A 144,179-nucleotide genomic window follows, 5' to 3' on the forward strand; every position below is an offset into this window, starting at 1 on the left:
AGACTGTTCATGTCTTTGACAGTGGGCAAACTTACAAAATCAGCAAGGGATCAAATACTTATTTCCTTCACTGTATGTAGTGCAATGTATTAGATCTGTCAGTCATTCACTGACAGCAAGCCAATTAGGCTTCGCCTCCCGGCGGGGCCTAATCGGCTTCCGTAATGGCAGAGCAGGAGACCATTGTGTCTCCTGTTGCCGTCCCGATTGCCTGTCAGGGCTGGCGATCTACTAGTAACCGCTACGATGCAGCAATCGCTTTCGATTGCTGCATCGAAGGGGTTAATGGCAGGGATCGGAGCTAGCTCCGGTTCCTGCCGTTACAGGTGGATGTCAGCTGTACAGTACAGCTGACTTCCACCGCTGATGACGCCGGATCAGCTCCTGACCCGGCGCCATCTTGCCGGCAGCTACGGAAGCCGATCAGGCTCCGCCGCCGGGCGGATCTTGACCGGCTTCGGTGCTAGGCAGACCGGGAGGCCAGTATTAGGCCTCCGGTTGCCATTGCAGCCGCCGGAACCCCGGCAATTTCATTGCTGGGGCTCCGATGAGCTGCAAACACCTTAAGTGCAGCGATCGCGTTTGAGCGCTGCACTTAAGGGGTTAATGGCGGGGATCGAAGCTAATTTCGGTCCCCGCCGTTAGTCGGATCTCAGCTGTAAGATACAGCTGAGATCCGACGATGATGGCACCGAGTCAGCTTCTGAGCCGGTGCCAAACATTTGCCGTAAATGGACGGCATTTTGCGGGAAGTCGATGCTTTCCATGACGTACATTTACGGCAAATGTCGGGAAGGGGTTAATGACCTCCTGGATGAAACGTCAACGCACTTTTGGTGAATTTTCCGTAGGCCAGTCATTCCTAGGAAGGTTCACCATTGCTCCAAGTTTTCTCAATTTGTGGATAATGGCTTTCACTGTGGTTTCCTGGAGTCACAGAGCCTTAGCAATGGCTTTGTAACCCTAACCAGACCTGACGTTTGGCATCTGTATTTGAATCGCTCTAGAAAGTAGCATCGTGTGCTGCTTTTTGAGACCTTCTAACCTGCTTCCCATAGCCAGACAAGTTCCCTTTCAGTGATGGTTGAATTCAATCATACCTGCGTGGTGCTACTGAAATTTTACCCAATTATCAATTGAATTTAGTTAACTGGTTTATTTACTAGCTAAGGGGGGCAATAACTTGGTATTAATGTGTGGGCTAGAATAAATTTTGCTTATTTCCACCTTATATAGACATCAGCGTGTGATGAATAACATTAGAAATTTGTATAATGCACAACTGCTTATCCCACAGGAGTAACCTATTAACATTAATAACATGGATACTCTGACCCAGAAACTGGCAAAAAACAACAAAAAACAAGGGAAGCATACCTTGGGGGCAGTAAAAGAGAGTGGAGTCTCACACCTTAGACATAAGCAAGATAAATCCTGTCACAGCTTTCTCTTCAATGTGTGATTGCTGCTGTTACTGTGGGTATGTAGTGACTAAGATTAACCCTTTAAAAGCAACTGAGTCCTAGCAGATTAACCCTTTAAGAGCTGCTGTGTCACCTAGCAGATTAACGCTTTTAGAAGCAGCAGTCTCATCTAGCACATTTACCCTTTACAAGCAGCTATATCCTTCTCTAAGCTGGGCTGCATAAAACACAGGGTTATTTTATTACATGGCTGATAAATAATATTCTGTGTGAAGTAAAGTACCGGCTCCTGGCTTGAGATGACACAATCTTGCTCCCGATTTGCGTTTTGCCGATTCATCACTCATTAATTCACCAGTTTTAGAATTCGATTTTGATAAATTTATAAATCAGAAAAAAAGGTGAATCAATTCTCCCATTGTATTCTATGGACCAGCAAATCGATAAAACAGCAAAACAGGTGAATTGATTCGCTCACTCCTAATCCTGACCAGAGCTAAGCACAAAGCTCCATTTAACCATCAAGGCGATGTATAAAATTGCCCCCCCCCCCTTCCCTCACACTTGGTACCTCCTACAGAAAGAAATCTTACAGAGCAGTCAAAATCTCAAGAGATTTGGATCTCACTCTGCTGAAACGAAAGTAGGACCGGTGTCCTGTAATACTCAGGTAAAGCCGCTGTTCTGCTCATATCTCATGTGTTTTTCTCAGAACGGATAGGTCCTCTTTAAAGAGTCACCATTGGATGGTAGCATTTACAGTGATATATTTACTGATGTAGTAAAATTAACACTTTGATCAACTATATTATTCACAATAATTTGTTTTTGCAGCATAAGTAGCAGCACATAAAATAGAATTAGGGCTTGTCCACACGTTGCAGAATTACAGTAGCAGCAAAGTGGATGAGATTGAACAAATCTCATTCACACGTTGCGTAAATACGGAGCGGAAAAACATCTGCGGGAATTCCCCATTGAATTCAATGGGGAGCTAAATCCCGCAACATTTAACAGTTGTGGTTTTCGCGGCGAGTTCGCAGCAATCCCCTGCAAAAATATAAACGGATACTTACCCAGAAATCTGTTCCTTCCTCCAGCGCGGAATCCTGGAATGACGTTTCATCCCATGTGACAGCTGCAGCCAATCACAGTCACATGGGATGAAACGTCATCCCAGGAGGCCAGCCTTGGTAACGTCAGAAAGCCGGGCTCCTGGGATGACGCTTCATCCCAAGTGCTGGTGCAACATTCTTCTTCAGCGGACATTCCGGGCAAAAAAACTGTACCTGTACTGTCGTGCACTTATTGAGCGTATGGACCGTCGCCCAGTTGTACACCGTCGCCTAGGACGGGCCGTTGCAAGTAGGCAGGGACTGAGTGGCGGGTAGATTAGGGCTCACCTGTCTGTCTCCCATGTATTTTATGTACCTTGGTCTCTTATATATATCCTTGTTATGCATATGCTATTACAGTAGCCCCATTATACACATGTGTCTGGCTTCTTTTTCCACACTGTGGTAGTCATCCTTGTCTTTTTAAACTTGTGAGTAAATATATTTATTTCTTGTATTGTGTAATAATAAAAATTATAATTCTTTATTTAAATTTGGTCTTTGACTCCATTCTTTTAGGTTGTTGTTCTTACTATGTTCTTTGCCCATTCCCCAGAGACCTTGGACCCATATCTCCATGTATTTTATCACCGATTTGCCTCCATCTCAAGTGTGGGTTGTAGTAGACCGTTTCAGTAAGATGTGCCACTTTGTGCCCCTCAAGAAACTACCCAATGCTAAGACGTTAGCTACCTTGTTTGTCAAACACATCCTGCGTCTCCATGGGGTTCCTGTCAATATTGTTTCTGACAGAGGGGTACAATTTGTTTCATTGTTTTGGAGAGCCTTCTGTAAAAAGTTGGAGATTGATCTGTCCTTCTCCTCTGCCTTCCATCCTGAAACTAATGGCCAAACTGAGAGGACTAATCAGTCTCTAGAACAATATTTAAGGTATTTTATCTCGGACTGTCAATATGATTGGGTCTCCTTCATTCCCCTCGTCGACTTTTCCCTTAATAACCGGGTCAGTAACTCGTCAGGGGTCTCCCCCTTTTTCTGTAATTTTGGGTTTAATCCACGGTTCTCCTCCGTTTCACCTGGTAGTTCCAAGAATCCCGAGGTAGATGTCGTTCATCAAGACCTGTGCACAGTCTGGGCCCAGGTTCAGAAGAACCTAGAGGCGTCCCAGAGCATACAAAAGACTCAGGCAGATAGAAGACGTTCTGCTAACCCCTTGTTTGTGGTCGGGGATCTGGTGTGGCTATCTTCTAAAAATTTGCGTCTTAAAGTCCCGTCCAAAAAATTTGCTCCCCGATATATAGGGTCATTGAAGTCCTTAACCCTGTCTCCTTCCGACTGGAGTTACCCCCGTCTTTTCGAGTACACGACGTGTTTCATGCCTCCCTCCTGAAACGCTGCTCCCCGTCCTTGGCTCCCTCGAGGAAACCTCCGGTCCCTGTTCTCACCCCTGAAGGGGTAGAATTCGAGGTGGCCAAGATTGTGGACAGCAGGATGGTCCATTGGAGAGGATACGGGCCTGAGCAGAGGACTTGGGTAGCCGCCCGGGATGTTCACGCTGGGGTATTGCTCAGGAGGTTCCATCTTCGCTTCCCCAATAAGCCAGGTCCACCTAGAAAATGTCCAGTGGCCCCTCTTAAAAGGGGGGGTACTGTAAAGGATCTGCCAGACACAGCTTCTGTGTCGACGCCCGTGGGTAATCAGTCTGCACCTGCTCCTAAGTCTGAGAGAGTGACACGATCTTCTACCAGTCAGGCTGGGGAGCTGAGGAGTGGGACAGCCTATCACAGCCTGGCCAGACGGAGCTAGCTCCCGCCCTCTTTCTATTTATACCTGCATTTCCTGCTCCTCCTTTGCCTGTGATTCTTTTCTGTTTCCTGGCTCTGCTGCTCCTGCTATGATTATTGACCTTGCTTCATTTTTGATCCGGGCTTTACTGACTACGCTCCTGCTCTGCGATTTGTACCTCGTGCACTCCTGGTTTGACTCGGCTCGTTCACTACTCTTGTTGCTCACTGTGTTGCCGTGGGCAACTGCCCTATTTCCCTTAGATTCTGTGTACCCTTGTCTGTTGTGCACTTATTGCGCGTAGGGACCGTCGCCCAGTTGTACACCGTCGCCTAGGACGGGCCGTTGCAAGTAGGCAGGGACTGAGTGGCGGGTAGATTAGGGCTCACCTGTCTGTCTCCCTACCCAGTCATTACAGCTGCGTGCTTTTACGCAGCGTAACCATCGCGTGTGAACTCAGCCTTATAGTTCATTTTGACATGGTCTTCATTGATATAACTTACTTTTACTGGTGTGATAAAATTGCCAGCAGTCAAGCATGAGGACCTTACCAAATAGCTCCCTATTTAGTCTTAGGTGAGGCATTGGTTTTATTTTTTTAAATTAGTTATATATAACAAACTAAAAAACTGCTTCTTTAGTAAAATACTCACACATTACTAGATGTGAAAACTGCATATACTTTTATACATCTTTTTCCATTGAAGTTGGTAAGGGGGAAAACCCAACAAATGCCACATCTAGAGCAGTATGTTTTAAGAAATCCACACATTCAGGCCCCCTGAACACGACCGTGCCCATTACGTAATCACAGTCAGTGATTACGAGCACGGCCGCCCGCTGACATCCACCCGTAAACCCATAAAGTAGGGGGAGCAGGGTCCGTAAAAAGCAAAAAATAGGACATGTCCTATCTTTTGCAGAGCCTTTCGAAGACATGGACACAGAAACGAATGGGTCAGTACCTACGGAGAAAATCTATGGTCGCGTGCATGGGGCCTCGCACAGGATATTCTAAAAAAAAAACATTTTAAAAAAATTAATACACAGCAGTTTTGACCACCCCACAAACTACAGACCGTGTTAGATAAAAGTTTTAACTGGTTTCCACATCTATGTTGATGTTCCTAAAAGTGGTATAAATGAGGAAAATAAGTTTAATCCTTAACACATGGTAATGCAAAGTGTCTGCTGGGCATTCATTAACCAGTGAAGTATCCCGAGCTTCTGTTCTTGAGTGACAGCTGTAGCAGATAGAATGTCATATGACGCAGGGTGCCGATACAGCCATCACTCAAGAGCAGAGGTAAATGTAGTAGACTACATTACTCCATACAGCAACAAAAAAATTGTATATGTCGGGAGCTATTCTAACTTGTACCTCCTATTTCTGCACAGCCTCATCCACTGCCCACTATGCTATGCCCACCTTAGGGAGGGAGCCCTTGGCATAGAACATGAGCAGAGGAATCATCCAGCAGCCTCCATTCCCCACGGCTCTTGCTCGGTTTCTTGATGCCATTGCTGACAGCCCCATCAGACGTCACATCTGGGGTGAAGGATTTCTGCTGCTGCTAGGGAACCCCCAGGCACCTCCACCACATGAGCCTAAGTGTCCCTGGGTATTGCTATACAGAAGACATAGTCCACAGTTTGCCTATACAGTGGGATATGTTGCAGCCTGCGGTCTGAGCTATATTTCAGGAGTCCTTTGGATGGAAGGCTCGCAATGTGATGAACTGGGCGCCTTAGGCTTTTATGCGCAGGGGTCTTGAGAAGCAAACCGAGCCTTGTGTAAAAATGACCAATGTCACTGCCTGTTTAAAATGCTGTAATAATTTTATAATGTGTGCTACACGTTATTAATACAGATGACTATAAAGCGATTTTGGTTTATGCTTATGAGCTTTCTTAATGCCCAAGTGGGCGTATTTTTACTTTCGACCAAGTGGGCGTTGTACAGAGGAGTGTATGACGCTGACAGCATCATGCACTCCTCTCCATTCATTTACACTGCACTAGCGATATAGTTATATCACTATGTGCAGCCTCATACACAAGCCCTAACATTACTACAGTGTCCTGATAACGAATACACATGACCATCCAGCCTGGACGTCATGTGTACTCAGAATCCTGACACTTCTGAATCTTTTTTGTGAGATTCCGGCAAGTGAAACGAAATCTCGCGAGATTACGGAGCTAAACGAGATTTCGTTTCACTTGCCGGAATCTCACAAAAAAGATTCAGAAGTGTCAGGATTCTGAGTACACATGACGTCCAGGCTGGATGGTCATGTGTATTCGTTATCAGGACACTGTAGTAATGTTAGGGCTTGTGTATGAGGCTGCACATAGTGATATAACTATATCGCTAGTGCAGTGTAAATGAATGGAGAGGAGTGCATGATGCTGATTGGTCAGCGTCATACACTCCTCTGTACAACGCCCACTTGGTCGAAAGTAAAAATACGCCCACTTGGGCATTAAGAAAGTTCATTAGCATAAACCAAAATCGCTCCTAACGTTGTGAAAATAGTTTTTTTTAATAAAAAGCATTACTGTCACCTACATTACAGCGCCCATCTCCTTATGTAGGAGACAGGGCACTTATAATGTGGTGACAGAGCCTCTTTAAAGTAGGAGCGTGGCAAATGTTGCACATGTTGGTTATAGTGAGTTTCCTTCTGAAATACTGGGGAACATGGCTCGTTACAGACATTGTTCTGATAAAAAACATACTTTGATTAAAGAGTTGATTGAAGAGGGAAAAACAGAGAGGTGAAGCAAATTATAGGCTGCTCAGCTAAAATGATCTCAAACGCCTTGAAGTCGCAACCAAACCTGAAAGACGTGGAAGGAAGTGGGAAACTGTGGATCGAAGAACAGCCAAAATGGCAAAGGCTCAGCCAATGATCACCTCCAGAAAGATCAAAGAAGATCTGAAGTTACCAGTGAGTGCTACATTCAGAAGACGAATAAGAAGCCAAGTTACCAGCAAGAGTCATGTCCTGAATAGGGTCAAATTTGCCAAGGAACTCAAGGACTGGTTCAAAGAGAAATGGCGCAATATTTTGGGGACTGATGAAAGCAAAATTGTTCTTTTTGGGTCTAGTGGCCGTACACAGTATGTCAGACAACACCCGAGCATTGAATTCAAGCCACAGTACACGGTGAAGACAGTAAAGCATGGTGCTGCAAAAATCCCGATATGGGGATGTTTCTCATACCATGGTGTTTGGCCTATTTATCGCATACAAGGGATCATGTTGCCTTATGCTGAAGAAGAAATGTCCTTGAAATGGTTTCAACACAACAATCACCCAAAACTCAGCAGTAAGCGAACAACATCTTGGTTACAGACAAACAGGATTGAGGTAATGGTGTGGCATCCCAATCCCCTGACCGCAATCCCATGGAGAACTTGTGGGGTGACATATAAAATGCAGAAGAACTGTGTAGTCTGAATGTCGTCCAATCTTCCTGGACTGGATACCTGCTCAGAGGTGGCAGAAGTTGGTCCACTCCATGCAACACAGATGTCAGGCAGATCTCAGAAACAAAGGTTATGCCACTAAACATTGGTTCAGTAAAGTGAAATCTAAAAACTAAAAATGTAATCTATAAACCAAAAAAATGTTTCAAAGACAAATGCTGCACTGCTATTTTTTTTGAACAGCCGAATATTCCTTTTTCTTTACTTTCTGGAAAGGATTAACATAAACTGGATACATTTAGTTATAGTTTTGATTTGGAAGTGAATGTAGTATTTCCAGTGCATTTGCATTTAGGCAAATAAAAGTTATTATGACTTTTCGTTTTGGCTTTTTTAAAGTCACTGATACTTTTCGAACACTTCCGTACATGCTCGACTGTCACTCCATACAAAGGTCTCCTCAATGTGTTGGTGAAAAGAAAGGGGGTACTCGGTACTGGCAATACGTCGGAGTCCTAGCATTCGGTGGCTCAGTGATAAATTAACTGGGACAAATGTGATGCTAAAAATAAAACAAGAAAAAAATAACAGCAGACAAAAAGCAGAGCACACATTCCAAAAACACAGGCAAAAAAAGGGAATTATTAAGGTGAATGTATTTAGGAGCAGTTCAATAATCACAAATAAAATCTAGTATGTGTAAGGTAGATTTTTACATTTTTTAGACCCATCACCGATTCTTAATTATAAATATTACACATATGGCGTAACGCTACATTAAAAAGTTCCACTTTCACACTGAATAGCAGCTTTATTCCATACAGCTTTTCCCCATTCGTGAAATAGTCTAACACAGCCGTCATTTCACATTGAGAAATCTGTTTTTGGGATCTGAAGCGTGAACTATACCTACTATAAAAATACTGTATTAGTCCAAAACATTAGTACACACTGGTTATGGTTAATATATGTACATGTAGTGTTATACTAACATACAGCTTTTATATACATATGTAAAAAAAATTGCTTTCCTCTACAGAAGCATCCGGCTAAAAAAAAAATCTAAATTCCTTTTTTGGTTTCAGCATTTCTAAAAGAGAAGCCTGACGTGTTCTGAACGCAGGCCGTACACCTTGAATGTACGCTCTAAAACCTCCGCTTCGCCGTCTCCTCAGATGAATGGAGTGTCGCCTCTCACACTGGTAAACTGCAAGAAAAGGAAGGGTAATTTTAGGGAATGTGCTGCCTGCACCGCTCCTGTATAACGCTTCCCACTTGTAACATAAGCCTTTCCCCTGGAGCCACTTCTATACATGCAATAAAACGAAGTGCTATACATTTTCATTACGTGCTCATCGGGGACCACTGACATTATTCGCCTCCTGTGAAATAGTTCTAACAAGCATCACAAGCTGCATGACATATGGGGAATTGGCAGTTTGGGCTGCTCAGTGCTGTTATATTAACATGATGTAAACAGTTATGCCTGATAGTAGAGATGAGTGAAATGGCCAGACTACTGAGGGCCCACGGGACAAGTCAGATTAACCAGAGCAGAGGAAAAGCTTGTCAATTCATTTCACAGATGGAAGGGCTCAGATATTCTGCTGACACAAGATGAAGATGGAACTAAAAATATAGTAGTGTGATTGTAAATAGTATGGCGAGCAAAAGGTATAATGCACGTGTAAAAATAGTCTAGTCAGAAATCTACCTACCAAGCTTTTACATAAAACTTCTGGCAGTGTTTATTTTTGGTCTTCACGTCACTTTATTAAATTAAAAAGAAAATCCTGATGTGATGCAATTCTTAGACTGGCCACTGAGCCCTACCCACAGGCAAACACATCCGGACACTTTTTAGCTTGTGTCGTGTACACCGGAGCCAGGGTCAGCAGTCATCTCATTCATGTCACAGCGGGCAAAATGAAAGGTTACATCTATTATAAAGCTGGACATGGATAAGACATGATCACACCACTGACAATAGGTGATGGGGACAGCTCACCCTCCCACTCCTCCCTGCAACGACATCTACACATGTCACAAAGCATGCCCACAACAGTCTTCTATTAAAGTCTACAGGTCATTGTCATTTTTATTTTCAAAAGCCTGCCGTAAAGCGAACCTATGGAATTGCTACTGCAGCAGCTGAGGCAAGAGGGACAATCATGTAAAGAAAAAAAGAATAAAAAAAATTAAAAAAAAAACAACTTCAAAAATACAAAAAAACACATGAGAAAAAAAAAATACATGCATTGGAGCAAACTTTTGGGTTTGTTGGGGGTGAACGAGGTAGTATGTCTGGAAAGATAACGGGCAGAAGAGTTGTTCTTGAGCAGCAGCATTGGGGAAGCCTATGGGTGATGGATGTCACTGTATGGCACCTGCCACCGGTCTACGATAAACGTTTACGTTGGGAAGTTTCAGTGACTCAACTGTCCATATATAGACAGTTAGAGCTTCGTGTCCTCATCCATGCTGCCCGCACCAGAGGGAGTCAGGTGATTCACCACTCTTGATTCTCCCGGCCCTACCGTACTACCGTGGCCTTTATACTTGTGGATAGGCTATCAATTTTCTCTCTGGAAAAAACCTTTAAATGTCAGAATTATAAAGGGAATTAATACACTCCCCTTTGTTTTCCTCATATTGGCAGAAAATGTAACAGATTGTCTAAGGTATATCTCCACCCAAATGTTATGCATCACCTGGCTGTCTAGCAGAGTGACTACTTCTTCACATAGATGACTGAGCAGTGTTGACAATGTCATGAACCTTTAGAAGAGGAAAGGAAAAAAACTGAAATCTTGACGACCTAGAAGTCGTGGTAAACAGAATGTGACCAGCTCCAAGCAAAAGAAAGGCAACTGAAAACTGTGCCAGAAAGCCTTACGTACCCTCTCACTTCAGGTATCCACCGTGCTTTGATTCTGTAACGAAGACAGAAATATAGAGATTTACATCACTTGAACACCAGGCATGAAGCACAAACAATGTTCAGATTACTCAGCAGGAGATGCTGTCTCTTAAGAAAGAAATATAGCAGATTGTTATTATATGTAACAGATTTATAATGTGGCCATTATAGATGAGCAAACAGGCAAAAATGAGCTTCCGCTGAAATAGGGATCTGTATTAAAGAATTTCAGCCCTCCCATTGTCTTATATACAGGAAATACAGCACCAAAATAGGAAATTCACCCAATTTGCTCAACTCTAGAGCCCCTTAAAGAGTATTCAACTTTGAACTAGAGTTGTCTTCCATTTTCTGATGTGAGGCGCGTGGTGCGATGATTAATTTAACCTCCACGTGCTTCACATTAATAGTAATTAATCCCATCATGTGTTTCAGTCATAATGGGTTAATGTGTGAGGTACATGATGGGGTTAATTACTATTAATGTGAGGCACATGGAGGTTAAATTCATCACACCTCGCGCCTCACATTAACCCCTTCCCGACATGCGCCGTACATGTACGGCGCTGTCGGGAGGTGCTTCCCGCAAAGCGCCGTACATGTACGGCGCAGTGATTGTGCGGGCTCAGAAGCAGAGCCGGCACCATCACCGCGGGGTGACAGCTGTATTATACAGCTGGCACCCTCCTGTAACTGCCAGGACCGGAGCTACTCTCCGATCCGGCAGATTAACCCCTCAGATGCTGCGCTCAATAGAGCGCAGCATCTGATAGGTTTTCACCCGATCGGCAACCCAGTGATGCAATCGCTGGGTTGCTGTGGCAATCGGACGCCAGAAAATGGCGTCCGAGTCTGCCTTGTACGGGAGCCGATGAGGACCCGCCTTCGGCGTGTCCTCATAGGCTTGCTGTCAGTGAATAACTGACAGCGCTAATACACTGCACTACATATGTAGTGCAGTGTATTAGAGTAGCGATCGGGGCATCAGGCCCTCATGTCCCCTAGTGGGACAAGTCAGAAAAGTAAAAAAAGTTAATAAAAATGTGGTAAAACAATAAAAACACACACATTTAAAATAAAAATAAAGCCAAACTGACTTTTTTCCCATAGTAAGTCTTTTATTATGGGAAAAACCGTAAAAATTAAAAAAACTATACATAATTGGTATCGCCGCGTCCGTAACGACCCAAACGACAAAACTATTATGTAATTTATCCCGCACGGTGAACGCCGTAAAAAAAAAACATGAAAAACAACGCCAGAATCTTTGTTTTTAGGTCACATCTCCTTCCAAAAAATGCTATAAAAAGTGATCAAAAAGACACATTTACTCCAAAATAGTACTAATAAAAACGGCAATCCGTCCCGCAAAAAATAATCCCTGACACCGCTTTGTGCACGCAAAAATAATAACGTTATGTGTCTTACAATATGGCGACAGAAAACAAATGATTTTATAAAAAAAGTGATTTTGTTGTGCAAAAGCCGCAATACATAAAAAAAACTATATAAATTTGGTATCGCCGTAATCGTATCGACCCGCAGAATAAAGCTAACATGTAATTTAGGGCGCACTGTGGATGCCGATAAAAAAAAAACAATAAAAAACGATTCCAGAATTGCTTGTTTTTGGTAATTTCCTTTACCAAAAAATGAAATAAAAAGTGATCAAAAAGTCGTATGTGTTCTAAAATGGTACCAATAAAATCTACAGCCCGTCTCGCAAAAAACAAGCCCGCTCACCGCTCAATCAACTGAAAAACAAAAAAGTTACGGCACTAGTAATGCGGTGATGGAAAAACATCTCAATGCCCAGGCCGGAGGGGAACATTCCTTCAGTTTCAGGGCCCGAGTATTTAGGAAAGGAATGGACACAGCACATCCGCTGGAAGAGAGGGTGCCCGTATTATACCAGCGCAAAACTTTCCCAGTAATATTTCCCAAACTACGAAGGAGAAAAAGTCCCCAAAAGATGCAGAGCGTTACAGAAGGGGGATAAGAAAGAAAACGGTTTATCAGTGTGACACCGGCCTGCGCATAACGGATCACTTCACAGCGTAACACACATCTATGGATAATTGTATTATTTACCCCATGATTATACCCTCTTATTATGCCCTGATGTACCCGCACAGATTACATATACCCTGATGTTCTTCACACAGATTACATATGCCTCCACATTATAAACTGAATACCAGCAAAACTCAAACAAAACTACCAAGCAAAATCCATGCTCAAAATGGCGGTCTTTCCCTTCTTAGCCCTACAGTGTGCCCAAACAGCAATTTATGGCCACAAGTAAGGCATTACCATACCCGGGAGAACCCGCTTAACAATTTATGGGGTAACATTCTCCAGGGGCACAACATCTTGTGTGGTGAATGGGCAGATCAGTGGAAAAATTGCAATTTTCACTTTGCACCATCCACTGCGTATTCATTTCTGAAAAACACCTGTGGAGTCTAAATTCTCACTACACCCCTTGATAAATGCCTTTAGGGGTGTAGTTTCTAAAACGGGGTCACTTTTGTTTGGTACATCAGGGGTTTTGCAAATGCAACATGGCGTCCGCAAACCATTCCAGCAAAATCTACGCTCCAAAAGATAAATACCGCTCCTTTTCTTCTGAATGCTCCCATATATGTCAACAGCTGATTATAACCACATATGGGGTGTTACCGTACTCGGGAGAAATTACTTTACAAATGTTGGGGTGCTTTTTCTTCTCTATTCCTAGTAAAAATGAAAAATGTTGATCTAAAACGACATCTTGTTGGAAAAAAAAAATATTTTTCATTTTCATGGCTTAATTCTAATTAATTCAGCAAAAAACCTTTGGGATCAAAATTTTCACTATACCCCTAGATGATTCCTCAGGGGTGCAGTTTCCCAAATGGAGTCAATTTTGGGGTGTTTCCACTGTACTAGTACTACAGGGGCTCAGCAAATGTGACATGGCGCCCAGACACTATCCAAAATCCAAATGGTGCTAGTTCCATTCTGAGCCCTACCGTGTGTCCAAACAGCCGTTTATGACCACATGTGGGGTATTGTTTTACTCGGGAGAAGTTGCTTTACTAATTTTATGGTGCTTTTTCTCCTTCAGTCCTTGTGGAAATGAAAAAAAAAAACTAAACCTACATTTTATTTCAAAAAATGTAGATTTTCATTTTTACGGCCTACTTCCAATAAGTTCTGTAAAACACCTGTGGGGTCAAACTGCTCACTGTACTCCTAGATAATTTCCTCATGGGGTGTAGTTTCCAAAATGGGGTCACTTGTTGGGGGTTTCCACTGTTTTGTCCCCTCAGGGGCTTTGTAACTGCGACATGGCCTCCGTAAACCATTCCTGCTAAATTTGAGTTCCAAAAGCCAAATGGCGCTCTTTCCCTTCTCAGCCTCGCCGTGTGTCCAAACAGCCTTTTATTACCACATGTGGGGTATTTTTTTACTCGGGAGAAGTTGCTTTACTAATTTTATGGTGCTTTTTCTCCTTTAGTCCTTGTGGAAATGAAAAAAAATGAGCTAAACCTACATTTTATTTGAAAAAATGTAGATTTTCATTTTCACAGCCTACTTCCAAAAATTTCTGCAAAAAACCTGTGCGGTCAAAATGCTCACTATACCCCTAGATAATTTCCTCAAGGGGTATAGTTTCCAAAATGGGGTCACTTGTTGGGGGTTTCCACTGTTTTGTCACCTTAGGGGCTTTGTAAATGTGACATTGCCTCCGCAAACCATTCCTGCTAAATTTGAGCTCCAAGAGCCAAATGGCGCTCTTTCCCTTCTAAGCCCTGCCGTGTGTCCAAACAACCGTTTATTACCACATGTGGGGTATTGTTTTACTCGGGAGAAATTGCTCTACAAATGTTGTGGTGCTTTTTCTACTTTAGTTCTTTTGGAAATGAAAAAAAATTAGCTAAACCTACATTTTATTTGAAAAAATTTAGATTTTCATTTTCATGGCCTAGTTCCAAACATTTTTGCAAAAAAACTGGCCGGTCAAAATGCTTGCTACACCCCTATATAAATTCCTCGAGGGGTGTAGTTTCCCATATGGGGTCACTTTTGGGGGGTTTCCACTGTTTTAGTTCCACAAGACCTGTTCAAAGCTGACATGGTGCCTAAAATATATTCTAATAAAAAGGAGGCCCAAAATCCACTAGGTGCTACTTTGCTTCTGAGGCTGGTGCTTCAGTCCAGTAGCACACTAGAGCCACATGTGGGATATTTCCTAAAACTGCAGAACCTGGGCAATAAATATTGAGTTGCATTTCTCTGGTAAAACCTTCTGTGGTACAAAAAAAATGGATTCAAAATGAATTTCTGGAAAAAAATAATGAACTTTGTAAATTTCACCTCTACTTTGCCTTAATTCCTGCGCAATGTCTAAAGGGTTAAGAAACTTTCTAAATGCTGTTTTGAATACTTTGAGGGGTGCATTTTTTAAAATGGGGTGACTTATTGGGGGTTTCTAATATATAAGGACCTCAAACCCACTTCACAACTGAACTGGCCCCTGTAAAAATAGCATTTTGAAATTTTCTTGAAAATGTGAGAAATTGCTGCTAAAGTTCTAAGCCTCGTAACGTCCTAGAAAAATAAAATGATGTTCAAAAAACGATGCCAATCTAAAGTAGACATATGGGGGATGTTAGTTAGCAACATTTTTGTGTGGTATAACTGCCTGTCTTACAAGCAGATACATTTAAATTGCGAAAAATGCAAATTTTTGCAATTTTTCGCTAAATTTTGGTGTTTTTCACAATTAAATACTGAATGTATCGAGCAAATTTTGCCAGTAACATAAAGTCCAATGTGTCACGAGAAAACAATCTCAGAATCACTTGGATAGGTAAAAGCATTCCGGAGTTATTACCATATAAAGTGAAACATGTCAGATTTGAAAAATGAGGCTCTGTCAGGAAGGTCAAAAGTGGCCAAAGAGGGAAGGGGTTAATAAGTGAAAGAAAGCAGTGTTTATTTTATTTTTTTACAGCGTACACATCATAAATGATGCAAAAAAATTGTTGTGCAGGTTATTACGGCCGCACCAATACCGATTATGTGTATGTTTTATGTATTGAGACTTATTTTAATGTTTATTGTAAAAAAAGGTGTGTGTGTATTTTTACTTTATACTGGGATATATCTATATGCCAGTACATTAGCCTGTGTACTGATAGTACACAGGCAGTTGTTAGGACATACCCAAGTATGCCCTAACAACAAGAAATATGGTGTGACAGCCCTGGGGTCCTTCAATGGACCCTGGGCTGTCTGCCCATATATGGTATGTCCCTCAATCGCATCACAGGGATTCCTGTGATGCGATCCAAGGGGCATCCCCCCTTCTCATTTTTCTCTTGAATGCTGCAGTTAGCTTTGATGTCAGCATTCAGGGGAATAGCGGCAGAGATGAGAGATTTCTCTGATCTCCGCCGTTATAGAGCGGGGCTGCGGCTGTGTAATACAGTCATTGCCCCGCTTCTGACAGGAAGTGCGCTCGCGGTCAGCATGAGGTGATGCGGCCAGAACTGCACTAATAAGCGGCGGTTCAGGTACGGAGGACAGAACACAGGGGGTGTTTTGTAGTGCACCCGCCATGTTCGGTCTTCAGTGCCGCCGCTCATTAGTGTAGCGCTGGCCGCATCACCTCATCCTGACAGCGCACTTGTCAGGAGCGGGGCAATGACTATCACACAGCCGCAGCCCCGCTCTCATACATCCATGTGTTACAATACTGAGCTGTGCGGCTGCGCAGCTAAGTATCGAAATACATGAAATAACGGTACCGAACCGTTTGGGGATGCACGGTATAGAAACAGTATCGAAGTTTCGATGCATCCCTACTTTGAACACAATTTTATCATTTAAAATCCAGAATCTGAGCTGAAAGGCCCATGCACTTGCTCTGGTGACTTGCATTCTAAAAAGTGTGATCTTTCCAGCGGTCACTACACAACCTGTGATTACTTTATAGCTCAGCTACCCATAAGAAAGGAGTCTGTCAACAAACCCATTGACTGTTTCCAATAGCAATCAGAAGAAAAGCAAATGATATAATACATGCTGTATCTCAGAATCAGAATAGGACCTGCAAATATATTGCAGTGCAAACCTTTAAAAAGTTTTTTTTAATTAATGTAATATTCTTATCTGTTGGAGATGATATTCACAGGGTGTTTACATTCTGCAGGATTGGGTAAAACGGTCTCACCAAACATCTGGACAGACATATGCAGCATATGAATACGTCAAAAGAAAACCTCCATGCTTTGTAAGATGGGAGTTAAAGAGGCCACACTGACTGCCCAGGTTTCTCTACCTCTGCCTCTCTGTCGTTTTGTTGCCTGGTATCCACACTGACGGCTGTAGGAGGTACTTCACCATTTGTTGCTTCGGTTCCATCAGACATTAGACGTTTCCGTTCTTTAGACTTTGGCTCTACCTTTGTGACTCGGAACCTACAAATGCAATGAATAGAAACCATTGTTTTATTCTACCAAATCTCTCATAGGCATGAAAAAACAAGGATATATTATATATATATCTCTATCTCCATCCAAGAGCCATAACTTTTTTATTTTTCAGTCGACATCGCTATCTAAGGAAAACAAAAGACGTCAACAAGTTGGCATTACTCACAGTCCCCACTTATCCTGGGAGCAGGTACGTCTCAGAGATTATTAATATATATATATATATATATATATATATATATATATATATATATATGTAAATAAAACAGGTCACGGTGGTGCTCAGCTAAAAGAGAAGTGTCCAGCTATCCAACAATCCAGAGAAGAATGAAAAGCAAAAAGCGACAACTCGCCATCCTGCGTTAAAATCCTTTTATTTAAGCTCATAAAACATCCATGGACAGGCGGTGAGGGAGGATGTTGACATCGGGCCAGAGGAAGTGTTGTTACACGAAACAAGACTGTTGCCTGCTGGGAGTATCCTCCCTCCCCCGTCCATGGATGTTTTTTGAGCTGAAATAAAAGGATTTTAACGCAGGATGGTGAGTTGTCGTTTTTTGCTTTTCGTTCTTCTCTGGATTGTTGGATAGCCATATAAGGGCTTTACTTTTGCGGGACAAGTTGTACTTTTTTTTTTTATATAATATTGCTTTTAGTATGTTATTAAAATAAATATTATTTATTTGTGTGTTTGTGTTTCTTTTTTCTAACTTTTACTTCTCTATGGGGGCTGCCATTTTTGTTTTCATCTCTGTATGTGTCGATTAACGACACATACAGAGATGGAATACGGCAGCTGCAGGGCATAGGAGTCAATGAACGGCTCCCGTCTATTGTATCTGCTCTCTGGCTCTGTACTGCGCAGACGCAGGTCAGAGTCACACAGCAGAGCAGCTGTTTGCAGGGAGATAGCAGGCGCCATACTGAAGACCAGCTGCACTGCAGGTAAGGTGTCCCTCTCTCGCAGACCGCCGCTCTCGTGACCCCCGATGGGCCCCCCTGTAGTCGTGCAGGAGACTCTGTATAAAGGACACATGATGTAACTGTCCTGGGAAAGCTGGGTGATAATATGCCTGCTGTTAGTGTGGTACCCAGCTTTCCCAGACCCCTGAACAATAAATCTCTCTTGTTGTGCTGAGACTGAGAGGTTCATTAGTCACATTCCCAAACAGTCTCAGTACAACTAGAGAGATTTATCGTTCAGGGGTCTGGGAAAGCTGGGTGACCAACATTACCCTTCCTACTGGAGTGTGAGAGGTTCATTAGTCACATCCCCAAACACACTCCAGTAGGAGTAATGGTGGTCACCCAGCCTTCCCAGACCCCTGAACGATAAATCTCTAGTTGTGCTGAGACTGAGAGGTTCATTAGTGACATCCCCAAACACTCCAGTAGGAGGGGTAATGGTGGTCACCCAGCTTTCCCAGAAGCAGATATAACCAGGAAAGGGCTGGATGGACGGGCTGAGGGTGCACAGGGTTTTTGGTGATCCCCCTCTGTCATGTGATTGGACCTAGGTTACCAGTTCATCAGATGGGGTTCATGGGACTATAAATCTGTCCATAACAAGAGACAGTGCACTCAGGACAAGCCCTGCCCTCATGCCGTAGTTGTGTGGTTCTGTCTGCAGTGATAGCGGTGGGTGGCTCTGACACCCGCCTCCCCCGTCGGGTCATCTCAGGACAGAAGGGGTGTCCGGATTGGAGACACAGCGCCGCACCTGTCCTCAGGTTGTGTCTGGTATTGCAGTTCACCTCCATTGAAGTGAATAGGACATAGCTGTAATACCACACACGACCTGAGGACAGGTGCGGCGCCATGTTTTCCTGGACGATCCCCTTAAAGACTTTTCGTGTGTGTGTGTGTGTGGCAGAGCGTGCACGGGCACCGCTGATACTTCATAGCCGCTTATCAGCTGTTTTGAAGAATCAGCGGCGAGCACCCCCCTCACACACACACACACACACACACAAATCCCCCCAAACACGCAAAATCAAGTGTAATCAAGCGTTTTTTTTGCACGTACAATGTGCAAAAAAAAAAACGTGTCAAATACACGGCGTGTGAACTGGTCAACTGAAAAGTCATTCACTTCACTTTCATCATTATAAGGGCTCATTTACACGAGCATGTTATACGTCCGTGCGACGCACGTGATTTTCACGCGCGTCGCAGGGACCTATATTAGTCTATGGGGCCGTGCAGACAATTGCGTGATTTTTACGCAGCGTTAGTCCGCTGTGTAAAAGTCACGACATGTCCGTTCTTTGAGCGTTTTTCACGCATCACGCACCCATTGAAGTCAATGGGTGCGCGAAAACCACGCATGTCACACGGAAGCACTTCCGTGGGACGCGTGTGATTCGCGCAACAGCAGTGAAAAGGATGAATGAAAACAGAAAAGCACCACGTGCTTTTCTGTTTACAAACATCCAAACGGAGCGTCATAATGATGGCGGCTGCGCGAAAAGCACGCAGCCGCTCATCATACAGGGCTGACACACGGAGCTGTTAAGTGCCTTTTGCGCAGGCAAAACGCCGCGTTTTTTGCGTGCGCAAAAAGCACACGCTCGTGTGCTTCCCTGTGACATGCCTGGTTTTCGCGCACCCATTGACTTAAATGGGTGCGTGATGCGCGAAAAACGCTCAAAGAACGGACATGTCGTGACTTACGCAGCGGACCAATGCTGCGTAAAAATCACGCACCTGTCTGCACAGCCCCATAGACTAATATAGGTCCGTGCGACGCACGTGAAAATCACGCGCGTTGCACGGACGTATATCCCGTTCATCTGAATAAGCCCTAAGGGTAAGGCCACACACAATGTTTACAGCTGAAAAATCGTAAGCAGAACGCCTACAAGCATCTGCCCATTGGTTTCAATGGGAAACACGGCGTTCTGTTCCGACGGGGCATTTTGCAAAACCGGCACGTAAAAAGACGCCCACCAAAATGAAGTGCACATCACTTCTTGGGACGTTTTTGGAGCCGTTTTTCATTGACTTTATAGAAAACCAGCTCCAAAAAGGCCGTTAAAAAACGCGAGTTTGATTAAATAATGGCTGAAAATCAGGATCTGGTTTCCCTTTGTTTAGTAAGCGTGTGAACATACACTTAGCCTTTTGGTGTGTCCTATTAACTTCTGCCAGCTGCAGAATCACACCCAAAATGGCTGCCGGACACTGCTTAGCAATTTGAAGACACCTTTTCCTGGCTTGTGGGAGGGGGGGGTGAGATTCCCTCCCACATTTACAGCAGCTGTGAGTCAGGTTGCTCTGCCTTATTCACCTTGCTGTAATTCTGGGAAGTGCTCCCCCTGGTGGCCAACATAGGAAAACATGTCAAATTATTATTTGATTTTAATACTTTCCACCATATGGAAGAAAAAAAAAAAAAAACAGCAAAAAACGTAAAAAAATATAATACAAATAAGTAACTACACATAAAAAAGAAGGTTTAATTCGCGACACATTCCCTTTAATCTATTGACGATCAACTTTCTGTGAAGCAGCAGCAGCAGCAACCCCAGCCTCCCAGACACTGTTCAGAGAGGTGTACTGTTTTCCTTCAGCATAAATCTGCCGTTTAAGAAGGGCCCACATGTTCTCAATAGGGTTTAGGTCAGGTGAGGAAGGGGCCATGTCATTATTCTTTCAGTGGAGTACTTCGATGCCTGCGATGGAGCATTGTCCTGCATAAAAATCATGGTTTTCTTGAAAGATGCAGACTTTTTCCTGTACCACTGCTTGATAAAAGGGTCTTCTAAAAACAGGCAGTAGGTTTGGGAGTGGATTCTTAGTCAATCTTCAACACAAAAAGGTCCAACTAGCTCGTCTTTAATAACAGCCCATAGTAGCACCCCACCTCCACCTCACTCTGCCAGTTACTGATCCAGCCACGGCCCATCCATCTGCTCCATCAAGAGTCACTCTCCTCTCATCAGTCCATAAAACCTTTGAAAGATCTGTCTTCACATATTTCTTGGCCCAGTCTCGACGTTTCAACTTCTGTGTCTTCTTCAGTGGTTGTCGGGTTTCAGACTTCCTTACCTTGGCCATGTCTCTGAGCACTGACGAGCTTGTACTTCTGGGCACTCCAGGGAGGTTGCAGTTTTGGAATATGACAGCACTGGAGGATAATGGGTTTCTCGTCGCTTTACGTTTGATTCTTCTCAAATCCTTGCCAGTTAATTAGCGTTTTTTTTTTCCCCCCAACACTTTTATTGTGACCCTGTTGACTATTTGCAACAAAACGTTTGAGGGTTTTGTGATTGAAACGACAAAATACTTTTCCCTCTGAAAGACTTAACAACTTTTGACTTTTCAGAGCCCATTAAATCTCTTTTTTGGCTCATTTTGATAGAAGAAAAAAAGCTGCCTAATAATTCTGCACACCTTGATATTGGGTCTTGATCTGCTTATGCCACACCCTCCCTCATTACACAAATACACATCACCTGGTATGCTTCATCCAATAAGCAGTCAAGTTTATCCAGCTTGGAATTGGATAATGTGCATAAAAATGAAGATATGGTCAAAATACTCACTTGCCTAATAATTGTGCACAGTGTCAACTTCTGTCGTCATATTCTGAGACCAACTACTTATTTATTTTTCCGTCTGCTCTAAATGGACGCTGTCCATTTAGAGCAGACAGCCTCAATCTGATGCTGAAGACCCTCTCTGATTGGACAGCGTCACATTGATGCAGAGGCCTCACCTACTGAGGAGAGACTAGATCTCCTCCTCTCTGTGCCTTTAATCAAAATTAGCATATTAGGCGCTAAGCGGAGCAGGGGCTGTAGCGGGACAAGGGGAGGATTAAAAAAAAAAAATTACAGCACTGGAATCGAGAGGACGCCAGGAATAAGGAGAGGTATGTGGTTTATAATAAAAAAAAAACAAAAAAAAAAACACAAAACCACAACATGACTAAGGCCTCATGCACACGACCGTAGCCGTGTGCACGGCCGTGATTTTCGAGTCGGCCGGCTGCGGACTGTCAGCGGACTGTCAGCCGCAGGCCGCCCGCACATGCACATTGTTTTCAATGAGCCCGGACCGCAGAACCGGGCCGTAATAAGACATGCCCGTTCTTTCTGCGGTCCGGGCTCCCGGGCCGTGCACGGACCGCAAAAACTACGGTCGTGTGCACGGCCCCATAGAAAAGAATGGGGCCGCAATTCTCCCGTGGATTTTCGGGGGAATTGCGGCTGCAAAAACACGGTCGTGTGCATGAGGCCTAACAGTTTTAGGGGGAAATTGGGAAAAGGGTTTTTTGTTTTTACCTTTAAAAATTTTTGGGGGGCTTTCTTTACACATTAGTAAAATCTTTCATTTTCACATTTTAGTTCCACCAGGGGAATTGGACAGATTGCTGGTAGAGCTTAATAAGAGGAAAAAGTTGGCAGACCCAGGGGTCAAGCAACCATGACAACCCCTGATCGGGTCGAAGGGGGGGCCGATGGGGTGACAGAGGGGGGCCCGCCCTGACCCCGGCACCTAAGCAGCATTAGGTATGTACAGGTTTGCAGGTTTTGAATCTAAACAACGATGTTCTCATTCACGGACAGAAAACAAATCTTGAAAATGGCGAGGGATAGCTTATACCATTTATATTTTTACCACGATTAAAGGGGTTTGCCAGGAATAAGTTTTATTGCAATTTTAACTTAACCCTTTCAGGACCTAGGTCATTTTGGCCTTCAAGACCAGCCCCATTTTTTCAAATCTGACATGTGTCATTTTATGCGGTAACAACTGTGGAATGCTTTTACATATCCAAGCGATTCGGAGATTGTTTTCTTGTGACATATTGTACTTTATGTTCGTGGAAAAGTTTGGTCAATAAATTAATTGCTTATTTGTGAAAAACACCAAAATGTTAAGAAAATTTGCAAAAATTATGATTTTTCTCAATTTTAAATGTATCGGCTTGTAAAACATAGTTATTATTTCACATATTCCATATTTCTACTTTATGTTTGCATCCTTTTTTGAACACTCTTATTTTTCTAGGCTTTTAGAACTCTAGCACCAATTCTCACATTTTCAAGAAAATTTCAAAAGGCTATTTTTCAAGGACCAGTTCAGTTCTGAAGTGGTTTTCAGGGCCTTACATACTAGATTGATCCCATAAATCACCCCATTTTAAAAACTGCACCCCTCAAAGTATTGCAAACAGCATTCAGAACGTTTAACCCTTTAGTCGTTTCACAGGAATAAAAGTAACAGAGGGTAAATTTACAACAACAAAAAAATGTGCCGAAATTCATTTGTAATACATTTTTTCTGTAACACAGAAGGTTTTACCAGAGAAACGCAACTCAATATTTATTGCCCAGATTCTGCAGTTTTTAGAAATATCCAACATGTGGCCCTAGTGTGCTTATGGATTGAAGCACAGACCTCAGAAGCAAAGGAGTACCTAGTGGATTTTGGGCCCTCTTTTTTTTTTTTTTGAATATATTTTAAGCACCATGTCAGATTTTAAGAGGTCTTGTGGAGCCAAAACAGTGGAAACTCCCCAAAAGTGACACTGTTTTGGAAACTACGCCTCACAAGGAATTAATCTGGAGGTATAGTTAGCATCTCGGAGTTAGTCTGCGAAAAAGAAAATCTACTTAATTTTTACAAGGAATAAAGAATAAAAAGCACCCCAAAGCTTGTAAAGCTATTTCTCCCAATTACGGAAATACCCCATACGTAGTAATAAACTGCTGTTTGGACCGAAGGGAAGGAGCGCCATTTGGATTTTGGAGTGCAGGTTTTGTTGGAATGGTTTTCGGTGCCATGTCACGTTTGCAATGCCCTGGAGGGACCAAAACAGTGGAAACCCTCCAAAAGTGGCCCTATTTTGGAAACTACACCCATCAAGGAACTTTTCTAGGGGTATAGTTAGAATTTTGACCGCTCAGGTTTTTGGCTGAATTTAGTGGAATTAGACCATGAAAATTAAAAAAGTAACGTTTGAATTATACAATGAATAAAAGGAGAAAAATGACCTCAACATTTGTAAAGCAATTTCTCCCGATTACGTAAACACGCCATATGTGGTAATAACCTGCTATTTGGACCCACGGCAGAGCTCAGAACGGAAGGAGCTCTATTTGGCTTTTGGAGCTGAAATTTAGCTGGAATGGTTTTCGGTGCCATGTCGCATTTGCAAAGCCTCTGGGAGGTACAAAAACAGTGGAAACACCCCAAAACTGACCCCATTTGGGAAACTACACCCCTAGAATCTATCTAGGGGTATAGTTAGCATTTAGACCCCACAGGTCTTTTGCAGAATTTATTAGAATTAGGCCGTTAAAATGAATACCAACATATTTTCCACAAAAATGTTGAATTTTTTCATTTTCAAAGGATAAGAGAGGAAAAAGCACCCGAACGGTTGTAAAGCAATTTCTCCCAAGTACGGCAATACCCCACGTGGTCATAAATGTTTTTTTTTCATTAGAAATTAATTAACCCTTTCAGGACTGATCAATTCTTTGCTTTTTCATTTTCGTTTTCCCTCCCCACTTTCCAAGAGCCATAATGTTTTTTCTTTTTCCGTCAAAAGAGCGGTGTGAGGGCTTATTTTTTGTAGGACTTGTAGTCTCCAGTGACACCAGTTAAAGTACCATATAATGTAACGGGAAACTGAAAAGAAAAATTCTTTGCAGGCTAAAATTGGAAAAAGCTGCGATTCCTCCATTATTTTCTGGGTTTCGTTTTTACGTCTTTCAACGTGCTGTAAAAACGACAATTTAAATTTCTCAGACTTAATATGATTAAGGTTATACTAAATTTATACAGTTTTTTTAATATTTGACTACATTTACAAAGTAAAAACGATTTGTTAAAAAAACCAAAAACTTTTTGTTTCACCACATTCCGAGAGCCATAACTTTTTTTATTTCTTCGTTGATTGAGCGGTGTGAGAGCTTATATTTTGCGGGACGAGCTGTAATTTTTATTGGTACCATTTTTTGGTACATACAACTTTATCACTTTTTATTAAAAAAAAAAATTAAAACGCTAAAGTGACCAAAAAACTGTGATTTTGGCATTTTAAATGCTTTCTTTTTTACGGTGTTCACCGTGCGATTTAAATAATGGTATATTGTAATAGTTCGGACTTTCACGGATGTAGCGATACCAATTTTGTACATTAGAGGGAAAATGTGAAAGGTTTTCTTTTCTGTACTTTAAATATATTATATATTTTTTTCACTAATAACTTCATTTACGGTTTTGTTTTTTTACACAGGGGACTTGAACCAGCGGTCATTAGATCACTGGTACAATACACTGCAATACTAAAGTATCGCAGCATAATGTTATTTGTAACAGTGCGATCGCTGTTCCTGTCCATTAGTCCCGGGTGTCAGCTGTAATACACAGCTGATACCTGCAGCACATGGATTGGGCTCAGCGCATGAGCCCGCTCCATGTATAACCCCCCGCACCACGACATGCTATTAAGTCGTGGTGCGCAAAGGGGTTAATGCGCAGCGGATAGTACAAAGGTTAAATTAAAATTTTCCACTGATATGCCATTTTAGTGCACAATATGTTGTGCCCAGTTTGTGCCACTGAAGAAAAATACCGCATAAAATGTTGTGTGGGTTCTCCCAGGTATAAAATGTCACATGTGGTTGTAAACTGGTGTTTGGGCACGCTGTTGGGCTCAGAAGGGAGGGAGCGCCATTTGGCTTTCGGCGTGCAGATTTTGCTTGGTAGTTTATTTGTTTGGGGTTTTACTGGTATTTTAGTTTATAATGTGGGTGCATATGTAATCTGTGCAGAGTACATCAGGGCATAATAAGAGGGCATAATAATGTGGTAAATAAATAATAATTCATAGATATGTGGCCGGTGTCTCACTGATAAATGGCGTCCGATCTTATCCGCTTTTGGAACGCTCTGCATATTTTGAATCGCCATATTCGGAGAGCTGAAACTTTTTATTTTTTCTCCAAAAGGAGCTGTGTGAGGGCTTATTTTTTGTGGGACAATCTGTAGTTTTCATTAGTACAATTTTAGGGTACGTGCGATTTTTTGATCACTTTTTATTCCAATTTTTGTCAAGCAAGGTGACAAAAACAAATTCTGACAATGTTTTTTGTCCTTTTTTTTTTTCAGTGTTCACCGTGCTCTATAAATGACATTTTACTTTATTCTGCGGGTCGATACGATTACTGCGATACCATATGTATATAGTTTTTTTATGTTTTGTAGCTTTTACACAATAAAATCACTTTTCTATAAAATAATTTATTTTTGTGTCACCACATTCTGAGAGCCATAACTTATTTTTCAGTCAAAAAAGCTGTGTAAGGGCTTGTTTTTTGCGGGACGGGTTGTAGTTTTTATTGGTACTTTATATATGTAATCCTCATTATCCCTGTATATATGTAATCCTCATCAGCCCTGTATCTACGTAATCCTCATCATCACTGGAATATATGTAATCCTCATCATCCCTGTATATATGTAATCGTCATCAGCCCTGTATCTATGTAATCCTCATCATCACTGGAATATATGTAATCCTCATCATCCCTGTATATATGTAATCCTCATCATCACTGGAATATATGTAATCATCATCACTGGAATATATGTAATCCTAGTCATCCCTGTATATATGTAATCCTCATCATCCCTGTATACAGTGGATATAAAAAGTCTACACACCCCTGTTAAAATGCCAGTTTTTGTTACAAAATCAGTACAAGATGAATAAGTTCAGAACTTTTTCCACCTTTAATGTCACCCATAATCCGTACAATTCCACTGAAAAACAAACTGAAATCATTCAGAGGGGAAAAATAAAAATTTGGTTGCATAAGTGTGAATACCCTCTTATAATTTGGGATGTGGTTGTGCTCAGAATTAGCCAATCATATTTAAACTCATGTTAAATAGTAGTCAGTACACAGCTGCCATTATTTGAAGTGATTCTGATAACCCCATATAAAGTTCAGCTGTTCTATTAGGAGTTTCCTGCCTTTTTTTTGTTGCATGTGTCAGCAAAAGCCATGGTCACTAAAGAGCTTACAACACATCAAAGGGATCTGATTGTTGAAAGGCATCAGTCAGGAGAAGGGTACCAAAGAATTTCCAAGGCATGGAATATACCATGGAACACAGTGAAGACGGTTATCAAGTGGATTACATTTGGCACAACAGTGACATTACCTAGAACTGGACGTCCCTCAAAACTTGATGAAAAGACAAGTCCGGGAGGGTACCAAGAGGCCTACAGCAACATTAAAGGAGCTGCAGGACATTCTGGCAGGTACTGGTTGTGTAGTGCATGTGACAACAATCTCCCGCTTTCTTCATATGTCTGGGCTGTGGGGTATGGTGGCAAGACGGAAGCCTTTTCTAAGCCCAGCTATGTTTTATAAAGACCTACACCAAGTCTGCCAAAAGCATGTTGGCAAACGTGTTGTTGTCTGATGAGACCAAAGTTGAACTTTTTGGCCATAATCCCAAAAGAGATGTTTGGTGCAAAGCCAACACTGCACATCACCAAAAGAACATCATACCCACAGTGAAGCATGGTGGAGGCAGCATTATGCTTTGGGGCTGTTTTTCTGCAAATGGAACTGGGGCTTTAGTCCAGGTGGAGGAATTTATGAACAGATCCAAATATCAGTCAATATTGGCACAAAACCTGCAAGGCCTCTGCTAAAAAGCTGAAGATGAATTTCACCTTTCAGCACGACTTCGTAGACGCAGCGGAGATGAGGAAACTTTAGGGCCTTGTGCTGCGTATAGGGCTAGTGAAGAAGTCAAAGATTAGGCAATACTGGAGCGCAGATATTTTGTATAATACCCAATAAACCCGGCCTGTGTATAAAGGATTGGTTCAAAGCGTACCACACCAATCCATGGATTATTCATTCTCCCCATTATTACATCATCCTATTATGCCCTGATGCACTCCGCCCAGCTTACATATACCCTGATGTACTCTGCCCAGTTTACATATACCCTGACGTACTCCGCCCAGCTTACATATACCCTGATTTACTCCGCCCAGCTTACATATACCCTGATGTACTCCGCCCATACCCTGATGTACTCCGCCCAGCTTACATATACCCTGATGTACTCTGCCCAGCTTACATATACCCTGATTTACTCCGCCCAGCTTACATATACCCTGATGTACTCCGCCCATACCCTGATGTACTCCGCCCAGCTTACATATACCCTGATGTACAACGCCCAGTTTACATATACCCTGATGTACTCTGCCCAGCTCACATATGCCCCCACATTATAAGCTAAAATACCACTAAAACACCAAGCAAAATCTGCGCTTCAAAAGCCAAATGGTGGTCCAACTGACCCTGGCAGTGTGCCCAAATGGCAATTTATGACCACATATGGGGTATTACTGTATTCTGGAGAACCTGCTTAACAATTTATGGGATGTGTGTCTACGGTGGTACAAGCTGGGCACAACACATTGAAATGGAATATCTGTGGAAAACGGCAATTTTCAATCTGCAACATACATTTTTTTACTCATTTTTGCAAAACACTTGTGCGGTCAAAATACTCACTACACCCCTAAATAAATTCTGAGGGATCTAGTTTCCAAAATGGGGTAATTTTTCAGGGGTACCACTGTACTGGTACTATGGCTCAATGCAACACGGTGTCAAAAAACGAATCTTGTAAAATCTCCACTCAAAATACTAAATGGCGCTCCTTCCCTTTAGAGCCTTGCTGTGTGTCCAAATAGCAGTTTATGACCACATATGGGGTATTTCCGTACTCTGGAGAAGTTGCTTTACAAATCTTATGGTGTTTTTCTCCTTTATTTGTTGAGAAAATGAAACATTTTGACCTAAAGCTACGTCTTAGTGGAAAAAAATGGAATTTTTCATGTTTACTGCCCAATTCTAATGACATCTATGAAACACCTGGGGGGTCAAAATGCTCACTACACCCCTAGTTGAATTCCTCTAGGATTGTAGTTTCCCAAATGGGGTCACTTTTGGGGGGGTTTCCACTGTTCTGGTACCTTAGGAGCTTTACAAATGCCGAGAAATCAAACCAGCAAAATCTGTACTCCAAAAGCTAAATGGCGTGCCTTCCCTTCTGAGTCCTGCCGCTTCCCCAAACAGCAGTTTATGACCACATGTTGGGTATTTCTGTACTCTGGAGAAGTTGCTTTACAAATGTTAGGGGGCTTGTCCTCATTTATTTGTTTAAAAAAAAAAATTACAATTCTGAGGTAAAGCTACATCTTATTGGAAAATAATGTAAATTTTTCATTTTCACTGCCCAATTCTAATGAAATCTATGAAATACCTTTGTGGTCAAAATGCTCACTACACCCCTAGATGAATTCCTCTAGGGGTGTAGTTTCCCAAACGGAGTCACTTTTGGGGGTTTCCTTTGTTTTTGCACCACAAGACCTCTTCTAACCGGACACGGTGCCTGAAATATAGAAAAGGAAGGCCGAAAAATCCACTAGGTGCTCCTTTGCTTCTGGGGCCTTTGTTTCAGGAACGTAGCACACTAGGGCCCCATGTGGGATATTTAAAAAAACTGCAGAATCAGGGCAATAAATATTCAGTTGTGTTTCTCTGGTAAAAACCTTCAGTATTACAGGAAAAATGGAATTTCTGAAAAAAAAAAAAAAATGTGCAAATTTCCCTTCCACTTTGCTTTAATTCCTGTGAAACGCATAAAGGGTTAAGAAACTTTCTAAATGCTGTTTTGAATACTTTGAGTGCAGTTTCTAAAATGGTGATTTGTGGGGGTTCCTAACATATAAGGCCCTCAAAGCTACTTCAGATCTGAACGGTTCCCTAAAAAAATTGGCTTTTGAAATTTTCTTGAAAATGTGTGAAATTTCTGCTAAACTTATAAGCCTTGTAACGTCCTAGAAAAATATAAGGATGTTCAAAAAAATGATGCAAACATAAAAGTAGACATATGGGAAATGTTAGCTAGTGACTATTTTGTGTGGTATTACTATCGGTCTTACAAGTAGATACATTTGAATTTAGAAAAATGATAATTTTTGCAAATTTTCTCTAAATTTCGGTGTTTTTCACAAAAAGTACAATATGTCACGAGAAAACAATCTCAGAATCGCTTGGATAGGTAAAAGCATTCCGGAGTTATTACCACATAAAGTGACACGTCAGATTTAAAAAATGAGGCTGTGTCATTTGGTCCAAAAGTGGTTAATTTAGTGGAACTAATAAACAAAATGTAGTGAAAAGATCACTACATACATACAAACCGCAATACTTATGGTATATTACCTTCCTACAGCAAGGACTGTGACGGCTGCTTGTTTGGTCCTTTTTAATTCTTTATGTTTCAGTGGTGACCTGATCAGATTCCAGCGTTTGTTGCTGCATCGACTGCACACGTTTTTTTCCGCCACTCCTCCGACAGTGTGAAGATGGTGCCCACGGCAGGAATGCTTAGAAGGTGTTCCACCTGGAGAAGTTGGACTAGCCGGAGATGTAGGGCTCATAGGAGTGTTTGGAGAGGTTGGGCTAGAAGGAAATTAAATCATAGATATTAAAGGAGAGGTGGCGGATTCTCATCAGCATTGCCCTCTCAGAGATGGCATCCAACAATAAAGCAGTGACTGTGATAAGATTGACTTTTAAAGGCTCTGAACCCCATTTTCACCACTTGTTAGTAAGAACAGTTTGGAGCATAGGACCCTAATGCATTACAGATCACACATAAGAGAAGCAATACTATTGATAAGTCATGGGGACCAGAATCAAGCCATGGTAGCAGATTTAATGTAGTAAACCTACACCTGTATAGTAGCGAACTGTCTCAGCAATGACCGAATATAAATCTGTTAAAAGAATCCTTACGTTTTATGAGCAGGCATAATCTAACAATAGAGCAGAGCTACATCAAACAATTAAAATTGCAGAATGTTACTGTGGAACGGTTTGACTAATAGAAATGCTGAAAGAACACAAGGGACTTAAAATTATGAGTCCAGTGTATTTATGAGAGTGATCTCCCCAGTCTCTGTCCCCTCTTCAAGTCTGTGAATGACATGCTGCTTTTGTATACATAGCAGCCTGTCAGTCACTGCAGATCCGGGCGGGGGGAGTGCTGCCCTTATGAATACACTGGACTCATAACTAGGAGTCCAGCGTATTCTTTCAGCACTTGGCGGATAGAAGTGAGGAGATGTGGCATAAGGCAGCATATTAAGCCAACAGATCCACTTTAAGGAATTCATGTTTGAAGGCTAAGGACTCCTTTGTAGGATTTTTTTTTTTTAAATTAAGTGTATGTTTTAAACCATTTTACACCATACTGATCATGCAGACTAAACAATAACAGAGATTTAGACTTCAGATTTCTAATTCTATACAACAGTGTTTGCATTTCCAAAAACATCCAGTAGGGGGCAGATAGAACCTTTCATTTTCTGACTGTGCTTAGGAAGATGCAATTCTGGGCAAAATGTATTTATACTGCGGTGCAATCAGCAACTAAGTAACCCAGCAGCGGACATAACTTATGTGCACCTACACAGCGGCTCAGCAGGTAGGGGGGGGGGGGGGGATCTGCCACCTATAAAGCAGTGTCCTATTGTCGAATAGTTTGCATGTAATGGACTGAGCTAATGCATTATATATTTCTGCTCAATCAAACAATTCTTGCTGGATAGTTGGCGAGATAGAAACCATTTGAGAAGGGGAATACTCCTATGATTGGAGAGGAAGGGGCCCCATATACTGTTATTGCATAGGGGCCCTCTCGCCTCTGATATAATCCACGAAAGTAGTGAGCTCTACAAGGGTTAGAAATGGACTAGTCATGGCAAAAAGGAGAACGAGACAGAGGAATTGTAGAACAAGTAACAGCACCAGGACTGAAGAATAGGGGAAGAGGTGTTGGTTTAAATCATCAAAAAGGGAGCTCACGCTATATAAGCCCCATGACCCTACTCCCCATCCCCGCCAGAAATGAAAGACACTTACCAAGTCTTCCAAAGGAACAGCAAAGAAAAAACAACCTAAGATTAGAAAATGTTACAATAATCCATGGAAAATCAACAATAGCTGCTTGGTTTTACATTCATTTTGTAATATTAATTGTTACTATAAAATATGGTTGAAACATTAAATCTAAGAAGAGAATAAAATAACATAAGACATTTGTCAGTAAATGGTAACCCTTTGTTGTCAAATTTGTATCCAAAAAATGGCTGACAAGAATATTTAGCAAATTTTCTTAGGGGGGAAAAAAAAGGTAGGCCCGTTCTCGGGATCAGTGGGGTTCCTGGCAATCGAACACTCAGTGACCGGATATTTATCACCTATACTGTGGATAGGTAATAAACATGGATTGTAGGAAAACCCCTTTAATGCTTACTGATCGGTAGCTACTGTATTAACGCTTACTGATCGGTAGCTACTGTATTAACGCTTACTGATGGGTAGCTACTGTATTAAAGCTTACTGATGGGTAGCTACTGTATTAACGCTTACTGATCGGAAGCTACTGTATTAACGCTTACTGATGGGTAGCTACTGTATTAACGCTTACTGATGGGTAGCTACTGTATTAACGCTTACTGATGGGTAGCTACTGTATTAACGCTTACTGATGGGTAGCTACTGTATTAACGCTTACTGATGGGTAGCTACTGTATTAACGCTTACTGATCGGTAGCTACTGTATTAACGCTTACTGATCGGTAGCTACTGTATTAACGCTTACTGATGGGTAGCTACTGTATTAACGCTTACTGATGGGTAGCTACTGTATTAACGCTTACTGATCGGTAGCTACTGTATTAACGCTTACTGATCGGTAGCTACTGTATTAACGCTTACTGATCGGTAGCTACTGTATTAACGCTTACTGATGGGTAGCTACTGTATTAAAGCTTACTGATGGGTAGCTACTGTATTAACGCTTACTGATCGGAAGCTACTGTATTAACGCTTACTGATGGGTAGCTACTGTATTAACGCTTACTGATGGGTAGCTACTGTATTAACGCTTACTGATGGGTAGCTACTGTATTAACGCTTACTGATCGGAAGCTACTGTATTAACGCTTACTGATGGGTAGCTACTGTATTAACGCTTACTGATCGGAAGCTACTGTATTAACGCTTACTGATCGGAAGCTACTGTATTAATGCTTACTGATCGGTAGCTACTGTATTAACGCTTACTGATGGGAAGCTACTGTATTAACGCTTACTGATGGGTAGCTACTGTATTAACGCTTACTGATGGGTAGCTACTGTATTAACGCTTACTGATGGGTAGCTACTGTATTAACGCTTACTGATCGGAAGCTACTGTATTAACGCTTACTGATCGGAAGCTACTGTATTAACGCTTACTGATGGGTAGCTACTGTATTAACGCTTACTGATGGGTAGCTACTGTATTAACGCTTACTGATGGGTAGCTACTGTATTAACGCTTACTGATGGGTAGCTACTGTATTAACGCTTACTGATGGGTAGCTACTGTATTAACGCTTACTGATGGGTAGCTACTGTATTAACGCTTACTGATGGGTAGCTACTGTATTAACGCTTACTGATGGGTAGCTACTGTATTAACGCTTACTGATGGGTAGCTACTGTATTAATGTTTACTGATCGGTAGCTACTGTATTAATGCTTACTGATCGGTAGCTACTGTATTAACGTTTACTGATCGGTAGCTACTGTATTAATGTTTACTGATGGGTAGCTACTGTATTAACGTTTACTGATCGGTAGCTACTGTATTAATGTTTACTGATCGGTAGCTACTGTATTAACGCTTACTGATCGGTAGCTACTGTATTAACGCTTACTGATGGGTAGCTACTGTATTAACGCTTACTGATCGGTAGCTACTGTATTAACGCTTACTGATGGGTAGCTACTGTATTAACGTTTACTGATCGGTAGCTACTGTATTAATGTTTACTGATCGGTAGCTACTGTATTAACGCTTACTGATCGGTAGCTACTGTATTAACGCTAACTGATCGGTAGCTACTGTATTAACGCTTACTGATCGGTAGCTACTGTATTAACGCTTACTGATCAGTGGGGGATTGTTTGACAAAAAGCAGTATCTTGACATATCATCCATGGTGTCACCATCATCACACGGGCGTGCCAAACCCGTAAGTTTGTACCCATGGAGAAGAGTGGCACGGTTTCTAGTGAAAAACAAATTCTTTCTAATCCTGGAAAACCCCTTTATGTTACTTCACTGTATTCAGCATTTATCAAGAGGGATAACAAATAGCAAGACTACATACAACGAGAGATATGATGTTGAGGGCACAGTATTTAAATGTGCAAACCAATTACACTTTAAAAAGCTTTAAAAATGATGTAAGTTTCCTCTTACGACTCCTGCACAGCACAGATGAAAGAAGCCTTGTCATATCCTCCTATGTACATCGCTAAAGGCTGCAAAGTCAGGTACTGTGGGAAGACCCTGTGCCACATTAGGCTCTGTTCACATTTATAACGGAAGCCATAACCCAGTGCCGAATCAGTCGTAGGACTGATACCACCGATGCCCGAGGAACCCTACTGACTTACCATGGCCATTGTGTGTGCCGCCACTTTCACAGCAAGAATAGTGTTATATACAGCGCTAAACGGCCAGAAGTTGCAGTAGCCTGGAAATCTGCAACAAAATCCACCTGTTACATGCGAATTTCAAAGCAAATTTTGCCACAGATTTCACCCACTGCATTGCATGAAATCTGCTGCAGAAACCCGCAACCGATAGGGCATCCTGCAGATTTTTTCGTGTCTTATGTAAATAAGGTTTGATAAGACCTCATTCACTTACATTGTACTGTACTTTATTGCAGAGTTTCAATGCGGATTCCGCAACCAAAATTCTGCAGCAAATACTCAGTATATGAACCGCTCCTAAAGAGATTGTCTCATCAGGATAATCACCTTTATATGTCCTATATTATGGCTTACAAATGTCAGACTGCTGCGCCGCTGCAAAGAACCACTTCCATTCTGGATGACCCGGCGTGACCATACACTACATGGTTGCCCATTAATTTCATGTAATATGCTGTTGGCACAATTTACATCATAAACGTGGAGCTTGAATTAGTGTCGTAAACAAATTGCATTGACTAAGCCGTGTTAAGAAAAGGGTTCTGCACGGTTATAAAAAATTTCTGATCTAACTGAGAAATATTGAGATGGTAAAATCTGGGAAGCCCAGTAATCTGAGACACCCACTGATGTCCTGAAGGTAATACCCACAAACACCTAGTGCTACATAGAGATTTCTGCATCCAGGATTTTCTGATATCGCGAAATCAAAGAAGCTATTTATTGTAATGCAACATCGTACCATAGCAAGCAACGTAAATCGCATTCTCCCACTCACGAAAAAGAATTATTTTCATAGCCAGAAAATTAATAACCAAAAATTGGAATGGACACCTCCAAATATGGCAGGCTGGAAAATAGCTATTCATCACTTAATCTTGTTTGATAAAGTCCCTTCTATAAATAGAGGAAAATGTTTTAATCATTCATATGCTATAGGACACATGAGATCAGTGGGTCTGGGGTACAGATACATGTGCGTATGCCATTGTCTTTTTGTTGTGGGTTGTCCAATTGAACAACTCCAAATCATCCATGGCCTATTTTTTTCTCCGCTCTCGCTGTCTCTCTCTAATAATGCAGAGGGGTTGGGTCGGAGGGGTTTGGGGTGGGAGGGTCTCCAAATGTAAAAAGGATTTTTGTATATGGTGGTTTTTTTTTGGGTGGGGGGGGGGGAATACAGAGATTTAAGTTTAAAAAGAGATGATCTTACCTTTCTGGATCAAAAAAGCAGTTCTCTCCCATCCCTGAAGTATCAGCGACCATGGCTTTCAGAACATCAGCATTTGCTGCAGAGACAAGTTAATTGACATCGTTAAAAAACCACAGGAAAAACACGTGCGCGAGGTTGTTTCTGTAACTCCTTTTCACTTCTGTGGGAGTTTCGGAAACAGCGTAGCAAAACACGCTCTCGGCGGTTTATGGGAAACCCGTTCATCTCGTAATTCAGTGGCTGGAGCCAAGTGGCTGAAGGTAAGATTTGGGTAAAGGGGGGACCTGTTTTAGAGATAGGTACGGGTCCCAGAGGTGGGACCCGCATCTATTGGACATTTATGGTATATCCTGTGGATACGCCAAAAATGCCCGAGATGGGGATACCCCTTTAAAGGGAACCTGTCACCAGTATTTGACCAGCAATACCTGGTGGTAGTGGGTGAAAAATCATTTCTATATAACCTATAATTATCTTCTTAGTCGGCTCTGTAGCTTTAGTATTCAGTTTTTAGTGTTCCTGCACCGTATGCTAATGAGAATAAAAGTGTCATATCTTCGTTCCTCAAGTCTTTCCGAGTTTACCCCGCCTCCTTACTTTTGATTGACAGCTCCTCGCCTTCCCCCAGCACACAAAATCCTGCACTTGGCCATTGATGTCCTCCTCTGGTATGCGCGCACAAAGTGACACCGGATTATTACGATAAAAAGCGTCAAATGTTTGCAGACCGTTATTTACAGTCGGAGGAGGAGTTTAGGAGAGGGGATAACGGCAATGAACTTTTCATAGCAGCGGCCAGTGAGGGATAAGTAAAGTTCAATAGGTGAAATTCTGGTGACAGGTTCCCTTTAAGCAAATGTTCCCCACAGAAACTTGTGGTGAGCCAACATGTTCCCGGACCATTTTCCATTTAAATGCACAGCAGCAAAATAAAATAAAAAAAAACAGGTTTTTATTTGTCTTCTTTTTACGGCGTTCATCTTGGGGTTTAAATAAGGTTACATTGTAATCGTTCAGGCTTTTATGGACGCTGCAATACCAATTATGTTTCTTTTTTTCATCACTTTAGAGAAGTTTTTTTACTTTAAATATATTTTTTTTCTATATTAGTAAAAAAGTTTATAAATCATTTCTATTTTTTTTCTTTCCAAAATACACTGCAATAGTTATGTATTGCAGTGTATTGTGCTTTTAGCGTCCTCCTATTAAGCTCTCCCTCTGGCCTCCGGCAGGCTTTTTAGGGGTTTTTCCACTAGGAACATTTATCACCTTTTCATCTATTCACTGCTCGATAACAGTAATGAGGATTTTGAATGGAGCAGCAGTCGTGCATGTGCCCTGCCGTTCCATTCCATGTCTATGTGGTTGACGAAAACAGCCGAACACTGCACTCAGCTGTCTCCGTTGGCTCACATTACTGTTGATGATGCTCCTTGCAGAGTTTTTTCCTTTGCACCTTTAAGTTAGTTAAAAAAATAACTCATACAGCCCCACAGTTACCAAACAACAGTGCCAGACACCGCACCTCCCCATAACAGTGCCAGACACAGCGCCTCCCCATAACAGTGCTAGACACAGCGCCTCCCCATAACAGTGCTAGACACAGCGCCTCCCCATAACAGTGCTAGACACAGCGCCTCCCCATAACAGTGCTAGACACAGCGCCTCCCCATAACAGTGCTAGACACAGCGCCTCCCCATAACAGTGCTAGACACAGCGCCTCCCCATAACAGTGCTAGACACAGCGCCTCCCCATAACAGTGCTAGACACAGCGCCTCCCCATAACAGTGCTAGACACAGCGCCTCCCCATAACAGTGCTAGACACAGCGCCTCCCCATAACAGTGCTAGACACAGCGCCTCCCCATAACAGTGCTAGACACAGCGCCTCCCCATAACAGTGCTAGACACAGCGCCTCCCCATAACAGTGCTAGACACAGCGCCTCCCCATAACAGTGCTAGACACAGCGCCTCCCCATAACAGTGCTAGACACAGCGCCTCCCCATAACAGTGCTAGACACAGCGCCTCCCCATAACAGTGCTAGACACAGCGCCTCCCCATAACAGTGCAAGACACAGCGCCTCCCCATAACAGTGCTAGACACAGCGCCTCCCCATAACAGTGCTAGACACAGCGCCTCCCCATAACAGTGCTAGACACAGCGCCTCCCCATAACAGTGCTAGACACAGCGCCTCCCCATAACAGTGCTAGACACAGCGCCTCCCCATAACAGTGCTAGACACAGCGCCTCCCCATAACAGTGCTAGACACAGCGCCTCCCCATAACAGTGCTAGACACAGCGCCTCCCCATAACAGTGCTAGACACAGCGCCTCCCCATAACAGTGCTAGACACAGCGCCTCCCCATAACAGTGCTAGACACAGCGCCTCCCCATAACAGTGCTAGACACAGCGCCTCCCCATAACAGTGCTAGACACAGCGCCTCCCCATAACAGTGCTAGACACAGCGCCTCCCCATAACAGTGCTAGACACAGCGCCTCCCCATAACAGTGCTAGACACAGCGCCTCCCCATAACAGTGCTAGACACAGCGCCTCCCCATAACAGTGCAAGACACAGCGCCTCCCCATAACAGTGCAAGACACAGCGCCTCCCCATAACAGTGCTAGACACAGCGCCTCCCCATAACAGTGCTAGACACAGCGCCTCCCCATAACAGTGCTAGACACAGCGCCTCCCCATAACAGTGCTAGACACAGCGCCTCCCCATAACAGTGCTAGACACAGCGCCTCCTCATAACAGTGCCAGACACAAAGTGGACCATTAGTACTTACCCGTCCTTGCTCCCAGTCTGTGCGTCTCTCCTGGCCACCCCTCTTCTCTCTGACATGGAAGATACATGTAAACAGTCACTAGAGGGTGTTCAGATGTATCTTCCAAGTCCTGAACTTATATCTATGATCTGATGCAGAGAACGGAGTGCTTTCATTAGACAGCTTCTTTTTTCCTGCACTGAAGGATGCGGATGTCTTAACAGTTTTGTCTTTCTGACCCATAAGAACACAGACCAGTATATCTGTATCCTGATGGTTGGCGGCAACCATCATCAATCATCATTGGGCGTTTTGGGCGGCCACCCGGGGCCCGCCGCAAGTACAATGCGTTTTTGCCGCAAATCGTGGCAAAACGGCATTGTGTATATCCTGCAAAGGACCTGCAGACATACAGGTCACATGACCTTATGTCTGCAGTTTCTTGTTACTGATTAGAGACCTGCTGGTCACATGACCACAGCTCCTAGAACAGTAACAAGAGAGAAAACCATGAGGTGAGCTGCGAGGTAAATATAAGGGGATAATGGATTTAAGAGGTCTGTGTTTAGGGGGTCTGTATTTAGGTGGTCTGGGGTCTGTATTAGTTTAAGGGGTCTGTATTTGGTGGATCTGTATTTAGGTGGTCTGGGGACTGTAGTAGTTTAAGGGGTTTGGTGTCTATATTTAGGGGGTCTGGTCTGGGGTCTATTAGTTTATGGGGTCTGTATTTAGGGAGATGGGTCTGGGGTCATTTTTAGTTTAGGGGTTAGGTCTGGGCTCTGTATTTAGGGTGCTTGTTCTGGGGTCTGTATTTACTTAGGGTGCTTGTTCTGGGGTCTGTATTTACTTAGGGGGGTATGGTCTTGGGACTGCAATAGTTAGGAAGGTCTGGGGTCTGTATGTATTCTAATTTATTAGTCTGTGTAAAAGGGGTTGTCCGGGCACATCGATAGGTCACCAGTATGAAAAATTGGTCCGTGTCCGGACAACCCCTTTAATCTATGGTCCTGGGCCTTGGCGTCTGAATTTTTGTGTTTCCATAGAGGCTGGAAATGGCTGCAGAAGTGATGAGCAAAGATGTCTCATCAGGAGAAGTCGCCATAACGGTCTGAGTCAGATGTAGAAGAAAAGAGAATGACTCCCATCAGAGAAGACGTCACTGGATCTATAGAGGATCTGTCCGCTCTCCTGACATGTCTGTTGTAGGAAATTCTTGTATTCCACAAAGTCTTTGTGTACCCAGGACTAATAGACAAATGTGTTACCATTCCCATTGTCAGGAAGATGTGTCCCGATGCGATGGTTGGGGACGGTCAGTATCTATGGACACAGCCCTTTGACAAGAGGAATCGTAACACCAGTTTGTCAATGCTCTCACTGAAAGGTGGTGTTCACTATAGATACAGCAAAGCGGCGGTGGGAAAGGGGGGCCCCCAAGTTTGTGGAACAGCCCAGGGCCTATGGTCTACTTAATCCGCCACTGGTTGGTGGCCATACAGAACTTCGGGTCGCAGGTTGTGCACCGCTGCTTAAGATGTACCAGGCTACTTAATTGCATGATGCTCTTTAAGAGTACCTGTCAGCAGTTTTCAGTCCTCAAAACTGCTGACAGTGCTATAAATAGGTTGGGGAGTGTAGCGTTACCATACCTATGTGGTCCTTTTTGATGTCACTGGTGCCGTGTTCACAATTATTACTCTCCGCTCTGAGTGACTGCTCTAGCGATCTCCTGATTGGATGCTAAAGAAGTCAATCAAAGCAAAAAGGAGGTGCTGGCAGTGTATAGTGCAGAGAGCCCAGAGAGATAACCATAAAGGGGGTCATCTCCGTGGACCTTGCGATTGTGGCACCGGGGACATCAAAACATATTTCTCAGTCATGCAACTTGAATGACTGACAACATAGGTATCAGTACACTATACCCAGTATATAGCGCTGACAGTTTCCCTTTAATCGTTTAATGAACAAAAAAAATGTAAAAGGAAAAGACAAACAAGCCGGCCTCAATGAAGTAATAGGGTAGATATGATCTGCAGAAATAGGTACTGTCATTCGTCTTTACTGTAATGATGTACTGCCTATAACACTGTATTTGGCGATTGTGCAGCAGGATGCCACCTGTTTCCAATAGAAAGCAATACAACTCGTGTAGTAATGCAGATTTACATCAATTAGTAACGTAGTGTGATTCAAGAACCAATCAAATTGTGTGATGGGATCGTGAATAGGATTTAGGTCAATTTAGAGAGAGAAACGTCAGCACTACATTGTGTGACATGAAACAAACCTTCATTTTTCATTATAAAGTTCACGATCCGCCCAACAGTATCATTATTCGGGTCTCCAGCGCTTTCTTGCATCTCTGGAAAAAAAAAATAGAAGAAAGATTCTTATCAATTTCAGTAGCATTATTTTTGATTGTTATAAAGCCTCTATTTCAGCTCGTCTACCCGGCAACATGCAAACTTAATTTAGAAAAGCTTTACCATAAAGAACTAAATACAAGTCCTCTAGTCATCCTATTCTGTGAAGTGGTACAAATTCAATCATTACTTGGTGTGTGTACGAGACATTTGAGTAACAATAAATAGAACTGCATTTTTCCGCTTCTGTCGGGGCAGTCATGAAGATTTCCTTGAGGTGAGAACAGTAAACCTGCCTTACAATGCTGCTGTGTATTTGGCCATAGTGCATACAGACCCCACTTATTAGCTAGCGATTCCCTTCTTTTATCCATATTAGACAGGCACAGATATCTAAAAGCAGGAAATGTAGTGCAGTGTATTAGAATTGCTATCACGGCCTCCTGCCCTCAAGTTCCCTAGTGGGACAAAGTAAAAAAAGTTGTGCAAAAATAAAAAATTAAAAGTTTTAAAAGTAATAAAGTAAAAATCCCCCTTTTCCCATTATCAGTCCTTTATTATTAATAAAAATAAACGAATAAACTATACATAATTGGTATCGCCACGTCCGTAACGGGCTGAACTACAAAAGTATTTCGTTATTTATCCCGAATAACGAACGCCCTAAAAGAAAATAATAATAAACCATACCAAAATGCCAATTTTTTGGTCACTTCACCTTTTTTTTATAAAAAGTATTTTATTGTGCAAACACCATAAGAGATAAAAAATAAATAAAAACATATGGTATGGCAGTAATCGTATCGCCACGCAGAATAAAGTGAATATGTCCGTTATAGCACATGGTGAACGCAGTAGAAAAAGGAATAAAAAAACAATAGTAGAATTGCTGTTTTTTAGTAACCACGCCTCTTAAAAATAGAATAAAAACTGATCAAAAAGTCGCATTCACCCCATGAAAACTACAGTGAATTCCTCAACTACAGTGAATTCCTCAAGGGGTCTAGTTTCCAAAATGGGGTCACATTTAAACAATTTCCCCTCTTCTGGTACCTCAGAAGCTCTGCAAATGCGACATGGCGCCCAGAAACCAATCCACCAAAATCTACATGCCAAATAGCGCTCCTGCCTTTCTGAGCCCTGCTGTTTGTCCAACCAACAGTTTATGACCACATATGGGGTATTGTCGTAAATCGACAGAAATTGCTTTACAAATGTTGGGGTGATTTTCCTCCTTTATTCCTTGTCAAAATTAAAAATTCGTACCTTTTAGTCGAAATAATGTGATTTTCAATTGCACAGCCTAATCCCACAAAATGCAGCAAAAAACCTGTGGGATCTAAATGCCCACTATATCCCTCGGTAAGTTCCTTAAGGGGTGTAGTTTGCCAAATAGGGTCACTTTTGGGGGGTTTCCACGGTTTTAGAACCACAAGACCTCTTCAAACCGGACATGTTGCCTAATAAAAAGGAGGCCTCAAAATCCTCTAGGTGCTCCTTTGCTTCAGTCCATTACCGCACTAGGGCCACATGTGGGATATTTCTCAAAACTGCAGAATCTGGACAATAAGTATCGAGTTGCGTTTCTCTGGTAAAACCTTCTGTTTTACAGCACAAAATGGAATAATAAGGATTTTGACAAAAAAAAATTAATTTGTAAATTTCACCTCTACTTTGCTTTAAATTCCTGTGAAACACCTTTAACCCCTTCCCTCTTTGGCCACTTTTGACCTTCCTGACAGAGCCTCATTTTTCAAATCTGACATGTTCCACTTTATGTGGTAATAACTCCGGAATGCTTTTACCTATCCAAGCGATTCTGAGATTGTTTTCTCGTGACACATTGGACTTTATGTTACTGGCAAAATTTGCCCGATACATTCAGTATTTAATTGTGAAAAACACCAAAATGTAGCGAAAAATTGCAAAAATTAGAATTTTTCTCAATTTAAATGTATCTGCTTGTAAGACAGGCAGTTATACCACACAAAAATGTTGCTAACTAACATCCCCCATATGTCTACTTTATATTGGCATCGTATTTTGATCATCATTTTATTTTTCTAGGACGTTACAAGGCTTAGAACTTTAGCAGCAATTTCTCACATTTTCAAGAAAATGTCAAAATGCTATTTTTACAGGGGCCAGTTTAGTTGTGAAGTGGCTTTGAGGTCCTTAGATATTAGAAACCCCCAATAAGTCACCCCATTTTAAAAACTGCACCCATCAAAGTATTCAAAACAGCATTTAGAAAGTTTCTTAACCCTTTAGACGTTGCGCAGGAATTAAGGCAAAGTAGAGGTGAAATTTACAAAGTTCATTATTTTTTTCCAGAAATTCATTTTGAATCCATTTTTTTTGTACCACGGAATGTTTTACCCAAGAAATGCAACTCAATATTTATTGCCCAGGTTCTGCAGTTTTAGGAAATATCCGACATATGGCCCTAGTGCGCTAATGGACTGAAGCACCGGCCTCCGAAGCAAAGGAACACCTAGTGGATTTTGGGCCTCCTTTTTATTAGAATATATTTTAGGCACCGTATCCGCTTTGAACAGGTCTAGTGGAACTAAAACAGTGGAAACCCCCCAAAAGTGACTCCATTTTGGAAACTACACCCCTCGAGGAATTTATCTAGGGGTATAGTGAGCATTTTGACCGGCCAGTTTTTTTGAAAAAATTTTTGGAACTAGGTCATGAAAATGAAAATCTACATTTTTTCAAATAAAATGTAGGTTTAGCTAATTTTTTTTCATTTCCAAGAGAACTAAAGTAGAAAAAGCACAACAACATTTGTAGAGCAATTTCTCCCGAGTAAAACAATACCCCACATGTGGTAATAAACGGCTGTTTGGACACACGGCAGGGCTTAGAAGGGAAAGAGCGCCATTTGGCTCTTGGAGCTCAAATTTAGCAGGAATGGTTTGCGGAGGCCATGTCACATTTGCAAAGCCCCTGAGGGGACAAAACAGTGGAAACCCCCAACAAGCGACCCCATTTTGGAAACTATACCCCTTGTGGAAATTATCTAGGGGTATAGTGAGCATTTTGACCCCACAGGTTTTTTGAAGAAATTATTGCAAGTAGGCTGTGAAAATGAAAATCTAAATTTTTTTTCAAATAAAATGTAGGTTTAGCTAATTTTTTTTCATTTCCACAAGGACTAAAGGAGAAAAAGCACCATAAAATTTGTAAAGAAATTTCTCCCGAGTAAAACAATACCCCACATGTGGTAATAAACGGCTGTTTGGACACACAGCGAGGCTGAGAAGGGAAAGAGCGCCATTTGGCTTTTGGAACTCAAATTTAGCAGGAATGGTTTGCGGAGGCCATGTCGCATTTGCAAAGCTCCTGAGGGGACAAAACAGTGGAAACCCCCAACAAGTGACCCCATTTTGGAAACTACACCCCATGAGGAAATTATCTAGGGGTGTAGCAAGCATTTTGACCAGCCAGTTTTTTTACAGAACTTATTGTAAGTAGGCCGTAAAAATGAAAATCTACATTTTTTCAAAGAAAATGTAGGTTTAGGTATTTTTTTTTCATTTTCACAAGGACTGAAGGAGAAAAAGCACCGCAACATTTGTAAAGCAACTTCTCCCGAGTAAAACAATACCCCACATGTGGTCACAAACATCTGTTTGGACACACGGTAGGGCTCAGAATGGAAGGAGCACCATTTGGATTTTGGAATGGTTTCTGGGTGTCATGTCATATTTGCTGAGCCCCTGTAGTACTAGTACAGTGGAAACACCCCAAAAGTGACTCCATTTGGGAAACTGCACCCCCTGAGGAATCATCTAGGGGTATAGTGAACATTTTGATCCCAAAGGTTTTTTGCTGAATTAATTAGAATGAAGCCATGAAAATGAAAAATAATTTTTTTTTCAAACAAGATGTCGTTTTAGATACACATTTTTCATTTTTGCAAGGAATAGAGAAGAAAAAGCACCCCAACATTTGTAAAGTAATTTCTCCCGAGTACAGTAACGCCCCATATGTGGTTATAATCGGCTGTTTACGTATACGGGAGCATTCAGAAGAAAAGGAGCGGTATTTATCTTTTGGAGCGTAGATTTTGCTGGAATGGTTTGCGGACGCCATGTTGCATTTGCAAAACCCCTGATGTACCAAACAAAAGTGACCCCGTTTTAGAAACTACACCCCTAAAGGCATTTATCAAGGGATGTAGTGAGAATTTAGACTCCACAGGTGTTTTTCAGAAATGAATACGCAGTGGATTGTGCAAAGTGAAAATTGCAATTTCTCCACTGATCTGCCCATTCACCGCACAACATGTTGTGCCCCTAGAGAATCTTACCCCATAAAATTGTTAAGCGGGTTCTCCCGGGTATGGTAATGCCTTACTTGTGGCCATAAATTGCTGTTTGGGCACACTGTAGGGCTAAGAAGGGAAAGACCGCCATTTTGAGCATGGATTTTGCTTGGTAATCGTTCTGTTTGGGGTTTTGCTGGTATTTCCGTTTATAATGTGGTGGCATATGTAATATGTGCGGAGAACATCAGGGTATATGTAATCTGTGCGGAGTATATCAGGGCATAATAAGAGGGTATAATAATGGGGTAAATAATACAATTATCCATAGATGTGTGTTACGCTGTGAAGCGATCCGTTATGCACAGGTCGGTGTCACACTGATAGACGGTTTTCTTTCTTATCCCCCTTTTGTAACACTCTTTACACTGCACCTTTTGGGGACTTTCTCCTTCGTAGTTTGGGAAATATTACTGGGAAAGTTTTGCACTGGTATAATACGGGCACCCTCGCTTCCAGCGGATGTCCCTTCCCTTTCCTAGTTCCTAAATCCTGGGGCCCTGAAACTGAAGGAATGTTCCCCTCCGGCCTGGGCATTGAGATGTTTTTCATCACCGCATTACTAGTGCCATAACTTTTTTATTTTTCAATAGATTGAGCGGTGTGCGGGCTTGTTTTTTGCGAGACGGGCTGTAGATTTTATTGGTACCATTTTAGAACACATACGACTTTTTGATCACTTTTTATTTCATTTTTTGGTAAAGGAAATTACCAAAAACAAGCAATTCTGGAATAGTTTTTTATTGGTTTTTTTATCGGCATCCACAGTGTGCCCTAAATTACATGTTAGCTTTATTCTGCGGGTCGATACGATTACGGCGATACCAAATTTATAGTTTTTTTTATGTATTGCAGCTTTTGCACAATAAAATCACTTTTTTTATAAAATCATTTGTTTTCTGTGTCGACATTCTAAGACCCATAACTTTATTATTTTTGCGTGCACAAAGCGGTGTCAGGGATTATTTTTTGCGGGACGGATTGTCGTTTTATATTAGTACTATTTTGGAGTAAATGTGACTTTTTGATCACTTTTTATAGCATTTTTTGGAAGGAGATGTGACCTAAAAACAAAGATTCTGGCGCTGTTTTTCATGTTTTTTTTTTACGGCGTTCACCATGCGGGATAAATTACATAATTGTTTTGTAGTTTGGGTCGTTACGTACGCGGTGATACCAAATTTATATAGTTTTTTTTATGTATTGCGGCTTTTGCACAATAAAATCACTTTTTTTATAAAATCATTTATTTTCTGTCTCGCCATATTCTAAGACCCATAACTTTTTTATTTTTGCGTGCACAAAGCGGTGTCAGGGATTATTTTTTGCAGGACGGATTGTCGTTTTTTATTAGTACTATTTTGGAGTAAATGTGACTTTTTGATCACTTTTTATAGCATTTTTTGGAAGGAGACGTGACCTAAAAACAAAGATTCTGGCGCTGTTTTTCATGTTTTTTTTTTTACCGCGTTCACCGTGCGGGATAAATTACATAATAGTTTTGTAGTTTGGGTCGTTACGGACGCGGGGATACCAATTATGTATAGTTTTTTTGATTTTTACGGTTTTTCCCATAATAAAAGACTTACTATGGGAAAAAAGTCAGTTTAGCTTTATTTTTATTTGAAATGTGTGTGTTTTTATTGTTTTACCACATTTTTATTAACTTTTTTTTACTTTTTTTACTTGTCCCATTAGGGGACATGAGGGCCTGATGCCCCGATCGCTACTCTAATACACTGCACTACATACGTAGTGCAGTGTATTAGCGCTGTCAGTTATTCACTGCCAGCAAGCCTATGAGGACACGCCGCAGGCGGGTCCTCATCGGCTCCCGTACAAGGCAGACTCGGACGCCATTTTCTGGCGTCCGATTGCCACAGCAACCCAGCGATTGCATCACTGGGTTGCCGATCGGGTTGCCGATCTATTGAGCGCAGCATCTGAGGGGTTAATCTGCCGGATCGGAGAATAGCTCCGGTCCTGGCAGTTACAGGAGGGTGCCAGCTGTATAATACAGCTGTCACCCCGCGGTGATGGTGCCGGCCCTGCTCCTGAGCCCGCACCATCACTGCGCCGTATATATACGGCGCTTTGCGGGAAGCACCTCCCGACAGCGCCGTATATATACGGTGGATGTCGGGAAGGGGTTAATAAACTTTCTAAATGCTGTTCTGAATACTTTGAGGGGTCTAGTTTCTAAAATGGTGTTTTATGGGGGCTTCTAATATATAAGCCCCTCAAAGCCGCTTCAGAACTGAACTGGTACCTAATAAAGAGGCTTTTGAAATTTTATTCAAAATTTGAGAAATTGCTGGTTATGTTCTAAGCCGTGTAACGTCCTAGAAAAAAAAATGATAACAACATATAGTAGACAGATGGGAAATGCGAACTAGTAACTTTTTGGGGTGGTATAACCCTCTGTTACAAGTAGATGCATTTAAATTCAGAAAAATGCAATTTTTTAAATTTTCTCTAAATTTTGCTATTTTTCACAAAAACACTGAATATATCGACCAAATTTTACCGCGAACATAAAGCCCAATGTCTCACGAGAAAATCTCAGAATCGCTTGAATAGGTTTAAGTATTCCGAAGTTATTACCACATAAAGTGAAATATCTCAGATTTGAAAAATGGCTATAGAAAAAGATTAAAAAAGTACACGGCGCACATGGTGCATCATCCCAAGATTTAAGATCAATTTAAGATCATCAAATTAAGTGTAATATTGAATACAGGACGGTGCTCACCTGATAGTGTTGGTATAAAAGTCAGGGGGGGGGGTCTGCAGCCTGGGATTTTTCCCGTGAACCGTAGGGTTCCGTTGACACTAGTTGTAGATATTCGGTAGGAAAAAGGAAATCCCACTGGACGGCACTGATCCTCCCAAAAACGAAGAGATAAATCCAACAGATTCCTTGGGTAAAGAGCTAGACAAGCCGACGACCTAAACTTAATCTTCTTTTTAGGTTGTCGGCTTGTCTAGCTCTTTACTCAAGGAATCTGTTGGATTTATCTCTTCGTTTTTGGGAGGATCAGCACCGTCTAGTGGAATTTCCTTTTTCCTACCGAATATCTACAACTACATTTGAAAAATGGGCTCTGAGCCTTAAGGAGGCTCTGTCACCACATTATAAGTGGCGCTGTAATGTAGATAAGTGTTTTTTATTTTGAAAAACGATCAATTTTGAGCAAGTTATGCACAATTTTTAATTTATGCGAATGACTTTCTTAATAGACAACTGGGCTTGTTTTTGCTTTTTACCAACTGGGCGTTGTACAGAGAAGTGTATGACGCTGACCAATCAGCGACCAATCAGCTTCATACACTACTCTCCATTTATTTTTCTCAATTAAGAAAGTAATGAGCATAAATCTAAAATTGCTCATAACTTGCTCAAAATTTATAGTTTTTCAAAATAAAAACCACTGTTGTTATCTACATTACAGCGCCGATCAGATTATGTAGGAGATAGAGCACTTATAATCTGGTGACAGAGCCTCTTTAAGGCAAAAACAAGGCTGCGTCCTTCAGGGGTTAAGGAGGTTTTAATGTTCTATTAACCTACTTATCACGTCAGTCACAAGGAGACAAATTCTCTTTATACATTCAATAATGAAATGAGATGCTGTGTATATATTATGACATGTTCTCATCCCATATCAGCCATGTGATTACACCAGTGTACTGGCTGCAACAAGAAGCAAAAGAGCAATAACCAACCCCCCTCCTTGAAGTCACAAGAGATATGGCACATCCTTCTACCCGAGACACATAACATGTCATACTTCCTCACACTGGGTCAGAGACAAAAAAAGTGATGGAAGAGCGGAAATATCATGTAAAGCAACGTCATGTAAAAACCTGACAAAACAAGCAAATCCGCCGCCTCCCTCAATGAACCAGAGGCAGCAACAACGTATACTCCGTGCTGCATTTATTTTTTAGTGAAACATGTAAAATATAATAAATTTATAGTAAATAAGAAATTCAAAATATAATTAAAAAGAGAATCTCTCAGCAGTTTTGATGCGATAAAGGGAAGGGCATTTTAAACATTCCTTCTGTTTCGATCATGGAAGTTGCATGACCGAGAAAACAGGTGTTTTAATTCCCTCAGCTTGCCGATCGCAAGTGCCACTCTGCTCTGAGTGACAACTCTAGCGGTCTCCAGATTAGTCGCTAGAGCCGTCGTCACTCTGAAAAGTGGCACTTACGAACGACTGCCGTGCCAGAGGATTAAAAGGTAGATTTCTCGCATGACCAAGAAAAAAAAAAGATAGGTTTACAATTCCCTCCCCCTAAATCGGTCTGTGAGCAGTTTTGAGGCATCAAAACTGCCGACAGGCTTCCGTCAAAAGGGTTTTCCTGCCATAGAGGTTTAGAGTATATCCTCTGTATATGCCAGAACAGTGTGATTTATAATGGTCCAACTGCAATGATTCCCAAACAGTCACAAGAGCTGAGGTACCTGGTCCCTGTTCCCTGCAAAGAACTGGCCCTACATGCGCAGTCACGCTCCATCAAAGCGAATGGAAGATAAAGGAACAGCCAAGATGTAGGTATAGCAACATTGGTGTCCCTACTTGTACATTGACCCTTCATAGGACCTCTATCCACCATTTATAGTTACATAGTTTGTACGGTTGAAAAAAAAGACACATGTCCATCAAATTCAACCAAGGGATGGGGAAAAGGGACGGGAAACATTTCTACACATAGGAGCCCATATTTTTTTGTTCTAGGAAATTATCGAACCCTTTTTTTAAAGCCATCTACTGTCCCTGCTGCGACCAGCTCCTGCGGTAGGCTATTCCATAGATTCACAGTTCTCACTGTAAAGAAGCCTTGTCGCCTTTGCAGGTTGAACCTTTTTTTCTCCAGACGGAGGGAGTGCCCCCTTGTTTTTTGAGGGGGTTTTACATGGAACAGGATTTCACCATATTTTTTGTATGTGCCATTAATATATTTATATAAGTTAATCATGTCCCCCCTTAGTCGTCTTTTTTCAAGGCTAAATAGGTTTAATTCTTTTCATCTTTCCTCACAACTTAGATTCTCGATGCCCCTTATTAGCTTCGTTTCTCTTCTTTGTATTTTTTCCAACTCTCGGGCATCTTTTCTATGAACTGGAGCCCAGAACTGAACTGCATATTCTAGATGAGGCCTCACTAATGCTTTGTAAAGTGGTAATATTACATCCCTGTCCCGCGAGTCCATGCCTCTTTTTATATACAACAATATCTTGCTGGCCTTTGAAGCAGCTAATTGACATGCTGTTATTTAGTTTATGATTTACAAGTACACCCAGATCCTTCTCAACAAGTGACTCCCCCAGTGTAGCTCCCCCTAGGACATATGATGCATGCAGGTTGTTGGTACCCAGATGCATAACTTTACATTTATCTACATTAAACTTCATTTGCCAAGTGGATGCCCAAACACTTTGTTTGTTTAAATCCGCTTGCAATTCACGAACATCTTCCATAGACTGAACATTACTACATAGCTTGGTGTCATCTGCAAAAATAGAAATAGTGCTATTAATCCCATCCTCTAGATCATTAATAAATAAGTTGAATAATAGTGGTCCCAGCACGGAACCCTGGGGTACACCACTTATAACCGGGGACCATTCAGAGTGGGAATCATTTACCCCAACTCTATGGATACGGTCCTTGAGCCAATTCTCAATCCAATTACAAACGATACTTTCTAAGCCTATAGTCCTTAACCCCTTCCCGACATTTGACGTATCCACGCACTGAGCTCGCTCCATACGATGCCGGGGCTTGGCTGTATGTTACAGCCGACACTTCAGAGTAACTAGCGGCATCGCGCTCGATCCCGCTAGTTTAACTCGTTAAATGCTGCGGTCAATACCGACCACAGCATTTAAATTGTCAGAAAGAGGGGGGGCGACCCCCTCTAACAGCTCATCGCGCCCCCCGCAACGCAATCCCGGTGGGGGCGTGATGGTTGCTATGGCTGTCTGGGGGCTTAATGAATGCCCCCAGGTCCGCCATCTTTGTACACCTATTAAGCCTTGCCTCCGGCAGGGCTTAATAGGTGCCTGTCAGAATCACGATATACTGCAATACATTAGTATTTGTAGCCAGGGGGGTATATTAAAACATACAAAATTTATTAATGACATATACAAAAAATACAATTATATAAAAATATATGTATATGATACAATATATTAAAAGGACGAGACTCTAGGAGAAAGTTTCAAGGAACAAGTATCGGCAATATAATTATGCAAATTGGGCAAGCTATATTGTCAAGTGGACACAATCTCTCAAATATATCTGGATATATCACTTTTCTAAGACATGGTCAAGCTTCCAGACTCTCAGTACAAAGAGACATGGTTTGTATGTATCTAGATATTAGGTGCAACATCCAAGTTACCAATGTCTAACAAAAAATGGTGACTGAGAGAGAGAATGTATTGGACAAGGCTTACCCATGTAAAATTGCAGTAAAAAGTCCGATAGGTGCTCCAGCACAGAAGCCCCAACGCGCGTTTCGCTGTAGTATTGCTTCCTCAGGGGGATGTGTGTGTGTGTCCTGTGTCTTGAAGCTCTTATATACTGTGTGGTTCAACAAGGAACAGCCGATGGTTGCCGGCGCATGCCCAGAGCCACGGCCGGAAGCGAGGACTGCCCCACTTCCGTCTCCACATGCTGCAGCGCACATCCGGATACCCGACGCGTAACGGGATTTCCGGGCATGCGCAGTGCATCTACAGAGACGGAGCGGGGACAGCATCGCATCCTCGGTCGGATCCGGGCATGCGCACACATCGCACTGACAGGTTTGCAGATCCAGTAAGTGGGAAGATATACGTCTATGTGTAGTGTGTGTGTATTTTCACCAGTTGTTTTTGTTATATTGTTATTTTATGAATATTTAAGAGATGTCATGGCATGTTGTATTGCAGTGTATGGGTGCAGAAAAGGAAAATATACAAATAAAGTGACATTAAAGTGACAGTCTAATGTAAAGAGCAGTTTTAAAATAAGAATTAGTGGATGGCTATAACGATGAGTATCTAAAGTGAAAGTAAATATGAGCAAAGTTTTCTTATATGTCTATTAAGTGTACACATAGGTATATTCTCACTGTATTCCATGTTTAGTTTGGATAGGACGATTATTACCTACAGTCTTTGCAGACTGATCACCATAAGTAGAGATTGAAGAAAAATCATTTAGCAAACAAAACAAAGACGCAAAAAGCGTGTAACAACATGTGCAAAGAAAGCATATCTAAGACAATAGCGCAAACTATTGATATAGGGAGTGAACACATTATACAAAAAGTATATGTAGTCAGTGACAAGATAGGATATACCCTATTAAGTTGATGTATCCATCGTCTGAAACATGCTACATATTACAAAAATAACAATAAAACTACATTGATAGGAATTCATTGAAAAGTGATAAGTGGTACATATAGCAATCCAAATACAGCTTAATATCTGGAAACAATTACAATCAAAAGCGAAATCCTCCTATAAAAAGATTTTTTTCTATTAAAATGCATAAATTCACTGCACATAATGGCAGAGAATATAGGTGGAGGATATTGGAGAGTTTTCCAGATCTTCACATATTTAGGAGTATAGAGAACATAAGTCTACTATTTCCCCACATTCATATCATGGCTATACAGCATACGACATAGATAATGCAACCAAAATATTACAAAGAGTTTTCCACATGAGGTATCATTCAGTTATACAGACATACTATATACTGCGATAAATTAGGCATTCTTGTTCCATATTCTAGATGGTAGAGAAAGGATTAGGGACATCGGTCAAGAACTTCGGGCAAAAGGACATACAGGAGCATATTTTAGAAACCTAAATAAAAGCAAGAAGTTAGAAAAAATACTAAACGTGGAAATAGAATTTAAAAATTATTGTAGAAATAAAAAGAAGCGGAGACTATAGAAACCCGGACCAGGGAGCATGTACGGGATATAACGAAAGCAGCTGAAATTGATGACCCCCTAAGCCTGAAAACTCTACCTAGGCATTTCAAGAAATATCACAACTGTAACCCCAAATCTCTGTCAATACGTGGTATTGAAAAAATACACTGTGGCATCAGAGGGGGTAACGTGAAGAAAACCCTGTCACAAAGGGAATGCAAATGGATCGTGATGATCGGATCCATGAAACCGTATGGCCTTAATGAAAATCTGAGCTTTGTCCCATTTCTATAGTCTCCGCTTCTTTTTATTTCTACAATAATTTTTAAATTCTATTTCCACGTTTAGTATTTTTTCTAACTTCTTGCTTTTATTTAGGTTTCTAAAATATGCTCCTGTATGTCCTTTTGCCCGAAGTTCTTGACCGATGTCCCTAATCCTTTCTCTACCATCTAGAATATGGAACAAGAATGCCTAATTTATCGCAGTATATAGTATGTCTGTATAACTGAATGATACCTCATGTGGAAAACTCTTTGTAATATTTTGGTTGCATTATCTATGTCGTATGCTGTATAGCCATGATATGAATGTGGGGAAGTAGTAGACTTATGTTCTCTATACTCCTAAATATGTGAAGATCTGGAAAACTCTCCAATATCCTCCACCTATATTCTCTGCCATTATGTGCAGTGAATTTATGCATTTTAATAGAAAAAAATCTTTTTATAGGAGGATTTCGCTTTTGATTGTAATTGTTTCCAGATATTAAGCTGTATTTGGATTGCTATATGTACCACTTATCACTTTTCAATGAATTCCTATCAATGTAGTTTTATTGTTATTTTTGTAATATGTAGCATGTTTCAGACGATGGATACATCAACTTAATAGGGTATATCCTATCTTGTCACTGACTACATATACTTTTTGTATAATGTGTTCACTCCCTATATCAATAGTTTGCGCTATTGTCTTAGATATGCTTTCTTTGCACATGTTGTTACACGCTTTTTGCGTCTTTGTTTTGTTTGCTAAATGATTTTTCTTCAATCTCTACTTATGGTGATCAGTCTGCAAAGACTGTAGGTAATAATCGTCCTATCCAAACTAAACATGGAGTACAGTGAGAATATACCTATGTGTACACTTAATAGACATATAAGAAAACTTTGCTCATATTTACTTTCACTTTAGATACTCATCGTTATAGCCATCCACTAATTCTTATTTTAAAACTGCTCTTTACATTAGACTGTCACTTTAATGTTACTTTATTTGTATATTTTCCTTTTCTGCACCCATACACTGCAATACAACATGCCATGACATCTCTTAAATATTCATAAAATAACAATATAACAAAAACGACTGGTGATAATACACACACACTACACATAGACGTATATCTTCCCACTTACTGGATCTGCAAACCTGTCAGTGCGATGTGTGCGCATGCCCGGATCCGACCGAGGATGCGATGCTGTCCCCGCTCCGTCTCTGTAGATGCACTGCGCATGCCCGGAAATCCCGTTACGCGTCGGGTATCCGGATGTGCGCTCCAGCATGTGGAGACGGAAGTGGGGCAGTCCTCGCTTCCGGCCGTGGCTCTGGGCATGCGCCGGCAACCATCGGCTGTTCCTTGTTGAACCACACAGTATATAAGAGCTTCAAGACACAGGACACACTCACACATCCCCCTGAGGAAGCAATACTACAGCGAAACGCGCGTTGGGGCTTCTGTGCTGGAGCACCTATCGGACTTTTTACTGCAATTTTACATGGGTAAGCCTTGTCCAATACATTCTCTCTCTCAGTCACCATTTTTTGTTAGACATTGGTAACTTGGATGTTGCACCTAATATCTAGATACATACAAACCATGTCTCTTTGTACTGAGAGTCTGGAAGCTTGACCATGTCTTAGAAAAGTGATATATCCAGATATATTTGAGAGATTGTGTCCACTTGACAATATAGCTTGCCCAATTTGCATAATTATATTGCCGATACTTGTTCCTTGAAACTTTCTCCTCGAGTCTCGTCCTTTTAATATATTGTATCATATACATATATTTTTATATAATTGTATTTTTTGTATATGTCATTAATAAACTTTGAATGTTTAATATACCCCCCTGGCTACAAACTCTCTTTCTTCTGTGTTTTCGATATACCCAAATAGAGTTGCCTATCTTGTTTATATATGGGAGGTCGGTCTTTGACTTGGACCTAGCCCACAGTACCAATGCGTTTTGGAGTGCATATATTGATTAATACATTAGTATTGCAGTATATCGTGCATGTGATCTAACGATCGCTGGTTGAAGTCCCCTAGGGGGACTAATAAAAATAAAAGTAAAAATGAGTTCGTTTTTTTTTTTGTGTAAAAAAAAAAAGTAAAAAAATAAAAAAAGTTAAAAAAACACCCCTTTTCCCATTTTCTCCCTTGAGCATAGTAAAAAAAATAAATAAACATAATTGGTATCGCCGCGTCCGTAAAAGTCTGAACTATTACAATATATTATTTAACCTGCACGGTGAACGCCGTAAAAAAAAATGTAAACGCCAAAATGTCTATTTTTTGGTTACCTAATCTCCCACAAAAAATGAAATAAAAAGTGATCAAACCGTCGCATGTACACCAAAATGGTATTATTAAAAACGACAGCTTATCCCGCATAAAATAAGCCCTCATACCACTTAATCGACGGAAAAATAAAAAAACTTATGGCTCTCGGAACTTGGCGATGCAAAATTTATTTTCTTTTTTACACTTAGGATTTTACGTGTAAAAGTAGTAAAATATAGAAAAAACTATGTATATATTTGGTATCGCCGTAATCGAATTGACCCGCAGAATAAAGTTAACAAGTTGTTTTAATTGCACAGTGAATTTCCGTAAAAACGGCACGCAAAAAATCATGGGGGAATCGCTGTTTTTTTCATTTTCTACCCCACAAATAACTTTTTTCCCGTTTCCTAGTACATTAAATGGCAAAATAAATGGTACTATGAAAAACTACAACTCGCCCCGCAAAAATCAAGCCCTCATAGTACTATATCAACGGAAAAATAAAGACGTTATGGCTTATGAAATGTGGGGAGGAAAAAACGAAAATGAAAATCTGAAAGTTGTTTATGACGGGAAGGCGTCTATATGTCAAATGCCTTTGCCAAGTCCAAAAACACTACATCCACAGCCGCCCCTCTGTCTAGGCTTCTGCTCACCTCTTCATAAAAACAAAATCAGGTTGGTTTGACAACTTCTGTCCTTAGTAAAACCGTGCTGGCAGTCACTTATAATACTATTTATTGTCACATAATCCTGTATATAGTCCCTCAATAGCCCCTCAAATATTTTCCCCACAATGAATGTTAAGCTTACTGGTCTATAAAATACCCGGGGAAGACTAAGAGCCCTTTTTGAAAATAGGCACCACATTTGCCCTGCACCAGTCCCTTGGCACTATACCAGTCACGAGAGAATCTCTGAATATTATGAAGAGGGGGACAGAAATAACTGAACTAAGCTCTTTAAAGGGAACCTGTCAGCAGCATCTCACCTATTGAACTTTACTTATCCCTCATTGGCCGCTGCTTTAAAAAGTTCATTACCGTTATCCCCTCTCCTAAACTCCTCCTCCGACTGTAAATAACGGCCTGCAAACATTTTGCGCTTTTTATCGTAATAATCCAGTGTCCCTTTGTGCGCCCACACCAGAAGAGGACATCAATGCACAAGCACGGGATTTTGTGTGCTGGGGGAAGGCGAGGAGCTGTCAATCAAAAGTAAGGAGGCCGGGGAAACGCGGAAAGACTTGAGGAATGAAGATGTGACTCTTTTCAAACGAAGATTTGACTTTTTTCTGCTCATTAGCATACGGTGTGGGAACACTAGAAAACTGAATACTAAAGCTACAGAGCCGACTAAAAAGACAATTATAGGTTATATAGAAATGATTTGTCACCCACTACCACCAGGTATTGCTGGTTTAATAGGTGAAATGCTGGTGACAGGTTCCCTTTAACCCCTTCCCGACATTTGACGTAAATGTACGTCATGGAAAGCATTGACTTCCCGCAAAATACCGTACATTTACGTCAAATGTTTGGCACCGGCTCAGAAGCTGAGTCGGTGCCATCATCGTCGGATCTCAGCTGTATCTTACAGCTGACATCCGACTAACGGCGGGGACCGAAATTAGCTTCGATCCCCGCCATTAACCCCTTAAGTGCAGCGCTCAAACGCGATCGCTGCACTTAAGGTGTTTGCAGCTCATCGGAGCCCCAGCAATGAAATTGCCGGGGTTCCGGTGGCTGCAATGGCAACCGGAGGCCTAATACTGGCCTCCCGGTCTGCCTAGCACCAAAGCCGGTCAAGATCCGCCCGGCGGCGGAGCCTGATCGGCTTCCGTAGCTGCCGGCAAGATGGCGCCGGGTCAGGAGCTGATCCGTCGTCATCAGCGGTGGAAGTCAGCTGTACTGTACAGCTGACATCCACCTGTAACGGCAGGAACCGGAGCTAGCTCTGATCCCTGCCATTAACCCCTTCGATGCAGCAATCGAAAGCGATTGCTGCATCGTAGCGGTTACTAGCAGATCGCCAGCCCTGACAGGCAATCAGGACTGGCGACTGCTGTTATGGCAACAGGAGACACAATGGTCTCCTGCTCTGCCATTACGGAAGCCGATTTAGGCCCCGCCGGGAGGCGAAGCCTAATCGGCTTGCTGTCAGTGAATGACTGACAGATCTAATACATGTATTAGAAAAAAAAAAATCTGACAGTTGGACCTTCAAGTCCCCTAGTGGGACTTGAAGAAAAGTGTAAAAAAAAAAGTATAAAAAAAGTGTAAAAAAAAAAAAAAAAAAGTGCAAAAAATAAAAGTTTGAAAACAATAAAAGTTTAAAGTAATCAAATGAAACACAATCCCCCTTTTACTCTTATCAAGTTCTTTATTATTGAAAAATAATAAACCATATGTATTTGGTATCGCCAGGACCGTAACAACCTGAGGTATCAAAATATTATATTATTTATTGCACGCGGTGAACAACGTAAAAAAAAAAACCGTAAAAAACTTTACCAGAGTTTCTGTTTTTTGGTCACTTTGCCCTACAAACATTAGAATAAAAAGTGATCAAAAAGTCGCACGTATCCAAAAATGGTACCTATAAAAACTATAGCTCGTCCCGCAAAAAACAAGCCCTCATACACCTCCGTCGACAAAAAAATTAAAAAGTTATGGTTCTCACAACTTGGCGACAGAAAAAAATACATTCTTTTTACAAAAGTAATTTTATTGTGCAAAAAGTTGTAAAACATAAAAAAGTGCTAGAAATTAGGTATCGCCAGAATCGTACTGACCCACAGAATAAAGTTAACATGTAATTTATAACGCATGGTCAACGCTGTATGAAAAAAAACAAAAAAAGCTGTGCCAGAATTGCGTTTTTTTGTTTACCTGGCATCCCAAAAAATAGGATAAAAGGTGATCAAAAAGTCACATGTACCCCAAAATGGTACCAATAATAACTACAGCTCGTCCCGCAACAAACCAGCCCTCATACCGCTACGTCTATTGTTACAGGAGAATATTGTTCCCATCCAGACACTCTGTCTTATGACCACATAAAATATACCTGGTAAATAGATATAGTATATACTGATATTATTCAGTGGTGTTCACCCTTTGAGGTGGCAGTATGCTCAGAAGCCATTTGGTCATAGATTCTTATCTACTGCCTTATTAGCATTACAATGGACCTCAGTACAGGAAGGAGCCATTGTAAACTGGATGTAGAGACAGCTGAGCATACTGGGAATAGATTTACCTATACTGTACAGATGCACATTGGAAGGTGTATGGGTGGTCATAAGGCGGAGTCAATGGAATGGGTGGGTTCAACCCAGGGATAGGAACATATAGGTCATGGGAAGCTCTTGGTGCGGGCTCTTTCCTGCCAGCCCTGGACACTCAGCACTTAACATCAGGAGCAAGCTAAGTTCTATTATATGTGTGCTTTCTGTGTATGTATATAAGTATAATTATATTACAGCAGACTTTATATGTGTACATAGAGATATTCTAGGAATCTTATGTGGATTATAGATGAGTAGATATATATATGCTGTTTATGCATGAGTCTCTATATGTACATGTACTAATGGTCAGGCGCTGTATGTGCTTTGGTTATAGTGGTAGTACCAGGAGACCATATAAGGTTGGGACCTGGATTTATATTATATATACATACACATTACTAGTCACATGTGCAAAGTGTTCAGGGAAGGTAGGAAGAGAGGCCGCTGTGTGTGGTTGTGTTGTCTATGTAATGTATTGTATCTTGATGTAGTGTATATTGGTTTGTCACGTCTATGTTATGAGTAAAGTATTTTTATATATTTAAGTATCTGCGAGGGTTGTATGTTACTCCTGTGGTGTGTGAAGGACTGGAGTGTGTGCACATTGTGAACAATACAAAGTAAGCGGACTATATAGGAAACAGAGGTAACGGACTAGGAACGGAGAAAAGGGAGAAAATACAGATAGTCATTTGCCCCCTTTAACATCTATGAAAAACTAAAATTAGTTATGGCTCCAATAAGTCAGGAAATAAAAAAATATGCAGTTGTGCCCGAGGGGAACATTTCTTCTGTTTCAAGAGGCGATTTATCAAGGACCTAAAATTAGGGAACCAGGAAGGGGAGAGCCCAAACATATCCGCTGGAAGCGACGGTGCCCGTATTATACCAGGACAACACTTTCCCAGCAAAATTCCCCAAACTACAAAAGGTGCGGAGTGTGGACCAAAAGGGGGATAAGAAATGACACCATTTATCAGTGCAACACTGGCCTGTGCGGAAAGGATTGCTTCACAGCGTAACACACACCTATGGATTATTATTATTTTTTTATACCACCTGACTATGCCCCTTATATACTCCGCCCCGCTTACATGTACCCCCACATTATAAAACACCAGCAATACTCAAACAAATATAGTACCAAGCAAAATCCGCTCTCCAAAAGCCAAATGGTGCTCCCTCGGCTCTGAACCCTACAGCGTCCATAAACAGCAGTTTCCTTCAACATATATGGCATCGTCATACCCGGGAGAACCCTTTTAACAATTTTTGGGGTGTGTGTCTCCAGCGTCATAAGCTTGGCATGACATATTTGCAACTGAATGGCATATCTAGGAAAAATATAAATTTTTAATTTGCACCATCCGCAGCGCATTCATTTATGGAAAAGACCTGTGGGGTGAAAATGCTCACTACACCCCTTAATAAATGCCTTGAGGGGAGCAGTTTCCATAGTGGGGGTCACTTATCAGGGGTTTCTTTTTATTATTCCACATCTGAGCCTCTGAAGTTGTGAACCAATACTTTGTAAATCGCCAAATTAGGCCTCCACTCCGCATGGTACTCTTCACTTCTGAGCCCTGTCATATGTCCAGACAAAAGATTAGGGCCACATGTAGGGTGTTTCTAAAACCGGGAAACACCGCATAATAATTAGAGAGCTGTCTTGTTATGGTGGCACAAGCCGGGTACCACATATTGGCATATCTATGGAAAAAAATCCCATTTTCACTCTGCAACATCGAGTGAACACTAATTTCTACAAAACACCAGCAGGGTTAAAATGCTTACTACACCCCTTGGTAAATGCATTGAGGGGTGTAGTTTACAAAATGGGGTCACTTCTGGGGGGTTTCCACTGTTTTGGGCCCACAGGCGCCCAGAAACCAATCCAGCAACATCTGCACTCCAAATGGCGGTCCTTCCCTTCTGAGCCCTGCCGTTTGCCCAAACAGCAGTTTATGACTACATATGGGGTATTGCCGTACTCGGGAGAAATTGCTTTACAAATGTTGGGTTCTTTTTTTCCTTTATTTGTTGAGAAAATGAAAAAATTTGCGCTAAAGCTACGTCTTATTGAAGAAAAAGGACTGTTTTAAATTTCACTGCCTAATTCTAATAAATTCTATGAAACATCTGTGGGGTCAAAATGCTCACTACACCCCTAGATCAATTCCTCAAGAGGTGTAGTTTCCTAAATGGAGTCCCTTTTTGGGCGTTTTCATTGTTTTGTCCCCTCAGGGGCTTTGCAAACGTGACCTGGCCTCCGCAAATCATTCCTGCTAAATGTGATCTCAAAAAGCCAAATAGTGCTCTTTCCCTTCTAAGCCCTGCCGTGTGTCCAAACAGCCGTTTATTACCACATGTGGGGTATTGTTTTACTCGGGAGAAATTGCTTTACAAATTTTGTGGTGCTTTTTCTCCTTCAGTCCTTCTGGAAATGAGAAAAAATTAGCTAAACCTAGATTTTTTTTGAAAAAATGTAGATTATTATTTTCAGGGCCTACTTCCAATAATTTCTGCTAAAAACCTGTGGGGTCAAAATGCTCACTATACCCCTAGATAATTTCCTCAAGGGGTATAGTTTCCAAAATGGGGTCACTTGTTGGGGGATTTCCACTGTTTTGTCACCTCAGGGGCTTTGTAAATGTGACATGGCCTCCGCAAACCATTCCTGCTAAATGTGAACTCCAAAAGCCAAATAGCGCTCTTTCCCTTCTCAGCCCTGCCGTGTGTCCAAATATCCGTTTATTACCACATGTGGGGTATTGTTTTACTCGGGAGAAATTGCTTTACAAATTTTGCGGTGCTTTTTCTCCTTTAGTCCTTGTGGAAATGAGAAAAAAAAAAAAACGCTAAACCTACATTCTCTTTGAAGAAATGTTGATTTTAATTTTCACGGCCTACTTCCAATAATTTCTGTAAAAAACCTGTGCGGTCAAAATGCTCACTACACCCCTAGATAATTTCCTTGAGGTGTCTAGTTTCCGAGATGGGGTCACTTTTGGGGGATTTTGACTGTTTTGGCACCACAAGAGCCCTTCAAACCTGACATGGTGCCTAAAATATATTCTAACAAAAATAAGGCCCCAAAATCCACTAGGTGCTCCTTTGCTTCTGAGGCCGGTGCTTCATTCCAGTAGCACGCTACAGCCACATGTGGGATATTTCCTAAAACTGCAGAAACTGGGCAACAAATATTGAGTTGCATTTCTCTGGTAAAACCTTTTGTGTTATAAAAAAAATTGTATTAAAAATTTATTTCTGCAGAAAAATATGAAATTTGTAAATTTCACCTCTACTTTGCTTTAATTCCTGTGAAATGTGTAAAGGGTTAAGACATTTTCTAAATGCGGTTTTGAATACTTTGAGGGGTGAAGTTTTTAAAATGGGGTGACTTTTTGGGGGTTTCTAATATATAAGGCCCTCAAAACCACTTCACAACTGAACTGGCCCCTGTAAAAATAGCCTTTTGAAATTTTCTTGAAAATGTGAGAAATTGCTGCTAAAGTTCTAAGCCTTGTGAGGTCATAGAAAAATAAAAGGATGTTCAAAAAACGATGCCAATCTAAAGTAGACATATGGGTGATGTTAATTAGCAACAATTTTGTGTGGTATAACTGCCTGTCTTACAAGCAGATACATTTAAATTGAGAAAAATGCTAATTTTTGCAATTTTTCGCTAATTTTTGGTGTTTTTCACAATTAAATACTGAACATATCGAGCAAATTTTGCCAGTAACAAAGTCCAATGTGTCACGAGAAAACAATCTCAGAATCGCTTGGATAGGTGAAAGCATTCCGGAGTTATTACCACATAAAGTGACACATGTCAGATTTGAAAAATGAGGCTCTGTCAGGAAGGTCAAAAGTGGCTAAAGAGGGAAGGGGTTAAGAAGCCAATTCAGTATATCAACTAATATATGAACACTGGCACCGGCTACATCAGCTGCTCTTTCTTCTGTTGTATATACAGAGCTAAAGAACCCATTTAGTAACTCTGCCTTCTCTTGATCCCCTGTGACCAACTCCCCATTACCACTATTTAGGGGACCCACACGTTCAGACCTTGGCTTTTTTTGCATTTACACTACCGTTCAAAAGTCACACTTATATTTAGCAAATGAGTTGCAAAATGACTAGAAAATGTAGTCAAGACATTGACAAGGTTAGAAATAATGATTTTTATTTGAAATAATAATTTTCTCCTTCAAACTTTGCTTTCGTCATAAAAAAATGCTCCATTTGCAGCAATTACAGCATTGCAGTCCTTTGGCATTCTAGCTGTTAATTTGCTGAGGTAATCAGGAGAAATTTAGAATAGAATACCAGCTGCCTACTTCTTCCCTAAATAGTTCTTGCATAATTTGGAGGTGTGCTTTGGTTCATTGTCCTGTTGTAGGATGAAATTGGCTCCAATCAAGCGCTGTCCACAGGGTATGGCATGGCGTTGCAAAATGGAGTTGCTTTCCTTATTCAAAATCCCTTTTACCTTGTACAAATCTCCCACTTTACCAGCACCAAAGCAACCCCAGACCATCACATTACCTCAACCATGCTTGACAGATGGCGTCAGGCACTCTTCCAGCATCTTTTCAGTTGTTCTGAGTCTCACAAATGTTCTTCTGTTCTTCACCTCAAACTTCGATTTGTCTGTCCATAACACTTTTTTCCAATCTTCCTCTGTCCAATGTCTGTGTGCTTTTGCCCATATTAATCTTTTACTTTTATTAGCCAGTCTCAGATATGGCTTTTTCTTTGCCACTCTGCCCTGAAGGCCAGCATCCCGGAGTCGCCTCTTCACTGTAGACGTTGACACTGGCGTTTTGCGGGTACTATTTAATGAAGCTGCCAGTTGACGACCTGTGAGGCGTCTATTTCTCAAACTAGAGACTCTAATGTACTTGTCTTGTTGCTCAGTTGTGCAGCGGGGCCTCCCACTTCTCTTTCTACTCTGGTTAGAGCCTGTTTGTGCTGTCCTCTGAAGGGAGTAGTACACACCGTTGTAGGAAATCTTCAGTTTCTTGGCAATTTCTCGCATTGAATAGCCTTCATTTCTAAGAACAAGAATAGACTGTCGAGTTTCACATGAAAGATCTTTTTCTAGCCATTTTGAGAGATTAATCGAACCCATAAATGTAATGCTCCAGATTCTCAACTAGCTCAAAGGAAGGTCAGTTTTGTAGCTCCTCTAAACAGCAAAACTGTTTACAGCGGTGCTAACATAATTGCACAAGGGTTTTTAAGTGTTTTCTAATCATCCATTAGCCTTCTAACACAGTTAGCAAACACAATGTACCATTAGAACACTGGAGTGATGGTTGCTGGAAATGGGCCTCTATACACCTATGTAGATATTGCATTAAAAACCAGACGTTTGCAGCTAGAATAGTCATTTACCACATTAACAACGTATAGAGTGTATTTCTGATTAATTTAATGTTATCTTCATTGAAAAAAACTGTGCTTTTCTTTCAAAAATAAGGAAATTTCTAAGTGATGCTAAACTTTTGAACGGTAGTGTACATACTTTAACTTTTTGGGATTTGTTTTACTATCCTTGGCCACCTGCCTTTCATTTTGTATTTTTGCTGATTTTATTACCTTTTTACCGATTTTATTAAGCTCTTTATATTTTACAAAGGCTACAGCTGTACCCTCAGATTTGTATTGTTCAAATTTTTTTGTCATGTATTGCCCTTTTACAGAAGGTGTAAGCCATGTGGGGTTTAATTTTATTCGTTTATACATCTCCCATTTATCATTTGTCATTTGTCCCATTATTTGACATTAGTTCTTCCCAGTCTATATCTTGAATTGCATTCCTCAGCCTGGGGAAATTGGCCTTCTTAAAATTAAGGCTATGTTCACATGGAGTATTTTTGGGGAGGAATATCTGTCTCAAAATTCAGTTTGGAACTTTGAGGCAGATATTCCTCTCCCTGCACGCCGATTTTCGCGGCGATTATCGCGCCGTTTTTCGCCCGCGGCCATTGAGCACCGCGGGCATAAAACAGCGAGAAATACGCTTTCTCCTGCCTCCCATTGAAGTCAATGGGAGGTCAGAGGCGGAAGCGCCCGAAGATAGGGCATGTCGCTTCTTTTTCCCGCGAGGCAGTATTACTGCTCGCGGGAAAAAGACGCCGACGCCTCCCATTGAAATCAATGGGAGGCGTTCTCGGGCCGTTTTTGCCGAGTTTTGCGACGCGGTTTCCGCGTCAAAAAACTCGGCATAATACCCCGTGTGAACATAGCCTAAGTATTTTTGCCCTCCCAGCCGGTGTTTGTTTTTTACAGTATAGGTAAAATGTAACTATATTGTGATCACTGTTACCGATGTTCACACGAACATTGACATTCCCAACAAGCTCTGCATTATTAGAAATGACCAGATCCAACACAGCTTCACCTCTAGTCGAGTCTTCCATAAACTGGCCCATAAAATTTTCCTGCAACAGGTTGAGGAAATGTCTCCCCTTTGCAGTTGAAGCCGAACCATGACACCAATTAATATCCCGGTAATTAAAATCTCCAATTATCACCACAGTACCCGCCTGTGCAGCCCGCTGTATCTGTTTATATATCTGAACTTCCATCTCCTCAGTTATATTGGGGGTCTATAGATTACCCCAAAAGTAATTTTTTTCAGTGTTTACCTCTCTTTCTAGTTCCACCCACAGGGTTTCAACCTCCTCACAATCTTCACCCTCTATTGTCTCTTTCACACTGGCCTTCATATCGCTTCTCACATACATACAGACATACACCACCACCTTTCCTATTCGCCCTATTCCTTTTCTATGTCTTTCCGAAAAAGTGTAAAACCCTCTAGATTTACAGCCCAGTATCTGTTCCTCCTGTACCAAGGGCTCCAGCTCCCCCATTTTGCTTGCTAGACTTCTGGAATGAAGGAGGAGATAGGACACTTCTAATCTGGTGAAAGAGCCTCTTTAAAGGCTCCTCTACCTACCATGTATTCTGTCGTTGGTTCCCACATGGACCACGACAGCTGGATTATCACCAGCCTCTCCCAGTAATTTATCCACCCGTTCCACCCCATGCCGATCCCTGGCACCAGCAAACCATTCGGTTGAGGCGGTCTTGGCGACAAATTATTCTAATGTTTGAGAAAGGTCCTGTCGGACTGAAACATCGCATTAGTGGGTAAATAAATTCCTGTTATTTTGGATATGCTGCCTTGTATCTTGTATTTTGAAATTATTCTATCCGTCTTCCCGATAATAGAATCCTCTACAACTACCAATTGTCTTGCCTTCCCTGCATTATCATCCCGCCAACTACTAGCTGGGCTGTTCTCCAGGCTGTTAGGGAGATCAGTATCCACTAGGGCTGCCATTTCTGAGACCGACACCCTCGCATCATCACCCAACTTGGCAATTTTGCTTGAAATATCAGAAACAGGATTGGCCTTCCTTTACTTGGACTCCTTTCTACATTAACCCAGCTACTTGCCTGGTCCTGCTGACCCATGTCTTCACCCTCCAGGTCTACCACACTAACTGCTTGCCCAGTGAGCAGCATGCTCTGCTCAAGATTATCTATCGCCCTCAGTGTTGCATTTTGCTCATCCAGATCTCTAATCCGAGCTTCCAGGTGAACAACATGCTCACATCTGCCACAGAGGTATTCACCCTGGAACTCTGGCTCCAGTTGTGCATACATATGGCAAACTGTGTACTGAAGAAGACCTCCAATCTTGCTATCCATTATCCCAGTTAGGCGGGATTCACACGACCGGGTCGCGTCCGAGCCCGAGTGCCGGCCGGTAAAATCGGCCATTCTGCCCGGCCGGTTTGCATAAAGTTATGCATCCGTGCCGGGCCGGGCAGATCCGGACAGTGACATCAGCGGCAAATCCTGAAGGGGAATCCCCATGTGTTCGGGGATTCCGCTTCAGGAGTTTCCCCTGATGTCACTGCCCAGATATGGACAGAGACATCAAGCGCTCTGTCCAGGAGCGGAATCCCCGAAAACACGGGGATTCCGCTCCTTCAAGGAGCTTAAGTGCGGCTAGCACATAGCAGAGCGGGGAGATACCTCCCTGCTCTGCTATAGTGGCGTCGCTACAGTAGTAGCAGCCGCAGCAGCAGCAGCTGTAGCTGCTAGCGGCGCCATCGAAGGTGTCGCCGGGCCAGGGTGCTTTTAAAACAAGCAGGAGAAGGGAGCCAGCGCAGCGCTCCCTCCACCTGCTGTACACCCCGGCCCTGCCACACCGTGTACAGCGATTCGTCAGAATGGCATCAACTCCTCCTCCTCACATGCACTCTGCGCTGTGAGGAGGAGGAGATAGAGCGCAAGAGCCGGAAAACCCGGCCGTCACTCGGGACACATCCCGGTGATGGCCGGGTATTACCCGGCCCCATAGACTTCTATGGGAGCCGGGCGGCCGGGTACCCAGGCGAAAATAGAGCATGTCCTATTTTTTGACGGGCGGTTTTCCCGGCCGTCAAAAAATCGGTCGTGTGAATAGCCCCATTAGGGGTCTATTATTCCTAATGCAGCCGGGTGCCGGCCGATTTATGAACGGCCGGCACCCGGCCGGGAAACCCTGCCGTGTGAATGAGGCCTTAGAAAAAAAAAATGAAAATTAAAAAAGTAAAAGTAAAGCAGAGTACTTACAGGGACTTTAACTCCTCTTTCTAAATCCGGTTTAGTAACTCCAGCTGATATACAAGCCACTTAATTTAGCAAGGCCAAGCTCAACTGAGGCCTGCAGGCTAATTTATATCACCTGAGAGCAGTTAACCCTTCCCCTTAGTCAGCTGCACTGCAGGACAGAAGCGAAGAAGGAAAAAAGGTTTTTAAATTGTGTCAGTTTTGCTAACTTCTATTAGCAAGCACTCAATTCATATATCACACACAGTTTCACAGCAAACCAATCCGGTTTAGTAACTCCACTTGATATACAATCCACATAATTTAGCAAGGCCAAAACAGAGCTACCACAAACGCAGCAGTCTGCATTTGGCAAATCGCTCTTATTTGGCTTTCCACAATCATGCCAGTCCGTTCTAGGCACATTTAGTGGCACTTTCCAGTTAGTTTAACTAGTATGGTTTTCATCAGTTTTCCTCCTTACTTCCCCGACCTATTTTATTGGGTACTCATCCGCTGCTAGATTGTTAACTCATTTGGGAAAGGCTCTCTTTTCCTTAACCCCTTAATGACCAGGCCATTTTGCACGTTAATGACCAAGGATTTTTTTTTGTTTTTTCACGGTAGCATTCCAAGAGTCGTAACTTTTTTTTTTATTCCGTCGACATAGCCGTAATAAGGGCTTGTTTTTTGTGGGACGAGTTGTATTTTGTAATTGTACCATTTTTAGATACTTTTAATATATTGATTAACTTTTATTAACTTTATTTTAGGAGAGTATTGAAAATAAGCAGCTATTCCAGCATTGATTTTCACGTTATAAATTTACGCCGTTTACTATGCAGCGTAAATAACATGTTAACTTTATTCTATGGGTTGGCACGATTACAGGGATACCAAATATGTAAGGGTTTTATATGTTTTCCTACGTTTGCACAATAAAAAGCCTTTTAGAAAAAAATTACTTGTTTTTGCATCGCCGCATTCCAAGAGCCGTAACGTTTTTATTTTTCCGTCAATGTGGCCGTATGGGGGCTTAATTTGTGCGGGCCAATGTGTAGTTTTCATTAGTACTATTTTGGGGAACATAGGACTTCTAGATTCATTTTTATTTAATTTTTTATGGGGGGTGAATAGGAGAAAAGCGCAAATTTTGCCGTTTTTTTTGGACGTTGTTCATCCGGCGGTTTAATTAATGTGTTCATTTTATTGTTCAAGTTGTTACGATCGCAGGGATACCATATATGTGTGATTTGTCTTGACACTTTTACTAATAAAACCACTTTTTGTTATTTGATTTTCACTGTCATTTTTTTTTCACCAACTTTATTTAACTGATTGACATTTTTTTTTTTTTAGTCCCATCAGGACACTTCACTATGCGATGTGCTGATCGCATATATAATGCTTTGGTATACTTAGTATACCAAAGCATTATTGCCCATCAGTGTGAAACTGACAGGCAATTTGTTAGGTCATGCCTCCGGTATCGCCTAACAGGCAGATGCTGAAGGCAGACCTGGGGGTCTTTGTTAGACCCCCGGCTGCCATGGAAACCCGACGGCGACCTGAGATTTCTTTGCGGGGGCGCCGATGGGGTTACAGAGGGAGCTCCCTCCCTCTGTCAAACACATTAAATGCCGCTGTCACTATTGACAGCAGCATTTAATGGGTTAAACTGCCGGAATCGGAGCGCGCTTCGATTCCGGCAGCTGCAGCAGGAGCCAGGCTGTGTAGAACAGCCGTGCTCCTGCCGCTGATCGCGTGGGTACAGTCTCAGTACCCGCGTCATCACAGGACGGATATATCCATCCTCCTGCGCGAACTAGCAGCTGCTGAGGATGGATATATCCGTCCTTCTGCGTTAAGGGGTTAAAGAAGATCTCCAGAGGAAACAACTCTACATGTCTGCATTCCCCACCCGACTGTATACCCCACACTACACTTTTTTTTTATGTATACTGTACTTACTTTTTGAACCGCTGCCTTGTCTGTGCTTTAAAAATGCCTCCATCTTGATTCTTAGATTTCCCCAGCTTTCTCTTCCTCTCTGCTTTGCTATCAATCCAATGATGCTTCAGCACAGCACCACTGCATGCTGGGGGACACGGATTATCATTCTCCCTATATTCTCTTAAATAAGCTGAGAAACCATGAGTACACAGACTGAGAAGCTGCACTATATTCTTCTACATTATACCTGTGTGACAGGAACATGTCTAAGTATCAGTGAAGTTTCTGTCCCCCTGTGAAAAACTAGAGTGGTGCAGGAACTGCTGAAGCCTGTGATGGGTGACACATAGATTTCCATAGACTCAAGTAGAGAAAGTGTCACCGAGCCGAATTCACACTGCTGCTGAGCAACCATCCCAGTCTGATATATAGAGATAGAAGCAGCAAGAAAAACAGGTAAGAGACTGACATATGGAATGCCATAATGGAGCACATGGGAAAGTTTAGTTTTGGCCGGAGTGCCCCCTTGCCATTACACGCCCCATTGACAGTTCAGGGGATTGTTTAAACGCCTCGAAAAACGCCTGAAAAATGGAAGATTAACGACGACTCCTAACATCTGTCCATTGCTTTCAATGGGAAAAACAGACGCGGGCGTTTTTTTTACACGGCCATTTGAAAAAACAACGCATGAAGAAATGCACCATAAAAAGAACTCACTTCTTGAGATGTTTTTTGAGCTGTTTTTCATTGTCAATTAAAAAAAAAAACAGCTCCAAAACTGGCTAAAAAAAAAAAGATCAAAAAATGTTTGATGCTTCAAAAACCGCTGAAAATCAGAGGCTGTTTTCCCATGAAAACAGCTCCAAATTTTACAGCCGTTTTTCATGTGACCATACCCTCAGGCCTTAGGATAATGATTTGATATACGTCTTCAGTTAGCAGATAATCTGTATATACAAGATGAGGACTCCAGCTAGCACTGTTTTTACCATCAGAGTTGGAGCATATGATGCGATCATTGCTGGTCCCCTAAACACGAGAAAATGAGCTCTGGCTAATCACAGAGGCCTGAACTGTTTTACAGAACTGCATTTCTATTATAAAGACGCACAACTTGCAGCTACCACTTAATAGCTGCTCTTAAAAATATGGAACAATCTGTAAATCTGGATACACCATAGGAATTTATTTTTTATCATACTATGCTTTATAATCTGGCTACAGGAAAAGTCATTTTATTTCATTTTCCATACAACTATACAATATATATACAAATGCTGTTCTTATATCACAATACATTTACATGAACACTGGAAACCCTACAGCACCAAGAAGCATTTTTGCATCGGTTTTAAAGGGAAGGTGTCACGCTTAAAAAAAATAATTATATGTTATTGCTTTTAGTATGTCATTAAAAAATTTTTTATTTATTTGTGTTTTCGTGTTGTACTTTATTTTTTCTTTCTTTTACTTCTCTATGGGGGCCGATTTACGACACATACAGAGATGGAATACGGCACATACAGCCCCATAGAGAATGCGAACGGGAGCCGTTCCATTCACTATAGCGTACGCCGTCTGTGTGGGAATGGCGCATGCGCCACTCCCACACAGACCAAAAGGAAGGTCTTCGGCAGAGCGACATCCGGCGCCATATTCACGTGGACCGGAAGCCGCGGCCGGACAGTAAGACGACTACTTCCGGTCGCGGCTTCCGGCCATATGTTCAGACGCAAGGACTAGGAGCAGCGGCAGGTAAGTTATGTTTGTGTGATGTGTGTGTATGTTCGTGTTATACGTGTGATTACCACTGTATCTAATCCTCCTGTGCATTTGCTCAAAAAAATGGCGGCACACAGTGTAGGAGGTTTGAACATTCAACCCCCTCCTTTCTCCTGCCACTAGCCAGGATAAAGGAGGGGGGATTGTGTGAGGACACTAGAGCGAGTGTGTCTTCTCCAATTTTGCAGCATAAAGCAATGAGGTTGCTTTACCACATGCCAATGCTGCAATTTTGGGAATTTCTCCCTCTAGTGACCAGCACATGGAAATGTTATAAATTAGAATCTAATTTATAATATTTACGGACTTGTGAAAAAAAATAAAAAATTCGAACAATGTGTAAATCATTTATATACTAACTGTTTAACTAAAAAAATTCTAGCGACACATTCCCTTTAAAGGGGTTGGCCCATGATGTATGACCACATAAAATAGGAATCAGTGCAACTTACAAATTAACCTTAATTTTCCATCTGCCTGAGCCTATTACTGAACAGGCGTGGAACCATAAGTCACATGTCCGGCGCTTGTGCAGAAACCGGAACCGCCAGACAGCAAGAATATAAAGGTTCATTTGTAAGCTACATTCATTCATTCATATTTTATATGCTTTTAGCAAGTGTTCATACAAAGCAGCTTTAAAATCTGGGGAGAAAAATCGTAATAAATTAATAAAAAAATAACATGCTCCGTCACATCCTGTATGTAAGAAAACGGGACCCTTTGTGCCGCCATACAGCCCCTTTGCCGTGAACATGACGTCAAGAAATTCTAAAGATGGCCAAAGACATCAGTTATTTGTTGGCTGCTTCAACCAATGTTGTCAGGATCTTCAGTCAATACAATGGTTATATGGTGACAGTAAGATAAAAAGCAGTACATACCGATTTTCTCTACAGAGATTTTTTCAACCACCTCCGGCTCTGCTTCTGTAGTGCAACGATAGCCTTTCTTCTTAAGTATATGGCAGATGAGTACTCCTAATAGACCCATGATGAAGAAAACGGGAACCAAGTAGAAGGCAACATATTCTGGATGGCCGCCAGAAGAGGAGTCTACAGTGTCACTAGTACTTGGCCTCGCTGAGTCAGGGTCAAAAGATGGCTGAGAATCTGGGACTAAAAAAAAATAAAAAAAATAAAAAATTAACAATTAGAGCGGACTATATTTTGCAAACTGGAAAATAAAAATGACAAAAAGTGAAACCGCCACCAATTGATAGCTACCGGGCCTGATCCTGGAACCCCCGGCGATCAGTAGTTACCTCTACAGGAAATCTCATCAGACCACAGTGGTACTTGCAATGTAGTATTACATAGCACCCATTAAATGGCTGGGATACCATGTATTACAAAGGCAGGCAAGTCTGCCACAGCGGCTCTTAGCTCAGGCATGTACTAATATGACCTGAGTGGCACTATTTCTGGCAGAAAGCATACCATTTCTTTCTAATCTCATAAAACATCTTGAATAGTGTTGTAGGATCACTGAATTAACAAGACTGTGAAAATAGCACAAATGGCATAATACACTGTATTTGTTACAACTGGTATGTTAGACATCTTCCTCTTTCTTATGCCACCTCTTGGCTGGCATACAAAAAGTCTTCAAAGGTTTTAATAACCTTTAATAAATTTGGCACATTTTAGAACATCTCGGCCCCACCCCTTGAGGTAGATAAAAATAATATAAAGCCCTACGTTATGTGGGAGGCTGAACACCCACTGCACTAGACTGTACAGGACAACCCCTTCTTTAAAGAATACCCTCCCAATCGTTGCTGAAAATTGGGGGTTCCAAATGCCAAACACCAGGTGATCAACTGATTGCCAGTGGAAGCTTAGATCAACTCTACATACATACAATGATTTGCTGACAGAGCAGGAGCAGCACCTACTTAACAACTCTGACGTAAAGAGGCTCTGTCACCACATTATAAGTGTCCTATCGCCTACATAATATGATCGGCACTGTAATATAGATTACAACAGTGGTTTTTATTTTGAAAAACAATAATTTTTGACCAAGTTATGCACAATTTTAGATTTATGCTAATTAGTTTCTGGGTGTGTTTTTACTTTTGACCAGAACGCCCCGTTGTACAGAGGAGTGTATGACGCCGACCAATCAGCATCATACACTTCTCATTGTTCCAGCCCTGCTTCTTTCACTGCACAATCACACTGTAACAATGGGCTGGAACAATGAGAAGTGTATGACACTGGTCACCGATTGGTCAGCGTCATACACTCCTCTGTACAACGCCCCGTTGGTCAAAAGTAAAAACACGCCCAGTTGACTATTAAGAAACCAATTAGCATAAATCCAAAATTGTGCATAACTCGGTAAAAAATTATCGTTTTTCAAAATAAAAACCACTGTTGTCATCTACATTACAGCGCCGATCGCATTATGTAGGAGATAGGGCTCTTATAATCTGGTGACAGAGCCTCTTTAAAGAGAGGGGAACCAAAGCAGCAGAAGACCCCGTACGCCTTACAAGAGCATATGGACAGGAATTGTCTTTATTAGAATGGAAAATGTCACTTAAAATTCAGACTACACAATCAGAGTCATTAATTGTAGCATTGCCCCGCTCCGGAGTCCTGACATGTGCGCGCTGCCAGGATAATGCGATGCGGCCAGCGCTGCACTAATGAGCGGTGGCACGGAAGACCGAACATGGCGGCCGCGCTGCAAAACACCCCCATGTCCTGTCTTCAGTACCTGCGCCGCTGCTCATTAGTGCAGCGCCGGCCGCATCACCTCATGCTGACCGCACGCACACTAGTTGGGGCAATGGTTGTATTACACAACCGCAGCCCCGCTCTATAACGGCGGAGATCAGAGAAACCTCTCCTCCGCCGCTATTCTCCTAAATGCTGCGATCAAAGCGGACTGCAGAATTCAAGAGGAAGTGAGAAGGGGGGGATGCCCCTTGGATCGTATCACAGGAATCCCTGTGACGCGATTGAGGGACATACCATATATGGGCAGACAGCCCAGGGTCCATTGAAAGACCCCAGGGCTGTCTGACCATATTTCCTGTTGTTAGGGCATACTTCGGTATGCCCTAACAACTGCCTGTGTACTATCCGTACACAGGCTAATGTACTGGCATATAGATATATGCCAGTACATTAAAGTTTAAAAATAAAGTAAAAACATAAAATATTAAATTAAAAAATAAAATACACATACACCTTTTTTACAATAAACATTAAAATAAGTCTCAATACATAAAACATCCACATATATTGGTGATTGGCGCGGCCGTAATAACCTTCACAACAATTTTTTTGATCATTTATGATGTGTACGCTGTAAAAAATAAATAAATAAAAACTGCTTTCTTTCACTTATTTTGGGGCACGAGGTGCGATGAATTTAATCTCCATGTGCCTCACATTAATAGTAATTAACCCCATCATGTACCTTACATATTAACCCGTTATGAGAAACATGATGGGATTAATTACTATTAATGTGAGGCACATTCAAAAGTCATCATCACACCACACGCCTCACGTCAGAAAACGGAAGAACATTTTTTTATTATTAGTTGGCAAAGTATCGAAATCGATACTAAACGAAGTATCGGTATCGAAGTCCAAATTCTGGTATCATGACATCCCTAGTACAGAGCATGTAGTACCGTACTGTGCTGTAGAGGCGCTACTAGACAGCCAATCAGTGCATGCACTTCAGTAATACAGGTGTGTCTTATTAGAGAAATGTCCATGCGGATTGGCTGAATCTTCTAGACAATCACAGGTGCCTCCGATCTGCAGTGTCTTGCATTGTATGATACAAAATGGTTTTAAGTTACGAAGGAAACATCTTTGTATGTATATGAAAATATTGTACCCCGAGACCATTGCAACCTGACAGACCACTGTAGTTAGAGTTCTGTAAATATAATAGTAACTTATTCTAACCTAAATCCTCTTCATCATTCAATCACCTTTCTAAAATGATAAAATATACAAACCTATGAACATACAGTGCATTTTGGATAATGTTAAAAGTTTTTAACATTATGCAATTCACCCCCGTAATGTTAAACTTTACGGGGATAAAACAAAAGTCAATCGCATGTACAATTATTTCTCTTAAAGGAATTATCCGACTATGCAAAAAAACCAACAAAAAAAAAAAAACCTGCATGCCCATTCCTTTCCTTTACCAATGCCTCCTGTGTCGGTATTTCTTTGATTGTTGGTAGAGGAGTTATGTACATGTGCCACTGCCGAATGATGGGTGGTCCCTCCCTGCTAGAATGGAAGAAGGAAAACTACATTTCCCATAAATCCCCGCATCTAAGTTTCTCCTTTCAAGGCCAGCCCTCCCTGCAATATCACTCAGCCACTTCTGAACCTGCCTATTGAAGCACAATAGTGACTGACTCCGGCTGGTATAACAAGTCGCAATCAAAGCGCATTTTTTTTTTGTCACTAATCACAGTAAGGCCTCGTGCACACTTCCGTCGGCTGGTGAACGGCCGTTATTGACGGTCCCTTCACACATGGGCTGCACACGGATGGCTTCAGTGTGCAGCCCGTTGTTTCACGGACCAAATTCAATGAGAAGGCCGAGACTGTTCCGTCAAAACTGGGCGGGAGTAGGACCTGCCCTACTTTTGACGGAATGGCCGCACGTTTCCGTTAAAACAACGGAAGTGTGCATGGCTGCATTGAAATGAATGGGTTCAGGGTGCTATCCGTGACTACAACGGATAGCACCCTGAAGGAAAAAACTGAAGTGGGCATGGGGCCCTAAAGCCATGCCATTTTGCAGCTATTTAGCAGAAATCACAGCAAAAAACGCATTTTGACCTCGACTTGAAAACCCAAAAAGAGGTAATTGGCGCTGTGCAGAATGTATATTAGAATATCTAGCCATGTTTTGCTGTTGCTGTCACATATATTACAAGGGGGAGGTGATTGAAGGGAAAAAAGCCAATCCTTGCAGCCAGGGGGAAAAAACGCTGATCTTTTGTGCTGCTCCTGTATTTACGAACATAGAAGGAGCTGAGCGGAAGGGGGACGTCCTCACACATGATGGGATTCCAGAGAGGTGGGATGTGGAGGAAAGCAGAAGACAATTGAGTGAGTGCCAAGGGTGGGGGCCATTAGATACTGGATTCCAGAGGGGTGGGGCAGTAGACAAATAAATGCCAAGAGCGGGAGGCAGGGGAATACAAGCAGACACTTGAGACATGCAGGAGGAGGCAAACACAGTAAGGCTGGGCCTGCCGGCCTCTATCTCCCCATTAGTTATCTGCTGCAGTGATAGGAACATGACAGCTGAACTGTCTGGGGATGCAGACTTCCGGGGGCGCTGCACTGGCTACAGTAAGTCACATGATTTAGGACTATTCGTTTGGGGGGGGGGGGGGGGGGCGTCCCTGCTGATAGGGCTGTAGTGACGTTTTGTATTTTGTGGACCTAGCAAGAGGAGAGGAACATGTGACCATAATACGAGATGTCACTGGGCCTGGAAGTATACAGCCGCCAGTGCATCACTTGACTGCAGTTCACATGGCTCCTGGGCATCTATGCTAATGAAAGCATATTACCAAGTTTAGTTTTTGGCCATAACACCTCTATTGAAATATATTTTTTAAAAGCTGGATAACCATTTAATTATCCTGTAATGTGGTTTCAGAGGCAAAACCCCCATGAGGCAGAAGTTAATCTTCCTCATCTTAAGGAAAACATTCCTGGAGGAATGATCAGTGACAGTCGGTGCTGGATGCCCCACCGGGTAAAAAAAAACACCAGCCTGCAGAATTAAAGAAGGGCAGACAATATCCGTTCGCCAGCGCCGATTATCTACTCTACATTAAAATAGACGCAGAATAGAAATACCATGAATAATATCTTCTCTATGACATTTGTATTCTAGGTTTAAACCCTCACATGTCTAGTTTACTAAATGTAAAACCTGGAAGTAAATAGTACAATGTGAGGTGACCATGAAATACAACACAGACAACTCGTTGCGTAATGGAAAATGAACTCGCATGAATAGTACAGAGGGCGATTCATTCCTCATGTGTGGATTAGTTGTGATGCTTCCTAGAAACAATGTGTGACATCTTGGGGTTATGAATGTGGAGTAAAGACCCTTCCTGCCGTTTACATCCTTTCTGTAGAATTCATGAACTTTATCAGCAAGTAACAGATATCCGGCTCATGTAGACCCCGAAATCTAGAGCCACTCTGCCCATGTAATGTAATCATGTAGTGTACAGTATACACAATCCTTTACAGTATGAAAGCAGGGTGTCACTAATGTTTTACGAACAGAGTTGCCAAGAAAATGCCCAGACTAAAGAAAAAAAATTAACAATTGAAATAACGAACACCTTCAACCCCAGGAGTCCCTTCCCGCATCTTGTTGAATTCCAAAATTTAGGAGAATCAGAGCATAGTAAAGCAGTCGTTAAAGGGTTGGTCCAGTTTAGAAAAAAACATCTTCGTATACCCTTATTAGGTCATTCTGAGATGAGAGGAGGGGGGGTCCTCTATTCAAAAATGTTTCATCACAACCCATTGATTTAAATTGGCACGGTGTGTAGCGCATGCGCGAAGCTGAACATGGCGGTTGCATAACTGCTCAGCTCCGCACCTCGGCCGGGCATTGAAGCCTTTTATACAGCTATCAACAGCGACTGGACATACTTACTCACCCTGTTCAACATCAGAGGGTCCGGTGAGTGATAAATAGCGAAGGGGAAACCTAAACGAGGGAAACAGGCAGTGGCACATCGATCGGTAGTCGACATGCTGACTTTGGCGCCAAATGAAGCGGCACCATTACCACCGCCCCTGACTGCACTTACAGAAGTCCCGCTGGACTCCGTGCCACTGATCTCCCAGGAGACTCTCTGACTTTCAGTCCAAGGACTGGCAGCCCGTTGCACCCCTTCTCACCTGGAGTTACAATGGATCCTGTGCCATCACCCTCATGGTCTCGGACACGGGACCCGCCATTAGATGAGCCACCGCCCCCATTCCTCACAGAGGAGAGGATTGTGGCCTGCATCTCCAGCACACTAAAAGGTGAGATGGGCGCTCTGTCCTCAAAACTATCTGCAATTCACCATGATCTCCAAAAAATGGGGTCACATATAGAGGCTATGGAGTCTAAACTGGATTTGACGGTTAGCAGAGTCAATCAGAACTCCAGAGGTGTACAAGATCTCCAGGAGCAGCTAGATATGGCGACATCGCGTATCGAGGACTTGGAGAACCGCTCACGGCGGTATAATTTTCGCATAAGGGGGTTGCCTGAATCCTTTACTGATGCTTCTGATATGGCTTGTACATAAAATTGTTGATACCGGGTTGTCCCGGAATATCATTTTGAAATTGATTGAGCTCATAGATCTCTGACAGCAATGCACAATGATGGCCTCCCAAGGGACATAATTGTTAAACCCTATTTTTATTTTATCAAGGAGAAGGTGATGGCAATGGCGAGAAAGCGGCCACAATTTTTGCTGATGAATACGGAGATTCAACAGTTTACGGATATAGCTCCATCTACTATTCAGAAGACGGGCCTTGCATCCCGTTACAAATTTTACGTTGGCCATTTCCTTTTTGTCTATGGTTCATGTACAACAACAGACCGTACAGTTTTCAAGAAGGGGAGACTGTTCTAGCTAATTGAAGATTTTGCCTTATCCGGAACACCATTCATCACCACCACGGGGGATGGGACCACCAGCACTTCTTTCTCCTGTGTGGCAACGCCGCCCGCGTTCGCAGCTGTCATCATTTCCCTCTGGAGACAGTCCTCAACAGCCACCATGATCCTGCTGATACTTGTTTCTACTACCTCCCCATGGGTTCCCTGATGGGTCGGAGGTTTTGGTCCTACAGATCATTGTGGATTCAACTTTGATTTGCTTCTTCTATTATTGTATTTTTTCCTCAGGTTCTACTTTTGCTTGGCGCTGACTTTCCACCACTTGGCGTCGTTCTTCAGATGTATGTAGCTGTGAATAGTGGATTCTATTAAGTGCCTATTTTAGATATGTCATGTCATTATAATTTCCAGCATATCTGGGGTTATTTTTGTTTCTCTACCTGTACATTATTACTGTAACGTCCATGGTTGCGGACCACGAACTCCTTCCATCCAGTCGACGCCCTTCTCTCAAGAGATGTCTGCACATACGGCCGTCCTGCTCCACAGTGACCACCAGGGTGCGCTCACCAGCTCAGTCCAGACGTAAGCCAGAGCGCACGCATGTTGGTGATTTGAGCCAATTGCTCCAGAGCACCCTGGGCTATAAGAAGGTCCCAGCCCCATCCTCCCATGCCTGAGCTTTGTTGTTGTATTCCAAGTCTGTCTTGCAAATGGTCCCCTAGTGTTTCCTGCTCCTGTAACCTCTTCTAGCGCTGTGCTTAGCTGTAGCCGTGCTGTGCTGTATACCACGCCTGTCCTGCTTCTCCACGCCTGACGTCTACCTGCTGCCTAGTTCCTGCCAAGCCTGCCTTGCTACTGTCCGTGCTGCCACAGGTACCGTATATAAACTATAGACTCTGACCTGCGCCCTGTTGGCCAGCTGCCATACCGCCAAGGTGGTACGGCCCAGTGGGTCCACGAACCCTACGTGACAATTACTATGCTACCTTACTAAGCTCCAGAGTGATATAGATTTCCTTTTTGAGTTCTGGGGTACACCTTATGTATTATATTCTCGGGAAGTAGGTGGGCTGTGGGGGCAACTAAACTAGTTTGGGATATATTTTTCGTTTTTTTACCTGGTATATGACTGCAACTTCAGGGCCTTGTGCCTTTCCCTTCCTCGGAGTGGGGGGGTCCCATTGATATATCATATGTTCTCCACATTTCTCTGTGCTGATACCTATTGATGTTATGTGCGGGTCCAGTCCGCTGCTGTCAATGCTCTGTTTTAGGCTTGGCCTGGTCGAGGGTCTGCACCTCTACATTGTCAGTCATTGAGGCTGACCGGTCTATTGACCGCCTGTCCTTATTTATTTTTTCCCCTCTTTTTCTTTCTATTTGTGTTCCTTTACCCTATCCCATGGCAGAGGATGTTATGTTTCTATTGGCATTTTTGTTTAGGGTACCATGATGGCTGCTGACACTAACACCCTTTCTATTGTTACTCATAATGTTTAGGGATTGAATTTGCCTGTGAAACGTCGCAAAGCTTTTCTTTACTACAAGTCAATTCATGCGGATATTTTATTTTTACAGGAAACTAATTTTTCTACGATTTCTTTCCCAGCATATTTCCACAAGTCTTACCCGCAACACTACCTAGCAAATGCGTCTACCAAACAACGGGGAGTCGGCATATGGATGGTGCGTTCTGTTCTATTCACCGTGCATAATGTGATTAGAGATCCTGAGGGTCGATTCATTTTGTTATCAGGTACAATTCATGATTCCCCAGTAACGTTTATAAATTACTATGCTCCCAATACGCACCAGCAGCAGTTCTTTCATTCCATTTGGAAACAGTTGCACCCATTGATCGAGGGCCCAGCGATTCTAGCTGGAGATTCTAATGTAGCTTTGGATGCCTCTATAGACAAATCTAGGGACCTTTCCTCCAGAGATATACCTCCTAATAAAACTAGTCTTTCTGTAGCACAGTTTCTCCATTCTATAGATGTGGTGGATATTTGGAGGGAATGTAATCCTACCTCCCGTGACTACACGTTTTATTCTTCCGCCCATCATGTATTTACCCGTATTGACCATATTTTTATATCATCGTGTCTTGTCCCTAAGGTTAGTCAGGCTCGCATATTATCTACCCCGTGGTCGGACCATGATCCCCTTCAAATGCACATTCTTGATCTGTGTGAATGACCCCCCATTGTCCTCTTGGAAACTCAATGACTCATTGTTGTCTGATCCTGAAGTTGTAGAGGAACGTCGCACAGAGTTGGAAGCGTATTTCCTAATCAATCTTTCGCAAGACACCTCACCGGTTGTCAATTGGGAAGCTCATAAGGCCACTATGAGTGGAAAGCTTATCCAAATAATTTTGTAATACTGGAATCACAACCAACATACAAAATAGCCACCTCAATGACCAACATGTCACTGCAGCGGCACAAATAAAACATTCTAGTGACAAATATTAAAGATGCATCATCATGACAGAACAGAGAAAGTCAATACATTGCTATAGGCATCTCTCAATTCAAGCATGAATAACGCAGAATATGATGCCAAGAAGTACTAAGGCCTCATTCACACGACAGTGAAAAACGGCCATGTGATGGCCGTCCTTTTAACGGCTTTCACATGGCCGTTTTCAGAACAAAGATATTCTATGGGTGCATTCACAGGCCCGTTTTTTTAACGGCCCGTGAATAATGGCCGTCAAAAAATAGGACATGTCCTATTTTTGGCCGTTTTAACGGCCTGACGGCCCCCATAGAAGTCAATGGATCAGTTTTTAACGGCTGTCAATACATGTAACAACCGTTAAAAACTGATCTGTTACATGGGAATTGGCAAGGGAACTACTAGTTCCCTTGCTGGCTATCGTTGGCATACTCACGTTTGCGGCACTTCTTCAGGTGTGGTCACTCGTCTTCACGGGTTTGAAGGCGCCTCGATGACGTCATCGCCCCGTCGCGCTGCCTTGCCAGATCCCGTGCAGACGAGTGACCACAAGTGAAGACGACGAGAGACGGCGCTGCTCTCGTGAGTATGTGGCACCATCTACCGGGAGGCTGGTGCGGCGCCACCTACCGGGAGGCGCGTGGGGCGCCACCTACCGGGAGGCGCGTGGGGCGCCACCTACCGGGAGGCGCGTGGGGCGCCACCTACCGGGAGGCGTGGGGCGTCACCTACCGGGAGGCGTGGGGCGTCACCTACAGGGAGGCGTGGGGCATCACCTACAGGGAGGCGTGGGGCATCACCTACAGGGAGGCGTGGGGCATCACCTACAGGGAGGCGTGGGGCATCACCTACAGGGAGGCGTGGGGCATCACCTACAGGGAGGCGTGGGGCATCACCTACAGGGAGGCGTGGGGCATCACCTACAGGGAGGCGTGGGGCATCACCTACAGGGAGGCGTGGGGCATCACCTACAGGGAGGCGTGGGGCATCACCTACAGGGAGGCGTGGGGCATCACCTACAGGGAGGCGTGGGGCATCATCGACAGGGAGGCGTGGGGCATCATCGACAGGGAGGCGTGGGGCATCATCTACAGGGAGGCGTGGGGCATCACCTACAGGGAGGCGTGGGGCATCACCTACAGGGAGGCGTGGGGCATCATCTACAGGGAGGCGTGGGGCATCATCTACAGGGAGGCGTGTGGCATCATCTACAGGGAGGCTGTAAATAGTGTCTAGGTGAACATGTGACCTCCTTTTGCTGTTTTTAGGGGGTTGGGACAAAAAAAGCCTGACCAATGAAATTCATCACTTTTTTTAACGGCCATGAAAAACTGATGCAAAATGGATGTCAAACGGCCATTAAAAACGGACAGACGGACTGGAAATGGATGAAAATTTAGAGACACTGATGCAAATTGGCCATGAAAAACTGACAGTTGATCAGTTTTAAATGGACATTTTTTTTCACTGTCGTGTGAATAAGGCCTAAGTCTTGTTTGCCAAAGGGATCAAATACTTATTTCTATGTGCACAATGCAAATAAATATATATAATTTTGACTGTGATTTACTTTTTTTTTTTGTATAATCTATCTCTCACTGGTAAAAATTAACCTAGCCTAAAAATTCTAGACTGTTCATGTCTTTGACAGTGGGCAAACTTACAAAATCAGCAAGGGATCAAATACTTATTTCCTTCACTGTATATATCTCGATGTATATCTCTGTGAGGAAGCTGGCCCATGCACTGCAAAGGAAGAAATGCAGTGTCTCAAAATAGGGAGCTGCATCTGTAATCGATAGTAGTTTAGAATATCTGCTGTTCAGGGAAGGAAGAGGAAAAGGTTTATGTTGACAGTTAAAGAGGCTCTGTCACCACATTATAAGTGCCCTGTCTCCTATATAAGGAGATTGGCGCTGTAATGCAGGTGACAGTAATGCTTTTTATTTAAAAAAAACGATCTTTTTTCACAAAGTTAGGAGCAATTTAAGTTTATGCTAATGAGCTTTCTTAATGCCCAAGTGGGCGTACTTTTACTTTCGACCAAGTGGGCGTTGTACAGAGGAGTGCATGACGCTGACCTATCAGCATCATGCACTCCTCTCCATTCATTTACACTGAACTAGCGAAATAGATATATCACTATGTGCAGCCTCATACACAAGCCCTAACATTACTACAGTGTCAGTGATTGGTCAGCGTCATGCACTCCTCTGTACAACGCCCACTTGGTCGAAAGTAAAAATATGCCCACTTGGGCATTAAGAAACTCATTAACATAAACCAAAATCGCTCCTAACGTTGTGAAAATAGATCGTTTTTTTTAATAAAAAGCATTACTGTCACCTACATTACAGCGCCGATCTCCTTATGTAGGAGATAGGGCACTTATAATGTGGTGACAGAGCCTCTTTAATGTCAGACCATTTGGACATGTGTTTATAATGAAATAAAATTCAAATGAAATACCATATGTAAATACATAAATAGGTACCATGTGTATAATAGCAAAGTAATCGTGTAATTATAAGTAATTTTACAAGTGTTGATATGGGTATCAACAATTATGTAGTTAGACAATAACGTAATACATATAAAACTAATATATGGGTAGATAAATATAAAGATAGGGAATCTATAGAAAGGCTACAAAGGTAAAGCCTTCATTAAGCCCGTTTGGACTAAAATAACTTAGTCTATGAATCCATCGGGCTTCCTCTTGTAGCAGCTTCTTATCCAGGTTTCCAGCCCTGGGGCCTAATTTGACTTTTGTAATACCCCAAAATTGAAGAGCACTGGCATTACCGTGGTGGACCGATCTGATATGTCTAGAGAGGGGTGTATCTTCTTTGGTGTTCATAGTATCAATATGTTTGGAGATCCTTCTCCTAAGTTGTTGGATGGTCTTTCGCATGTATAATTTAGGGCATGGGCATTTTTCGGCATATATGATGCCACTACTCTGACAGTTGATGAATTGTCTAATAGTGTCATTTTTTCCATCAATTGGATTGCAGAAAGTCTTGGTCGTAGGCATGTAAGGACAGAATGAACATCTGCCACATGGAAAGGACCCATATGTACGTGGTGGGAGCCAGGTGTTCCGCAGGATAGAAGGTTTGGAATAATGACTACGTGTGAGAAATTCCTGAAGGTTCTTACCTCGCCGATAAGTGATGTTAGGGTTACTGGAGATTACATCGCATAGATCTGGGTCTGCCTGTAAGATGGACCAGTGTTTCTGTAAGATGCTAGAGATCTGAGACGAGCAAGTGTCAAAGTTCCCCATACATCTAATGGTGGAAGATTGCTTGTCATTATTTGTTAGGATCTTCTTCTTTCCATACAATAAGTTTTCTCTTGAAGTTGCCCTAGCTCTAGCATAGGCTCTATGTAGAGTCTTCTTAGGGTATCCTCATGCTAGGAATTTTTGAAGTAACGTGTCACATTCTGTTTGAAAAGTACGTTCCTCAGAACAGTTTCTTCTAACTCTGAGGTATTGCCCTATAGGTATTAGGGATGCACGGTGCAGCGACACTTCGATACTGTGCATCCCTAAACGGTTCGATACCGCTATTTCCTGTATTTCAATACTTAGCTGCGCAGCCGCACAGCTCAGTATAGTAATACATGAATGTATGGGAGCGCGGCTGCGGCTGTGTAATTCAGCCACAGCCCCGCTCCTGAGTCATGATAAGTTTGCGGGGTCAGGATGATGCGATGCGGCCAGCGCTGCACTAATGAGCGGCGGCACTTGAGACAGAACATGGCGGGCGCACTACAAAACACCCCCATGTTCTGTCCTCAGTGCCTGAACTGCCGCTCATTAGTGCAGGGCCGGCCGCATCTCCTCATGCTGACCGCGCGCGCACTTCCTGTCAGGAGCGGGGCAATGGTTGTATTACACAACCGCAGCCCCGCTCTATAACGGCGGAGATCAGAGAAACCTCTCATCTCCGCCGTTATTCCCCTGAATGCTGCGATCACAGCTGACTGCAGCATTCAGGGGAAAATGAGCAGGGGGAATTCCCTGTGACGCGATCGAGGGCCATACCATATATGGGCAGACAGCCCAGGGTCTATTGACGGACCCAAGGGCTGTCTTACCATATTTCCTGTTGTTAGGGCATACTGAGGTATGTCCTAACAACAGCCTGTGTGCTATCCTCCACAGGCTGATGTACTGGCACATATCTGATATATGTCAGTACATTAAAGTTTAAAAATAAAGTAAAAACAAAAGTAAAAACAAAGTATTGTTAAAATTTAAAAAAAATACACATTCACCTTTTTTTACAATAAACATTAAAATAAGTCTCAATACATAAAATACACACATTCAGTAATGCCGCACACAACATTTTTTTTGCATCATTTATGATGTGTACGCTGTAAAAAAATGAAATAAACACGGCTTTCATTCACTTATTAATGTGAGGTGCGAGGTGCGATGAATTTAACCTGCATGTTCCTCACATTAATAGTAATTAACCCCATCATGTACCTCGCACATTAACCCATTATGACTGAGAAACATGATGGGATTACTATTAATGTGAGGCGCGTTCAAAATTCATCACACGTCTCTCCTCACATCAGAAAACGGAAGAATTTTTTTTTTATTACTGTTGGCAAAAGTATCGAAATTGGTATCGAAATCGCAATACTAAACGAAATATCGGTATCGAAGTCCAAATTCTGGTATCGTGACATCCCTAATAGGTATACCCTTCTTAAGTGCCGGTATACAAAAGTACAACTGGGCGTGTTTACAGTAAAAGTACAACTGGGCGTGTATTATGTGTGTACATCGGGGCGTTTTTACTTCTTTTACTAGCTGGGCGTTAGGAATGGGAGTGTATGATGCTGACGAATCAGCATCATCCACTTCTGTTCGTTAACACCCAGCTTCTGGCAGTGCAGACACAGCGTGTTCTCGTGAGATCACGCTGTGACGTCACTCACTTCCTGCCCCAGGTCCTGCATCGTGTCGGCCACATCGGCACCAGAGGCTACAGTTGATTCTGCAGCAGCATCAGCGTTTGCAGGCAAGTAGCTACATCGACTTACCTGCAAACGCCGATGCTGCTGCAGAATCATCTGTAGCCTCTGGTGCCGATGTGTCCTTGCTCGTCCGACACGATGCAGGACCTGGGGCAGGAAGTGAGTGACGTCACAGCGTGATCTCTCGAGAACACGCTGTGTCTGCACTGCCAGAAGCTGGGCGTTCTGAAGAGAAGTGGATGATACTTCTCATCAGAGCGCCCAGCTAGTAAAAGAAGTAAACACGCCCCGATGTACGCAGATAATACACGCCCAGTTGGACTTTTACTGTAAACACGCCCAGTTGGACTTTAGCAAGCCTCATTTGCATAAATACAAAAATGGTCATAACTTGGCCAAAAATGCTCGTTTTTTAAAAATAAAAACGTTACTCTTATCTACATTGCAGCGCCTATCTGATGCAATAGCAGATAGGGGTTGCAAAATCTGGTGACAGAGCCTCTTTAAGTTGGTGGTAAAATTTACCATCAAAAAGAAAATAATTGTGAGCGAGTAGAAATTTGAGGAGTGATAAAGTGAAATTATTATGTGCCTGAAATTGAATCCCTTTAGTGTTCAGAAAGTGTTGGACTGCTTTGAGACCTAAGTCGTGTTTAACCCCTTAACGCACCATGACGTAACTGTACGTCATGGTGAGCAGTAAGTTCGCGCACCTTGACGTACAGTTACGGCAGTGCTTTGACAGTTAACCGCCGCGCGGCGCTACACCGCAGCGGCGGTTAACTGTGCAGGGTGTCAGCCCTGCTATCCCCGTTGCCGATCAGCGGCCTGTCGCCGCTGATATCGGCAGTTAACCCCTTAATTGCGGTGCTCGATTTTGAACGCCACAATTAAGGTCTTTAGCGCCGATCGGCAGCCCCCATGTGAAATCACGGGGGCTGGCGATGGTACCCATGGCAACCGGACGCCAGACAATGGCTTCCGGGTTGCCATGTACAGAAGCCTATGAGGACCACCCCGAGGGTGGTCGTCGTAGGCTTCCTGTCAGTGTGACTGTCACGTCACAATGACAGTTGGAATGCATTACACTACGTGTGTAGTGTAATGTATTCCAGCAGCGATCAGAGCTGCAAGTCTAAGTGTCCCCTAGTGGGACAAGTGAAAAAAGTAAAAAAAAAAGAATAAAAATGTTTTAAAAAAAAAGTGTAAAAATAAAAGTTATAAGTGATATAAACAAGAACTGCTTTTTTTCCTATAATAAGTCTTTCATTATAGGAAAAAAAATGAACACGTAAAAAAAAAAGTACACATATTTGGTATCACCGCGTTCGTAACGACCCCAACTATAAAACTATAATATTATTTTTCCCGCACAGTGAACGCCGCAAAAAAAATAAACGAAAAACAATGCCAGAATCACTATTTTTTGGTCACCACCCCTCACAAAATATACAATAAAAAGTGATCAAAAAGTCGCATGTACGCCAAAATAGTACCGATACAAACTACAACCCGTCCCGCAAAAAACAAGCCCTTACACAGCTTTTTTGACTGAAAAATAAAAAAGTTACGGCTCTCAGAATATGGTGACACAGAAAATAAATTATTTTCGAAATAAGTTATTTTATTGCGCAAACGCTGCAAAACATAAAAAACCGTATATACATATGGTATCGCCGTAATCGTACCGACCCGCAGAATAAAGTATAATAGTCATTTATAGCCCAGGGTAAACACCGTCAAAAATAAATAAAAATCATTGTCAGAATTGATGGTTTTTGGTCACCTGGCTTGCCGAAAAATTGAATAAAAAGTGATCAACAAAATCGCATGTACCCCAAAATGGTACCAATGAAAATTACAGATTGTCCTGCAACAAATAAGCGCTCACACGGCTCCGGTGGTGAAAAAATAAAAAAAGTTCCGCCTCCCAGATTATGGCGATGCAAAATGTGCAGAGTGTTCCAAAAGTGGATAAGATCGGGCACCATTTATCAGTGCGACACCGGCCACATATCTGTGGATTATTATTTATTTACCCCATTATTATACCCTCTTATTATGCCCCTGATGTACTCTGCCCAGCCTACATGTGCCCCAACATTATAAACTGAAATACCAGCAAAACGCCAGAGCTTCTACCAAGCAAAATATGCGCTCCAAAAGCCAAATGGCGTCCCTCCCTTCTGAGCCCTACAGCGTGCCCAAACAGCCGTTTATGTCCACCGATATGGCATCGTACCAAAAAATGGTACCAATAAAAACGACAGCTCGTCCCGCAAAAAATAAGCCCCCACACCGCTCTATTGACAGAAAAATAAAAAAGTAGTGGCTCTTGGAAAGCGGGGAGGAAAAACGAAAAAGCAAAACATGAATCAGTTCGTAAAGGGTTAATTACTTTCTAATGAAAAAACATTTATGACCACATGTGGGGTATTGCCGTACTCGGGAGAAATTGCTTTACAAACGTTGGGGTGCATTTTCTCGTTTATCCTTTGTGAAATTGAAAAAATTCAACATTTTAGTGGAAATAATGGTGATATTAATTTTCACGGCCTAATTCTAATAAATTCTGCAAAAGCCGTGTGGGGCCTAAATGCTCACTATACCCCTAGATAGATTCCTTAAGTGGTGTAGTTTCCCAAATGGGGTTACTTTTGGGGGGCTTCCACTGTTTCGGTCTCTCAGGGGCTTTGCAAATTCGACATGACACCCAAAAACATTCCAGCTAAATTTGAGCTCCAAAAGCCAAATAGCGCTCCTTCCCTTCTAAGCCCCGGTGTGGGTCCAAACAGTAGTTTATTACCACATATGGGGTATTTACGTAATCAGGAGAAATTGTTTTACAACTGTTGGGGCGCTTTTTCTCCTTTATTCCTTGTAAAAATTAAAAATGGCTACCTTTTTTCAGAAAAAAAGTAGATTTTCATCTTCACATACTAATTCAAATAAATTTAGCAAAAAAACTGTGGGTTCAAAATGCTAACGATACCCATAGATAAATTCCTTGAGGGGTATAGTTTCCAAAATGGGGTCACTATTGGGGGGTTTCCACGGTTTTCTTCCCTCCAGTGCATTGCAAACGCGACACGGCACTGAAAACTATTCCAGCAAAATCAGAAATCCAAAATCCAAATGGTGCTCCTTCTCTTCTGAGGCCTGCTGTGGGTCCAAACAGCAATTTATTACCACATATGGGGTATTGCTATAATCGGAAGACATTGCTTTACATATGTTGGGGTGTTTTTTCTACTTTATGCCTTGTAAAAATTTAACATTTCCTAATTTTTTCACAAAAAAAGTAGATTTTCACCTTCACATACTAATTCAAATAAATTTAGCAAAAAAACTGTGGGTTCAAAATGCTAACTATACCCATAGATAAATTCCTTGAGGGGTATAGTCTCCAAAATGGGGTCACTTTTTGGGTGTTTCCACTGTTTTAGCAGCACAAGGCCTCCTCACACCTGACATGGTACCTAAAATATATTCTAATAAAATAGAGGCCCAAAATCCACTAGGTGCTCCTTTGCTTCTGAGGCCTGTGTTTCAGTCCATGACCGCGCTAGGGCCACATGTGGGGTATTTCTAAAAACTGCAGAATCTGGGCAATAAATATTGAGTTGCATTTCTTGGGTAAAACCTTCTGTGGTATAGAAAAAATTTATTACAAATGAATTTTTGAAGAAAAAAAATGAAATTTGTAAATTTCACCTCTACTTTGCTTTAATTCCTGTGAAACGCCTAAAGGGCTAAAATACTTTGTGAATGCTGTTTTGAATACTTTGATGGGTGCAGTTTTCAAAATGGGGTGATTTATGGGGACTTTCTAATATATAAGGCCCTCAAAGCCATTTCAGAACTGAACTGGTCCCTGAAAAAATAGCCTTTTGAAATTTTCTTGAAAATATGAGAAATTGCTGCTAAAGTTCTAAGCCTTGTAACGTCCTAGAAAAATAAAAGAATGTTCAAAAAACGACGCAAACATAAAGTAGACATATGGGAAATATAAACTAGTATGTATTTTGTGTGGTATTACTATCTGTTTTACAAGTAAATACATTAAAATTTAGAAAAATGCTAATTTTTGCTAATTTTCTCTAAATTTTGGCGTTTCTTACAAATAAATATTGAATTTAATGACAAAATTTTTTCAGTATCATAAAGTACAACATGTCACGAGAAAACAATCCCAGAATCGCTTGGATAGGTAAAAGCATTCTGGAGTTATTACCACATAAAGTGACACATGTCAGATTTGCAAAAATGGGGCTGGTCCTGAAGGCCTAAACAGGCTTAGACACTAAGGGGTTAATGTTATTATAAAGCCACTCTACATGAATGCTGGCTATTAAAGTGGTGGGAGAGACATTAATCTCCTGGATCCTGGAGAGGGTATCCTTGGTGTCCCGTAGAAAGGAAAGTAGGGCTTTGACAAACGGTGACAGAATCTCATCAACGTACATACTGATCCCGTGTCAAGTTGTGATTTCCCGAGATGATGGGTCTGCCGGGTACAGGTAAAGTATCTTTATGAATTTTAGGCAGTGCGTAGAATGTTGATAGGGTTGGAGTGGGGTTAACCCATTAGTGACCGACCCATCGTGTTTCTACGTCGGTCACTAACGGGCCTTATTCCGATGCCATAGACTTTTTACGTTGCGGCATCGGAATAAGTAAACAGAGCAGGGAACTGTCAGATCTCCCTGCTCTCAGCTGCTAGAGGCAGCTGAGGGCTGGGAGCGTCCCTGCTCTGCCGTGTGAGATCGATATTAGTATCGATCTCACACGTTTAACCCCTCAGATGCGGTGCTCAATAGCAAGCACCGCATCTGAGTGGTTTTGGAGAGCGGGAGGGAGCTCCCTCTCTCCCCCACCGACACCCGGCGATACGATCGCCAAGTGTCTGTGTCTCTAATGGCAGCCGGGGGTCTAATAAAGGCCCCCAGGCTGCCTGGAGTGAATGCCTGCTAGATCATGCCGCCGGCATGACCTAGCAGATGCCTGTCCGTGTTAAACGGCCAGGCAGTAATACACTGCAATACAAAAGTATTGCAGTGTATTACAATAGCGATCGCAGAATCGCATATTATAGTCCCCTAGTGGGACTAGTAAAAAAGTGAAAAAAAAGTTTAATAAAGTTAATTTTAAAAAAATGTGAAAAAAAATGAAAAACCCAGCTTTTCCCCTTACAAAATGCTTTACTATTAAAAAAACAAAATAAATTTAAAAAGTGACACATATTTGGTATCGCCGCATCCGTAACGACCCCGACTATAAATCTATTACATTATTTAACCCGCACGGTGAACGCCGTAAAAAAAATAATAAATAACAATGGAAAAATTGCTGTTTTCTGTGAATACTGACTTTAAAAAAATGTGATAAAAAGTGATCAAAAAGTCGCATCTACTCCAAAATGGTACCAATAAAAACTACAAGTTGTCCCGCAAAAAAAAAGCCCTCATACAACCGCATCGGCGAAAAAATAAAACCGTTACGGCTCTTCAAACATGGAGACACAAAAACAAATTATTTAGAAAAAAAAGCGTTTTTACTGTGTAAAAGTAGTAAAACATACAAAACCTATACAAATTTGGTATCGTTGCAATCGTAACAACCCGCTGAATAAAGTTATTGTGTTATTTATACCACACGGTAAACGGCGTAGATTTAGGACGCAAAAAAGAGTGGCGAAATTTCAGATTTTTTTCTATTCCCCCCCAAAAAAAAAAGTTAATAAAAGTTAATCAATAAATAATATGTACCTAAAAATGGTGCTATTAAAAAATACAACTTGTCCCGCAAAAAACAAGACCTTATACAGCTATGTCGACGCAAAAATAAGAAGGTTATAGCTCTTGGAATGCGACGATTGAAAAACGTAAAAAATAGCTTGGTCATTAAGGTCCAAAATAGGCTGGTCATTAAGGGGTTAAACATTCATTTAAATTCATCCAAAGAAATTAGGTCCTTAGATTTGGCATCGTCAAGTAGAAGACGCAACTCAGATAAAAAACGTTCGGTTGGGTTATTCTCCATAACAGTATAGGTGGATGTATCATCCAGTAGTTTGTGTACCATGGAGGCATAATCTGCTCGATCCATGATGATGATGTTGCCACCCTTATCAATGATTTGAGTTTCATTTTGTCGTTTTTGCAAAGTGCGTCTAGCGCAGTTTGTTTCAATTTGCTAAGATTGCCCAAGGCTCTAGATTTACGTGATTTAAGTTTACTCAACTCAGCGCTAACCAGTTTCACGAAGATGTCGATGCGTGCATATTGTGCAAATGGAGGTGTCATACGTGACCTGGGTCGTAAGGAGGAGAAGGGGCCTGTAGCCCGAGATTTCAAAGGAAGTGGAAATCGAACGCGCGCTCATTAGCCCCATTTGATCCCCCGAGGACGCTGCTTTTTGAGGTGAAATATGTCGGGGGGGGGGGGGTGCTTTTGAAATTTTAACATCACTGTCTGGCTAGCACTTAACTTATACCCTGAGCTTACCGCGATAGTCACATCTATCCACATGGGATACTTGTCCATGTTATAGTAATACATATCTCAATCCGATGGTGTGCTAGCAGACTCTGCACATTTTAGTTACTTATATGTTGTATGTCTTCTGTTTGGACTTTTAACTTCATTATTAAAGGTTATATCTTACTCTCAATTTATTCCTTCATATTAGTAGTTGGGAAATAGGGTTTATTGTGCCTAGGCACATCAGTTTCTTCGTATCTAATCATATACCTGCCAACTACTAGGGTCTCTAACTATTATCTCAAGGATAGACATAGTCTCTACGTTTTCACCTTGAGCTGTTTGCTAACGTTTGTATATTTACATTGACGGGGGTAACTGCAGCAAATAGAAGAAGTCAGTATTAAAACAGGTTCAGGAACTGCGGCCAAGAACGGCTGCGTCCAACTCCGGCCCACTCAGTACTTCTGGGAACAGAGTAACAGCAGCGACTTCACTTGAATTGATATGTAAGACAATGCAGGGATTTAATAGATGTATAATAGACACCACGCTGCAGTCCACATTTAGAGACTGGTGATCCAACCTGCTCATCTGAAATTTTCTATATACAGAAAAGACATAGCAGAATACTAGAGAACAAAAGAATGCAAAAAAAAAAAAAAACAAGTACAAAGCAACATAGATTGTATCCCCATGCCTCACAAGATAATAGATCTTGAAGGGGAGTCCTCCTAAGGAGATTTAGTGTCTTACATACTCCAACACAGAGCAGGTTGCCAAAGCGCTCAGAAAGTTAGGTTCCAGCAGCACGTGTAAGTATATTCTACTGACGTCTCCAGAAGTTTTTGCTAAGCTGCTGAAGTGGCTACCAAATTCTACAGTAATTTTCCAACCTCTGATCAATTTTAATCTCCCGTTTTGGTTTCTCCCATAGACTACAATGGGGGGTGACCACTCAGGATGTGGGGGGGGGGGGTGTCTCTGCTTGTATTGGCATTCCTAGTCAATATGTTATGGAAGCCACTTGACACAAATTATACATATCTACGGTATTTAGGAGGAATCTAATAATCATGAATATCACCAGGAAATATCTAGTTTTATATAGTTTAAAAGGTGACAACCTTCAAAAAACGTTTGACATTTCATAGTGATAGGTCAGAAGTTTTGCTGGGTGGGGGTCCGAGCACGGACACCAGGGCCGGCCTTACAGGTGTGTGACCTGTGCGAGTGCACAGGGCGCTGCACCCTCCCAGCATGTAGGGGGCACCACTGAGCTCTGCCTCTACTCTGTCCTCTGCACTTAGTTACACACACGGAGTAAATAAGAGCCGAGTAGCAAGAGAAGAGGAGGAAGCTCCGCCCACAGCCCGTCCAGCAAAAAGCCTGTGATCCTGTCAGAAAGGAGAGATGGTAAGTGTATACAGTACGTGTCTCTGTGTTTGTATGTGTACATGTTACAGTATGTGTGTGTATATATGTGTCTGTCGAGTTGTAAAAGTGTGTTCAATATAAAATTAGAACAGATAAACTTAAGATATCGGTGCTGCCCCTGTACACCCTGCTGCCCTTAAGTGAAACACCACATTTACATATATAGTAATCTATAAAAAACTTTAACCAATTCATGGCAATCAATGGAAACAATATTTTTTACACACACCCCTGTGTGGTTATATATGGGTCTGTTTGTGAATGTGTCTTTGTGCTTGTATATACTGTATGTGTCTATTATGTATTTATTCCTTCTGCATATTTATCTGCGTGCGTGTGCGTGTGTATTTACCTGCATGTATGTATCTACATATATATATTCCAGAACGTACGTGTGTGTGTGTGTGTGTGTGTGTGTGTGTGTGTGTGTGTGTCTAAATATCTGTCTTTATGTGTGCGTGTCTATATATGTGATACATTTTTAGTTTGTGTAGGGGGCGGCAAGAGAGATTCCCGCACAGGGCTCCATCCAAACTAAGGCCGGCTCTGACAGTATTACAGTGTATTATAACAGCGATCGGAAGATCGCATAGTGAAGTCCCCTAGTGGGACTAGTATAAAAGTAAAAAAAGTTGAATAAAGTTAATTTAAAAAAAAAAAAAAAAAAAAAAAAAAGTAAAAAACAACAACATGAAAAACCCACTTTTTCCCCTTAGAAAATGCTTTACTAATAAAAAAAAAACTACACAATAAAGCAAAAACGTTACACATATTTGGGATCGTCGCGTCCGTAACGACCCCGACTATAAAGCTGTTACATTATTTAACCCGCACGGTGAACGCCGTAAAAAATAAAATAAAAATCAATGGAAAAATTGCTGTTTTCTGTTAATCCTGACTTTAAAAAAATGTGATAAAAAGTGATCAAAAAGTCAAATCTACTCTCAAATGGTACCAATAAAAACAACAAGTCGTCCCGCAAAAAAAAAAGCCTCATACAACTGCATCGGCGAAAAAATAAAATAGTTATGGCTCTTCAAATATGGAGACACAAGAACAAATAATTTTGAAAAAGAAGTGTTTTTACTGTGTAAGTAGTAAAACATACAAAATCTATACAAGTTTAGTATCGTTGCAATCGTAACAACCCGCTGAATAAAGTTATGGTGTTATTTATACCACACGGTAAACGGCGTAGATTTAGGGTGCAAAAAAGAGAGTGGTGAAATTTCAGGTTTTCTTCTAACCCCCCCAAAAAAAGTTAATAAATAAATTATATGTACCCCAAAATGGTGCTATTAAAAAGTACAACTTGTCCCGCAAAAAACAAGACCTTATACAGCTATGTCGACGCAAAAATAATTCGAATGTGACAATGGAAAAATGTAAAAAATGGCTTGGCCATTAGGGCCCAGAATGCAAGCAGGGGGAAGGGGTTAAAAAATACAACTTGCCCCGGAAAAAAAAAAAAGGACATACAGCTATGTTGATGCAAAAATAAAAAGTGTTATAGCTCTTTGAATGAAACTATGGAGAAACGTAAAAAATAGATTGGACATTAAAGCGGCTCTGTCACCACATTATAAGTGCCCTGTCTCCTACATAAGGAGATGGGCGCTGTAATGTAGGTGACAGTAATGCTTTTTATTTAAAAAAAACGATCTTTTTTCACAACGTTAGGAGCGATTTTGGTTTATGCTAATGAGCTTTCTTAATGCCCAAGTGGGCGTACTTTTACTTTCGACCAAGTGGGCGTTGTACAGAGGAGTGCATGACGCTGACCAATCGGCATCATGCACTCCTCTCCATTCATTTACACTGCACTAGCGATATAGTTATATCACTATGTGCAGCCTCATACACAAGCCCTAACATTACTACAGTGTCCTGATAATGAATACACATGATCATCCAGCCTGGACGTCATGTGTACTCAGAATCCTGACACTTCTGACTCTTTTTTTGTGAGTTTCAGGCAAGTGAAACGAAATCTCGTTTCGCTCCGTAATCTCGCGAGATTTGGTTTCACTTGCCGGAATCTCACAAAAAAAAAAAAGTCAGAAGTGTCAGGATTCTGAGTACACATGACGTCCAGGCAGGATGGTCATGTGTATTCATTATCAGGACACTGTAGTAATGTTAGGGCTTGTGTATGTAGCTGCACATAGTGATGTAACTATATCGCTAGTGCAGTGTAAATGAATGGAGAGGAGTGCATGATGCCGATTGGTCAGCGTCATGCACTCCTCTGTACAACGCCCACTTGGTCGAAAGTAAAAATACGCCCACTTGGGCATTAAGAAAGCTCATTAGCATAAACCAAAATCGCTCCTAACGTTGTGAAAAAAGATAGTTTTTTAAAATAAAAAGCATTGCTGTCACCTACATTACAGCGCCCATCTCCTTATGTAGGAGACAGGGCACTTATAATGTGGTGACAGAGCCGCTTTAAAGCCTAAAATAGGCTAGTCATTAAGGGGTTAAAAAGGTAATTATGATCAGAATACCAACACAAAAATCAATATGAACACATGAAAACGTACAACGGGGGAGATTTACCAAAACTGGTATAGGAAAGGAATAGTGGAGCAGTTGCCCGAAGCAAACAGATTGCTGTTTCCATTTAAAAAAAATAAATAAAAAAAAGACGTGCACTGAGCTGATTGGTTGACGGCCATAACCCAATGGTCTTTCGCACTCCATATGGGCCTCATTATATGGGTGAGATGTGGAATACATGAATAGAGAACCCTCACCCCCGCAGACACTCAATCTATCCTGCAAGCAGCACATGACACCGCTCCACACAGTACTGGACCTACCCCATAACCTCTGCCTTATTTACTAAAAACGACAGAATCCCAGGACCAGACTATCACGATAAACCACATGTACAACTGTGAGCTGTGATAACACTACTAGTACTGCCTGCACTGGTGTGATATATAGCCGCCCTCACTACATCACTGCCCACATGAAGCCAGCTTCAAAAATACAAGAAAGGGTCGCCGGCATCCAAGAGAAAAACTGGCCTTTTTATTTTGCTCAACACAATCACACAGTGCGTTTCGCCCCACATAAGGGTGTGATGAGGGGTATATATGGGGCTACTGTGGGTTTTCTGCGGTGTAAATATAGTAGTTGGTAATGTAATTGACCCCCTGTACATGGCTTGCACGGTGTATCTCGTCCCATATGGGAATTTCTCGGGTCAGTGCGTTAAAGAGCAAACAAGGGAAATTTTTATACGAAGGAAAAGTTTCTCTGACGAAGGGGCGAGATCTTGGGTTACAGTTGCTTATACTAGTCCTTCTCAATGAATTAAAATATCATCAAAAGTTAATTTATTTCAGTAATTCAATTCAAAAAGTGAACCTCATATTATATGGATTCATTACACACAGAGTGATCTATTTCCAGCATTTTTTTCTTTTAACGTTGATGGTTGTTAACGCAATCATGGGCCAAAATATATTAGACTGAAATTTGTAATGGGTATGTCAACCGATACCCGCCCTCCAGTAATTTATCCAGCTTCCAAATCATAGGTAATAAATATATATAAATCGGAGAGAAAAGATGACATGAGACCATGCTTGTGTGCTCAAAATCCTTCTCTGATCTTTATTGATCCAAACAAGTATAGAAGTATAATGACAGGAAGGGTGCCGGCTTTGGTTTCAGCCAATCATCTACAATATGATAACTACTCTGATTCAGCCAATGAGAATATTTCAATGCATTATAATAATTCTTCACCCTCCAAGCCCCAGGTGGCCTGAACCTTGTCCTATGGTTTCAGGTCACACATTTCAGATACACAAGTTAATGTGTCTACTTCTTGTCTCACTAGAGAATGGACTGTAGATAAGATTAAATCATTTAAACAAAGGGCTGAATCCCCTTCCCTCATGGTAAACAATGTCATTGTCCATTCCACCAAGGCTATTTGATCTGCTCCTTACAAGAGTAATAAAACATTCAATTCAAGAACACAACATAGAATTGCTTCAAGACATCTGCTGAGATATTACTTTTTACTTATTAATCTCAAGATGGCTCCTTCGGGCCAAAAGATGGATTCCAACTATCCAAAATGGACGCCTACCATACAAGATGGAGTCCATGCAAAATGTTATCTTTTAAACATATTCTAATGACTTTCACAATGGTTAAGGTAACAGTAAGGGTATGTTCACACGGCAGCGTCCGTTACGGCTGAAATTACAGGGCTGTTTTCAGGAGAAAACAGGTCCGTAATTTCAGCCGTCATGGCACGTTGAGGCGCTTTTCGCTGCGTCAATTACGGACGTAAATGGAGCTGTTTTTCCATGGAGTCAATGGAAAACGGATCCATTGACGTCTGAAGAAGTGACAGGCACTTCTTTGACGCGGGCGTCTTTTTTACGCGCCGCCTTTTGACAGCGGCGTGTAAAAAAAAATAACCGTCGGCACAGAACATCGTAAGACCCATTCAAATGAATGGGCAGATGTTTGCCGACGCTTTTGAGACACATTTTCGGGCGTAATTCGGGGTTAAAACGCCCGAATTACGTCCGTAAATAGTGTGTGTGAACCCAGCCTTAATGAAAACCCAAACTTTAGTACCTCAGAAAATTAGATTATATAAGCCCAATTTTAAAAATGTTTTTTAGTACCGAAATGTTGGCCTACTGAAAAGTATGTACAGTATTTGCACTCAATACTTGATCGGGGCTCCTTTTGCATGAATTACTGCATCAATGTGGCGTGGCCTGGAGGCGATCAGCCTGTGGCACTGCTGAGGTGTTATTAATGCGGTGTGGCATGGAGGCGATCAGCCTGTGGCACTGCTGTGGTGTTATGGAAGCCCAGGTTGCTTTGATATTGGCCTTCAGCTCGTCTGCATTGTTGGGTCTGGTGTCTCATCTTCCTCTTGACAATACTCCATGGATTGTCTATGGGGTTTAGGTCAGCCGAGTTTGCTGGCCAATCAAGCGCAGTGATACTGTGGTTATTAAACCAGGTATTGGTACTTTTGGCGGTGCGGACAGGTGCAAAGTCCTGCTGGAAAATGAAATCAGCATCTCCATAACGCTTGTCAGCAGAGGGAAGCATGAAGTGCTCGAAAATCTCCTGCTAGACGGCTGGGTTGACTCTGGACTTGATATAACACAGTAGTAAATCTGCTCCATAGAACTATGCACAGATTAGCTTAAACTGTGTAAACTTAGACTAGGCGGTCTGAAGTTGCGGGAAATTCATCACAGTGGTGCACGCTGTATGATAAATTTGGCTCATCGTGCTAGACACGTGACACCCCTTTCTCTTCCTTAGAGCTCCTCTTGGTTGGCTTAGTTTTTGTTTGGCGCATTTTAAGTCACGCCCTATTTTTAGACAACTTTTTTTTTTTAGATCGTCCAGTTGGGTACAAACATATGGTCTTAGAATTAGTCTAAAGTGAAATGCACCAAACTGCGCAAAATTTTGGGGCATTTTACGACACATTCTAGACAGTAGTAAATCTGCCCCATAGGAGGGAATATGTTAACTTTTCTATGGCAGTCTCTGGTGTAGAAAAGTCGCAAATGGCACAAAAGTCGCAATTTGCGGTAAAGATTGCAACTTTTGGGCATTTTATAAAAAGTAGATGGAGTTTAGCAGAAGGGGCATGGCCACCTACGACTAAATCAAATTTATCATAATTTAAACTGTAAAGGATGGCGCTAATTAATTATTTTTTTATTTAAAGGAAGTCTGTCACCAGAAATGTACATATAATACTAGCAACATAGTAATATAGGGTAGGCTCACCTGAATCTAACGTTTGTTACCTTTGTCACATGGGTGGCTCCTCTGCAGAGAAAATCACTTTATTCAATATATGCAAATGAGCATTTTGGAGCAACGAGGGCGTCACCATTGCTCCAAAATGCTCTGTCTTCTTTCCCCCGTCCCTCCCTCCCTCCCTTCTGTCATTGATTGACAGGGGCCAGGCAGTGTAATAGGCGAGTTCACGCCTGACCCCGTAGTCCACGGAACGCGCATGGCTCTGCTTCATAATTGATGCATGGGCAGTACACCCCTGATGTTTTACCGGTCTTTTCGGCAGTGCTGCGCATGCGCAGATTATGAGGCATAGCCACGCGCTTTCGGGAGACTACGGGGTCAGAACTTGCCTATTACACTGCCTGTCCCTCGTCAATCAATAAAAGAAGGGATGGAGCGGGGAAAGAAGACAACATTTTGGAGCAACGATGTACTCAAAAAATGATATGCTCTGCAATGGAGCCACCCATGTGAAAAAGATAACAAACGTTAGCTTCAGGTGAGCCTACTCTATATTACCCTGTTGCTAGTTTGATATATTTCTGGTGACAGGCTCCTTTAACAGTCTAATGTGGGGGGGCAGGGGCAGGGTACAAGGCCCAGCACGAGCCGCTACCTTGCTACTTCCATAGGAGTAAAAATCTACAACAGCTAGATTTCCACTATAATTTATGCCAGTTTTCTGATGTAAATTAGAATAGATTTGTCAAGCTTCTGTGGCCCCGTCTCCTTTCTGAAGCCACGCCTCCTTTCCAAAAAAGTGTTGGGGGCTGCATGAAAAAGCCAAAACTCTTTGGCCCCTTTGCGACTTTTCTACACCAGAAAACTGGCGTAGAAAAAAGCTGATCCCCCTATATGTTTTTAAGTGTTCTGGGGTTTCCGAAAAAAAATAAAAAATAAAAAGTTACATTCTGAGACAACCCCTTTAAGCCTTCTCTGCAGATCTTACACAATGGGGTCTCCTGTGCGCTCTCCTTCCTGGCTGCTCAAATGTAATTTGTTTTAAAGGTCGAGAATATTATCCTCACCCCGAATAGAAAACTGATATTTCACGTGACTCATTTATAAGATTCAAATGTGACAATTCACAGCAAAATCCCTGTATATTAGACCACATGACAGGACTGCTTTTTGTATGAGGAGGCCACCCAATGGGGGTTCCTCTGGGAGTGACCACTTAGTAATTCAGGGTGAATGAAGCATTTGTCTCCCTGTACACACTGCAGATTTTGGTACAGAAATTTCTGCCACCGAAAATCAATTTACCGGTACATTCATCTGAATAAAGTGGTTTCAGCAGCAGCAAACAAAATCTGCACCAAAATGTACATGTGCACAGGGTCTTTGGGTTTATTTACAGGAGTTGTTTAGGTCGCTTTTCTTTAACGATTGCTGTGAAGCAAAAAAAAAAAATCTGTTTTTTTACAAAAATCGCATGGTTTTGTCACAAGAAAAACTAAAAAAAGGACTACTGTAAATACATCCTGACACAGTGGCCTACGATGCGTCCGGTCCCCGCAGTGAGAGCTTCACTTTGAAGCAGCTTTTGCCTCCAGAAAACAGAGGGGGATAATAAGACGCCCTAAGGTTGTCCATAGTGGACGATGCTGCTGCCGGGTCACAGAATTTGAGGGTTGTCGATACTTTTATTTCCTCTTCATTAACTACAATTAAAAAAAACTCAGAAGAGGAAGCAGAAAATTCTCCAGAACGTATCACACTGTATGTTACAACAGGTCGTGTTCGCTGCGGATCTCCTGTCCAGATTTGCGCATTAGCGTGTTACAGTAGCAGCAAAATGGATGAGATTTTAGCAAATCTCATACACCTGCAGTGAAAAACAAAAAGTCACCTGAGAAAATGTGTATAAATGAACCTGCGATGCAGATTTTTAACCCGCATGTCAATTTATGCTACGGAATAGTTGCATTTTTGTTGTGGAAAAACTACTAATCTGCTGCAAGAATTGCAAGTAGAACATTTTTTTTTTTAAAAAGACATACTTTATTAAAAACAAAAACACCACCCCACACTTCCCTCCCTGGCGTTGGCATAGTGACGGCTCCGTGTTCTCCTGGCAGTTTTACGTGCTGCTGGACTCCTGGGATGACGTTTCATCCAATGTAACTGCTGAAGCGGTCTCAGAGATGTGTCACTATGGCAACGCCAGGAAGGTATGGATCTTTTTTTCATTTTTTATCGCCTATACTTTCCGCAGCTGCGAATCCGGCCAAAAATCTGCACCAAACTTGGGACTTTCGTATGGAATTCCCTGTGGGCTCTGTGTTGTATTTCAGCCATGTGAAAATATAACCCAATGGCCAACATCTTTCAATATATTTTTTTTCTTTGGGGAACTTTGCTCTGTCTAATCTGCTGTGCGAAATTAACCATTTGCTTCAGAATTTAGAGCCATTTGAATCCCCTACGTCAGTTTTTAAACAGCTCTGTCACCAGTTTAAGGCTATGTTCACGCAAAAAAAAAACTGCTGTCAAATCCGGAGCTGTTTTCATGGGTAAACAGCCTCTGATTTTCAGCCTTTTTTGAGCTGTTTTTCTATTGAGACCATGAAAAACAGCTCAAGAAGTGACATGCACTTCTTTTTTACGAGCCGCTGTTTTTACGCCCCGTGGGAACGAAACGACGTTTTTCCCATTGCCCAAATCAATGGGCAGATGTTTGGAGGCGTTCAGCCTCCGTAATTTTACCCGTTTTTCGGGCTGTTTAACCGTTTTTTGTTTTTTTTAAAAAACGTTTAATAGTGACAGTTCTGATCATTTTTACATTTATGCAAATTTTTTGTAAAAAAAGTCAGTTGTAAAGAAAAGTTTATGCTGCTGACCAATCAGAGTCATGCATTTCTCTTCATTCATGCCCAGCTTTTACAGCAAAGCGTGATCTTACTCCCACAGTTCCTTCACCGGAGCGATGGATGAATGACCAGACAACGCCTCCAGCCGTGCCAAGACTGCGGAGGAGGAGAATAGTCCAGGCACAGCTGGAGCCGATGTCTGGTCATTCTCCCGTCGCTCAGATCAAGGAAGGAAGGAGTAAGTGACGTCACAGTGTGATCTCGCGAGATCACGATGTGCTTTGAATAAAGCTGGGCATGAATGAAGAGAAGTGTATGACGCTGATTGGTCAGCAACATACACTTTTCTTTACAACGCCCACTTGGTGAAACAAAAAAAAAAAAAACGCCCAGTTTTAGGTAGGAGATAGTGAAGTATTGAACTGGTGACAGTCTCTTTAAGATTGGAAAAATAAGTGAGCGTGGCTTAATGCTCGGCCAGGATTTAGACACAATTATGAAGGGAGACTTTTATTCTCGCACTGCCTGCCCGTCTCTTCTCATCTCCCATGCTGCCCCCTACCCACGCACCCCTTCGCGGAGCCGCCTCCCCCACAGCGGCACCTGCCCTGATGGTATGTACAGTTATTACAGGGGTTATATAAATACAGGGATGATGTGGGTTATATAAAGGAATGATAGGGCCATCATCCCGGAATATAACTCCCGTCGTCCCTGTGCATAACCCATATCAACACTGTATATAACCCCCATCATCCCTGTGTATTACCTCATCATCCACAGGGATAATGAGGTAATACACGGATGATGAGGTAATACACAGGGATGATGGGGGTTACATATAGGTTGTATACATGATGGAGTGTATATCATCATCCCTGTATATAACCCCATCATCCGTGTGTATAACCAGAACATCCCTGTGTATTACCCCCACATTCCTGTATATAACCCCCATCCCCATGTGATTATTACAGGGTGTGTGGGACTGTGCAGGGAGCTGGGTGACTGTAATTAGAGCAGGGAATGACCTGTGAACATAGAGGGGTGTGGCAGTATGCAAATAGCTGAGATGTGTGGGGGGGAGGAAGGAGGATGCAGCAAGGGATCATGGGTATGGTGGGTTACAAGACAGGAAACAGCCAGGACCAGAAGCAAGGGATGTAAAACAGAAAGAGCAGCAGTGACGATTGAGATCAAACAGAAACTGGATAGAAAGTATTTAGGGAAGGCAAACCATGGCTGGTGGACACTTTTTAGAAAATATTTTTTCCCTGGCCAACCCCTTTAAGACATCAACTAAAATGACACCACTTTTGATAAACATGCAGCCAGTGTTTCCTGTTATGTTCAGATACAAAATACTGTCTGACTTCTAGTAAAAAAGGACCAGACGAGATAAAAGCTTTAGGGCTGGAGTTATGTTATGGACAGGGTGTGGGGCAGTGTTTGGCTACATAACTCTTATCCATACAAAGTGCACTAGATATGCAACACAAAGGTCAATGTCCACATCCCGCCTAGAAAGCCGCCTTATTTAGAAGTAGTAAACGGTCTACATGGGACAATTGATCAGCGAATGAGTAACCGATCTGATTATTCTGCCGCCATGTGTTTATTTAGGTGCTTTTATACGAACAGATTTTCTGCGCAGTCAATGAACTAGGGATGCACGGTGCATCGAAACTTCGATACTGTTTCGATACTGTGCATCCCTAAACGGTTCGATACCGCTATTTCCTGTATTTCGATACTGAGCTGCGCAGCCGCACAGCTCAGTATAGTAATACATGAATGTATGGGAGCGCGGCTGCGGCTGTGTAATACAGCCACAGCCCCGCTCCTGAGTCATGATAAGTTCGCGGGGTCAGGATGATGCGATGCGGCCAGCGCTGCACTAATGAGCGGCGGCACTGAAGACAGAACATGGCGGGCGCACTACAAAACACCCCCATGTTCTGTCCTCAGTGCCTGAACTGCCGCTCATTAGTGCAGCGCCGGCCGCATCACCTCATGCTGACCGCGCACGCACTTCCTGTCAGGAGCGGGGCAATGGCTGTATTACACAGCCGCAGCCCCGCTCTATAACGGTGGAGATCAGAGAAACCTCTCATCTCCGCCGTTATTCCCCTGAATGCTGCGATCACAGCGGACTGCAGCATTCAGGAGAAAATGAGAAGGGGGGATGCCCCTGGATCGCGTCACAGGGAAGTCCTGTGACGCGATCGAGGGCCATACCATATATGGGCAGACAGCCCAGGGTCTATTGACGGACCCCAGGGCTGTCTTACCATATTTCATGTTGTTAGGACATACCCAAGTATGTCCTAACAACTGCCTGTGTACTATCTGTCCACAGGCTAATGTACTGGCACATATCTGATATATGCCTGTGTGCTATCCGTCCACAGGCTGATGTACTGGCACATATCTGATATATGTCTGTGTGCTATCCGTCCACAGGCTGATGTACTGGCACATATCTGATATATGTCTGTGCTATCCGTCCACAGGCTGATGTACTGGCACATATCTGATATATGTCTGTGTGCTATCTGTCCACAGGCTGATGTACTGGCACATATCTGATATATGTCTGTGCTATCCGTCCACAGGCTAATGTACTGGCACATATCTGATATATGTCTGTGTGCTATCCGTCCACAGGCTGATGTACTGGCACATATCTGATATATGTCAGTACATTAAAGTTTAAAAATAAAAGTAAAAACAAAGTATTGTTAAAATTAAAAAAAAAATACACCTTCACCTTTTTTACAATAAACATTAAAATAAGTCTCAATACATAACATATACACATTCAGTAATGCCGCGCACAACAATTTTTTTGCATCATTTATGATGTGTACGCTGTAAAAAAAATGAAATAAACACGGCTTTCATTCACTTATTAATGTGAGGCTCGAGGTGCGATGAATTTAACCTCCATGTTCCTCACATTAATAGTAATTAACCCCATAATGTACCTCGCACATTAACCCAATATGACTGAGAAACATGATGGGATTAATTACTATTAATGTGAGGCGCGTTCAAAATTCATCACACCTCGCGCCTCACATCAGAAAACGAAAGAATTTTTTTTTTATTACGGTTGGCAAAAGTATCGAAATTGGTATCGAAATCGCAATACTAAACGAAGTATCGGTATCGAAGTCCAAATTCTGGTATCGTGACATCCCTACAATGAACGCCACTTGACAACACAACACATCGATCAGTGGTAATTTAGCTCTCTTTATATGGAGCAGTGATGGTAATGTATGAGAACAAACGTTAATACGATCATTCATTTTGTATCTCGCTGGCAGCACCTACTGCTTAAAGAGGCTCCGTCACTAGTTTATTAATGCCCTATCTCCTAGATAATCTAGTAGGCCCCGTCACACTGATAATGCTAGTGACAATTGTGTCCCAAAACGTTTATTAAAAAGTTGAGCTTTTCTAAATATAGAAATAAGGCTATACTGGACAAGTGGGTGTCACTGTCAACACCGGCAACCCCCCTGAGGTGAAGCTATGTCACAGCCTCTGACTCTGCCCAATCAGCATGGAGCTGCTTCACACAGTGTGAGAGACTGAGGCTGGAGGGAAGGGGGTGGGGGTCACTTCAAATAACCATATCTCCAGCTGTGGACCACCTAGAACAGTGGTGGCATACGGCACCAGGATCGCAGTTCTAGCGGTGACACAATCTGAGGTATCACCAGTTGAATACAGTCGGGAATGGAAGCTGTATACTATATGATCACGCTGTGTTGCTAGGCAGGGAAGGGGGAGAAGCTGTATGCCGATTGGACAGCGTCATACAGAAAACATTATACCGCCCAGAGTGAAAAGGAAGCGTTCCCTCCTGTTTGGCAAATATAACCACATTAGCATATTTAGAAAAATACAAAACTGTGCAAATAATAAACACTTTTGAAAAAAAATGACACTGTAGTTATCAGAATCACAGCGCCAATTAGTCAGGAGATAGGGAAGTAATAAACTGGTGAGATCCTCTTTAAACAGAGAGATGTGCTGCCGGGAAGTGACCATTTTTTGGCCACATAAAAGATCCAGTCAGCCGACGGACGAGCGTTTGCTTGTTTTTCATCTGATCGCTCCTCTGTTTACACAAAGCAATGATCGGGAACCAGCATTTACACGAGCGCTCACGTGTACTCGTAAAAGGGCCTTTAGATGGATATCCGGATCATTAAAAGATATGAGAACACTGTGAGAGTGCACAAAAAGTACTCCACAGACTAAAGTGACGGACCGCTGAGATCAGCATCTGACATACGTTACGCTGCCCTATAAATGACGATACGGGTCCCTTTAAAGAAAACTTATAAGTGTCAGAAGAAAAAGGGGCAGGCGACTTGATAAATATGGTGCTCAGTGTCATTTTTTTTCAATGCAATTTCCCAGAACACTGTGGGGAAAAGTTACCAAAACTGGTGTATTATAAGTCAGCCTTATTATGAAGCCCGCAGAGGTAAAATGCGACTAATTTATTAAGACAAAAGCCTCTTAATACATTAGTCGCATCTTGTGCTGTCCTTGCGCCAGAACGTGGATAAATCTCATATATAATTGATTATATTGAATAATAGTAAATGTGTCGGCCTGCAGTGGCCCCGCCTCTTCCACCAAGCCCCACCCCTTTTCAAAGTGTCAAGAGCATCAGAAATTGGTAAAAAGTCTCAACTTTGGCGTAAACCTTTTAATAAATTCCCCGTGTTTTCTGCAGGGATTGAACGCACCAAAAAATCATGACATGTGGTCACCAAAAATGACAAAACAACAATCCTTCTATATGAACACAAACGTAGAACGACTCTGTACAATTTCAAGTAGTATCAGGCTGTAATGCGGGACCCCTAAACTTCTAGAGATTTACTTCCGTCTGATTCCTTAAAAATCACGACATTGCTCCAGAGTATTGTGTCATATACAGCACCATACGGCAGCACTCCGAGTGCCTACGGCGACTTAATACGGAACCATAGGGACATGAGGCGAAAGCATGAGGCTTTAGAAGTATAAAACCACTTTACCGTACATATACAGCGCAGGTCAGGTGGGGGAGTATGGAGCGGGCTCACGGGCGCCATAGAACGAGCGTGTTGGCTGTATGTTACAGTCGAAGATTCAGTGAAACGAGCGGGATCCCGATCATTTAACCCCTTAGATGCCGTGGGCAGAAGCGACCGCGGCATCTAAGTGGTTAGTAACAGGGGGCGGCCCCATGAGACGCAGCATCTGCCCTCCCGTGACACGATCGCCGGGTGCCAATGGTTGGCATGGCAGCCTGGGTTCCTGATAAAGGTCCCCAGGTCTGCCATCTTTGTACTCCTATGAAGCACTGCTTCCGGAAGGGCTTAATGGGAGACGGTCAGTATAACGATAATACATTAGTAATGCAGTAGAGCACGCAAGCGATCTAACAATCGCTGGTTCAAGTCCCCTAGGGACTAATATTTATATATATATATATATATATAAAGTTTGTTAAAAGTTAAAAACCACCCCCTTTTTCCAATTTTCCCATGAACAATTTTAAAAAAATTAAATATAACTGGTAGCACCGCATCCGTAAGAGTCTGAACTATTACAATCTAACATTATTTAACCTGCACAGTGAATAAATGAATGAATTGAAATGCCAGAATCGCTGTTTTTTGGTCACTTCATCTCTTACAAAAAAAATAGACTAAAAAGTGATCAAAAAGCCTGATTTATGCCTAAACAGTACTAATAGAAACTACCGCTCAACCTGCAAAGAATAAGCCCAAACACCGCTCAATCAGAAGGAAAAAAAAAAAAAGTTATGGCTCTGAAAACACGACAAAAACACAAATTTTATTTTTAACAATCAGTTTTTTCCTTGGAAAAGAAGTAAAAACATGAACAAACTATATCAATTTGGTATCGCTGTAATCGTAATGACCCGCAGAATAAAGTTGACAAGCCGTTTTTACCAAAACAGTGAACACCGTAAAAACGAAACCTTTCCAAAAAATTTAGGAATCGCTGTTTTTTTTCCCTATTCCGCCCCACAAAGAAATGTTATCCAGTTTCCCACTACATTATATTGTACCATAAACGGTGCCCTGAACATCGTCAACTCGTCCTGCAAAAAACAAGCCCTCATACAGCAATATTGACAGAAATATAAAAAGTTATGAATTTGAGGGTGGGGAGGAAAAAAAAAAAATGTGAAAATGCGAAAAATGGCTGCGGCGGGATGGAAATATAAAGTCTAATTTGTCCATAGCATCATAGTTATGTACGACGCTAGGAGTCCCTGCCTCGCTGCAGGACAACTGTCCCGTACTGTAATCATGTTTTCAGTAAGGGACAGTAGTTCCACGGAGAGGCAGGGACTCCTAGCGTCGTACATAACTACGATGCTAGGAGCCCGGCCCCCTGCAGTGTGTTCGGTCCGGGTCTTCCGGCCGAAATACGTTCCGTCCATTACGGACGTAACATGGTCGTGTGAACCCAGCCTTACATGCAGATATATAGCGGATTTCTCCTCTTCTAGAGCTCGTCCACACGCTGCGGAATTGCCGCATTTTTTTCTGGACGGAATTTCGGACAGAAAATACGCAGCAGAATCCAGTAGCAGCAGGTGGATGAGATTTAACAAATCTCATCCACACGCTGCGTAAAAATAACGAGCAGAAATTGACCTGTGTTTTTCAGAGATGTCGCCATCTCCTAACATTGTGAAAAACGCCGCAAAATACGCACCATTTTCTGCCGTAAAAACCACAGGAAATTGTGCGTGGACAAGCCCTTACATTGAAAATGGTGAAATACACAGCGAACATCCAGTACAGAAGGAGCTGATGACCGGAAACATTGCAGCCATTTATGATTCCATCCGGCAAACGTTCTGCAGCGCGCGGAGATCTGTCCAAAACTCATCCACACGGCTGGGACTGTAAAATACGCTCCAGATGTTCCGTGACCAGACAACAGAGTGACCAGGACAAGCAACACTAATATACACATGAAAACCTGAGGGGATTATTACATATGTCATCACAGGTAACAGGTAAATGCCAGGAAGAGAGGAAACCCATTCATATCAACCGCAAAGTCTGTGATAGATAGATAGATAGATAGATAGATAGATAGATAGATAGATAGATAGATAGGTAGATAGATAGATAGATAGATAGATAGATAGGTTTCCCCGTTCATCAGTGTAGCGGCTCCTGTCCCCCTGATAACACTTCTTGTCTTCTATGTATGTTATCTGCTCTTTGGTATATAATATTACAATCCCTATGTATTATATAGTCAGGACCGTTCAGACGCCGATATATCAGTTTCTGCCCCGCTTGTATACATAATGTACATATCAGATAGAAATGACAGTAAAGTCCTGGCCACCACACCCCGTGTACATGAGCCGCCACACAGCCAGGTGAACGGACTATACAAGAAGGTGGTGGCGGCGGACGTGTACATATAACCTAGAGTGCGGGAACATCAGACCCCGGCCCGGGACATGTCCCCCAGATCATATCACTGAGCGCCAGGTAACTGCGATGCTCAGGTACAGCGCGGCCGGAAAGTTTACAGAGTTGCAGCTACAAGTTACCATTCCACCGGGGCGGGGCGTTCTCTTACCGGCGCTACGGATTTTTTTCCACGGTAACTGCTCGGTCTGCGTCCACAGATGAGGCGTCACAACCGGAGACATCTCTGCTCTGTCGCCCGTACTCTCCTCAGCCTGTCACTCAGCGCGGCCACCGGAGCAGCAAGGGGGCGGGGCGGCGATGAAGGTGTGGCTCCGAGGAAGGCGGAACCATACAGATACACGAGTGTCCTGTATCCTCCCCGCCCGCCATCTTGTTAGAATGTCCCGGGGCTGTGAGGGCGCAGAGTAGCCCAGAATACAACAAGGAGCAGTATGGCGGCTGCCTGCTGAACTTTATCAATGCGTCTCACTATGCTAATTGTTGCCTTGAATATATGTTTAAGAGGGAACAGTTGTCTGTAGCAACCAATCAGATTCAAATTTGCATGTTCCAATTCAGGTTAGAAAATGAAAGATGCCAACTGATTGGTTGCTATGGGTTACTGCCTATTCACTTTATGAAATAAATGTAAAAAAATAATGATTCAGTGAAGAATTATGACATTGATTTGCACAGTATGGCGCCACTTGGTGTTCAAAGTGTATAGCCGTGTGTAAGTACCTATGAGCGGAGTGCTGGTGTATACACATGCTCAGTCACTCTTCCCACAGCCAGGTCTCTGCATAGTGATCCTTTGTTCACTGCCGAGCAGCCAATAGAAATAGCTTTCTGTCCTTGTCAGGAAAGGAGCAGAGACTCTGCAGTATAATAAGGCCCTGTTCATATGGCATGTATTTGATGCATTTTTCAGTGCGTTTTATGTGCCAAAAAAATGACATCAATGGGTAAGCGCATTGTTAGTGCATACAACGCGTTTCCTTACACGAGCGTGTTTAAAAGCGCGTTGTGTAAAAAAGAAGTGTCAGGGCAATTCTTTGCCGCATAAAAGGCGCCTAATTCCCATAGTCAATGGGAGTCCTAATTACGATCCGAAAGCACGCACAAAACGTGTCAAAGAACAAGTTCATATGTCTGTTTTTTTAGCTGTTCACACTGAGTTTTTTGCTGCGAAAACCGCGGCAAAAAAGGTCCAAAAGTGCCTCCCATTGATTTCAATGGGATGTGGGGGTGTTTTTTTCCCGCGGGCGAAAAAAAACGCTTGCGGGAAAAAGAAGCGACATGCCCTATCTTGAGGCATTTTCCACCTCAAAAACCCCATTGAAATGGGAGAGTGGAAAAAACGCTGCAAGCGGCGTTTTTTTGATGCGTTTTTTTCCTTAGCCTGTTGAAGACAGAGGAAAAAAATACGCAGCAAAAAAACACTGCAAAATTTGCGGCAAAAAAAAAGCCTGTTGTGCAAAACCACTTTTAAAATAAAAACGGCGCTGATTTTTACTGGCAGGATTTTCTGCCTGCAAAAAACTCAGTGTGAATAGAGCCTATAGCTGAGGAGACTCCTCAGCTTGTTAGGATTGTAAGGCTGGGTTCACACGACCTATTTTCATGCGTAAACGAGGCGTTTTACGCCTCGAATTACGCCTGAAAACACGGCTCCAATACGTCGGCAAACATCTGCCCATTCATTTCAATGGGTTTGCCGACGTACTGTGCCGACGACCTGTCATTTTACGCGTCGCTGTCAAAAGACGGCTCGTAAAATTACAGCCTCGTCAAAAGAAGTGCAGGACACTTCTTGGGACGTTTTTGGAGCCGTTTTCTCATAGACTTCAATGAAAACAGCTCCAAAAACGGCCGTAACAAAACGCCGCGAAAAACGCGAGTTGCTCAAAAAACGTCTGAAAATCAGGGCCTGTTTTCCCTTGAAAACAGCTCCGTATTTTGAGACGTTTTTGACTCTACGTTTGAAAATACCCTTAAAGAGGCTCTGTCACCAGATTTTCAAACCCCTATCTCCTATTGCATGTGATCGGCGCTGCAATGTAGATAACAGTAACGTTTTGTTTTTTTTCAAAAACGAGCATTTTTGGCCAAGTTATGACCATTTTTATATTTATGCAAATGAGGCTTGCAAAAGTACAACTGGGTGTGTTTAAAGTTATGTCCAACTGGCGTGTATTGTGTGTGTACATCTGGGCGTTGTGAATGGAAGTGTATGATGCTGACGAATCAGCATCATCCCCTTCTCTTCGTTACCACCCAGCTTCTGGCAGTGCACAGACACACAGCGTGTCCTCGCGAGATCACGCTGTGACGTCACTCACTTCCTGCCCCAGGTCCTGCATCGTGTCGGACGAGCGAGGACACATCGGCACCAGGCGACAGAGGCTACATCGACTTACCTGCAAACGCCGATGCTGCTGCAGAATCAACTGTAGCCTCTGTCGCCTGGTGCCGATGTGTCCTCGCTCGTCCGACACGATGCAGGACCTGGGGCAGGAAGTGACGTCACAGCGTGATCTCGCGAGGACACGCTGTGTGTCTGTGCACTGCCAGAAGCTGGGTGTTAACGAAGAGAAGTGGATGATGCTGATTCGTCAGCATCATACACTTCTATTCACAACGCCCAGCTAGTAAAACAAGTAAAAACGCCCCGATGTTACACACACAATACACGCCTACTTGGACATAACTTTAAACACGCCCAGTTGTACTTAAGAAAGGCTCATTTGCATAAATATAAAAATGGTCATAACTTGGCCAAAAATGCTCGTTTTTGAAAAAAAATAACGTTACTCTTATCTACATTGCAGCGCCGATCTGCTGCAATAGGAGATAGGGGTTTGAAAATCTGGTGACAGAGCCTCTTTAAGCTCTGCATCCTGGCAGCAGATATGAACACTGCACATGTCCAATCAGTCTTCATAGTTTTATTTATTAATAGTTTTATTAGTTTCTAAAGAGACTGTGGGTGTCACACAATATATAGGTTCACTACCCCCTTGGATCCCATGTTACCTATCTGCAGGTAAAATATAACGGACTATATGCATAGCTGCCAACAGTCCCGAATTTACAGAGACAGTCCCTGCAAATTACTGTTCCGGACATATCCCGGCAACTGCCTTATACAATTGTATCTGCGTCCTCAGGACGCAGATATAATAGAATATTATGGCAGAGCAGGAAACTATCCACTCCCTGCTCTGCCATACACTCCTCCAGGAGCGGAATCCTCGGCTAGAGAGTTGCCAACGCTCTGGCAGAGGATTCCGGTCCTAGAAGTAGTCCCTGACGTCACTGTCCATATATGGACAGTGAGGTAAGGGGCTCCTCCTGGACCGAAATCCCCTGTAGATAGTTCCACACACCCTTCTGTGGAAAGTGCCACACACACCCCCTGAAGAAAGTGGCACACACATCACCTTTAGAAAGTACTGCACACACTCTTGTAGATAGCGCCAACCCCAATGTAGATAGTGCCCCACACAGCGCATTGTAGAAAGTGCCGCACACACCCCTGTAGATAGTGCCATCCCCCAGTAGATGGCGCCCCACATAGCCCCTGTAGATAGTGCCACCACACCCTGTCGAGAGTGCTACACCCCTCTCCTTGTAGATAGCTCCATTGGGGTTCCCTCTAGGAGTGGAATCCCCAGCCAATATGTGGACACTGACGTCAGGGGCTCCTCCAGGAGAGGAATCCCCAGCCTATTTTTGCCTGGTTTCCCGGATCTCTCAAAAGACCCAAGTTTATGAGGGATCCATGAAAATGGGTCCCGCACGGGTGCAAATCGGCTGTGAAAAACTGCCGTTTTACACGGCCGATTTGACACCTGATCGTGTGAATAAAGCCTTAGGAGACGTTCCATGTACAGATGTAGCCAAGTTGAGCTTGACTCTGATAACTTGCTGCAGCATGATATCACACAACAAAAAGCCATTGAAAAGTCATTCTTTGTTACCATAGCATTATATATCAGAATACAATGCATGTGTAGGAAATAAGACATTGGGGGAACAGCAAGGATCAAGAATTAGAAGGGCAAGAGTAGAAACTGTTTTTGTTTGTTAATTTTGGACTTGCACTTTCTCTGTATTTGCAGATTATAAAGCTTTGTCGTTTTGTAGATACAGTACAGATGTCTTATCCCTACAGGGGGACCTAAATGGGTCGCAAATCGGCAGATAAGTTTCAATGTTGACAAGTGTATGGCTATACATTGCATGGCAAAAAAATATACAAGTTATTTATACTCTGAATGGATCACTGCCAGTCTGGAGCATTAAAAGCTAAATAGATATGGTCTTGTATAAAGAAAAGGCCTGGCTTATCCCTTAAAGAGACTCTGTCACCACATTATAAGTGCCCTATCTCCTACATAAGGAGATGGGCGCTATAATGTAGGTGACAGCAGTACTTTTTTATTTAGAAAAACAATATATTTTTACCACGTTAGGAGCGATTTTAGCTTTATGCTAATTACTTTCTTAATGCCCAACTGTGCGTGTTTTTAATTTAGACCAAGTGGGCATTGTACAGAGGAGTGTATGAGGCTGACCAATCAGTGACCAATCAGCGTCATGCACTTCTCTCCATTCATTTAGTCAGCGCATAGGGACACTGCGTTATTCACTATGTGCTGTCTTATACTGACACATTAACCTTACTGAAGTGTTTAGACAGTGACTAGACATTCCTTCCAGCCAGGACGGGATGTCTATTCACAATCCCGATACTTCGTTAACGTTTCTGTGGGACTTACAGCAGTGCAAGCGTAATCTCCCTGTAACCTGTCATTTACAGCGTGATCTCGCGAGATTACGCTTGCTCTCCTGTAAGTACCACAGAAACGTTACCGAAGTATCTGGATTGTGAATAGACATCCCGTCCTGGCTGGAAGGAATGTCTAGTCACTGTCTAAACACTTCAGTAAGGTTAATGTGTCAGTATAAGAGAGCACATAGCGAATAACGCAGTGTCCCTATGCGCTGACTAAATGAATGGAGAGAAGTGCATGACGCTGATTGGTCACTGATTGGTCAGCCTCATACACTCCTCTGTACAATGCCCACTTGGTCTAAATTAAAAACACGCCCAGTTGGGCATTAAGAAAGTCATTAGCATAAAGCTAAAATCCCTCCTAATGTGGTGAAAATAAGTTGTTTTTCTAAATGAAAAGCACTGCTGTCACCTACATTACAGCGCCCATCTCCTTATGTAGGAGACAGGGCACTTATAATGTGGTGACAGAGCCTCTTTAATAAACACTGGTGTGCGCGAGTCTTAAATATGCAGTTCAGTTTTGAACACCAGTCCATTAAAAGACAGCTGGGGAAAGTTCAAAGAAGGGCAACCAAATAATTATGAGATATGGAAGATCTCATTTATGGAGAAAGGTTGTCAGTACTACATATTACATTTATTACCATAGATAAGTGAAGGCTGAAGGGTGATATGACATCTTTCTACTGTACACATTTTTAAATGGCCCTATGAAAACCAATGTGATAAATTATTATTTTTACAGCCCCAACATAGAAGACGTGTATAATGTCCGTGGCTGCGGACCGTCAGCTCCATTCTCCTCCTGACAGCCGTAGCCACGAGTCGGCGAGCGTTGGCCCCAGACTCCTCCTCAGGATACGCCAGCGCTCGCGTCTACTCACCTCAGCCGAATCCCGTAGGGTGCGGGCGCACGCTCGTGCTCACTCTTAATGGGGCAGCGCCCGCACCGGACTTCTGATGAACTTGAACCCGTGAGTACCCTGGGCTATAAGAGGGCTCCAGTTGCCTGCTTCTATGCCTGAGAATTGTTGATGTTGTTGAGTTTGTCTATGTGATGGCCTCCTAGTATTTTCTTGTTCCTGTTCCCTGCATTCCATACTATCCTGTTCGAGCACTGTGCTGTGCCAAAGTCATGTCGTGCTGTATCCCACGTCTGACCTGCTTCATCTCGCCTGACGTCTACCCGCTGCCTAGTCCCAGCCGAGCCTGCCCTGCTGCTGTCCGAGCTGCCATAGGTATCTATACGAACTATAGACATTGACCTGCGCCCTGTTGGCCAGCTGCCTTACCGCCAAGGCGGTACGGCCCAGTGGGTCCACAGACCCTTTGTGACAATGTGATTATAACTCTAAAAGATTTAACTTTATTTTGTTCATCCCACTAGCTATGTAACCATTGTGACCTGTTGACCAGGATTCATCCAGCATTGAACATATTGATGTATTTATCACAGCATTAAAGGCTCATTCACACAACTGTATTTGGTGCCATAAAACTTGTGGCGCCCATTGCATTGCTTCTAGTGGAGAATATCTGTAGTGGAGAATATGGAGGCACCTTATGGTGGCACACAGAGTGCCTACGTCTATGCTATGTAGCATACAGCCACAGAGACTCTGTGTGCCACCTTACAGGCTCCATCAACATAGCAATGGCCTACACCACCAGTCAGATGCAAATGCAATTGAAGTGTGAAAGTGCAGGACCTGCAAAAAAACGAAACAAAATGAACAAGAAATACATTAGCTAAATGAACCCAGGTCAAGTGTGCTGTACCTATGGTGTCTGGTATGATGCCAAAGACCACGCTCAGTCCACCCCTGGTTAGTCCAGGTATAAACAGAATATTAGTACCAAGAGACACAATAATCTGTGACTGTGTAGACTGAAAGTGAAATGATCTGAAAGTATTTTGCATGTAGTTTGACTGGCAACTGGTTCGTGTTCTAAATAACTATTTTTGTAGCATACCCATTGATTTTTTTAAGCATACCCATTGATTTTATATGGATAAACACATAAACATTTTTCAATGCAATACCACAACATGTTTTTCCAAAATGAAGGAGTTTTAGGAGCACATGGCTATAACAGCAAAACCAGCATTTAATTTTCTAATGCGGAACACAAACTCTTTCTGGTAAGTGAATGCAAATTATAGCAATATGGCTCTTGTAAACATGGCGGCCCTAGTCATTCACCTCAGGTCCTGACCGAGAATAGTGTACAAACACAATTGCCTACCAAATAATTATACACCAAGAACAGTGGTGCTAGAAAACCTACTATATTGTATGTTGTTTTGTTTTTTTAGAGCCGAGCATATAATAAGAACATGCAAATGCTGAGTGCTTCTGACCCTCAGGGTTCTCAAATAGTCCATAACCATATCTTTAAATTTTTTGGGTGAAATTCAGAACAGAGGAGGTCACAATGTACAAAGGTTCCTATCTGGTCCTATCTGGTTCTGTCACCGGAATCTATAAGATGCAATAGTAGAGCTCAGTGGTTAGCACTCAAAGGCTTCATTCATATCTACGTCGGGGTTGCGTTCATGGGTTCCGTCAGAGCTTTCCATCAGGGGAACCCATGAACGGAAACCAAACGTTGCATTACCATTGATTTCGATAGTAATGCTTCTGTTGCTAATGGTTTCCGTTTGTCTCCATTCTCTAAGGTTTCATTTTTTTTGGTGGACTCAATAGCGCAGTCGACTACGCTATTGATTCCGCCAAAAAACGAAAACTTTACGGAACGGAGACAAACAGAAACCATTAGAACAGAAGCATTACTATTGAAATCAATGGTAATGCAAACGAAAAGCTATGGTTTCCATTTGGTTTCCGTTCATGGTTCCCCTGATAGAAAGGTCTGATGGAACCCATGAACGGAACCTCGACGCAGATGTGAACAAAGCCTTACCTTGCAGTAGTATTTGTGAGGGTTTTCTCTAGGTACTCCAGTTTTACTAGTGGGTGCTGCAGCACCCTATGAATATATTGACTAAATGGTAAAACAGGCCATGAAGGATCAGCTGACCCACTAAAGAATTGTTTACAAGAAAAAGTAAATTACAACCTTCATATATGTATAATGCAAGCTAGTGAATTGTATCATTCGATGAGAATAATTAGAAATTACATATTACTTAAATCAGCCTTTTTTAAAACTTAAATTTTAGATTATTTTTTTTATAGTTTTATATGAGTATCCAAAATGTTTTAGAGTTTGTAGACTGATCACTGGAGCACACAGAACAGACTGGCATTTTCCGTTTTACTGTGTAGGCTGGGACTGAGTTATCTCATTATCATTACATGGTGGTGGATTTAATGACAGCTCTATTGTACTGCTGGAGGTCTAGATAAGGCAGGAGGGCAAAACTGTACACTATACATACATATAAGCAGGGGCGTAACTAGGAAACACTGGGCCGCATAGAAAACTTTTGACTGGGCCCCCCTCCCCTGGGTGCCACACATAGCCTGGCCTTGTAGATAGTGCCACACTGTAAAAAGTGCCATACAGCCCCCCTGTAGACTGTGCTATACAGCCCCCCCCCCCCCCCGTAGACAGTGCTATACAGCCCCCTCTATACAGTGCTATACAGCCTCCCCATACAGTGCTATACAGACCCCCTTGTAGACAGTGCTATTCAGCCCCCCTGTAGACATGGCTATACAGCCCCCTCTGTAGACAGTGCTATACAGCCTCCCCATACAGTGCTATACAGACCTCCCTGTAGAATGTGATATACTTTCAAGTATCACAAAGAGGGACAATCCATGTGGCTCGCAGCGGTAATTTTTCTTCTTTTAAGCCACTCTAATCTCACCCAATCCCCGCTCATACACACCCGGTTCTGCCCACACAGTATAATGCCCCCATAGCTGCCACCATACAGTATAATGTCCCCATACAGTATAATGCCCACACAGATGCCCCATATTGTATAATTCCCACACATGCCCCATACAGTATAATGCCCACATAGATGCCCCATGCAGTAAAATGCCCAAAAAATTCCCCCATACAGTAAAATGCACAAACAAATTCCCCCATACAGCATAATGCCCCATAGCTGCCCCATGCAGCATAATACCCCCATAGCTGCCCCCACACAGTATAATGCACCCATACTGCCCCATACAGTATAATGCTCTCCATAGCTGCCCCCACACAGTACAATGCCCCACAGTATAATGCCCCCATAGCTGTCCCCACAGTATAATGCACCCCATACATTATAATGCCCCCACACAGTATAATGGCCCCCATAGTTGCCGCCACAGTATAATACCCCCCATAGCTGCCCCATACAGTATAATGCCCCCATAGCTGTCCCCACAGTATAATGCCCCCATAGCTGCCCCCATAGTATAATGCCCCCATAGCTGTCCCCACAGTATAATGCCCCCATAGCTGTCCCCACAGTATAATGCCCCCATAGCTGTCCCCACAGTATAATGCCCCCATACAGTATAATGCCCCCCATAGCTGTCCCCACAGTATAATGCCCCCATAGCTGTCCCCACAGTATAATGCCCACATACTGTATAATGCCCCCCATAGCTGTCCCCACAGTATAATGCCCCCATACAGTATAATGCCCCATAGCTGTCCCCACAGTATAATGCCCCCATACAGTATAATGCCCCCCATAGCTGTCCCCACAGTATAATGCCCCATAGCTTTCCCCACAGTATAATGCCATCCATAGCTGTCCCCACATTATAATGCCCCCATACAGTATAATGCCCCCATAGCTGTCCCCACAGTATAATGCCCCCCATTGCTGTCCCCACAGTATAATGCCCCCATGGCTGCCCCCACAGTATAATGCCCCCATCCCCATACTGTATAATGCCCTACTATAGCTGCCATCATATCAGCTCCCCTTCCCTCCCAGTATAATGCACCATAGTGCCTAATAGAAAAATAAAATAATTACTTACCTATCCACATTCCCACGATGGGTGGAGGATCCTTCTCCTGCAGTCTGCTGTAAGTTACTCGGCACAGACAGTCGATGACGTCACTGCATCCCGCCTGCCTGCGCCGAGCGCCGAGCCCATGGTATGCCCCGGAGGCTCCGCTAGCAGTCGCTATGGCTACTACAGCAGTAGCGACACCACATTCAATATTGTCTGCGTCCTTCGGATGCAGATACTATTGAACACTATGACAGAGAAGGGAGGGATCTCCCTGCTCTGCCATAGGCTACTGTATACAGTGGCGTAGCTCTAGAGGTCGCAACGGTGCGCCTAAACCTGGGCGGCCCGCATAGCCGCACAGCGCTCACTACACTGGTCCCGCTTCCTGAATGCTGGAGCAAGGAGCTGACAGCTCCGTGCTCCAACATTCACTCTGCCGTGAGTGGCTCGGCGCAGGCAGGCGGGATGCAGTGACATCATCGACTGTCTGCGCCGAGTCACTCACAGCAGACTGCAGGAGAAGGATCCTCCACCCATCGTGGGAATGGGGATAGGTAAGTAATTATTTTATTATTTTTCTATTAGGCACTATGGTAGTTACACCACTGCATATAAGGCTCTGTATGCAGCTCTCCTGCCACTCCTTGGTCTCTGCAGGTAGGGGTTCTACACCAATCAGTGACCAATCAGCGTCATACACTTCTCATTGTTCCAGCCCAGCTTCTTTCACTGCACAATCACACTGTAACAATGGGCTGGAACAATGAGCAGTGTATGACGCTGATTGGTCACTGATTGGTCAGCGTCATACACTTCTCTTCACAACGCCCAGTTGGTAAAAAGTAAAAACACGCCCAGTTGTCTATTAAGAAACTAATTACCATAAATCTAAAATTGTTCACAACTTTGTCAAAAATGATCATTTTCAAAATAAAAACCACTGTTGTTATCTACATTACAGTTCCGATCAGATTATGTAGGCTATAGGGCACTTATAATCTGGTGACAGAGCCTCTTTAAACTCTTGTAATAGTCTATGGACAATTTTCGTCTCGATTGACTCCCATTCATTGCAGCTGCCATAAAGAACACACAAACAAATCAGGAAGGAAGTATGCGCCCTAAATATAGCAGCTCCAGGAGAGGCTGGACTGCAGCCCAAAAGTGGGGTGCGCCCCTTTCGGGAGATGGTGCGGGATATTAAACACGATCTGTTGTGTTTATGGGCATCTTATCCACGCCTAGTTATAGTATGGTCTGACATAGTCCCTAGAAGGCATTGGCGGTTGGCAAGGTCGGTGGAGAGGATTAAAAAAGCCTGTATTAAAGTGAACCGGGCGGTGTCACGTTTTGTAGCCAGGAATGGTGGCATTTGTGTGCGTCACAGGGATTTGGAGTCGGGGGAAGGGAATTATTGGAGGAGTGATGGAGTGCATCTGACCGAGGTTGGGATGGATTTGTGGAGCCTGGCCCTAGCAGACGGGATTGAAAGGGCGGTGGTGGTTTGGAGGGACTCACAGGCTTAAGGTGGTCAAGGCCTGTTTCGCTGTGGAGGGGGGAGTCCTTGAGGTTGGTCAGTACGAACTGGTGGGGGGGGTCACATCGGGGGTATGCGTCCCCCAAAAAGGTATATTATTTGGAAGACTTCATAGGGTGTTATCCCTTTGAAGTGGTCTTCTGGTGGTTGGAACCATCTGCAGAGGTGAGCGGTGCCTTCGAGCTGGTTTACGGCTGGAGGTAAATAGTTGGCGGTGGTTGCAGATGGCTAACTCAAGGTAAAAAAACTGAAAAAATGGCTTCAAGGACTTCCCTTGCTGTAATTGGTGTTAATGTTGTTATTATTATTAATACTGACCCATGTTGAGTCATGTGAATTAGAGGAGGAATTCTTTGGTTGAATTCCTCGTATGTATCCGAATATTTCGGATTAAATTGCATTTTTCTAAATGTTGTCAATTAATAAACAGCTACTATGGCCATTTTCACATCCAACATCGGTTGTCACGTGTCTTTCTTGGGTTGGGGGGAGGAAAAAGGAGAATAAGAAGGTTAAACAGCACACGACTCTACTTAGGCAGGTCAAGGAGAGGCAGGACTGCAGCCCAAAAGACTTAAAGGAACAGTGTCATCACAATTTTTTTTTAAATATGTTAAAGATGTTAGTGCTTTATTAAAAACGTTTATATTTATTTGTGTGTTTGTGTTTCACTTTTTCTTATTTTTACACTTTTTCTTCTCTATGGGGGCTGCCATTTTTTGTTCCATTTCTGTATGTGTCGATTAACGACACATACAGACATGGAATACGGCAGCCACAGTCCCATAGAGACTGCGAACGGGTCCCGTCCCATCCACTTCTGTGTACGCCGTCTGTGTGGGAACTGCGCATGCGCCGCTCCCACACAGTCCAACTTGAAATTGGCGCCGTCCGGCGCCATTTTCCTGTGGACCGGAAGTCGCGGCCAGACAGTAATATTACTACTTCCGGTCGCGGCTTCCGGACTTGTGCACTTGGACCAGCGGCAGCAGACGGAGCGGACGGGCCGGAGGGAGCCGCGGCGGCAGGAGCAGGTAAGAGATTTCAATGTATGTTCGTGTTTGTGTAAGTTTACTACTGTATGTAAACCTACTACACTGTGTGTTAGCTCAAAAAATGGCGACACACAGTGTAGGAGGTTAGACCGTTCAAACCCCTCGTTTATCCCGGCACTAGCCAGGATAAAGGAGGGGGGGATGCTGAGAGCTCACTAGAGCGAGGGCTTTTTACCCAATTTTGCAATGCTGCAATTTTGGAAATAGCTCCATCTAGTGACCAGCAATGGGAAATATTATAAATTAGAATTAATTTATAATATTTCCTGACTTGTGAAAAAAATAAAAAAAATTTGAACAATGTTTAATCACCTACACACTAAATGTTTAATTAAAAAAACCAAAACATGTTTTTCTGGCAACACATTTAAGGGGAAGCCTCCATGACCGCTATAGGAGGGAATGGGTTAACAATTGTGGGTCAGTGCAGGGGAGGGCAAGGAGGATTTGGGGAGGGGAGGAGAAGAGGGTTGGTATAACGTTCTTCCTGCTGTTTTCGGCATTGAGAAGGAAGCAGTGGGAAGAGCAACAGTAAAATAGCAAGCTCCCACCCTCCCGCCCTTAATTTTCTTTGATCTATTGGGTTTTTCGTATGAGTATTGTTTGCACAGATTTAGCTTGCGCTAGTAATTGTGTTTATGATTTGCATGTAATTTGTTATTTTTAATTTTAGGAGCAGGTCCAGGTGTCATGGCATCTGGCGGGGGGAGTCCTTGAGGTTGGTCAGTACGAACTGGTGGGGGGTCGCATCAGCGGTATGCGTCCCCCAGCAAGGTATATTATTTGGAAGACTTCATAGGGTGTTATCCCTTTGAAGTGGTCTTCTGGTGGTTGGAGCCATCTGCAGAGGTGAGCGGTGCCTCCGAGCTGGTTTACGGCTGGAGGTAAATAGTTGGCGGTGGTTGCAGATGGCTAACTCAAGGTAAAAAAACTGAAAAAATGGCTTCAAGGACTTCCCCTGCTGTAATTGGTGTTAATGTTGTTATTATTATTATTGATACTGACCCATGTTGGGTCATGTGAATTATAGAAAGAATTCTTTGGTTGAATTCCTCGTATTTATCCGACTGTTTCGGATTAAATTGCATTTTTCTAAATGTTGTAAATGAATAAACAGCTGCTGTGGCCATTTTCACATCCAACCTCGGTTGTCACGTGTCTTTCTTGGGTTGGGGGGAGGAAAAAGAAGAATAAGAAGGTTCAACAGCACACGACTCTACTTCGGCTGGTCATGTGAAGTTACAAAAATAAATAGCATTTAGAAAAAGTAATAAACACATTATTTCTCTTATACATAGGTTTAATAAATTCAATTAAACTAAAATTCAATTCACAATACACTCGCATGAGAAAGGATTTGGTAAGTGCAAACATTTCACATTGGTCTGAGGATTAGACTAAACTTTATTACTTTTACATTATACTGTTGCGATCTTTGTGGTGTGTGGGGGAGACGTCAGACACTGTTTACGAGACATTATTTTGTCCTCCATAAATGGATTGTTTAATAAATAATAAACGCTATCTTTATAAAACATTTATGACTGTATTTGAAATATATTTATTCACATTTATAGTATAGTAGTAGCCGGTAGATTATAATAAGTGCTGACAGATTTCTTTTGTCCTAAGAAGTAATAACTGAGGACTAATAATAGACCACAAGTTACTGCACATACCTGCTGTTCAGACCAGCAGAAATAATGGCAGCCGTATTCATGTGCAAATACATTACATTTCTGTGTCACTTCAAGACTTAACGCCTTAGTGACCAGCCTATTATAAAATGATGTAGGAGATAGGGCATTTTTAATCTGGTGACAGAGCCTCTTTAATGACCAAGCTACTTTTTACGTTTTTCCATCGTCGCATTCAAAGAGTTAGAAAGTTTTTGTTTTTGTGTGAACATAGCTGTATAAGGACTTGTTTTTTGCGGGACAAGTTGTATTTTTTAATAACACCATTACATATCATTTATTGGTTAACTTTTATTAACTTTTTTGGGTGGGAATTAGAATAAAACGCAGTAATTTTGCCTCTCTTTTTTTGCGTCCTTCATTTACACCGTTTACCATGTGGTCTAAATAACATAATAACTTTATTCTGCAGGTCGTTGCGATTGCGACGATACCAAACTTATATCGTTTTCTTATGTTTTAATACTTTTACACACTAAAAACACAGTTTTTCAAAATTATTTGTTTTTGTGTCTCCATATTTGAAGAGCCAAAACGTTTTACTTTTTCGCCGATGCAACTGTATGAGGGTTTTTTTTGCGGGATGACTTGTAGTTTTTATTGGTTTTTATTTTATTTTGGAGTAGATTCGATTTTTAAACACTTTTTATCACATTTTTTTGAAGGCAGGGTGAACAGAAAACAGCAATTCTGGCAATTCTGTTTTTTATTTCATTTTTTACTGTGTTCACCGTGCGGGTTAAATAACATAATAACTTTATAGTTGGAATCGTTACGAACGCGGTGATACCCCCCATTTTTCATAACCAGCCAGATACAACATAGCAGCAGCAGGCTAGCATTACCAGGGTGGGAAGGGCCACTGTGTTTGGCCTTTCCCAGCCAAATAATACCAGCCTGCCACCACCCCAGTGCCCGACCACTGGATCATACCCGACTCTTCCCGGCACCCCTGGTGGCAGTGGGTTACCGTGGTAATAATGGGGGTGAAGATTAGCCAGGGGCGTAGCTAGGGGAAGGCAGGCGGGGCATGTGCCCCGGGCGCAACTAAGACAGAATGTAGGGGGGGCATCAGGCCGGGTACACAGGGCCGCACCTAACATGAGGCAGGATGGTCTCTGGCGATAGCCTTCAGCATTATGTGGGGGTGGCAAAAGAGCGGCCACACACAGACGCTGTAAACATTGGACCAGTGTGCTGGAAACCTCTCTTGCTACATCACGCAGGACTTGTTTCTCCACCCTGCATGTCCCTTCTCTGCTCCAGCTGTTCTATCATTAGCTGTCAGCAGTCGGGGACGAGCAGGAGGGGGGGAGGAAGTCTGCAGAGACAGTACAGGCAGAGAGCAGGTCATGTAAATTCACATCAGGCTCTCGTGTGTGTGTGTGTTCTATTTGTCTATCTGTGTCTGTATTCTATCTATCTATCTATCTATCTATCTATCTATCTATCTATCTATCTCTCTCTCTCTCTCTCTCTCTCTCTCTCTCTCTCTCTCTCTCTATCTGTCTATTATCTATCTATTGTACTGTCTATGGCCATGGTCTGTCGTTCGGTCGTTAACCTCGACGGCCGTGGCCATGGACATCTTACCTCGCTGCAGCTTCGTCCTCCTGTGAGGCGCCGGCACTCACTCCGGACTTCGAGTGTTTCTGGCGGGCGCGCACGTGCACGGCCTTAAAGGGCCAGTGCGTGCATTTTTGCAGGAAGTCTGCAATCTAGCCCAGGATGCCCTGGGCTATAAAAAGGGCTCTGTCCTCTTGCTCTTTGCCAGAGCGTTGTTTGTTACCCATCGTTTGTCGTGCTTATGGTCTCCCAGTGTCTTCCAGTTTCCCAGTGTACCTTGCTCCTGTATCCCGTATCCTGTTTCCGTGCTACCTAGTTCTAGTGGCATGCTGTGCTATTGCCGTGCTGTGCCACAGTCTACGCTTGATCGGCTACACCTCACCTGACGACTTCCCGCCGCTTGGTCCTGGACGTGCCTGCCTCGCTACTGCCTACGATTGCCTCAGGTACCCTCGCTGAACTAATTGAACTCTGTACTTACCTGTTTGGCCAGCTGCCATCCCACTTATCTATCTATCTATCTATCTATCTATCTATCTATCTATCTATCTATCTATCTATCTATCTATCTATCTATCATCTATCTATTCTGTATCTAACCCATAGCTCTCTCTCTCTCTCTCTCTCTCTCTCTCTCTATCTAGCTCATATCTATCTATCTTTCTATCTGACTAAATCTGCAACAAATGTCAAGTCCCCAAAAAATATCCCAGTATTTTTTCATAGTTTAAATAAAAAGACTATACTCAACTCCCGTGGCGCTCTTGTGGCAACGCATCCCTGGTCCTCCTGATGGTCTCTGTACAGCTGGGATCCTGTAATGATGTTTCATCACATTTGACCGCTGCAACCAATCACAGGATGCCAGCTGTACAGAGACCATCCAGAGGACCAGGGATATGTTGCCACAGGAGAACCAGGGAGGCGAGTATAGTCTTTTTTTTTTTATCTCCACTAGTTTCCACAGCACAATTTGGTGCAGATTTTCTAGCAGATTTCCCTGCGAATTCTGGGTTGGATTTGCTGCAGAATTTTTTGTAGCAAATTTGATCCATGTGTAGATACCTTAAATGGACACCAGTTACAAATGCTCCAGTAGTATACAGTTTTATGCCACCCAAAAACCGGTGCAAACCCCCCTAAAAAAACATATACCTCAGCACATTGTGAAACCGCGCAGTAGTCGATGCATACGTGGATGTGCACACCAAAGTTTTCTGAAATGCAACAGGTGCGCCATTTAAGTTTTTGCCTCAGGTGGCATTGTATGGCATTGGGGCATCTAAGGCAGCATTATACTGTATGGTGCAGCTATGGTGGCATTATACTGTATGGGGAAGCTATAAGGGCATTATACTGTATGGGGCCGCTATAGGAGCATTATACTGTATGGGGCAGATGTAGGGGCATTCTACCATATGGAGGCAGCTATAGGGCATTATACATTATACATATATGGACAGTGATGTCAGGGCCACCTCTAGGAAGCCCTAATGGAGCTATGTACAGGGAGGTGGGTGTAGTGCTATCTACAGGAGGGTGTGTGTGGCACTATATACAGGGGGCTGTGTGGCACTTCCCACTGTCCCGGACGGCCGGTGGTATGTTCCGCAGTCAACTGTATCTTCGTCCTCAGGACACAGATACAATTGAACTTAATGTTGAAGCAAGGAACCATCAGCTCCCTGCTTTAGCATTAGTTAAAAGCGGAGGAGCAGAGGTAGCTGGGCCCAGGGAAGCCCTTGACGTCACTGTCCATATAAGGACAGTGACTTCAGTGGCTCCGCTGAAGCAGAATCCCCGTTGCCGACACTCTGGCAGGGGATTCCGCTCCAGGAGTAGCCTCTGATGTCACTGTCCATATATGGACAGTAATATCCGTGACGTCACTGTACATAAATGAACAGTATCAACTAGGAGCGGAATCTCCGGCCTGTGCTCTGGCTGAGCATTCCGTTCCTAGAGGGAGTCTCAATGACGCAATCTACATGGGGGAAGGGGTAGCGCTATCTACAAGGGGGTGTAACACTATCTACATGGGCACAGTGGCACTATATAGGGGCACTATCTACAGAGGACACTGGCACTAGCTACATGGGTACTGTCTGTGGGCACTATCTACGTGGGCACTGTGGCACTATCTACATGGGCACTGGCACAAAAGGCATCTAAAGGGGCATTGTATGGCATGGGGCATCTAAGGCAGCATTATACTGTATGGGGCAGCTATAGTGGCATTATACTGTATTGGGAAGCTATAGGGGCATTATACTGTATGGGGCAGCTATAGGAGCATTATACTGTATGGGGCAGCTGTAGGGGCATTCTACCGTATGGAGGCAGCTATAGGGCATTATACATATATGGACAGTGACGTCAGGGGCACCTCTAGGAAGCCCTAATGGAGCTATGTACAGGGAGGGGAGTGTAGTGCTATCTACAGGAGGGTGTGTGTGGCACTATCTACAAGGGGGCGGGTGGCAGTACGTCAAAGGGGGCGTGTGTGGCACTAGCTACAAGGGGGGAGTGTGGCACTACCTACGAGGGGGGAGTGTGGCACTACCTACAGGGGTACTGTATGGCACTATCTACAAGGGGAGGTGTGGCGCTGTCTACAAGGGGAAGTGTGTGGCACTATATACAGGGGGCAGTGTGGCACTATCTACAAGCGGAGGTGTGGCACTATCTACAGGGGGGAGTGTGGCACTATCTATAGGGACTGTGTGGCACTATCTACAAAGGGAGGTGTGGCGCTGTCTACAAACGGAGGTGTATGGCACTATCTACAGGGGGCTGTTCATTATGTCACCTTATAGTTTCATTAGCCTCAGATATGCAATCTATTTAGTCCCGCACTGACCTCTTTATTTATTTTCTTTTTATTTTATTGTTATGTTAACTACTTTATATAACTGTATCGCTTGTAAAATGTACAAATGGTTTTATGCTCGAGTTATATAAAAAAAATAATTACATCTCATTGATTGGTAGAGAAAGCAAACATTGCGAGGGAGAAGAAAAAGTCGGGAAAGTGGTTTGGAGGGGAGTGGCTGAAAATTTGCCCCGGGTGCTGGTGAACCCAGCTACGCCTCTGGTATTAGCCTCTGCAGCGGCTAACACTAAGCCCCGCCTTTGTAATAGATGCTGTCAATCAGCCAGCAGCTATCAATAAGGCGATAGAGATAAAGTTTAAAAAAAAAAGACAAAGACATAGAAAAAAATGGTTTATTGAAATAAAAAAAAACACACACAACCCTCATTAACCATTTTTTTGAGCCGTCATCGAAGTAGTCCTCGAATCCAACGTAGTCCAATGACCGAACCTTTAAAAATACACCAACACAAAAAAAAACATTAGTAAGGGCCTGTTCACATCACTGCTGCCCTCCCGTCTGAGGTTTTACGGAATCAATAGCGCAGTTGACTGCGCTATTGGTTGAGTCAAGAACAACGGAACCCTGTCGCAACGGTGACAAACGGAAACCTTTAGCAACATTTCTGTCACCGTTACCATGGAGATCAATGGTGAGGGAAACGGAAGCTGTGGTTTCAGTTTGCCGGTCCGTTGAGGGGTCACCCGACAGAAACCTCAGACGGAACCCCGGAACAGAAGGGCAATGGTGATGTGAACACAGCCAAACACATATGGTAGGCTTAGATACAGGGCCCATGTGTATGTGTGATACTGTTTGTTGGACCCTGTATCTAAGCAGTTAAAGATTACTGTCTGCTGGGGCCCTGTATCTAAGCCTACCACATGGTAGACTTAAAAGGGGTTATCCAGTCCCTAAACATTGATGGCCTATCCTGAGGATAGGCCATCAACAGATGATGGGTCGGGGTCAGACTCCCGGGACCCCCCCCAATCAGATGTTTTGAAGGGGGTGCAGTGCTCGTACGAGCGCTACTTCTCCTTCATTTCCCTTACTTGCTCATACTGTGAATCGCTGACACGTCCGTGCCGGCGATTCCCAGTGTGAGAAAGTGACCTGAATGAAGGGGAAGTAGCGCTCGTACGAGCGCTGCACCCAATTCAAAAGAGCTGATTGGCGAGGGTCCCGGGACTCGGACCACGACCTATCAGCTCCAGCAGACAGTAGTATTAATCTTACCCTCCTCTTCGGCCGCAACGGAGGTCCTGACTCCATCCGGGGTCGGGATGTTGTGCGCAGCGCATAGCGTTGTGACGACGGAAGAATGTAAGTGCTGTTAGTTACTATAGTAACGGGGGCCTGTGTAGTTTATTACATAGGCCCCAGTTACTATAGTAACTTTTCATTGATGTGGTGCAGGGGTCGCGGGCCCTCCTGGTTTCAGGGCCCGATCGCAATTGCGATCGCTTCAATCCCTATAGTTACGCCACTGTTGGCTACCCCAGGACTACTAAATGGTTTAAATAAACACTAAGGGACAGATTTACTAACACTGGCGTTTTATACGCCATGATCAGGGGACTGTAGAGTGCGTTCACTCTCATAAGGGTAATGTTACTATGACTACTACCCCCCCCTTTTAGTGGCCATACCACCTACCCCACCCATCACCTATAAGAAAAACACGGACACCTTGGGTTGCATAAATTTGGCCACAGCAGCCATTTTATTTACAAACAAACATAAAGGAAACAATTTACATATAAGAATACCAATGGCAGGGGAGTCCTAAAATCTAGCAGTACCTCTTTGTTTGTAGATCGTTGTCTAGGGATCCGGCCACCGCTATTTATCTTTAGCGGTGGCCGCGCATGCGCAATGATATGCTCTCCGTCCTTCGTAGAGGATGTTATTTATCTCATGAACGCGCATATTGGCGCATATCGGCGAATGCGCAGTAGATGCAGGGCGAGGCACCAGTCGTGAGGAGAAGTCTGCGGTCCACTGAAGGTAATGTGTGTGTTTGTGTATATGTGTGTTTTTGTATGTGTGTTTGTGTGTAGATGTGTTTGTGTGCATATATGTGTGTGTTTGTGGATATGTGTGTGTTTGTGTATATGTGTGTGTGTTTGTGTGTATGTGTGTGTTTGTGTGTATTTGTGTATATGTGTGTGTTTGTGTATATGTGTAATTGTGTGTTTGTGTGTATATGTGTGTATTTGTGTGTATGTGTCTTTGTTTATGTGTGTGTGTTTGTTTGTGTATATATGTGTGTGTGTGTGTGTGTGTGTGTGTGTGTGTGTGTGTGTGTGTGTGTGTGTGTGTGTGTTTGTGTATGTGTGTTTTTGTTTGTATATGTGTGTGTGTTTGTGTATATATGTGTTCGTGTGTGTGTGTGTGTGTTTGTGTATATGTGTGTGTGTTTGTGTATATGTGTGTGTTTGTGTATATATGTGTGTGTTTGTGTATATATGTGTGTGTGTGTGTATATATATATATATGTGTGTGTGTGTGTGTGTTTGTGTATATGTTTGTGTAATATATGTGTTTGTGTAATATATGTGTGTGTGTGTGTGTGTTTGTGTATCTGTGTTTGTGTGTATATGTGTGTGTATTTGTGTTTGTTTGTTTGTATGTGTGTATGTGTGTTTGTGTTTTTGTTTGTTTGTATGTGTGTGTGTGTGTGTGTATATGTGTGTTTGTGTGTATATGTGTGTGCATTTGTGTATATGTGTGTGCGTGTATATATGTGTGTAGGTGAGTATAAGTATTGGTATTGTTCACATTGATAACTTCATTTTTATTTTGTTGCAGATTTTGCTGAACCGATCGGACTACATCTTTGATTCGTTGGACTACTGCGTAGATCTACGTTTTCTCAAATTTTAATAAAATGGTTAACGAGGGTTTTGTGGGGGATTTCGTATTTCAATAAAAAAAATTGTATCTGTGTTTTTTTTTAAACTTTATTAGTGCCTAGATAATGGCAGTTGGCTGATTGACAGCGTCCATTATTAAGGCGGGGCTTACTGTTAGCCGGTGTAGAGGCTAGCACTAACCACCCATTATTACCCCGATACCCACCGCCACCAGGGGTGCCGGGAAGAGCTTGGTACGATCCAGTACCCGACCATCTGTTGTGATGGTCGGGCACTGGGGAGGACGCAGACTGGTATTATGAGGCTGGGAAGGGCAAAAAACAGTGGACCTTCCCACCCTTGTAATGCTAGGCTGCTGCTGCTGTGTTGTATCTGGCTGGTTATGAAAATGGGGGGGGACCCCACATCGTTTTTTTTGTTTTTTTTAATTATCAAATTTAACAATAGACGTGGGGTCCCCTACATTTTTAATAACCAGCCAGATACAACGCAGTAGCAGCAGCAGCCTGGCATTACACGGGTGGGAAGGGCCACTGGTTTTGTCCATTCCCAGGCTAATAACATCAGCCTGTGGCCGCCCCAGTGATCCAAGATCACTGGATCATACCAGGTTCTTCCAGATAACCGCAGTTGAGGTTGATATCGGGGTAAAGGGCTGTTTACTGCTAGCCTAATGGACGTCGTCAAAAAGACAACTGTCATTATGCATACGCTAATAAAGTATAAAAAAACATATATTCGCAAAAAATTTTATTGAAATAAATAATCCACCACAGAATCCTCGCTAACCATTTTATTTAAACAAAAATTGTAATCATCGCAGTAGTCCACCGAATATACTACGTAGTACAATAGGTCCAGCGTAACCTCATTAAAATATATAAATTAGGCCTGAAGCATTCTTTTGTGAAATGATTCCTTGTGCTGTTCCATTTTTTTACGTTTTTTTTCAGAATACAGCAAAACTTTAAAAATATTTGTATCAAATTTCAGGTTTTCTTAAAATAATTATTTGGTCACTACACTAAATAGCGTTACTAAAGTAGTCCTCGAACCCAACTTAGACAAGCAACCAAAACGTTCTAAAAACGCAAACACATACAAATACTAAATTTATAACACATGGGGTAGGCTTACATACAGGGTACATGGGTGACACTGTCTGTTATATCAAGTATCTAAGCCAACAAAAAGTTAGGCTTAGATACAGGTGCACAGCAGACACAAATCTTATACTATATAAGATTACTATCTGCTGTGCCCCATTACATAAGGCTAATATGGGGTATGTATACCCCCCATACAATATAATGCCCAACATAGCTGCCCCATTTTTTTACAGGTTCGGTTGTTGGACTACGTTGGATTCAAGGACTACTTAGATGACGGTGCTTTCTTCTTGTGTTGGGGGTGCTTTATTTCAATAAAATTTTGTATCTATATCTGTGTATTTTCCTTGAAAGTTTTATTCCTACCACTTTAGTAATGGATGCTGACTGATTGACAACGTCCATTACTAAGGCGGTACTTAGTGTTAGCTGGTGCAGAGTCTAAAACTAACCACCATTATTATCCTGGTACTCAACCATCTGTAGCAATGCTCGGGAACTGGGGCGGCAGCAGACTGGTATTCTTAGACTGGGAAAAGAAAAATCCAGTGACACTTCCCACCCCTGTAATGCTAGGTTGCTGCTGCTGTGTTGTATGTGGCTAGTTATGATAAATTGGGTGGAACCCCACGTCTTTTTTAAAATTATTTCCCAAAAATGTAATAAATAATAAAAAAAAATAACATGGGGTCCCCCCCATTTTTCATAACCAGCCAAATACAATACAGCAGCAGCAGCCTAGCGTTACAAGAGTGGGAAGGACCACTGTTTTTGTCCCTTTCCAGCCTCATAATGCCAGCCTGCGGCCGCCTCATTGCCCGACCATCACAGCAGATGGTTGGGTACTGGATCGTACCTAGTTCTTCCCGGCACCCCTGGTGGCGGTGGGTACCGGGGTAATAATGGGGGTTAGTTTTAGCCTCTGCACCGGCTAACACTAAGCCCCGCCTTAGTAATGTACGTTGTCAATCAGACAGCGGCCATTACTAAAGTGGTAGTAATAAAAGTTTAAAAGAAAAGACAAAGATATAGATAAAATATTTTATTGAAATAAAGCACCCCCAACACAACCCTCATTAACCATTTTATTATAGAAAAAAAGAGCCGTCATCAAAGTAGTCCTCGAAACCGACGTAGTCCAACGACCAAACCTATAAAAAAAACACAAAAAAAAAAGTGAATAAAACATGTCGTAGGCTTAGATTCAGGCCCATGTGTGATACTGACTGTTAGGCTGGGTTCACACGACCTATTTTCAGGCGTAAACGAGGCGTATAATGCCTCGATTTACGCCTGAAAATAGGGCTACAATACGTCGGCAAATATCTGCCCATTCATTTGAATGGGTTTGCCGACGTACTGTGCAGACGACCTGTAATTTATGCGTCGTCGTTTGACAGCTGTCAAACGACGACGCGTAAATTGACTGCCTCGGCAAAGAAGTGCAGGGCACTTCTTTGCAACGTAATTTGAGCCGTTCTTCATTGAAGTCAATGAAGAGCAGCTCAAGATTTACGAGCGTCACAGACGCCTCGCATAATACGAGGAGGAGCTTTTACGTCTGAAACGAGGCAGCTGTTTTCTCCTGAAAACAGTCTGTCTTTTCAGACGTAAAAGCCTCTCATCGTGTGCACATACCCTCATACCATGTATAGAAGCCTACCACAAAGTTGGCTTAGATACAGGGCCCCAGCAGACAGTATCATGCATGGCCATACATACATATATACAAACAAACATACATGCAAACATACATACATATAAAAATACATACATACATACACGCAAACATACATACAAAAATACATACATTCATACAAACATACATATATACAAACATACATACATACATAAATGCAAACATACATACATACATGCAAACATACATACATGCAAACATACATACATACATACAGACATGCAAACATACATGCAAACATACATACATGCAAACATACATATATACAAACATACATACATACATACATGCAAACATACATACATACATGCATACATGCATACATACATACATACATACATACATACTGTAGCAGTGCAGCTACTGGACAGTGAAGAAACTGTCAGGTTTTAAGCAACCAGGGAACATGTACAGCAGCGAGGGTTTTCTCTGCTGTTACATGGGTGTAAAATCTGGAATAGGGCCTGGTTTGCTGGAGTGTGAAGGAGAAGGGCGGGCTTCCACTCCATACAGACAGTCCATGTCTTGGGCTGTCTGATGAGCCTAGGTAGGCTTCACCTGAGGTGGCTCTTTAAAGAGGCTCTGTCACCAGATTATCAAATCCCTATCTCCTATTGCATGTGATCGGCGCTGCAATGTAGATAACAGTAACGTTTTCCAACTGGGCGTGTATTATGTTTTTAGCAACTGGGCGTGTTTACTTCTTTCACTGCACAATCACACTGTGCTGTGGATCATGCTGGGCTGGAACAATGAGAAGTGTATGACGCTGATTAGTCACTGATTGGTCAGCGTCATACACTCCTCTGTACAACACCCAGTTGGTAAAAAGTAAAAACACGCCCAGTTGTCCATTGAGAAATTCATTAGCATAAATCTAAACTAGCTCATAACTTGCTCAAAAATGATCGTTTTTCAAAATAAAAACCACTGCTGTTATCTACATTACAGCACCAATCAGATTATGTAGGAGATAAGGCATTTATAATCTGGTGACAGAGCCTCTTTAATTGAGGTGTGTGCTGTTCACACAGGGCTCTCAGTCTGGGGAAGACAGGCATGCTAGCCTGTGGGAGTCACCACCATGTAAGGTAAAACTGCCTATGGTTTGAGGTACTGGGCACAAGGCTCAGGGTCTCTTAGGCCTCATGCACACTTCCATCACCGTTTTAGCGGCCGCTTTTGATGGATCCGTGTGTCCGTTTTTGTTTCCGTGTGCACTCCGTTTCCGTTCCGTGTTTCCGTTTAAAAAACGGATGTGAACTTCACTTGAACCTGTCACATGTCCCAGGAAACACCCATAGAAAGGTTACAATAAGTTTTTGGTGCTGTTTTCTTAGCTTTCAGAGCATAGAGAACAGTTTGAGATTACTCTGCTAGGCTTACTTTGGATTTACGGGTCGTAATTACAACCCGAAATAGCGGGCCCATAGACTTCTGTTAGCCACGGGTACCTTCCCGTTTTCTCACGGGAAGGTGCCCGAGCCGTTAAAAAGCTAGAACATGTTCTATTTTTTTATTTTACGGGCCGTGCTCCTATACTTCATAATGGGAGCACGGCTCGGAAAAACGACCGGCTGCCCGTGCCCGGCCGTGCTCATCTCCTGAAATACTCTGTGCTGCCTTAAACTCTGTGGACAGGTCAGGATCCTGTTTCTTTTAAATGCTGCTGGGGAACCCGCTCGATCCACGATATAAGGCTGCGCTACAGTGCAGCATTTAAAAGAAACAGGATCCTGACCTGTCCACAGAGTTTAAGGCAGCACAGAGTATTTCAGGAGAGGAGCGTGTGATTGGCTGCAGAGGCCGCGGCAGCCTGTGATTGGCTGCAGAGGCCGCGTCAGCCTGTGATTGGCTGCAGAGGCAGTCACGTGACGAGCGTGACCGCCACTACAGCCTGTGATTGGCTGCAGCGAGCGGTGACATGGATGAAACGTCATCGCTGGAGGCCGGACAGGAGGAATGTAAGTATGAACGTATTTATATATTTTTTTTATTAGATTAAAATTGTATTTTCCGCGCGCCGAGCATGTACTGTCAAGGTTGCTGAAAGAGTTAGTGCAGCCCATTAACTCTATCAGCACCCTGGACAGTACCATGCTCGGCGCACGGAAATTACAGGTTCGGTCAGAACTAGTTCGGTCCGAATCGAATTTTTTCGTGAAATTCGGCGAACTAGCCGAACCGAACTTTTCATAAGTTCGCTCATCTCTACTAGAAATAATACAGAATACAACTGTGCAAGGTCTACGCTACCCTCTGACACACTTGAAACTGTGCAAAGTCTATACCGGTCAGAATTTTGGGATTGCAAAGCACATGTTATAAGACAGCAGGTCAATGCGAAAATAACATTACTGTGGGTGTGTAAAGTTTACCTACTGAGAATTACATACAATGGAACAAAAGAAAAGCATGCTCAGAAAACAAGCAGTGCAATGTGTGCATTTACTTACTTATTTTGTGACGCTGGGCACTAGTTCCCTGCTGCCATCTGCGTGTCAAAAGCTCCTTGGCAAGTTCCTCCCACGCGGCGTCCTTTTTATAACGGTCGTGGTAGCATTCTGTGCGCGTATCCCACAGTTATGGGTGATCCTGCACCAATGCTATCATTCTTTCCACATCCATCTTCAGAACTGACTGGCTACTGTAGACTGTGAGTCTGTGAACTTTGTCCCACCCAGCCGTTGCTATGGCAACGGATCAGTCAAAAACGGACAGCACACGGAAGCCTTCAGTGTGCCATCCGTTTTTTTCACTGACCCATTGACTTCTATGGGCCACACGGTCACTGAATCACTGAGCAAAGTAGGACATGCTCTACTTTGCACGGAACGGAACAACGGATCCGTTTAAATAACGGAAGTGTGCATGGGGCCATTGCAATGAATGGGTTCAGGGTGCTATCAGTGACAAAAACGGATAGCACCCTGAAGGAAAAAACTGAAGTGTGCATGAGGCCTTAGTGAGGGACAATTAATGTTTAGTTAGAGGCTGGACGGCCTAGGGTTTATTTTGTATGTTTTTTTGTTGTAACACTGCTTGCTGTGGTGAAGACAATAAAGCTAGCTGCGGCTGGTATAAACTTTTATTCCATGAGTTGGAGTGAACTTTATAAGTGTGCCAACCATCTCACCCTGGAGAAGGCGAGCCTGTGAGCTAAGTGGTCCCCAAGATGTCACAATACATACATGCATGCAAACATACATACATACATACATACATACATGCAAACATACATACATACATACATACATACATACAGGGGCGTATAATGGGGTGTATAATGCCCCCGCATAACAGCCCCATACCGTATAATGCTCCCCATATCAGCCCCACAGTATAATGCCCCACATAGCTGCCCCATACATTATAGTGCCCCCCCATATCAGCTCCCATACAGTATAATGACCCCCATATCAGCTCCCCATACAGTATAATGCTCCCATATCAGCTCCCCATAAAGTAAAATGCCCCCATATCAGCTCCCCATACAGTACAATGCCCCCCATATGAGCTTCCCATACAGTATAATGCCCCCATATCAGCTCCCCATACAGTAAAATGCCCCCATATGAGTTCCTCATACAGTATAATGACCCCCATATGAGCTACCCATACAGTATAATCCCCCCATATCAGACCCCCATATCAGCCCCCATGCAGTATAATGCCCCCCATATCAGCCCCCCATACAGTATAATTCCCCCATATCAGCCCCCATGCAGTATAATGCCCCCCATCTTATTAGCCCTCATGCCATATCAGCCCCCTATGCTTGCCATATCAGCCCCCCCCCCGCAATATCAGCTCCCCATACAGTAAAATGCCCCCATATCAGCTCCCCATACAGTACAATGCCCCCCATATGAGCTTCCCATACAGTATAATGCCCCCATATCAGCTCCCCATACAGTAAAATGCCCCCATATGAGTTCCTCATACAGTATAATGACCCCCATATGAGCTACCCATACAGTAAAATCCCCCCATATCAGACCCCCATATCAGCCCCCATGCAGTATAATGCCCCCCATATCAGCCCCCCATACAGTATAATTCCCCCATATCAGCCCCCATGCAGTATAATGCCCCCCCATCTTATTAGCCCTCATGCCATATCAGCCCCCTATGCTTGCCATATCAGCCCCCCCCCCCGCAATATCAGCTCCCCATACAGTAAAATGCCCCCATATCAGCTCCCCATACAGTACAATGCCCCCCATATGAGCTTCCCATACAGTATAATGCCCCCATATCAGCTCCCCATACAGTAAAATGCCCCCATATGAGTTCCTCATACAGTATAATGACCCCCATATGAGCTACCCATACAGTAAAATCCCCCCATATCAGACCCCCATATCAGCCCCCATGCAGTATAATGCCCCCCATATCAGCCCCCCATACAGTATAATTCCCCCATATCAGCCCCCATGCAGTATAATGCCCCCCCATCTTATTAGCCCTCATGCCATATCAGCCCCCTATGCTTGCCATATCAGCCCCCCCCCGCAATATCAGACCCCAATACAGTATATTGCCCCCATATGTGCATAATAGAAAAATAGCATAATTACTTACTCACCTATCCTCGTTCCCACGCTGGGTGGAGGATCCTTCGCCTCCTCCGGTGTGTGCTATGAGTGACTCAGCGCAGACTGGCGAGATGATGTCGCTACATCCCGCCAGCCTGCGTCGAGCCGCTCAGGGCACAGTGAATGCTGGATTAAGGAGACGTCAGCTCCTTGCTCCAGCATTTAATGGAACCGGGACCCCAGAGAGTGACTCGCGACCCCCCGGAGGTCTTCACACGAATCCCCAGGGGGACGCGACCCACAGTGTGTAATGTATTGTGTTGTATTGTGCAGTTTGTGGTGGAGAGAGGAGGGGGGGGGGTGCTGTAATTTAACGGGCCCCCCCTCTCCACCGTAAACAGTACAATACAACACAATACATTACAAGGAAACACAATACATTACAAGCCAACACAATACATTATAAGGCAACATAATACATTGCAATACTGTAATGATGGGGGTAGGGAAACAGACAAGTGAGCCCTAATCTACCCACCACTCAGTCCCTGCCTACTTGCAACGACCCGCCCTAGGCGACGGGGTACAACTGGGCGACGGTCCCTACGCTCAGTAAGTGCACGACAGACAAACAGACAAGGGTACACAAAGTTAAGGGAAATGGGGCAGTTGCCCACGGCAACACCGTGAGCAACAAGAGTGGTGAACGAGCCGAGTCAAACCAGGAGTGTACGAGGTACCAAACGCAGAGCAGGAGAGTAGTGAACAAGCCGAGTCAAACCAGGAGTGTATGAGGTACCAAACGCAGAGCAGGAGAGTAGTCAGTAAGCCAGAGTCAGTATGAAGCAGGGACAAAAAGTTAAAGAAGCTGCAGCAGGGCCAGGAAACCAAACGAGAAGAATCACAAGCAAGGAGGAACAGGAAAGGCAGGTATAAATAGACAGAGGGCGGGAGCTAGCTCCGTCTGGCCAGGCTGTGATAGGCTCTCCCACTCCTAAGCCTGCCATCCTGAGTGGTGAAAGATGGAGTCAGTCTCACAGACATAGAAGCAGGTGCAGACTGATTACCTATGGGCGTTGACACAGAAGCTGTGCCTGGCAGATCCTTTACAGTACCCCCCCTTTTATGAGGGGCCACCGGACCCTTTCTAGGTGGACCTGGTTTATTGGGGAAACGAAGGTGGAACCTCCTGACCAATACCCCAGCGTGAACATCCCGGGCGGGTACCCAAGTCCTCTCTTCAGGCCCGTATTCTCTCCAATGGACCAGGTACTGGAAGGAGCCTTGGACCATCTTGCTGTCCACAATCTTGGCCACCTCGAATTCCACCCCCTCAGGGGTGAGAACGGGGACAGGAGGTTTCCTCGAGGTAGCCAAGGACGGGGAGCAGAGTTTAAGGAGGGAGGCATGAAACACGTCGTGTACTCGAAAAGATGGGGGCAACTCCAGTCGGAAGGAGACAGGATTGAGGACTTCAATGACCTTGTACGGCCCTATAAACCGGGGAGCAAACTTCTTGGACGGGACCTTAAAGGGAATGTGTTGCCAGAAAAACATGTTGTTTTTTTTTAAATTAAACATTTAGTGTGTGGGTGATTAAACATTGTTCAATTTTTTTTATTTTTTTCACGAGTCAGGAAATATTATAAATTAATTCTAATTTATAACATTTCCCATTTCTGGTCACTAGATGGAGCTATTCCCAAAATTGCAGCATTGCAAAATTGGGTAAAAAGCCCTCGCTCTAGTGAGCTCTCAGCATCCCCCCCTCCTTTATCCTGGCTAGTGCCGGGATAAACGAGGGGTTTGAACGGTGTAACCTCCTACACTGTGTGTCGCCATTTTTTGAGCTAACACACAGTGTAGTAGGTTTACATACAGTAGTAAACACACACAAACACGAACATACATTGAAATCTCTTACCTGCTCCTGCCGCCGCGGCTCCCTCCGGCCCATCCGCTCCGTCTGCTGCCGCTGGTCCAAGTGCACAAGTCCGGAAGCCGCGACTGGAAGTAGTAATATTACTGTCCGGCCGCGACTTCCGGTCCACAGGAAAATGGCGCCGGACGGCGCCAATTTCAAATTGGACTGTGTGGGAGCGGCGCATGCGCAGTTCCCACACAGACGCCGTACACACAAGTGAATGGGACGGGAGCCGTTCGCAGTCCCTATGGGACTGTGGCTGCCGTATTCCATGTCTGTATGTGTCGTTAATAGACACATACAGAAATGGAACAAAAAATGGCAGCCCCCATAGGGAAGAAAAAGTGTAAAAATAAGAAAAAGTAAAACACAAACAAACAAATAAATATAAAAGTTTTTAATAAAGCACTAACATCTTTAACATATAAAAAAAAATTTGTGATGACACTGTTCCTTTAAGGCGCAAGTTCTTAGACGATAGCCACACCAGATCCCCGACCATAAACAAGGGGTTAGCAGAACGTCTTCTATCTGCCTGAGTTTTTTGTATGCTCTGGGACGCCTCTAGGTTCTTCTGAACCTGGGCCCAGACTGTGCACAGTTCCCGATGAACGACCTCTACCTCGGGATTGTTGGAACTGCCAGGTGAAACGGAGGAGAACCGTGGATTAAACCCAAAATTACAGAAAAAGGGGGAGACCCCTGACGAGTTACTGACCCGGTTATTAAGGGAAAATTTGGCGACGGGAATGAATGAGACCCAATCATATTGACAGTCAGAGATAAAACACCTTAAATATTGTTCTAGAGACTGATTAGTCCTCTCAGTTTGGCCATTAGTTTCAGGATGGAAGGCAGAGGAGAAGGACAGATCAATCTCCAACTTTTTACAGAAGGCTCTCCAAAACAATGAAACAAATTGTACCCCTCTGTCCGAAACAATATTGACAGGGACCCCATGGAGACGCAGGATGTGTTTGACAAACAAGGTAGCTAATGTCTTAGCATTGGGTAGTTTCTTGAGGGGCACAAAGTAGCACATCTTACTGAAGCGGTCTACTACAACCCACACCACCGACTTGCCTTGAGATGGAGGCAAATCGGTGATAAAATCCATGGAGATATGGGTCCAAGGTCTCTGGGGAATGGGCAAAGAACGTAGTAAGCCCGCTGGTCGGGACCTGGGAGTCTTGGACCTAGCACAAACCTCACAAGCAGCGACGTAGGCCTTAACGTCTTTAGGCAACCCAGGCCACCAATAGTTTCTGGCAATGAGGTGTTTGGTACCCAGGACGCCTGGATGACCAGATAGTGCGGAGTCATGATTTTCCCTAAGTACCCTTAGCCGGAATTGCAGGGGAACAAACAGCTTGTCCTCAGGAAGGTTCCCGGGAGCTAAACCTTGATCAGCCGCAATTTCAGAGACTAAATCAGAATCAATAGAAGAAATGATTATACCAGGAGGCAAAATACAAGCAGGATCTTCCTCCGAAGGAGGGCTGGCCATGAAGCTACGCGACAGTGCATCGGCCTTAATATTTTTAGACCCAGCCCTATAGGTAACCAAAAAGTTGAATCTGGTAAAAAATAGCGGCCATCGAGCTTGTCTCGGGTTTAGCCTCCGGGCAGATTCTAGGAAAACCAGATTCTTGTGGTCGGTAAGGACCGTTACCTGGTGCCTAGCCCCCTCCAGGAAGTGGCGCCACTCTTCAAATGCCCATTTAATGGCTAAGAGTTTGCGGTTGCCAATATCATAGTTACTCTCAGTGGGCGAAAACTTCCTGGAGAAGTAGGCACAGGGACGGAGATGGGTGAGGGACCTGGTACCCTGGGACATGACAGCCCCCACTCCCACCTCGGATGCGTCAACTTCCACGATAAATGGCTCCATTTGGTTGGGCTGAACCAGCACCGGGGCAAGAAACACTGTAACGCCTTCAGGGAGGCAGGTTGGACCCATTCCGCCACAGCCTGGACCTTGGCGGGGTCCATGCGGAATTCATGAGGAGTGAGGATTTGACCCAAAAATGGTATCTCCTGTACCCCAAACACACATTTTTCGGTTTTCGCAAACAGTTTGTTTTCCCGAAGGACCTGGAGCACCTTCCTGACATGCTCAATGTGGGAGGACAAGTCCTTGGAAAACACCAGTATGTCATCAAGGTACACTACAAGAAATACCCCCAGGTAATCTCTTAAAATCTCATTTATGAAATTCTGGAAGATCGCAGGAGCATTACACAACCCAAAGGGCATGACGTGGTATTCGAAATGCCCTTCGGGCGTGTTAAACGCAGTCTTCCACTCATCCCCCTCCTTGATGCGGATAAGGTTATACGCCCCCCGTAGATCAAACTTAGAGAACCATTGGGCCCCCTGAACCTGATTAAAGAGATCAGGAATCAAAGGAAGGGGATACTGGTTCCTTACAGTGACCTTATCCAAGTTACGGTAGTCAATGCATGGCCTAAGACCACCATCCTTCTTCCCTACGAAGAAGAAGCCAGCACCTACCGGAGAAGTAGAGGGGCGAATGTAACCCTTGGCCAGGCATTCCTGGATATACTCTCTCATGGCTTCACGTTCGGGACAAGAAAGATTAAATATCCTACCCTTAGGGAGCTTAGCTCCTGGTACCAATTCGATAGCGCAATCGTATTCTCTATGAGGAGGTAACACTTCGGAGGCCTCCTTAGAGAAAACATCAGCGAAGTCCTGAACAAACTCAGGTAGCGTGTTCACCTCCTAAAGGGGGAGAAATAGGCTTTTGAGGTCCCTCGAGGAAACCTCCT

At 42.9% G+C, this 144,179-nt stretch overlaps 1 protein-coding gene across 2 annotated transcripts; it reads right to left on the reverse strand.

The window, feature by feature from the left end:
• Positions 1-8,360: 8,360 nt before the first annotated feature.
• RELL1 (RELT like 1) lies at positions 8,361-111,240 on the reverse strand. 2 transcript variants are annotated; one of them, XR_012882578.1, is made up of 9 exons: positions 110,939-111,240; positions 72,501-72,734; positions 41,029-41,103; positions 35,961-36,036; positions 30,413-30,652; positions 16,973-17,111; positions 10,622-10,654; positions 10,433-10,499; positions 8,361-8,928 (listed from the first exon to the last, which is right to left on the reverse strand). XR_012882578.1 is itself a non-coding variant. In XM_075859016.1 (8 exons), exons 1-7 carry the CDS (start codon positions 111,009-111,011, stop codon positions 10,631-10,633), a joined length of 861 nt encoding a protein of 286 aa, XP_075715131.1. In that variant the 5' UTR covers positions 111,012-111,238; the 3' UTR covers positions 8,361-8,928; positions 10,622-10,630. The 2 variants fall into 2 exon arrangements, 1 of the variants encoding a protein (XP_075715131.1); XM_075859016.1 differs by lacking the exon at positions 10,433-10,499 and having other exon boundaries at positions 110,939-111,238.
• Between the last annotated feature and the right edge of the window lie 32,939 nt (positions 111,241-144,179).

The sequence above is a fragment of the Rhinoderma darwinii genome, chromosome 1 (genome assembly GCF_050947455.1).
Source record: "Rhinoderma darwinii isolate aRhiDar2 chromosome 1, aRhiDar2.hap1, whole genome shotgun sequence".
Lineage (NCBI taxonomy): Eukaryota > Metazoa > Chordata > Amphibia > Anura > Rhinodermatidae > Rhinoderma > Rhinoderma darwinii.

What these genes read in the sequence shown, in the direction of transcription:
- RELL1 (XM_075859016.1), bottom strand. Translation starts at nt 111,011, where the DNA reads ATGTCTCCGGTTGTGACGCCTCATCTGTGGACGCAGACCGAGCAGTTA. An exon ending in GAAAAAAATCCGTAGCGCCG is followed by an intron (nt 72,735 to 110,938) that starts GTAAGAGAACGC and finishes ATTTTTTTTTAG; the next exon opens with TCCCAGATTCTCAGCCATCT. An exon ending in TGCTTTTTTGATCCAGAAAG is followed by an intron (nt 30,653 to 35,960) that starts GTAAGATCATCT and finishes ATTTCCTTCTAG; the next exon opens with CCCAACCTCTCCAAACACTC.